Source organism: Strigops habroptila, chromosome 3 (assembly GCF_004027225.2).
Source record: "Strigops habroptila isolate Jane chromosome 3, bStrHab1.2.pri, whole genome shotgun sequence".
NCBI classification, from domain to species: domain Eukaryota; kingdom Metazoa; phylum Chordata; class Aves; order Psittaciformes; family Psittacidae; genus Strigops; species Strigops habroptila.
In genome coordinates this window covers 58067981-58207052 of record NC_044279.2, presented here as the reverse complement: position 1 = coordinate 58207052, position 139072 = coordinate 58067981, and the positions used below count along the sequence as shown (strand labels likewise).

The following is a 139072-nucleotide window of genomic DNA, read 5'->3' as shown; positions in this document are numbered from 1 at the left end:
GACAGGGTTTTTATTTTAGGCATGGTGCGAGTTGTTGGCAGATGTGCTTAAGTCAGGTCAATAAAATGTTATTTTGATGCACTGCTGTTAAATACAAAGTACACATGCTTTCAGATCCAGGCTCATTCCCTGAAAATATAAATGGGGAGGTTGAACTAATGAGGATTTTGGTAGCTCAAGATGATGTTCCCTAGCCAGGGTAACTTTGGAATCCAAACTAACATGCATTTTCTAGGTACTAAATACCCTGGTGTTGCAGCTTCACTGGGACGTCTCTGGAAAGGAGAGTGCCTGTAGGCTCTACCTGAAAGATGCTGTTTAAACAGAGTGCATGCATATGATTTTTCCAGAGTCTTGTTTCGGATAAGTATGCTAAGTGATAAAACAGGTGTCAACAGGTTCTTAAAAGCCTTATTAGTTATCAGGGTTGTACTTGGAGATGGGTCAACTAATTTGTTACCGAGTGCACATAAGGAATTAAAGATAAGAAAATCTTGGTGGGAGAGGAGTTCAGATGTAAGCAGCAGCTTATTTGGGAAACCAGTTCCTGTGTTGACAGGAAAACATGAGAGAATTCTTCTCAGAATTAGGAGCAGGGAATGAGAATGTGGTAGAGATAAAGACCATCTGGGTATTGTTGGAATGAGCAAGGGTGCTCAATTCAGCCTCTGCCAAGGCTGGGCAGAGGGTAATAGTTGGCTGTCACCAGCCTGAGTTGGATCAGAGGCAGACCGCAGAAAGGCCTGGACTGCTATGTGGCACACAAGATTAAAACAGTGCTTCAGAATGCCTTCATCTCTTACAGTGATGAATCATATTAAACCTTAAGTTTTTTCATTTCCTGTAATGATACTTGACGGTGTTGTGCGGGCAGAGGGATCCTTTCTGAGCTCTGCTGGATGCAACTCCTTGGGATTTCCTCGTAGTGTTCAGCCAAGTGCTGTGCTCTTGCATGGTTTAAAGCAGAGCTTCAGTCCATGCTTCTTTCCTGTGGTGCGCTGTATTTCTGGACTTTTCTGTGGATCTTATGCCTTTTTAAGAGTATTGGAAAATTTGGTTTACTCACAAGCACAGAAGGCTAAAGTTAGTCATTTTAGTGGTTGCTCACAGCAGCATGTTCCTGTTCAGGATCCAAACCGAAATGAAGAATTTATTCTTGCATAAGTGATGTTGATTCCGTCCAGACCCTGACTTCTGGCCTTTCCCACTTAGTCATAGAATCATAGAATCATAGAATAGTAAGGGTTGGAAAGGACCTAAAGTCTTTTACTTCTGTTCTGTGGGCTGACATAGATCATGTAAATTCATAAAATGCCTTGGAATTCCAGGAAGTAATCATCAGCTGGAAAGCTTTGTGCCACTTAGGACTTCTCTGAAGATGGTACTTTTATTCTCCTATCCCTGATGAGAATTATTTTGTTCTATGCAAATATGGAGGTCGAGAAGATACTCGTGGTTATAGGTTCTTGCAGGTTAAAAGATACAGAACCATGTTTCAGAGCAGCAGAATTAGAGGATGCAGGAAAAAAGGCGAGTGGTGAATGAGCTGGTGAACTGCTGCTACAGCACATTCTGGGTGCACTTCATTTCTAGAAGGTTGATCTAGATAGCTCTCCTTTACTGGGACAGATGGCTGTCATGACCAAATTTTCTGGCTTGTTCCTGGCTTAATTGTTCTCAGAAACTTCATATCTTCCTGGAGAGGAAAAGACAGACTTCCTGAGACATGCCAAAAGTTCTTAATTCTTTGGAAGTAGCCACTTTTACCGGAGCAGGTCCTGTGGAACCACTGCCAAGCTATACCAGCCTACCAGCCCAGTATTGGGGAATTAAAAAACCCCACCTAAGGGTCCTGACAGCTAAGTTGTGTCAGCTTCTGTGAAGTTTTTTTACCTTAGGTTAAATGGGAAAGAAAAGGGAATAAAGTACCTCAGCATACCTGATTTATTAAAGGATGAGTTCACATATATGGGCAGTTACTACATGTAACTTTTTACTCTTCATGTGTTTTCATGTCAAAACCTCTAGAAATAAACACACAATCCTTGGAAATCGTAAACAGTTTTGTGGGAAATATCTTCCTTGGTTGTTGCTCTCACAGTGCTGGCCCTGTCTGGGTGTAAGTTTTTTTCTCTGGTATTTGCAGGACCTAAGCATACATGACTTGACATCAGTGATCTGTCAAAAACTTATGGGACTTTGGCACAACTGAGAGAAAATAACATAATTAATGGTCTCGTTTGTAACAATGAAGTGTACCAGTGTGTTTCTAGAAAGGAGCGGAAAGTGAGCAGCAGAATTTCGAACTATATAATATCTTGGGTCATATGCAATGCTTTTAAACAACAAATCTGACTTCAAAGATCACTTCTTTCATAATCTTACAGATAGGGCTATATCGCAGAGAAGACAATCCTACTGGGGCTGTAGTATTTAGACAAAGTCATTTAAGATGAGTTGATAAAAATTATTTGACAGGAGTGGTTCCATCCTTAGTCTTCATCTTGTCAAAACAGGATAAGCAAGTTGGTTTCTTAATCCCTCATACTTTATATACATTTGATTTGCCAGGTCTTTAAGAATACCTTTTTTCCCCTGCAGATATAGTTGCAATATCAGATAATGTTTTTGTTATCACTGAAGAGATGGTAAATCTTTTTAAAAAAACAACCAACCAACCAAACCACACCAAAAAAAACAACAACAGGCAGATGAACTTAGTGTTGTTCCAGCAAGATACAATCAGGTGCTAAAGACTTGGTTTGCACCACTCTGGGCTGGTTCCGCTTCACTGCATGGAACATAAGAGCAGCCACGGTGTTGAAGACTGCCCATTCTGCTGTGGGCAGCAACGGACAGGAGCTGAATCCTAAAGAAAAAGTTAAGAATAGGGTAAGCACAGCAGCTGCTTTCAGCTCCGGGGATTTCCTGAGCTCAATTTGGTTTGTCCATTTGGTAAACCCTTAGGGATGCTGATTCCAAGTTTGCCCGTTTGACCACCCCTTCACTGAGCCCATGGAAGCTACTTTTATCTGCAGATTCTAACAGGGAGTGCCACTGGCCTCCTCCCTGTTGCAGGAAGAGCCACTTCTCTCTGTTCTGACTCTGCTAGCTTTGTTTGCAGACTACTACTTCATTTGTGGCTTGCTGCTTCTGGTACTGGAAGAGACAGCAAACAGTTGTTTCTTACCTTCTGTCTCTGTGGTACTCATGACTACTTAGGTTTTTATGACAGTTCCCCTTTATGGACCCCCAGCTTTAAAGCTTTTAAAATCCTATAGTTTTTCAGTTTTTGTCTTGCTTGTGGTTTATTACAGTAATTTACAGCCTGCCTCTAGATTGTCTTAAAAAAAAAATATACCAAACACCCATGTATTTCGCTTCCTGTGGTATTGTAACTCTTGGGGGCATTTTTTATCCAAGTTCTGTAAGGAACTTGAAGTTTCCAGGATAAAAACATATGTTGTGTATCTCAGAAATCAGAGGTCATTATTCCACAGTCCTTACAGTTCCTTTGGTAGAAAGCCATGGGAAGTGCTCCAATGTTGTGGGAGTTTGCAGATAAACAGAAAGATCAAATGGAATGACACTCCAGATACAGTTGCAGGAAAAATACACCTTTTTTCACCACACCCGACCCCCCCTCCCCCCAAGAAAACCAAAAGAGTCAGCATAACTACTTATAAAAATAATCTAAAATGCAATTCTATACCATGCTGCAAGCAAGATGCTTGTATGTGTGGGGCTGTGGCAGGGTGCTCCATCCATTCCTTTGTGATAAAGCAAGGGGAGCTGGATTGTTTGTTCTCTAACTCCATCTTTGTTGTGTTTAAACCAAGTATTTACTGATTCTGGCCAGCTTTCTTATCACAACCACTTCAGTGGTTTCAGGTTTGGTGATAAGCATAAGGGTTAGTAACTTCAAAAATGGGGAAGAGGATTATTGAGAGCAGTCTGCAGGGAAAATGTTTTCAAGTGGATTATTTTCCCGCTTAGGCTAGTATGCAACTGCTCCCTTTCCAGGCAGGCACTGAATAATCCAACCCATTTCAAAATTATTGATTTTAGGTTTCTATGGATTATCTAAATAGAATTTGAAACTTCACCTTATCAATCTGGAAGGACTTGGGTACAGTGCTGAGTGGAACTTGCATTGCTGAAACAGCTTGTTTGTGTTAGTAAACACGATCCCTTTTAGAGGGACTGTGAGTTACCGTTTCTAACTCCTCATCTTGCTGCTGTCAGCCTAGGAAATAAGGCTTTCAAAGTTCGAACTTGCGGTCTTGAGGACCGTCCCACTCAAATACAGAGTCAAAGCTGTTCAGGTATTTTTTGGAACAAGGAATTTGGAAGATGTAATTTAGAGTCCAGTAATTTACATTTTTATGGAGGGAAGCTTCTCATAGGACAGAACTTCTAACTGGTTTCAGTAGTCCTAATTCAGTTCATTGTACGACAATGTTATTGATGTGGGAATTAGGCACATGCTGTATGGGATGACCAGATTGTGTTTTCCTTCAAAGTGATCAGACTTTCATCATAGGTATGTTTCATTTGGTCACTGATGTGCAAGGAAATTTACAGGCACTTCTTTTTGTAATTTAGTCAAATACCCAGTGTAATCTTGTGTATGCCAATGGATAATTGAACCCTTCCTTGCCATTAAACAGCTTGGGAAAGAAACTTTTTCCAAGCCTTCCAATAGCTGTAAAGGGGAATGAGCTTTTAGCTCTTTGCAATTTTGGTTCTTCTGGAAGCTGAGTTTCACTGAGAATGCAGACCAGAGTTTACAGGATTTTTAACAAGTCACAAGTGGACTTTAACTTTGTAATTGATTTATACTAGCAAAAACTGAGTACAAACTTGACTCCACAACAATTGGTAGAATTCTTTGCCTCTGACTTCATTGTGGCCAAGATCAATATTAAGAATTATTGCAAGGTGACTGTTAAAACTGAAGTGCAAAGTAGAAAAGCGGGCTGGGTATAAAGCCTTTCTCCAGACAGGCTGTATTTTTTCTGTTCTTTCCCTGCAGTTAACTACTGGAAAGATGTATGGGCATTTAGATATATAAATCGATATCTATTTAATTCACATAGGCTGCAGATGAAATCATCGTAGCAGAACTTGTCACTTGCAAGTATAGTAATGCATCTTTTAGTAAGACTAAACTTTCTAAATGTTGTAGCTTTTCAGGAAGTGATAAATTTATGTCATGTACAGCTGGTAACAGCTAAAAAGCAAAAAAAAAAAGAAATCGGCAATACTCACGTACTGCACTCAAGGTTAGTGCCACAGTTAATCACATGGAAAACAAGTTATACTCAAACCAGCATTTTGGCAAGATGTTTGTGTCAAAACAATAACCTTAGTTCACATTTCACATAATTTATTTCATAGGAAAAAGTAACAGCAAAAAGCTTCTCCAGTATTTCTACTAAGGATGCAGTGTGTTTCTGCGATCTCGGGGAACTATGTCTTTGAATAGCTTTTAAATGGTATTTCAGCATCTTGGTGGAAATAAAAGTTGTATTCTAGCTAAGATATGCAGATGTCCACATTTTAAAATTAATAGAAAAGGTTTTGCAAAAGTGTAAATTGTTGTAGAGTCTTCATGATGTTTACTATTGTTACTCCCTTTCATGATGGCTAAATTTAATCATCAGTTAAAAACCTGCAGCCCTTGGTAGCTTTCAAGAGGAATTCTACATGATAAGATATTCATTTTATGAACTTTAATATTGAAATGGTGGCCTAAAATTTATTATGTATGTGATTTTGAGCTGGAAATAGTATAACCAATAATTGGTGTTAAGCACTTTAAAAATATCTGGTGTATATGAAAGGACACTGTTATTCTTTTTAAATGATGTAGTATTTTCCTGCAGAAGGATCCCTGCTTTAGGGATACTACTAATGATGTGATAACATGTGCAGTACTGTCTTGAGAAAAGCCAGGGCTAGTTCTGAACAGGCTGGTTTGTATATGGCACAGTACAGCACCATCAGCACACCAGCGGATCCTAGAAAGAATCTAGTTAACGACAGCAAAGCCTGTAGGACTAACCTAATTGCCTTGTCTTCCACCAGCTTGGGTATCTCAACACAGCACTACTCAGTATGGTGTAAACATAGCCTAAAAACTTAATCTCGCAGATATATGAATGTAAGTAGCTTTATTCACTTGCCTAGCTCTGTTTAGAATTAGCCACATGTTTAAATAAATATTTGCACTTGGGGCGTACAAGGTAGAATTAAACACCACAGTTCAATTGCTTCTTTGGTTGGTGGTTAAGTGAAAGCTCGTGGCAGCACGGTAGTTCTGCACGGGAAGGAGAAAACAGAAAATAAGAAAACCAGGTGGAGCCACAGACAAAAAACAGACAAAAATACTTTTTAGCAAAGGTTGACAACATCAAAATTATATTGAGATAGTTGTAAAATTGCAGTTAAAAATTAAATAGGTGATCTGCACCTCAGTTTTAAACCTGATTTGATTTTTAGTGCAATAATTTTAGTCAAAATATTTCTCAAAGGATCATTAACATTAGAAAAAGTATGAATAGCATTTTCTTGAGAATATATTTCAATAAACACTAGCAAATCACTGAGTTCTTTCTGCATCGGGCACAACACTTTGGAGTTCAAGGGCCTCTTGCTGAAACTTCAGGACAAGTGCTAATGATGGTCTGAGCTTCTACTGTGGAAATAGGAAACTTGGCCTAAGAGCAAAGCCAGGATAAACATGTGAATTAAGCCACAGTTTAGCTTAAGCAAAGCCATACAGAAATAGCTGCAAACTTTACTAAGTAGATGTGGCTTCCCTTTTGTGAACTTGGGATAGCACTTCCAGATTTTTAACTTTGCCTATCAGTTCTCAGTGTTACGGCTATTCTTATGATTGCTGTGTGGTTTTAGCAATTAACTTGCTTTCCTAAAGCATATAAACTGAAATGAAAATGTTTTTCAGTCCTGCCTGTCGAAAGTCATGCCACTGTAAAGGAATAAGGGAAAGATTCATGGGGCCAGAAGGAGACCGAGGAAGCGAGCACACTTTGTTCACAAGAATGAATAAGTCTCTTGTGAAATGATCACATTACTTCTAATCTAGCTCAAGATGAGAACTGATCATTCACTGCTGAAGTTGTGGGGGTTTTTTCCAAATAGGTGAGATCTTCACATAGACCTGAATTATAAGGAAAATTAAGACTAATTGGTGGTTGGGATTTGAGTCTCCCAGCTGGCCTCACTATGCACACTCCCCTCCTTAAGCCTTTCTATGGAAGAATGAGTTTAGTACTCTCATTTGGCTTATATTTTCACAGTGTGTAATGGAGTGAGGTGTTGTCTCTGGCTGTACTTCCATGAGAAGTGAAGGCCTAACTCATGCTTCTTCAAAAATATCCTCTGCTCACCAGTCACTTGCACCTACCTATGTTTTTCCATTTATAGTAAGTCTTGCTGTAAAGACAAGTGCAAATTAAAACAGAGACATACTCAACAAGACTGACGCTTCCATGTGAGTGTTATGTACTACCCCCAATCTCGCTGTATGTTGTAACTTGGAGCTGTGTCTCACCTCATCTGCCTTCTGAAGAAGGAGGATTCAAATAGGTTTTTACCTACTCTTCATAATGAGAAACCTGGAGTGAGACTAACTTAATCTACAAAATCTCATTATTGGGGTTTTCATTTGGGTTTGTCAGTACTGTGGCAGAATTACATCACTTAAATGAATTTAATGCTGAGAAGAGGAATTAGACCATCAAATCTGAAGCCCTGCTAGGATATCATGGGTGTTACTGCTGTTTGGAGCTCACCAAATTCTAATGCTGTGGGTCTTTTACCTGTAGTTTTGGAAGCTGAGGGTTTTTTTCTTAATCTTTTACTAACGCTAAAATAACCTGGATTAATAATGTTACTAATGAAGTTTCTTTGCTCCAAGGACTGGTACAATGTAGACTAAAAATAATACTTAGCATAAGTATTTTTAAGTATAGGTTTGTGTATGTTCAGAAATTGTGCAACTTCAAACATTACCCCCTGAACCTACCTGTTAGTCTTTTTACAGAAGTAGAAACTTGGATACAGACATCAAATGCCTTTGTCCCAAGGCTGCGATAAAAGATCTAAAGATCCTATCCATGGATTTTTTCGTATGGTGCTATCTCTTGACACACCTCAACTTGGATGCAGAGATACTTTCTCAGCCTAAGAGGATACATCAAATTCACCTTCAGTTTCATTGGCTGCTTTGCCAAAATTACAAGCCTAGGTTATAGCATAGCACCAGTTGTGGTTGTATTTGTTTTGTAGTATGCAAGTGCTTATGCCTCAGATACTGGGGTGGCCCCACTTGCAGGTTTTGATCCTCATTAATTTAGTAGGTTTGTAATCGAAGGGTGATATGTAGGGGGCAGATGTTTGTAATTCCTGGTTCTGAGAGCCTCGACGTAAAGGGTGATCCCTGCAACTGGGGCTTATGAGAGCAGGCAGGAAAGAGAAAATGCTGAGCTGAGACAAAGCAAGCTAGGAAGGCTCTTGAGACCATGACTCCTCAGTTTCTTATTTCAAAACCAGTCAGGATCCTAGAGCCAAAGTAAAAAAACCTACTTCCTATTTTCATTGGCATGATGAGGCTGAGACCATCAGCCATGCAAAACTGTATCACTCATAAAATCTCATGCTTTTGGGTAAAGGGCACAAGTGAACCACCAGGATTGCAGTAGCGTTGCTTCTTGGCAGTGGATGGGCAGATGGATGGACTCTAGTGCTTTAACATCAGTGTCTACGACTTCATGTGCCCTCACAATGGCTACTGAGCATTTTTCCTCAACCTCACAAGGAGCTAGGGCAGGCTCTTTAGATGCACTTTGTACTCAAAGATGTGTGTTGGTGCAGAGATTTTTGTAAACCCATGAAAGGGAAGGAAAATAGGAGGGGGGCTCTTCCATTGCTATTTGCATTCTACCTTACATTGCATATACAAGGATACTGAGTTCAGCAATTGTGCATTTTAAACAACTAGCCTGGTGCTTGGGATAGCTGTGGCTATTTACTGCTTTGCTGCAGGCAACCGGTGTGACCTTTGGACTTCACTGAATACCATTGTCTCTGTTTCCCACCTGTGAAGACAAGGCTCAAAGTACTCCACACTTCAAAGGCCTTTTTTTTTTTTTTTTTGAGAATAATTTCTTTATTTTTACAATAAGAACAATCATAAAGTGCACAAGGCAGAGGGACACCACGTGTTAGTGATATTCTCCTACCTGGGAGAGCAGCACATGGAGAGTTAATAATTGCCAAATGTAATTATTGTCAAGCTAAGGCTGCTTTTCTGAACAATGTATCAAATAGATAGCTAATGCCATAGCAATATAAGGAAATCAATGTTGTAGCTCAGGTATGGGATGGAAAGTTCTTTCCAATTTGTTAATGAATTAGTGTAGCATTATGCTAAAACCAAGAGGAGGAGTATCAAAGAACACCGGAGTGGCCAGACTTCACAGACCTTGGGCAGTTTCTTGTCTGCTGCTGTTGGGTCTCCTTGCCTGATAAGGCATGCTGCTGCACCCTTCAAGTCATGATTTTGTTGGTAGCTCTTCTTGAAAAGCAACATAAGCATAATGCAGCAAACTTGAGTTGCACATGACAAGTTGTACTTGCAAGCAGTGACACTATTTGTCAGCTTGATTAATTAGAATTTAATCAATAGCTGGGACACAGCTGTCAACTGGCAAACCAGCATATGGAGCTGATCTGTGATTGAAGAAAATAAGAACTTGTGTGCACATTAGCCCTATGCTTTTGTTACAGAAATCACTGTTTATGTTTGAATCTCACCAGATTGACAGTAAGTCTGAGTTCTTCCTGTGACTTCACTTTTTAAGGTTTTGGAGAAAATGGCATATGAAGATGAGCTTTGTGCTAAAAGTAAATCCAGTGCTCTGCTGCTATCTATAGTATTTCCTGCCTCACAATAGCCCACCCAGCTGCCTTCTCTATAGCTGAATATTCAACCCTAAGTAATGATGCACGGAAGACGTAATTCTGCAATGCAGCACAGTGCCAGTGGCAGCTGTAGATTTGCTGTCCCCATGTATTAATACAGACTACAGAGGCTTTAGTGTCTCACTGAAAAAACCTGTGTGGCCAAAACATGCTGCTTGGGAATTGCCAATTTACCTGGGAGATTGCTGGGATTGTACTCATAATTGTTCCCTTAGGTGATTTTAGCACATGTTCCATGAAGCACGCAGAGTGTAAAATTATGTTATTCCTTAAGACTGCAAGAAGTTTGAACTCTCTAAGAGAAGACTGTGTGTAGAACTACCTGAACCTACACGCTTCTCTCTATGGGATGTAGCTAACCTCTATTCTGCACCTGACCTTGATAAGTCATTCTTCATCATCAGACACTACTGCCAAGGCAGCTACTTTGAGGTATAGCTAGGATAAGGGATTCTAGAAAAAAAATCTCACCTTAAATGAGATTCCCAAAGTCAAGACTCTCAGTGCCTCATTTACTGCCAGTTACTGAGCCGAGCAGTGCTGTCGCTGATAGAGTCACCCAGAACATTCCCATCAGATGGGACAGCACTCATATTAGGCCAGAAAAAGCATTTAGGTTTATCTGAAATTATGCAAGATTACTGGAATTACTGGATTACTGGAATTACTGGATTACTGGTCCTGATTACTGGAATGCAGATGGTGAAGGTTCACCATCTTGTGTGCATAGCAGAGGCCAGGAATGTGCAAGGAACTCCAATGGCTCGAGGCAGGGGAATCCTGGGTACCATGCCTGCTCCCCAGCTTGCACTGCCACACAGAACCATGGCAATGGCACTGCCTTTCTCAGCATCTGGCCTAATATGTCACCATGAGGAATCTTTGGTTTAACTAACAGATACAGACAGGAACAGAGCCAAGCCAGGTAAGTCCCCAGTGAGTGCACTGGTGCACGTGTAGCAGAACGTTATTCCAAACAAAGTTTGTGTTATCTTGGGTTCAGAAACATCCCCTCCAGATCTGCCTGCTCTGGTGGGTAGTGCTTTGCTTTAAATATCATTCTGTGCTGTTTTGACATTTCCTCCCTCCTATAAGTTACAGAGCTTGTCTAAAAAGCTGGAGGGGCTTTTTTCTTGAAGTGGGAGCATTCAAGCAGAGAGGCAGATCTGCTGCAGGGCACCAACAAATAAATAATTTGTTGGTGAACCCTTGCTGAACATAGTGCAGATGTAAGTTTCAGCTGTCAAAGAGATGCATTTGCTCCTCCTGCGCCATCAGGGTATATACCTCATGAAGATGGAGGCACAGCTCTGTGGTGTCCTGCAGTTATATCATAGGTTCTTGCCTCCAGAAGCTGCTTATGTAGTTTTGAACAGGGTGCAGCAAGGGATGGAGGAGAAAAACAAAGGCTAAGATGACTGGAGATTGTCATTGTGTCTCTTGGCAATCTCTTCTTGCTGACATTCATTTCGGGTTCGTGTTCAACATGACACTGTCCTTGCCCCCACAGTGCTCTTCTTTTATACTGCCATGCTGGAGGAGCTGCTGGGCACTGTGAGGGACAGTGGGGCACACAAGCAAACTTCTCCTATAGTGTTAGAGTCACTATAAAATGTGCATATCCATCTGAGGTGCACATCTCCCATTTTGGAAGTGCAGTACACTTGTCCTCCCCGTTCATTTCCTCCCAAGCTACATCCTCTCATTCTCATCCTCCCCATAGCAATAGGCTGTGGAGTTTCATTTAGCCATTTTCACAATAATACTTTATTGATGCTGGAAGTTCAAATCATTATTTACAGAGATGATTTCCCTCTGTGAAACTCCAAGAGGTATTGGCAGGCCTGAACAACTCTTGACCTAGCTGCTTCTCCACCAAGAGCAGGTTCCGGGCTAAGTATGTCTTGAGACCTGAGCTCTAAGCAGATTGAGAACTCGCTTCTGGTTCCCTGTTTTTGGAAATATTGTGGCTACATTCGGGTTGGATGAGTCAAGTTTTTTGAAACTGCCTGAAACTCATTTTGCTTGAAGTCACTGGGGGCCCATGTCACTCTCTCAGTTCTCCTTTGATGTGCATCTCCCAGCTAATGCAGGAACAATCAGCTGCATAATTTTGATGAAAAGCAGGAGTGCAGCTTGCCTTAATGTCCTTCTATATGTAAAATATGATATGTTTAATTTAAAAATACCACCACACACTTAATGCAGCTTTGGTAGCTGACAGCCCAAACTGAATTATTACTGTAGCCAATAGGGATCCTGTGGGCTGAATGATGACAGAGGACATGAAAGGCCTGTGATTCTTAAGTCTTTTTTCCATCATGCTCTATCATAGGAAATGCAGCACCATTTCTGTCCTGCATTACTGAAACATTCCCTGTGATCTCCTGTGTTTGTGGTGGGGATGGCGGGGTGTCAGTTTGAAAAGTTTTGCAGTAACTTTCTTGCAATGAGTTTGTTAACAGGAGTTCATGATGAAATGCCGAAGAAAAGAAGCTGGCCACCATGGCAGGACCTGGGCCTGAGCATCTGCAGGGGAGCTGGCAGAGTCCTGCCCCAGCTACACATGGCCAAACCTCCCGCCCGGGGGCCACACCATGCCCGGGGTGCACCAGCACACCTCATCCACCCCAATGCACCCCCACAGGCCAGGATGCCATTTTGGTGCCATCCTCAGCCTCAGCCATGCACCCAGCCCCATCCCAGTGTCCTGGCTCATGGACCCCTCTGCAGCCAGGGCTAGGGGGAATGTCTCTGGAGCTTTAGGCTGCTCCTTAGATTCATTTTCTGGCTCACTTGAGCGGAAAGTTTTGGGTTGCTTTGTTTATTTGGCAGAGGTTTGCCCAGGACGGCTCTCAGTGAGCTCCTTGAGGCTGAGCTGGCAGAAAGGTGGCACGGCAAGCCCCACCGGTGCTCCTGAACCACCATGTGTGTTGTTGATGGTGTCTCATTAATTTACTCTCTGCTGTCCCGGCTCCAGGGGATGTGACTGACTATGCCATACACCCCCTTCCCCACCTCTCTGGGGGGTCATCTGCTGCCATGGAAAATACATGCACATTGCTGTGAATTCAGTGCATTGTTCAGAAACATCTTTTAAAAGCGTATATATTTCATATTTATTTCATATATATCATTCTCCCTTAGACAAAGGTAGTTACTTACACATGCATGAGTCCTGAGATTAAAAGTAAGCATGGCTGTAGGAGGCAAACAAAGAGAAGCCAGCCTGCCCACAGCAGCACACAGCAAATCAAGCTCAGCCTGGGCCAAAGGAGGCAAAGAAATTATGTACCCATCTCATGTAGGAATGAGCAAATGCAGAATTTACATGACAGGGGCTGGCGTTTTACCCCTGCAGTGCCCATGTGCAGGGGGACAAGCCCACTGCTTTCAAGCAGCCTGGGTGGGTGCCTACATGCTCGGCATCTGGCTCGGTTCATGGCTCGGTTCTCAGTGCACACACATTGATCAAAACCCCTCTCTCCTTGGTGTCCGTGCTTCTAACTCACCACGCAGACCATTACAAGCACACTGTCCACAGAAAGAACTATGCAAAACTTGGCATCGTATATTTTTCATTAAAACATGATTTAGAAGGATAGTTTGCAGCGAGTCAAACTGCTTGCTGCTGCTCAGTGTCCCTCAAAAGGTAAGCACGAAGCATTTGTTCCTCACTTTTATTCACAGCTTAGCAAGGAACACGAGATTTTTGGTGTGTAGTTCCCAGTTAGTTTCTCAGCTTTGAACTTACTGCTATTTCTGTTTCAGATTATTCAACTTGCTCAGCTCCAATATTCTTTCTGCACATGTAGAAAAATCACTTTTATCAAAAGCTGGTTCAGTTCAGCCAATACTTGTTCCAGATGTTCAGATGGTAATTCCATCAGTTCAGTGATTTTATGTTCCTTAAAACTTTAACAGCAAACGTTTATGGTTTTCACCATGAATTTATTTCATTCATTTTAAAAAAATATATGAAAATTGTGTTTTAATACCCAGTGTAAGAATTTAATGCTTTATTCTAAATAGGCTTACATCTTAAGTCAGCTATCAAATTATTAACGAATCCAGCTTAAGTGTTTACTTATGTATAAGTGTATGCATACACTTTAAAAGAAAACAAGATTTTTAAATGTCACGCAGTCTAAAGTCCTGATTTCCAAAGATTAAGGGGAAGATTTATGTTTGCAAAACACTTGCCAAAAGATAATGGTTAATTCTGACTCCTGATTTATCTTAAATATGAAAATATCATTCCTTGGATGCCTAAGAGGGATTGAAAACTTCTTTTGAATGTTCCTTGCACGTGTTTTGTATATGAATTAAAGGCCTCATGTCTGAACTTCCTGACATTTTTTTTGAATTTTAAGGTGGTTTATGTACAGATATAGGAGTGCTGTTGTAGTTATACATGAAGCCATCTGAGTAGAGGGAACTGGAGAGTCAGTTATGCGGAAATGCTGAAATAGTTCTTTATGGAAGCCAGGATTAGAAGAAATATCCCCAGATGTTAAGAAGAAATGACAATAACTTCGATCACTTAAACTTGAAACTGTCTTTAAGAACTTTTTTAAGGTAAAATATTTATTTTGAGAAGCAAAGACATTTTTATAGAAGATGGACAGAGCTGCTCTCACTGAAACAGATCTTCAGCTCTTGGAGGTCTTGATGAAACCTGCAGTGTATGGCACGCTGTTACTTGAATTAAAGGAGATCTGTCTCTTTAAAGACATTCTCAGAAGTTTTTGGCATAAAGACAAAACTGCCACAACCGGACTGCTGATGCAGGATCACAGCCCTCATGCCTCTACATTAGCAAATTGTTCATTAATGAGCTGATAGGGCTAGTAAAACCATTTTGCACGATGGCATTTAGCCAACGAGATATGACAGCTGAAGGTATTTTCCTGAAGCCAAGCTGCCAGAGGAGGTGTGCCTTCTATCATCTTCAGCAAGATTAGACTCAAGAGTATAATTAATCTCATCTGAGATGCACGTTCACTCATCCCCCCTTACATTGTTTCGTTATGCTTGCCTGCTTTCTACGCCTTGCTTTTTCTTTTGCACGTTTAACCTTTCATCATTCACAAGCCCACTCACTTCTGTAACATGTGTTGCATCCAGCCTGTCTGTCTTATCCCTGTGAGGGAGCTGCTCTGGCAGCAGGATACCTGAAATGAATGCAGAAGGTATAGCTCAACAAGACAGAGTGACCCCACAGCCTGGCAGTACTTGTGTGCTGTTTGGTTTTGCCAATGCGCATCCATCCCAGCCTTCACCTCCTCGCTTGGTCAGTACTGCTTTGATAGGCTAAATGGTGAACAAACATTAGTGCATTCCTATGAAATAGCTCAGTATCTATATTCTGATTTCCATATTTGTTTGCTTATTTGCTGTTCTTGGAATATTTCATTTAATCAAAATCCTACATTTTAATCTCTTCATCCCAAACACACTGCTGTTTCTCTCAAAATGTCAAAATCAACACTTCAGGATGGAAGTTAAAACATTTAACCAGCTTTAATAGAGACATTGTTGAATAAATGCAATCTGAAAAAGCATTTTGAGATCTAGATTTAAATTGTGTAATAACTTCAGTAATCTATTCAGAAACTTTCATAATGGGAAGAGGCAACTATTTCGCCTGTTAACCAGCAGATAACTGAAATTCAGTTCATCCTGCACATCTTCCAACAAGAATGCAGAAATGTGATTTTACTTTGTTCCCCATTGTTTGTCTCTGAATGGTCCTCAAATTGTTTGGGTTGAGGTAAATAATGTAAATATTTTTAATTCTATAGGCTTAGTGAAGTTCCATTTATAAACTGTTCGTGTCAGCCATACTAACTCAGACTTGACTTATTCCTCACTTAAACAAAATCCCCTTGTCTCTTCTACTTATCCTTAACACAAGAAGACAGGGCTCACAAGTGATGTGAAGAATAAAGATCATTTTGATGTTTTTTTCTAACCTAAAAAATACGTATCTTCCATGAATGAAAGCTTTATTCTCCTCATTCCTAAGGTATAAAATCACTCTCTAAAGAGAGAGAGGGAGACCAAACCTGATAGCAGCTAAACTGATGATTGCAATCTCCTTGTGCTTCCTTGAGCTATGTTTTCCATGTTTCTCTCTTCTTTCTTTCAGAATAAAATAATCCCAGTTTCATGGTTGTCTGCCACTTGGCTTGGAGCATGGCAACTATCACACTGACTGATACAGTAAGACAGGTTGGTGACTATCCTAGCCAGCCCCTAAGATTTTGCTTACCACCTCTTGTTTAGAGCAGAAGATCTTAGTAATTTTGAGTGATTAATATGCTTGGTGCTTGCCACCTGAGAGCAGCCCCTCCTACCCTGCATGTGCCTGGGGTGACTCAGCCTGGGAGCCTGGCCTTGTTTCCCACCTCAGTGAGTCACCAGCGAGACGCATTTCCAGAGAAGTCAGTCCAGGAACAAAGAAGGTGCACATATTTTGGGCTTTTGGAAATGGGAAGCAAATGCAGTTCCTGCTCTTGTCTAGGCAGGATGCTGTCACCTTTCCTCACGGCCCTCCTGGTCCTAGCATTTAAGGAATGTTTGAACCCACATTGTTTTCCTCTCCTGAAGGCCGGTTAAAGCCAGAGCCTGGAGGCCAGCTGGCTGAGCTAGCTTTGACACTGACTCATTGTGTGATCTGGAGTAAAGCCACTACAGTTATGTCTACAGTGTGCCGGGCAGAGATATCTGCTGCTCTGGAAGTGGGGCTGGCACTGTACCATGGCTGCTTTTGCCAGCTGTGCGGCAGCAGGACTGGACAGTGGGAATGCAGCTATTCAGCTACAGAGATTTGCCTCGCTCAGAGATTTGCTCAGGAGATTCTGTACAGTGTTACACCGTGAACTGAGGTACATCCCTCCCCTCTTCATCCCTTGTTTTCTTCACTGGCACTGTGGAGAGAGTAATATCCATGTGGTAGGATGTAGTATTTGAGATTCTCTTAACAAAGGCACTTTATTCCTGCACTAGGGCTTTACGTGCTGGAGAGCCCTGCTAGAAGGCTTTTGGGCATGCCCGTAAGCCTGGTTTTAGCAGAACTGTAGAAAGGCTGCATTCAGTAGCACTGGCAGTTTTTCATTACAGTGCAATCTAGAAGTTGATGCCAAAACCAAATTGAACCAAGATATATCTGAGAAACTGAGGAAAAAATTAAGGAAAAAAAAAAAAAACCCCAACACACATTTCCCCAGGGAATGGGAATGTGAAAGTCATTATGAAAGGAACAAAAGGGTGATAATGCCATGTCCGTATGCATGCAGTGCTAGGCAAACCAGAGCAATATGAGCTCAAAATTAGTGGGAAATAAAAAGTGAGAGTTATCCTAGTGGTTGGGGCACAGACACTAGACACTTAGGTGTAGGGTGTCATCACTGGCCAGGCACAGATGAAGGGTAGTGGTGAGGTCAGATGTGATTAACAGTGTGAGTTGTATAAGAGATGAATCTGACTACATCTAGGAGAAAAGTCTCCTTCAGATTAAGCAGATGCTACAAACTGAGTTTCTGGCAGGGTTGTTATGTCCTGCTGCATCCACCATGCCTGCTGTCCTGTGATAACATTGTACAGTACTTCACAGACTCGGGTATTAGCCTTGCTGGCTGCAAGCCATGTGTGTGTATTTCAGTGGAGATGTGCTTATTTGGTGCATTCCACAGTGAGGTCTACCAAAGTTAGTGCCGCTACCTGTGTGAGAGTTACTGACTGCTCTTACACCACTAAGTTGTTGAACATTTTTTCCTGTGTTTGAAGGTAAACACTTGAATTATCCAAAGGGCTTCTCTCTAGTTCTTGATCAAGCAGTCATCCTTACTGACTATTCCAGAAAGCAGCTCACGAGTGCAAGTATAAGAATTAACTGATGATACAGAAATCAAGAGAATGCTGTGAAAATTGCATGTGCATGAACCTAACAAGTATTTTGGCCCAGCTGAGGTACACTTACAGTGAGTTGGGGGCCTCCAGGAAGAGAAAAGCAATGTTTCACAGGCCTGAAGAAATGTAAAAACTTGAAGACTTTTGAACTGTAATCTCTCCTTTCCTGCTTTTAATGACAGCAATCATTCAAAACCATGGGAAGACAAAGACCATCTGCAACACCCAATCTTTTCAACAGCTACGCTACTGCCATTGAACATGTACGGATTCTTTCCGCTGAGCCTGTTGTGATTCCTGCTCATGCCAGGATGTTTTCTCTCACTCGCATTTTACATAAAACATGCAGCATCTTCTCCTTAGTAATACTACTTTTTGTAATTTCCAGATACACACTGACACATCTCTGAGGTTCATCTCAGTGTTCAGACTGGAAAAGTTCCTGCAGCTAATGGCTTTTTCACCATCATGGGTGTGTGAAGTTCTATGGGAAACTTTCTTGCCCACCTGAGAAATAACTTCAGTTTGCTTTTTCTTGGTTTTGAGGGGACAATTGCACAAGGTTCCAGATGAAATACACGAGACTGGTCATCTCGATAGGCTGTTGACGGTCACAAATGTATCTTGCCAAAGACAGAATGGACAACACAAGTGAAATGGCATCTTCTCTCCAGCACTTTCTGGGAGACTCAGTTTAATCCAGCCTTCAGAAAGGCTCTTCACAGATGGATTTCACTACTAACTCCTAGGTCACAGATTCACAAATGGAAAGGTGACGTGCTTTGCCCCCTCCTGCTGTAATGTCACCCCGTACAGCAGCTGGAGGCTCTCATGCCTGTAGGTAACCTCACCTTAGAGGATTAGGGGCACCTGAAACAATCCCATGCACAGGAACACATTGGTCATTTCTTAAACAGCCTTCTTTTTTTCTGGGGGCTTGAAACTAGAAGCTCTAGAGAGAAACTTTCTTCACTATGAGGGTGGTGAGGCACTGGCACCAGAGAAGTTGTGGCTGCCCCATCCCTGGCAGTGTTCAAGGCCGGGCTGGACGGGGCTTTGAGCAACCTGATCTACTGTGAGGTGTCCCTGCCCATGGCAGGGGGGTTGGAACTAGGTTGTCTTTAAGGTCCTTTCCAACCCAAACCATTCTGTGATTCTATGGAACTGCTCATGTGGAGCACTTCAGCCCTGAGCAGGTCCGTCCAGCTAGCGCAGCAGAGCCAAGGCAGCATCCCTTCTGTCAGATCAGCAGTAGGTTCAGTCTGTGGGGCTTTTCTTACAGTGTTTTCAAAAGGTTGGCTGTGGGAAGACTCAGGGATAGGACAGCCAAGGTCAGAAGTTTGATCGTTCTGGGGGTACAGTTTTGGGGGCATTTTGTACTTCAGCTGCTGTGGATTAAGTCGATATTTTGGGCACTGAATCTTTCCTCTCCTCCTCTCCTTTTTAGGAAGGGATTGGAAGGGAATTCAAACATGAGGAGGAAAGTCAAATTGTTGATTTGACAGCTAGAAATCTTCTGTGCAGTGCTTTATCTCAGGACTGAACATAGCGTCGTAGCAAAGCTCAAGGTTTTGACTAAAACAATTAGTTCTGTTGAGTATTTAACAGTTGGGATACTTGAGGTAGTTGAAAGCCAGAACAGCTTTGACAGCATAGCTACACTAGTTGGTCAGAAGAGCAAACATTTCCAAGGTAGATGCAGCTTCTAACAGTAAAACCATGCTTTTGCCGAGAGAGTGAATTCCAGCTTCCTTGAGCAAAATAAGCTACCTGGACAAAAGCACCGTTTTCTCTGCTTATACCTCCAACTGCAAAAGGTGCTTTTGCTGGCACAGCTCTGCCTTCAAAGGATCTTATCACAGCTCTGGCTGACACAACTGTGCCAGGAGACTCTGTAGCAGAGACCTGACCTGAAAACACCCTGGCTCAGCTTGGGGGTCAACACCTGACTGGGAATAAAGAGAACGCTTCATAGACTCCAGTTTCTGAGCTGTCCAGAAATGAAAGCTGTGCACAGCCTGAGTGTGAAATCATTGCCCTTTGGAAAGGAGAACCCTTGGCTCTTTCAGATGCTGGATTTTGGGGAGTGGGTTTGGTCTAAAGGAAAACTTCTAGGGCCCAACAAGGTGCTAAAGTTTAAAATAAAATGAAAACTGTACATGGATATTATTGTATTTCAGGGCCCTGCTTGTGAGCTAGCACTAATACTGAGCCAGGGGGCTAGTGACCATCACACTGCTAAACCCAGATGGCTTCCAGAGGAAGTTGAAATCTGGATCACGACAAGTCATTAACACTCCCAATGAACCAAGGTGAGTTGCTTAAACTGTGTAACACGAGATAGTAACGCTGGTGAGAATGTAGTAAGGATAACTGCATTAAAAACTGCACTGTGTATCACTCAGCAACGAGGCGCAGGCAAAACCCCAGAACAGATGCACAGCAGATTTAGTAAGAGTGCTCTTTGTTGCTGGTTTGCAAGGGGCTTTGTCTGAGAGTCACTGCCAGTGGAAGGCATGGTCCTGCTTGTGCCTCCGCTCCAGACGCCCACTTCATGCCAGTGATCCTGGAGGCTTGGAGTGTCTGCATATCCCACAGATCCAGCTGAAAACCAACTGCACTGCAACACTGCATTCCTAGTTGTACCATGCTGTGAACGTGCTGAAGATTCAAAGTGTCACTTGAAGAAGATCATGTAAGAGAGTGTATGCTGTGCCTTCAAAATGCTGACAGCTCTTGAAATACCAGGCTTAATGTCATTTATTGATCTGTAACCACGGAGACGGGACGTGTTCCCATTGCAAAGTGAGGGAAAAGCTCTTTCCCTTCACCTCCTCAAGCAGTGAAGAATGTTGAAAATACTCTTACTTGTCATCATAACCTCCTGTGGCCTTCACGAGAGAGACGAGCAAGATAACTGACTTCTCCAGGGCTGCTGTGTTTTCACAGAGGTGGAGAAAATCAACCTTTCCTTGCAAACCAGCCTGGAGCAAAAATGGCTACGCTATTTTGGGAGATGAGAGATAAGCAAGCCAGAAAGCCTTATCAGAGACTTGTCTTAACTTGCAAAGGTATTTTCTTTGATGAAAGAATTTAAATAGTTGTTTGAAACATTCTGTCAGCTCAGATTTGTTTTCAGAGATCTCAGTCACGTCACGCACCATCCTGACAAATGAAGCCCTTCTGCATTAGGTTCTTTAATAAGAATCACTTAGAATCACAGAATGGTTTGGGTTGGAAGGGACCTTAAAGCTCACCCAGTTCCAACCCCCTGCCATGGGCAGGGACACCTTCCACTAGACCAGGTTGCTCCAAGCCCCGTCCAGCCTGGCCTTGAACACTGCCAGGGATGGGGCAGCCACAGCTTCTCTGGGCACCCTGTGCCAGTGCCTCACCACCCTCACAGGGAAGAACTTCCTAATGTCTAATCTAAACCTCCCCTCTGCTGGTTTAAAGCCATCCCCCCATTCTGTAAAAAGTCGGTCTCCAGAATTCTTGTTGGCCCCCTTTTGGTACTGGAAGCTGCTCTAAGGTCTCCCTGCAGCCTTCTCTCCTCCAGGCTGAATAAGTCCAACTCTCTCAGCCTGTGTCCATAGCAGAGGTGCTCCAGTCCTCTGAGCATCTTTGTGGCCTCCTCTGGACTCTCTCCAACAGCTCTCTCATGTTGGAGCCCCCACAGCTGGACGCAGTAATCCAGGTGGGGTCTCACAAGAGCAGAAGAGAGGGGGAGAATCCCCTCCCTCGACCTGGTCTTGCTCTATTTGATGCAGTGCAGGACATGGTTGGCTTTCTGGGCTGCAAATGCACACTGTCAGGTCATGTTGAGTTGTGTCACGTTAATTTTCTGAATTAAAAATCAATTGCAGTGTAAGTAAAGGAATCAATAGAACTGTTAATTCAGAACACAAAGGCTGATGCATACTGGACCTCAGTGGGGATCAGTATTTGTTCCCAGCCTTTGTTAGTGGGCAAGTCCAATCGCAGTCGTTCCAGGAGGGATAGAGAGCTGGGTGAGAGAGGCCTGGGATTCACCCTGGTGCTAGCACTTACCCATCAGCTGGCCACAAACTGGCAGCACATGCTGGGGAATCTATGAAGATTTGAGGAAAATGGGCAAAAAGACCAACTGTAGGAACTGATGCTACAGCAACAAAACTCATAGTTAGCCATTGAAGTTTTGAAAGAGAAGCACTAGAAACAGAAGACACCAAAGATACCCAGGTATTTTAATTGCATGGATGCATGCCTTTCTTTTCTTGCAGTTTAAAACTTGGTGCTCCTGTTTAACCTGAAACTGTGGCCAATGCAACAGGCCAGTAACTTGCCAGAAAAAAGTAAATTTTGATTTGACTCACCCTCTTTGCAAACTGCTTAAACAGCAAACGGTACCTTCCCTGTTTTGTTGAGAATTCGGAATGTTTGCTTTCAACATGCTTTTGAACGGAAACTTCCACTTTCTTATATGCTATGGTCAGAAACAAAGTACAACCACATCACTTTTTCCACAAACAAAAACATTATATGACGAGTTTTTTCTAACCCAGCCTTTGGAGACAGGATGGGAGGAAGAGCTCTGAAATACACAAGTTTTGGGTCGACTCAAAACAAAATGAAGAGTTAGTTGGCAGGACCTGGCTGCCAAGACAACCCCCCCAGTCCACTAGTAGTGCGGCTCCGCTGCTGAATGCGGCGGGGGGGGAAAGGGGCAGCCCGGCCCCGGCGCCGAGCCCGCCCGCCGGCGGCGCCGAGTGACTGCTGTCGGCCCCAATCAGAGCGCCGGCCCGTCCCTGCGCTGCCGCCCGCCCCGTCGGGGAAGCCCGGCCCCGGCTCGGGGAGCGAGGAGAGCGCCCGGCGCGGCCCGGCCCGGCGCGGCGCGGCCCCGCTGGGTCCCGGCCGCCGTGTGCGGGGCGGGGCCGCGGGCGGTCCGGGGCGGGGCGCAGGCGGGACCGGCCGGGACGGGGCGGGGCGGGCGGCGGAGTGGCGCGGCGCGGACGGCGGCGGGGGCTACAGGGAGCCGGCAGAGGCGCCGCTGCCCGGGGAGGGCCCGCCAGAGTTCGGGCGCAGGTAAGGGGTGCGCCGAGGAGCTCCCGGGGCCCGGCCCCGCGGTCCGAAATCGCACGGCTGTGGCAGTTTTGTGTCCCGGCGGACGTGCCCCTCCCCGTGGCTGCCCTGCGAGCACCGACGGCTCCCGCCGCCCCGTGGGGGCCGCAGTGGGGCCGGCTTTTCCGCACCGCCATGGGCCCGGGCCGCCTGCCCCGGCGGGGGACAGCGGGTGTGCTCCAGGGAACGGGCGCCCTAGGGTTGGCACCCTCCGCCTGTCCGCCGGAGCGGGCAGCTTTCGGGGTGCGGCGAGGGGCTTCCGCGCCAGCCTTCCTCCCCCTACCCAAACCCTGTCTGCCCTCAGGCTGCGGTTAGGTGTTCCCGTGCTGCGCGTGCTGCATCCTGGCTGGAAGGGGGAAGGAGAGCGGTTTCAGAGGGAGGGTCGGTAATGGGCTCCTGACCTCCTGTAACTTGCTTATGTGCTTTCAGGAAACTTTGGGGAGAGATAGGCTCCGGTTTCATCTTTTAAGGCTTTACGGGACACTTCAGCTGCAAGCACTGAGAAACTTCAGTTGAGAGTTTTATCTCGAACTACCAAACATGTTTTGATTTAAGGCCTGGGGTTCTTACATCCTGTGATTATTTCTCCTAAGTCTGTTTCTTTTAGGTCTGTGACTGCTAAAAGCTGGAATAGCTCTGCTCGGTCACACGCTGGCTGTAGCAGTAAAACAGTGCTTTACACCTATGTAGTTACTTCTGTGAGGGGGAAAGTAAGCTCCAGCTTTGGTATTAAACGCTTGGCTGTGGTATAACAACATGTGTGTGCTCTCTCGTGGAAGTGCAGTGCTACTGATCTCGTGCAAAAACACAGATGGAGTGTTTAGGACTTGGGCTTGGCTGTGTCTGAGCCTCCAGAGATGCTGCTGGCTCTTATTTTGACCCAAGTGCAGATACTACCAACAGCAGTGTGTAAGCTGTGGTACGTAGCGCAATGGCAGCACAGTTGAGCAATATGAGTGTCTGTGCGTTCCAAAAAGTAAACAGCAGAAATGGGTCACAGAGTGAGAGTATTCTCCATGCTTACATGATCGAGTAACTGAGAGGAAGATGTTTCAGTGTGCCAACTCCGGATTTATTGCTTCTATTAAAGGTAGCAGCTATAGCTTGAGGATTTACATTTGTGAAGGACAAAAGGGACTCGTAATTATAATAAAATCATGAGTGTGGGTTTTAGTAAAGCCAGTGTGCTCAGTGAAGCAGCATGGCAGGTTGGTTTGAGAGACATCCTGGAAACCAGGAAAACTGAAGTCTGCTTAAACTCTGTTCCGAATGCAGCAAGGATGTTGCTTTCTAACTTCTTCCCATCAGTAAGGAATTAAGGTCGAAGTGCTCCCTAGTTGGCTTAATACCTGTCCCAAGGGAGTTTTGACAATAGGATTCAGCACAGTTTCTTGAAAAGCTGCATCAAATAGATCAGCTCCTAGAAGCTGAGGGAGGTGTTTGGTTTGCCCATGAGAATGGCTGTCAGTGACGTGCTGCGTTGCTCGTAAATTAAGGGCAGCGTTTTGTGCAGGGAGTATGAAATTGATGTTTCTCTCCTCCCTGAAGGCAGTGGGAGCTCCACCTGTTTGCTGGGCTGTGGAACGGGGCCCTTAGCAGGGGATTCTCTCTTCAGCAGCATTGCTCCTGCTTTGAGGCACGCCACCTTTGAACAAGGTGCTGTTAGGTATTCAGCAGCCACTCTGACCTTCTTAAATGAGATAAGGGCAAGAGCCTGAGCCCATACACATGGGTCCGGATTCACGCGCCTTCCTCGGCTTAGGTGAGTTTTGCCCTGGATTTTCATCCATTTGCTGGACCAGTTCTGCTGAAGAATATTTAAGTTGATGTGTGCTGTGCACATGCGTCTGCAGCAGATCCATGCTCTGGAAAATCTGGTGAGTAACATTTCTGCTTCTCCCTGGAACACAGGGTGGAGCACCCTGAAATCAGGGATGTCACATGGGGCAGAAAGCTGTGGTGAATGTCATCTTTTTTCTTCCCTATTTAGATTCAAGTCCAGCTTCCATTTTGGGTTGCACTGTGCAGAGTAAAACACATTGCAGGAGGGAATGGGGTCCTGATGTAAACATTTGTGGAGGTGTATGGGGAGACTTCACTTGTGACCCATATCAACATGAGGATAATTGTTAACATTCCTGAAATTACAGCCATTCCCAAGTGACTGAGGTTCCCAGGTGGTGCTGCCGGCCTGTCTGGTCCCATTGCTCACTGGTGATGAGGAGGACAAAGTCTGGTCCTGGCTCACTGGTCAGGTCTAGATGGCCTGAGGACAGGCAGGCAGCGCTGTGTGTTACGGGGTGCACAGTGCAGCATCCTTCAGGAGATTTTGTGTCTTGTGAGCCCATCCAAGTGGGGTTTCTGTGATGTTTCTGTCTTTCACTGCTTCAAGGAGCAGTTTCAATGGAGTGAAAATCCTTCCCCTGAAGAGGTTTAAAACCAAAGAAGGTTTAGTCACTTTCTTAACAGTGCTGTGATTGCATCAAAAGATACCTTTGGCTTACACTCAGGACAAGATGGTGTTGCTGTAAACTCGTTTGAATGACTAATTTCCTTTGTTGTGCTCTGCATTATGTGTTTTCTGTGAAGGTGGGGAGAGCACGGAGAGGTGGCCAGATCACAAGTCTGGTTCAGGTGGTCCTAAAACGTGTCCCTGACTCCCAGAGGAGTGCAAAAAATAAATACCTGTGACTCGAGAGTCCGCTGGTTTGCAGTGGTTTTCATCGGGGAAAGAGCCCAAATATTAGCCAGGATTTAGGGAGGTAATGGAGTATCCTGGAAATTCCTGTGGTGTTGGAGGTGGTCTGTAAAGCCCTCATCCCACTGCTGAATTTGCATGCTGGTAACCTCTGCCTCTGCTTGTAAATGGTGATAACACAAGTTAGGTCAGTATACCTGGGATAAGTTCTTCTTGTACTTTTGTTATTTTCAGGCTTCAAAGCACAACTCAAGTTATGTTGCTGCTTTAAAGCTCCACAGTTATGATCTGACCTGTTTCTGTCTGGGCAAGCCACATCTGTAAATTTATTAATGTAAGGAACAGATTTATGGAAGGTTCAGGCGTGTTTTGTTGTGTTCACTCCTCTTTGTGTGGAGCTTGTGCATGCAGCTGTGCATTAAGAATACATAAAAACACTTAATACCTTCATAAATAAAACCACTTAGTGCTTTCGTGTACTTAGGCTGAATAATGCCTCCTCCCCCCATTTGTAATTGTGAGATCCCATTGGTCATGCCATTAGTGACTTTGCTCTTGGATCCAGCCCAGGAGAGGTAAACTACATTGCCATGCCTCGTGTTTACTGCTGGTGTTTATAGCCAGACATTTATTTAGCATTTACTTAGCATCTAGTATAAATTCCCACCCTGTCTTGCCATACAGTAAATTTGTTTGTGTCCAGAGCCTAGCCAGTGTGTTGCAGTGTCTCCTTAGCAGATGTGCTGTGCCCAGGTTTCTCCCTTTGTCAGTCTTTGCATTTGTGCTGTCTTCAGTTTGAGTAGGACTAGGGCATCAGCCTTCCCTGTGTCTTTGTAGGAAACTCTTAGTGATGGAAAGTTGGCTGCTAAGTAGGTGATGTGTGAATGGAGAAAAGGTGGCCATTTAATGACAGCTTCAGAAATCAGTAAAGTTTCCTGTTCAAATAGCTCTTTGAAGATCGCAGGTTTACAAGCATTAATCTTTGCGTAACATAGGAAAGACTCCGTGTTATTCCTGAGAGATTACATCTGTTGCCCAACGTTGGGAAAAGTCAGCATCCAATCCAGAGTTAAAGCTTGGTCCTTCTTTTGAAGGACAGTATTTCTCTTGCCATGGGGTTGTTATCATAAAATGGTTTGGGTTGGAAGGGACCTTAAAGGTCATCTAGTTCCCACCCCCTGCCATGGGCAGGGACACCTCACACTAGACCAGGTTGCTCAAAGCCCCATCCAGTCTGGCTTTGAACACTGCCAGGGATGGGGCAGCCACAGCTTCTCTGGGCAGCCTGTGCCAGGGCCTCACCACCCTCATAGGGAAGAATTTTTTCCTTAATGTCTAATCTAAATCTCCCCTCTGTCAGCTTAAAGCCATTATTTGCAGTTGTTTCCAACTTCAGGTAACAGACGGTCGTGCTAAGACACAGGTAGCCTGTGTCTCGGTGGGTTTCTGGTGGGATCTTTGCTTTGGATCTCTCCTTGTTTGGAGCACCCTAGCGAGGCTGCTCAGTTGCAAACACACCTTGAGACACAGAATGATGCATCCATTCCTCCCCCCCGCCTTTTTGTTCCATTTCTTTCACAAATTGACTTGTGTGTTGGTTCAGTCCGGGCTGAGGATAGTGGCCTTTTGTTGTTTTTCTAGTAGTATTTGCTGGCAAGATGGTACTTTATTTCTGCTTAAAGGTTGGAATTTTCCATTAATGATTAAGTCATCACACTGGATTAGCAGTTGCTTGCCCATGATGTGTATTGCCCTTGCTATGGGCATTTATGATTTCCTGATATCCTTTAGCTTCCAGAGCACTTTGTTCCTCTGTGACTTCTGCTGTACATAAGGAAAGTGTGGTGGGATAAAGCTTTGTCCTTTTTCCAAGGCTGTGCTCCTGTTTCTGTCAATAGGCCAAGATAAACCAATTATGTAAAGAGCTGACTTCTTTCTTCAGTGGAAATATATTTAGATACAGGTCTTGCAGCCAGTTGCAGCTACAACCTTTCTTCTCCTTGCCTCTGCCTGGGACATCTTCATCATAAATGGGGGAATCAGGTGGAGAAACTGGGAAGGATTTTGGTTGTGCAGTGTGTTCTTGCAAACCTGGCATACCCCTGCATGGGAGTCCTGTGCTTTCTTGCTGTTGGGTGCTTGGTCCCTCCAGGCTGACAGAGCTAGTGCTTCATCAGAGCGCTCTTCATTAGAGGTGCTGCGTGGGGGGAGTGCTGTTAAATCTCACCCCCATGCCTTGCATGTTCTGTATTCTCCTGCATGTCATCTCAGGACTGTGAGGAATGGCCCCTGGTAAAGACCAGAATCGTTCTCCTCTCCCTTTGGAAGCATGGTGCAGGTCTGAATCTTGCTAAAACCACTGGGGGATGCAAAAATCTGGTTCCCCTGTGTTACATGAGAACACTTAGGCGAGGAGATTAAATCTCCTGCCCAGCACCGGGCTGGAAACCTGTGGTCCCAGTTTGTGTTAAGGTAAGGATGCTCATGTTCCTATCTGCTGCTCTGCATCATTAAGTAGTGCAGGTTGTGTCAGAGAATCAGGACCAGAGGCCATTTTAGCAGTCTCTGGCTTGTGGTGTTTGAGGTAAGATAAAAATAACAATAAGTGTGACTTTAAGCAGCCATTTGCATACATCTTGATGGTAATTGCACTTCCAGTAGGCACAGTGTTGTAACTCTTGGATGTAGCTCTTGTGTGAATAAGATCCCATCAAATGCCACCGGTGAACAAAAGGCTCCAAGATCAAGTACACTGATCCAAAAGTGGATTTGTACTTGCATCTTTCTTTGTAGGCTTTTTCCTAAATATTACTGGAAAACTTAAGGCTGAGACTTGAGCCGGCTGTTGCAGCATCTGAACTCTAAACTGGAGAATCTTTGTGCTGTCAAAGACAGCTGTCTAATTATGTCTTGGATCAGAAAAATCTGATAACCACTAGCATGAATCAGCACGTTTTAAATCAAAGAGTTCTCATGGCTCCAAATGTGACAGATTTGGCAGAATAATTTTATTTTCTTGCTCTGTAACAGATATGTCAAAATAAAAGGAAATGATAATGATCTGGTCTTGCATGCCTTTTCTCAGACCGATCAATTCTAAAGAAAAATCAAGGGAAAAGGTATAGGGTATATTTTATATATGAATGTAGGATATAACCCAGATAGTTCATGGACACTGCAGTGGTAGTGAAGGGAGATACAATGCAAGCAATTTTTAGTTGGTAACAGAAAAATAGCTTTGATGATACTGTAAAAACAAACTGCCAAACAAGCAATGCCCCAACCTCCTCTTTTTCAGCAATTTCCCCTGTAGTGCTCTTTTATAAATGACAGAAACAAGAACAAACATGCGATTACCAAACCAGCATCAGGATCTGTTTTTTGGGATGAGGAAGGGCGGTACCTTTCACTGATGCTGTGGCAGCTGTGTGTACAGCTGCCACAGCATCAATGTGCTCTGTCAGCAGGCATGGTCATGGGAGCCTGGTTCTCTCCGAGCTTTGCGGTTGGGCGTTCACGGGCTGAGGGGTTCAGCCTAGCGCAGTGCGAGTCCTGAGGATTTCACACCAAGTTCTGAAATTCAGAAGGAAGGTCATTAATAATAACAATATCTTTCCTTGCTGTAAAGAAGCGCAGTTCAGTGAGTAACTTGGAAGCTGTTCTGTTGGCCTTTGCCATTCAACATGGAATTTGGAAAAAATGGTTTCTCTGTCTGAAGGGGTAAGGTGTGGTGAAGGTTTATGATCACATTTGTGCTTAAAGGAGTGACCAAGGCATGGATTGCAGACTGTGTGCTATTCCCAGTAGTTTCTGTGGCCTGTGGTTTACTGGTTACCTGCTGTCCCGGGCACACTGCAGGTAGAGGGCATGAGGAGCGTGGTTGGTACATGCACAGAACTTCATCGGAGGTTCTTGCAGTACATTGGATGCTTTGAAGATGCGCTGGGTTTGCCGAGTGTGCTTGGACTGTCTGTTGTGTGTTGCTGAGTGTCTTTCCACAGCGCAGGTCTTAATCTGAGTGAAAGTTAATTTCTGATTACCTCCAGAGTTCAGGGACCTTCAGGTCCATTCAAAGGATACAGAATAATCCAGAAAGTCTAGGTAGGTGTTTTACTGAAGTCTTGACTTGATATTTTCTCCCTGAAGTATGTGTACTCACTACTTGTAGCCATGTATCAAGTTTAGACAGAAATGCAGCCTTTGCAAAACACTCTAAACCTGTAAGTGCTGTTGGAGATTGGCTATTTAGACTAGCCCAGATCACAGGAAGTGTAAGCAATGTGGAGAAGAACACGCAGGTCCTTCGGAGGCTGGGCTGCATGTTTTTGGATGTCATGAGATTGGCACATGAAGGTGTTTGTAGGATCACATTAAGGTTCTACAGAGTGTAATGCTGATAATTGACGTCTGCCTTGAAGAGCAGGTGAGGAAAAGTATCTTCATTGTAAAACGTGCCATGTTTCTGTGTTTCTCAAAGTAGTCTTTATCGCATGTGGCTGTAGTACAGTGGTCTGGGTTCTGTGCAGCTTAGCAAGGACACAGACGGTGTGGGTTTGTAAAAATCACTCTTGCCATATGGAGACTGCCAGAATCTGCTTTCCCTTAGGCTTGGATCAGGTAGTCTATTCATATGGAAGAAGTCCTTTGGAGACAAGGTGTTGGCAAGGAGAGGGACCGTATAGTCTGTTGGGATCTCCTCCTCTTGAGCGCAAATGGGTATTCATAGATGTCAGCCATGTGATTGTGTTGTTTTGCCTTGTCTTGGGAGTTTTTCTTGTGCATTCGAAGTGTCTCCTTTAGCACCCTGATTTAGGTTTATAAACCTGTGCTAAAATGTAGCAGGGGTCCATCTTTGTCGATCCCACAGAAGCATTGGGAGCAAGCCTGGTGGGGAGTGCTGTGTACAGATGCACCTGGTCCAAGAGCTGCTGTGTGCAGATGGAGGAGGAGGTGAAGGCTGGGGTGTGGATGAGTCTGTGTGAGCAGGGAGTGTTCCTGGTGCTGGGAACTGCATTGATTTCCCTATGCAAAACACGTTACAGTGGGAGGTGGTGGTCTGATGGCTGTGCTCGCTGTGCTGCTCACCTGGGGGCTTTATGTTCTCTCTCCTGCACTGGAAGTATCTCTCATAGATAGCTGTGCACCATAGCTGACAAGTCCTTTGTGTACCCTACCTGCTGGGGACCTCTGCTGCAAGGCAGGGAACCTTCACATTGCAGCTGGAGGCTGAAGTAGCTGTCCTTAGTGGTTTCTTTCAAGGCCCAAGTTCAAATGGGTGTTCTGGAACAGGATGTGTATTACAGACAATTTCAGCAGGTTAGTGGCTTCTGCAGAGGGAGGAGTATAAGGACATGTTGGAGCAGCCAAGGCACACTTAAGTGTTCCCAGTTCCTGCCCACAGCTGTATGCACAGAGAAGTTCTTCAAGAAGAGGTGGGTGTGTTGAGCAGCTAATCTCCAGGAAAGGCATATGGTAGCTAGATGCCTCCTGGTGGGTTCAGGTACTAGCTTTGTTGTAGTATCCTCTGTCCTGCTTCCAAAACAGGATTAAGCAATGAAGACTATTTCTTTACTCTTAATTTAAATCTCTGGGAAGTCGGTTTTGGTTCAGACCAGACCTGAAACGGCTTGTCAGTTGGATCACAGAGCATTTTTTTTTCCCCTCCACTTAACTGAAGCTTTTTTTTTTTCCCCTCCACTTAGCTGAAGCTCATTTAACTTGTGACAGCACTTCTGATTTGTTATATTTGTAAAGGAAGCATCAGGGCAAGGTTCAGAAATGCATATTTATGTTTCTTGCCTAAGCTTAATTTAGCTCTAAACTTGTTTTTCTTATTTCCATAACGAAGACTTTCTTGTCATAGGCTGGGATTTTTTTCTGTATTTTGTGGGATTGGTTTGTTTGGTTTTTTGTTTTGCTTTTTTATTTTTTTTCCTTCTCCTCCAAAAAGAGCATATAGTGGCTTACCTTGGTCTACACCTTGCCTTGGATGTGAAACATGTCCTAACCAGAAAGCATCCTGTTGGAGATTACCTCACTTATCCTGGAGCTGGTGTTGGACGTCCTTGTAGTGCTGGGCAAGACCACTGCAACTTCTGATGGTGCTGGACAGAAGTGTGCTTTTTGGGGTCTCCTTGGAAAGTGCAGCGCTACTAGGAATTTGGACAGTGTGCGGGAGTGTGCATCTCTTCTTGGCGCCCTTGGTTGGGGGAGGCTGGAGCTCGTTTCCATGGAGGACTCCAGGGAAGTGTGTGCAGCATGGCTCTGCTCTCCAAGTGAACGGGAGGACTGCGGGCGGGTTGGGGTGTGGATGTGTGTGCTTCCACCCTGGTGCCCCGGGAAGAGTCATGTAGCCATCCGTTAGCAGTGGCTGAGGCCAGGCTGTGCCGCGTGGCATGGGGATGCTGCAATCTTGCGGCATGCCTCTGGCACCTGGTGGGGCGTGCAACCAGGTTCGTGGCACTGCTGTGAAACTGGGATGCTGCTGGCAGTGTTGGGGTGGCAGAAACATCTGGGAGCAGCTGGCTGTGGGATGGGTGAGCCCTGGGCCAGCCCCATGGCTGGCTTGCCCCACTCCCGGTGCAGTGCTGCACTGGTGGGCGCAGGGGCTGGGTGGCTTTGCTGGCTGCCAGCTAGTAGTGGCAGCCGCAGAAGTATGTGGCAAAGCTGTGACCAGGGCGTTGTGAGTGTGGGCTGATCTGACTGTCACTGAGGGTGGTGAAAGTGTCTGTGCTGTCTAGACCAAGCACTTCCACTCACAGCAGCTGGTGGCACCCGTGTGCCCCGAGGGCAGTAATGGCACTCCTCAGCCTGCTTCTTGGGGAGCTTAAAAGATGATTAATCCTTCCCCCTTTTCAAGCCTTCACACGAATTAACAAAGCAGTATTGGTGATGTGGTTGCGTAGACGGATGGGCGTTGCATGAAAGGAGCAGTAAGAGGTCTGTCGTAGGTGCAAATGCTTCGGCAGTGTCTTGCTTGCTCTCCCTCCATTTGCAGTGTTGCTTAAGAGCGTCATTTTGGTCAACAGCTGTGAGGCTTTAATTGCAGCATAGAGATGAGAAGATTGACGTTTGTTTTCAGGGTGGTGCTGGTAAACTTCCTGCAGCTTGGTGTTAGAGATAATTCTGCAGGTTCTGCCTCCATTGTTGTGACTGGGTCTAAGGTGAATTCAAGAAAAATGTTTTGGTCTAACAGGCCTTCCTTTCCCTTTTATCCAAAGGGAAAAATCTGTTAGGAGCCTGATCTGTTGTTCTCATTACTAAGGGAGTTTCTGAATGGGACCGAAATCCATAATTATTTGCAGTCCTTATCTGTGCAACACAGTGTTTTCCAGGTCGGTATCTCAGGTTTCAGACTTGCTTGTTGTGATGTGCAGTCTTAAATCCTTATATGCCAAAGTGTTTGATCATAAAAGTGTCAATATAGTGGAAGGCACTTCTCTCAGGGTCGTTTTGGGCATCATGATAGAGTGGGCTGCTGAGGACCAGCATTTGCTTAGCTTACAGCGAGCTCTTGAGCTGTTGTTGGAACAAGGGTGAGGTGCAGGATTGTTCAACCAGTTGTCTATGGCAAGGCTGGGGAGGGTGGAGAGGAGGCACTGGTTGTCTGCAAGGCCTGCTGGGGATGAGGCTTACACGTAAACTACTTAGAGGGAGAGGGAGCATCTTGTCGCCCAGCATGGTGATCGCAAGGATGGAGTCCCACCATGTCTCTGGAGAGCTTTGTGTTGGAGCAGAACCACAGCATGCCCTTGAAGAGTGCCTCCTTTGTTCAGGGTGATGGCAGTGGTAGCTAGAAATGCTTTTCCTTTTGGACCTGTTTGGGAGGCTGTCCTTCCACTACCTGCATGGTATGTAGTGGTGTATGCTTACCTCCTTGCTTGCAGAAGTACTGAAACAGGACCTGGAGTTGAAGGCTGCCTTCTGCAAGGAACCTCTGTGCTGCTGTCTCCATCTGAAATCTTTTTCCATTTTCTTCAGTTTCTTGTTCTCAGACCTTGTGATACTTAAAACTCCCCCTTCCTTCCCCACTCTTCCAAGGAATTTTACAAAGAAATCAACAGCTGTCTAGTTATGACAGCAAAATGAAGAAGGCTGTAACGTCTCCATAGCTACCTAAAGTGTACTTGTAAAATGTCGGTGGAAGAGAGTGCCCTACAATTATCGCATACATTCCTCACATGCGGACTGAAAGTCGTTTGCATTAGTTAAGTAATCGCTGCACACTTGTCCGGTGAGAAATGTTTGGTTACGGCAATAAACTTCTGTTTCTTTAACCCTGTGAAGCTGAAAAAAATTAACTTGTTTTACGTAGCAGACTAACTGACCTGAACTCTTGGTAGATGAGCTGATTGTAAACCTACCAGCTTAATCCAGCTTGTTTTTTTTTCTTGCATGTTTGATGTAGCAGTTGAAAAGAGACAGCTTGTGGCAAATTAGCTGGGGTGAGCCTACAAAAAGATTGAATTATTCCTGTTTGAACAGTTCCCAGCATGCGAGCACTTGCTGCTTGGCTTGTACATCATCTGAATCTTGAGTTAGCTTGCCAGAGCTGCTGTGATTGAGGCAAAAGTAAATAACCTCCAACTGGAAAACTTGCCTTTGGTGTAAATACTAATGTATTCATTCATCAGTGAAAAATATCACTGAGATATGATGAATGAAAACTGTGGTTGCCGTGTGTTTGAGTTCCTTGCAACAAATGTCTCTCCCTGTTGTGTTTCTGTGAAGAGAAGCTGTTTGACACACTGTCCTGCAAAGTCACTTTGCTCCTAGTGAAACCCAGCGCTGGTATGAAAATGTAGTTGTCAAAACATATGTGAGGTTGTGCTTGGTGCTCATCTGTGCCTTACGCTGCTCCATTCACTTTGGGGCATGGCATAAAAATAACAGGCTGCAGAGTTGGGGCTGCTGCGTTTATGCAAGGCTGAGCTTACTGTTAGGCATCTGTAAATGCAGAAGTAGTTGAAACAAGATGTTTCTGTAGGGACTTGCCCTGATGTACTGGTGTATCACAGTGCCTCTTTCCGAGGGGAGGGACTAAAGGGGATAGGGAAGCTACAGCACATGTGGCAATAGTTTAGGTTTGGCGACTCAGTTGCTTAGGACAGTGTATCCAGCTGGACTGCTGATGCTAAATTGGAATTTGGCTGTGATATTGCAGTTAATTACTCTTCTTACTAAATGTGCTGTATCATTTTTCTATGGCTGCAGTAATTAGGGCCTGGCTTTACTGTTGCATGAGATGAGGAACAACACTTTCCTTCGTTAGATCCAGCTGTGTTCATGTAGTTCCTACAGAGCCTGCATTTAGGAGCAAAATGGGGAGGCTGTCTCTGTGTTTCTGTGTTAAAAGGAAGTGGGACCCCCAGCCTTTCCTCTGAGCCTCATTGGGTTTGCTGTCTCTTTTCACCCTAAGACATTGGCCGTTTATGGGTAAGATGTTACTTGCTGGAAGCAGCGCAAGAAATAACAGAGCAGTGCGTGAGATACCTGCTAGAGGCAATGAAAATCATGCTTTCTGCTTCTCGTGAGACCTCAGTTTTGCACTGTCTGACTTGCCATGTTTTTCTGGAAAGAAAGAGGTTGATGGGGATGCAGATCCAGTGATGGCCTGGGCGAGTTGTTGGGGAGATGGTTGCTGAGGAGAGGAGGGCATCCTGGTCTGCCCCCTTTGCATGGAGGGAGCGGTGGGTATCTGCTGCTGAAGTCTTTGGGTGTGGAAGTGAAAGGCAAGGAAACAGGCCCCCCAGAGATTGCAGGGGGGACTGGGCTGGGCTGGTAGGGTAGAGATGGGCTTGTTAGCTGGTGAGAGCTGCTCCAGAGCCAGCTGCTGCAGCTGATGACCCTGTTGGCTTGAAGAGTTAGAAATCACAGGGTCAAGGATAAAACAGCACAGTCCAAAATACTGTCTCTTGACAAAAAAATAACAAAAACCCCTTCCAGGCTGTGACGTTTTGGGTGGGATGTGCTCAGCTAGCTGGCCATCGCTGGTGTGGCAGCTGGCTGTCTTGCAAGGCTGCATCACTGTGCTGCTGCCTGGATGGAGCCAGCATCCCCTGTCCTGTTGACCCCTCCTCAGAGCAGTGGAGAGGAAGAGTGGCATTAGCAGCTGAAGTGTGTGGTCCTTGGGTACCTCCATGGGTCCTGTTGGAGGACATGCTCCTTACTTGCACCGCCACCTGCTGTGGGGTCTGTCCTCTAAACATGTCCCTGCCCTTTGTACCCGCAGTCTCCCACAGGCACACAAAGAAATTCAGAGTGCTGTAATTTATGCATTGTCTTTTCTTTTATCCTTCTTGTCTAGCTTGCGCTACAAAGCTTTGAAGCAGAGGTTTTGCCTCCCGTATCTAGAGCCTTATGCCTGGATCAAGTTGATGTTTATACAGAAGTGTGAGGGCAGCCAGAGGTTCTCCAGGGTCTGATAAAAGCCATACGTGAAATTAATCCAAATTAAACTGTGTTACTTGTTCTGTGATAAACAGGAGGTTACAGCAAAGACTGAGTATGTTGCATAGCTTTGAGACTATGAAGAATGGGAAGTGAATGCCGCTCTCAAAGTTGGCTGCGCCTGTATGAGGCTGAGTGAAGTTTGAGACAATCCGGGACGCCAAGCCTACTGCGTAGGAGTTGGCGAGAAATGAGGCAGATTTATGGGAGAGGACTGTGGGTACAGGGAAACGGAGGGCTGCTGGAGATGAAGTTAAGTAGCTAAACAAAACATGGGCCTGGTCAGGGTGAATCTGTGGTTGAGGAGGCATGGAGAAGGGAGAGGGCAGGTTGCGTGCCCTGCTAACGTGGGTAAACTGGAGCTCGTTTGCCTGTGTGACAGGATTTTGGAAGCTGTCCTGGTATACCTGCTTCCTCCTTGTGCTTCGCAGTGACAGAGCGTGTGGCAGGCATGTGGAAAGCAGGGGAAAACAATTTGATCGGAGCAGCCTTGGAGTGGATGGGCGGCAGCCCTATTCTTGCTGCAGAGCCTCTTGTGGGGGTCAGGCAGTGATGGAGGTTGGTTGATGGCCAAACAGTCAATGGGGAGCTTGGCTTTTCTCACAGTAGTGGGAAAACCTGTTGCTGGGGCTGGCTCTGGCCCTTGTATCCCTTTCCCAGTGTATTCCCAGTACTGGAATAAGGGTATGGTGGACTTCCCAGGAGTGATGTCATTAAGGAAGCTTCAGAAGCTGGAATGATTTTCCCTGGATGGAGTCAGAGTCAGATCCCAGAGGCATGGGTTTTGCTGGCTTGTGTCTTTGGAATGGGCACAATTCTCCCAGTGAGGTTTTTAGGCCTCATGAAGAACAAAAAGCATACAAGAATGTGCATGCTCTGGGAGGTGTGCTGGTGTCAAAGAGCAGTTGAGGCATGAGATGGACTGGTGTAGTTTTACATTCCAGTTTACTCTGGGCTTGAACAGTCAGAGCAGCCTGATGCTCTGGGGGGTTTGCAATGCCATTTGTTTCTCACAGGGCTCGGAGTGGGGAGGGATGGATGCTTCCTAGGCGTTTCAAACTGCGGGCCTATGTGGGAATGCAGCAATGCTTCTCCACAGGAAAGCAGCATCCACACGGTCTGACTACCTCTCCTGCCCGCACAGAGATAGTGTTGGATCTGGTGGATGTAGATAGACTTGCAGCCTTTCTGCAGAGCTGTGATGGCCAAGGAAAGGCAGTTTCCAAACAAGATGCTGATTCTTAGCTGTGATCCTTTGCACTAATAGTGCCTGTGTTGGAAAAAAGGAGCAGTTCTGAATTACAGTGTTTGAATTGCGCATGTTGATTTTTTTTTTTTCCTAAGCATGATGCTTAGGAATAAAGGATGGGGGAAGGAACTTTCTAACTCTGCACTCGTGGGTCCCTCCTTCCCATGGGCTATATGCTCGACATTGGGACCATATTAACTACTTGTGCTTGGATTTCCAGAGAAGAGGTTTCCTCTCGAGACTTCCTATTGTAATTCACATCTGTGAAGCTGGATGCAGATGCTGGATGCAGATGCTGCCTGTCAGGCTGTGAAGATTCATGTCCAGCTGTGTATGTAAAGAGGGGGAGAGATGTTATTTTGGCATCTGCAAAGACAACTTACTAAAAATAGGCTAAAGCTTATGAACCCAGGAGCAAAAGTAGTTGTCCCAAAAGTCTTACTTGAGGCGTGTTTCTTTTTCTTTCTACCTCTTAAGGAATATTTGTTTGGAATATGCTCCATGTCTCAGCATTTGCACAAAAACTGGTTGTGCTCATGCTGGAGCTGCTGTTGGGTGGATGGGGCCAGACTGAGCTCTGTAGCTCTGCCACTTGTTCCCTCTGAGGCCTCCCCTGTTTTCACTGTTTCCCTACTATCCTGCTTTTTAACTGTCTTCCTGCTTTGGGATCCCAAGCACCTCCAAAACAGGGCTGCCTGAGTATGTGACATGCAGAGCCCTTGTGGTGTATGAGGCAGACAATGCAGCTGAGTGGGAGCGACACTTTTTAGGAAGGCACAGATGATCAAGCAGCATGTGGAGATGTTGCTGTGTTGAAGCAAGAACTTTCCTGTGGTTTGGGCTGCTGATCCTGGCCATATTTTATGTATTCAGTAGGGGCAACTGCTCACATACATTTAGCAGCCTTTGTCCCTGGGTCTCTTTGTTGTTTCAAGTCCTCTCTGTACCTTGATGGTGTCTTTCTTTCTCTGCATCTCTTCTGCTTGTCCCTCTTGTGTGCGTCCTCTCGGGTGACCTGGACTGGGGACTCCCTGCCAAGACTCTGTGCAGGTTTTGGGATTGGAACTGCCAGGCTCCCTCCTTTGCAAGGCTGGGGTGTCCAGCAGTGCAGAGCTGGCTTCATTTTAGGAAAGCAGAATAAAGCAGATCAGTATTAACTTGCCTTCATGGAGATCATCCTGGCTGCAGCTTAGTTCGATTACGTTAGCTGGTACCCAGAGACTTCCAAATTTTGAGACTGAAGCAATTTTGCCTGCGAACAGTTGCTTGGCTGTGCTCTCGTAATTGTTTTCTGTTCATTGACTGCATCACTGGAATAGTATGAGGTGGTGTTGAGTTTCTGGACAAGGCTTTGAACAAGATCTTCCATCAAAGCACTGGATAAACCACCTACTGTAGTGCAGAATGCTGGCCTGTGTTTTTGGAAATTCAATTGTGGCAGAGCTCTTACAATTATTAAAAGATGCTTTGTGTTAATTTAATTTCCTGTAAAAGACACAAGCTGGATGGTTCAAAGAAACAATGCAAACACTTAATCCAGGTAAAAGCAAAATTTCCATATCTATACATATGCAATACTTAAGGGTTTCCAGTGGCATTACACACAGGGAGGAAGTATAAAAATATGCGTTAAAAAACAACAGTTTAAAATCTGTCAATTTTGAAGAAAGTATTTAACTGTTGAAGAACCAAGTAATGAAAAACAGTCAAAGCAAGAGTGGAGAAAGCAGTGATTTAATATCTTATTCAGGTGATGGAAGGTGGGATTTTTTTTTTCCCATTGTATTTTGAATGAGTTTAAAACAGTGTTCTAGACAGCTCGTCGAAAGTCAGGGTTCAGTGGTGGTTTTGTGAGCAGAAGGGCTATTATTTGGGCTTTCTGGTTGGGTTCCAACTCAAGGGATCCCAGTTCAGGGTGAAATGCCTCCTTGCTGTGGGGAAGCCTTATCTCCCCCTTCTATTTCACAGGGCTGGCAACTTCACCTCCTTTTTTTCCTGCTGATGTCCTTCAGAAGTGAGTTAAACTCATAGCCCATACATATTGAGCCGGCTCCTGTTAGTGATGAAGGGCTTGTGTGCCCGAAATACTGAATGATGCTTTTCCCACCCCTGCCCTGGTGAGTGGCGACGAGAAGAGCTTGTGGGGAGAGGTGGTCCGAGCTGTGTATCCCAGTGGCGCTGGCCCCTCTTGAATGAGTTGAGCTCAAGTGATCTTGGGTGTTCTTTGAAGGAAGGATAGCAGTAGCTGTGCTTGCAGGATGCCAGGGAGTCTGAATGCTCCGCTATATTTATATATAGCACTAAACTTTTAAAGTAAATATATACATAAATATTATATAAATGTATATTAAAAAGTTATGTTACCTTCTGAATTTGTCCACAGGGTATCACAGTATTGTACTTGTGTGGATGGCTGGGGAAAAATAGTGGGGAAAACTTGTAGGAGTTGGGGATCCTTGAGCGTTGCCTGCCCGCACTGGTGCTTAGGTATTGCTTAAATGTGCTTCATCAAACTCTGCCCGTGTCCCCTACCAACTCAAGTTAAAAGCGCTGTGCTCGAACTAAAGATGTAAATGGGAGGTCATGTTAGGGACAGCGCTTGAGTTAATTTTTTCGGTGTAGACAAACTCTCTGCTAATTAGTCTGTTTATCTAAGTCCTGCAGCATTCTTGTTCTGTCATTTTTCCTTTCCTGTACCCTACCCTCCTGCTGCAATGCTGTTCAAAGTCCATCTCGCCTCAGAAGTGGCTGCCTGTCAATAATACATCAAGTGACGTTCTTCAGGCTGTGTGTTCATTATAAAATGTATTGTGTGTGTAGCTGCTTGCATCATTTCCAGATGCTTTTAATAGCAAGAACCATGCTAATACAGCATGGTTACATACATACTTAGTAACACATGCTTAGTAATACATACTTAGTAACATCTCTTCTACAAATACCCAGCCATCCTGAAGCTGGGAGTGAGGATGGTGTATGCATGTTACCTAGCTGGGGTTCTCTTAACTGTGTGTTATTAAAGAGCTTTTCTGTCTCCCATCACTGCCGCACACTCTGCTCCAAAGGAGTCCAGAGAGAAGCCTGCTGCCGTGTATGAGCTTGAGCGGGTGCCCTTTGCTGCACTGCTCCATAGGTCAGCAGTCCTCCTCTCCTGCCTCGGAGTATCTCTCTGCCCCATTGCCTTTCTGAATTGCGTGCTCTACATGTGCAGTGTGGGTGTACCGAGCTGTTCCAAAGCGGTGACCTTCCTTGTGTTCCCAAACTGAATGCTGCAGGTCACAGGAAGTACAGCTACATCACTTGGAGTCTGAATTCTTTAAAAGGATCTCCTGGGAATAAAGGCTCTTATTGCTCGTTTTCTTCTTTCTCTTTTTTTTTTTTTTTCTTTTTTCCCTTCTGTCTGCTAATAATCTTGGCTTCTTTTTCACTGTTTTCTCCTGTTTTTAAAAAGACTAAGGAAATAACAGTTTCTTTGTTTTTTCCTTCTGAGCTGAGTTTTGCTACCGTATCTGTAGGGCAAATAAATCTCCTTTTTGCTTCTTCCTGGCATAAGAATACCTTTTATTTGAGAGAAACAATATATCTAACATAACAAAAATTATAGTTTGACCTTTATTAGGAAAATAATGGTGTAATGAAATGGCTACTGGGAGGACCAGTGAGACAAATCATATGGGCCTGTCATTTTCCTAGCTCTACTTTCCAGAAAGCCCTGCACTTTGCTAAAATTAGTTCCTAGCCACTGCAGCTATAGTGCCTCATGGGGCTTGACGTTTATGTTGAGGTAGACACTCACCGGGATGAACAACCCCATCAAATTTAGACTGAGCAAAGCTGGAGGGATGACAGGTGAAGGGTTGAGCAGAGCTCCCTGCTGCCCCTTCCAGCCTGGAGCAATCTCTCCCTGCCGGAGCTGGGAGCTGCCTGTCATACAGCCCTTCTCCCTCCCCGGCCGGGCTGGCTGAGCAGGAGAACGGTGGGACAGCCATGCGGCAGGGAGAGACTCCCTCCAGCCCAGGTCAGAGCCAACCTCCTCAGGGAAGGCTCTCAGGTGGCCACGTGGCCCCTCTCTCTTCCTTCAATCTTCCTCCCTTTTCCCACCCCACCCTGCCCCTTCAGACCATCCGAGGGCTAATTGCAGCTGCCTGGGGGGAGCTAACAGCTCCAGCTCTTGAATCAGTGGGTATACGTGCGTCTGATCGTTCTCCCTCAGGGTTCATGACTAGACTGCGTCTTCACAATGCCGACTATAAAGGATTTGTGACTGACATGAAAGGGCTCGGAAAACATTCAAAATCGGTTTAGCCCTACCTTGGCACCTTCTTCGTCTGCTTTCATGATGTGCAAGTATGAGAGTCAGAACTTGGCTTTCTGGGACTAATCCAGCCTTGGCTTGAGGAAATGGTTATTTAGGTGGTGCTACATTAAGTCAGTGCCCTAACCCTTTAAGAAGTGCCGTTTGAATCAAAACCACCTCCTTTATGTTCAGACAATGCTCAGTGTTAGCCTGGGTTAGCAGATTCTCCTGTTGATCTTGTTCAGTGCTCTCTTATTTGCTCGACTTTCAGCGCTGTTAGGTCACGCCTCATTTCAGCTCTTGGGTTTGCACGGCTGCCATATGGGAAATCCCAGCTGCAGTCCTCAATCCGGTGCAAATCTGATGGAAAACGTTGTTGCAAAGCGCTGTACTTAAACAAGGAGTTGAAGAGACTGGTAGTGGCTCATTGACCCTTTGAAAAGACACTGAGGATGGCTTATGTGAAGTTCAGCCTTCAAAACCATTTCCTGGACTCTTGTGTATTTGTTTGTTTGATTTTGTCTGTACTAACAAAGCTTATTTTTAAAACTGTATTGGCATCCTTGTATAAAGGCTCAAAGATTACTTTTGTGTTTATTAGAGCTGACTTCACAGTGTTGGATTTGCGTAGTCTTAACAATGTTACATGGTATAATTTTAATTAAAAGTAGTAGAGCCCTTGGATAGGAAGTCAAAACCCTAATTGTTAATACAGTACAACTAAGTTTCTCAGTATCTAGTTAGTGATTACACAAAACTCATTGCAATATGAAAAGACTGGAAACAAAGAAGTGTGGAGGTATGTAGAAGAAGGCTTTTGCAAATACTGCCTGTCTGAATTGTTCTACTCTTAATAAATAATGTTCTCCCTTTTGTCTTAAACAGCACTATTTTTGCTGTTCAGAGTTTGTAACAACAGCCTGTTCCTTTGCTTGGGGTGGATGGTTTTAAACGGCTGAAGCAATGAGGTTTGTGTGTCATGAGGTGCTGCAAACCAGTGATTGACTTTTCCCTTCCGTGGTGAGCGTTGACAGAAATTCTGAGGGCTCAGCCAAAAGCAAAATAATCTGTCGTGAACACTTGAATTACAGGGAAGGCTGGATACAAATCTGTACTCCCTATTTTTGACTCACTTACAGGGAGTGGTAGTACAGGACAGCGAGTATTTCAGCTGTGACCTTTCCGGCATCCGGCGTATTTATTGTCCAATCAAATGCTGAAAAAGCTGTAGTGAGATTGGCCGTTAAGGTTTGGATTGCATGCTGAGGACTGTAGTTTTAGCATAGAGTCACAGCCCTGGGTTTAAGCTGTCTTTACTTGCTTTCCCTGAGGGAAGCCTGAAACAATATAGTAAAGAGATGTGCTGGAGCCCCCGAATGAGTTGGCAGCAGAGCTCCGAACCTGAAGCCAGAAGCCTGTGGCTTGCCAGACCACACTGCAGTGTAATTACCAGATAGCATTGCTGCGACTCCAGGGGCGAAGTGAGCCAGGGTACACAGAGGTCTGCATCACCCTCCTGCTGCTGGTGGTACGGGCATCTGTTGTGCTGTCCTTCTAGTGCTTGTTTTACATGGATGCGACTCTTTCTGAGCATTGGATAAACTCCATATACCCTGCTCTGAGTGGAGAGTTGAATTCTGCAGTGCTGTCTGGGTTTGTGGGTTTTTTTGAAGGAAGTTAGTTCATGGATTTCTTTTGGCAAGAAATGTGAAGTAAACCCAAAGATGTAAAGCTTCCTAAATTACTCATCCTTTCCCCATGAAACTTGATGAAACATTGGGTTACTCTGAGGCTTTTTCTAATGACCAAATATATCTGGCTTCATACAGAACTTCTGAAAGAAACTTTTGGGAGGGAGAGCCGTGGAATAAACAGCAAATGAAATCACTTTGCAGCTCTGTCTCATTTGTATTACTAGGGGAGGAGGAGAATGATTACTTCTTGGCAAATTAGGCTACATAAAAGAATTTTATATAAAGGCTGTAAGTGCTGTAATAAGTAAGAATTGGTGATGTAAGCAGGAAGGGGAAATGCATTATCACCAGCTGCATTGCTGCCATGTGTGTGAGGGTTACTGTGGTTTAATGAGCCTGGCAGCATCTGTGGTAAGCTGTTTTAGTAATTTCATCTTGCAGCAGGTGATTTCTCAGCCTGTGTGTCCCCAGCTTGCATAAAGGAAGGGGAAAAAGATCCTGAATTAAAAAGAATGTGATGGTGTACGTTGCCAGGCCTGTATTTGAGGCACGTTTCTCTGCAGAAGAGAGCTAGCTGGCTTCTCTGTGCAGCAGGCTGTTCAGCACTGCACACACAGCTCGTACAGATCTTCCCAATCTGTCCTTCTCTACACTTCATTTCTCATGCTTTTCTGGCTTATCTAGACCACCCTCTGTAGAGCATTGCATTTATGTAGTCCTGTCTGATGCTTGTCTTGACTTGCATCCTCTTAAATTCAGGGCTTTGCAAGTTCGACATCTGCTAGACCTTGTCTTTGCTGGGGTTAGAAATGTGCTTTATACCTAAGGAGTATACAAGATAGTAAATGAGGAATGAATGGGAAGTGAAAGTTGCATTGGAGCTCAGTAGCTGGGTTTTTTTGTGGAAATCAAAGTAAAAGTGCCTTTGCCTCTTTTTGGGGTGGTCCTGTTCCTAAGGAAAATCTTAACGACTGACTCATTACGATCACAAAAGCACTTAAGGCAGCCACTGGAAAGTTCTGGGGTACACATTCAGAATACAAATTACCTGTATTCTTATATCTTCCTTTGTACCATACCCCATAAACCCCAATGTTTTAGCAAGTGATGACTTGCTCTGTAGATAAAGCAGGCGCTGTATTTTACTGTTTGGTCAAGTATGGGAGGCTATTTGTTCCCCTCCACAAATTTATAGGATTCTGTGGGGATATTTGAGGGTAAAGGAAAATGAGGCACAAGCATGCTGTCACCTGAAAGCACTTTCTCTATATGACACCATCGCTGAAGGAATCTCTCATATTGTTTGTGGAGGGGGCTCTGATGAGAGTAAATCACTATGCACAGTAGCAGGAGTGGGTTAGGTTGCAAAAGGTGAGAGGTATGGTGGTGACTTTCTCTGAGAAGACCCTGTCTGCTTCTCCCATCTCTGTTGCTTCCACCATCTCCTCCATGGGACAGCAACGTGTGCTTCTGGGTATGGCTCAAGGGGACGGGCTCTGCAGTCTTCCAGTGAAAGGTTTAGGTTTCACTCAGTCCTTTTGTGCACAGGATGGGGTCTCCCTGTACTCTACCACCCCTCAAAATATGGTCCTGAACAATGGTCCTTTCCGCAGTTTATGTGGTGGAAAATAATCTGTTTAAGTGAAGTTGAAGTCTTTTTGCTGTCACCTAAATTTTACACAGCAGTTAAAAATCTGTTCTGCTAAATTACTGGATTCTAGGAACATCTTTGTGTAGGATGTTTAATAGAGACATCCTTGTGTAGGATGTATCTGGCTTCTAATATTAACTGTCGCCTGTGGGAAAGATGGTTATTAGGTGATTTCTAAATGAAGATGCAATGCAACACATACTTAATGGTGCGCTTGTTTGCCCTCAGCGTCTTGTAAGTAGTTCATTCACATCTGACTTTCATTTGGAGTCTAAACAAAGTTTGCCTCTTTCCTTAAAAAAACAAACAGCCGCCCTTCCATAAAACAAACCGACCAACCACTAAAATATGAAATACTTATTCATATTTCATGTGAAATATGAAACTGACTTTCACTGAACTAGTTTCTGCTTGGCTGCTATGGTGGTTAGGGCTGCTTGTTCTTCCGTAAGAGTGAAAACCGGGTGGGTGAAGTAAGAGGGTTTAATAGGACTAAGTTGAGTGGAAAGCTTGGAGGTGAAGATACTGCTTTCTGGGGTCAGATATCCCACACAGTTTGTCAGGCCCTGCTATGATGCATTTGTCGGTGATAATTCATTGTGATTCAAGGCTTATTGTTTTTGTTGGATACCTTTAATTTTATTCTCCGGCTCTACCTTGTTCCCAGCCCCAGTGTTTCAAAGCTCTATTCCATAAACCTCTTCATTCTGCTTTTAACACGCTGCAGTGCTTGGCTCGGAGCCCTGGGCTGTAGATGCCAGCACCCTGCTATTAATAAGAGGAGCCGGAGTATTGCAGCTGGAGAGAGATCATCTCATCACAGGACAAATCCAGTTCTCCTGACAGGACCCGCATCTGCACACTGCTGTCAGGACACGTGTTGCTCTTGACCTGGGGCTTTTGCTGCAGTGATGGCGCTGTTTGGGCAGCTGTGGCCATCCAGCCCTTCTTCACGCAGAGCCTGTCAGCTGCAGTCATACAAGGCTTCAGTCGGAGGGCTGGATAAAGTGCCCTCCGACAAGTGGATTGCTATTGCAGATGTGGTTTGTATATTAGGACTGCGGAGAGCATAGGGGGAAGCCGATGCTGGTGACTTTTTAAGTTGTTGCATAATGGTGTCTGGACTTGAAGTGGTGGTCTAGAAGGGAAAAATGACTTTGCATCTTGTTTATCCCCTGATTCTTCTGCTCTGCCTGCATCTTTTCTGTTTTGAACTGCATTCTTGATATTTTCCCTGGAGAGAAAAACTGGTTTTTTCTGTTATTGCAAGACACTGACCTCTTTAAAGAAGGAGAGAGACCAAAAGCTAATGAAGTTTTTCCTCTAAGGATAATGCCCTCTAATTGTTAGCGAAAGGGTATTTAATGCTGGCAGCAGCATCCTTACTTCTTAAATAAAGTGCTGTAATAGGTTGGTTATAAAGAAGATTGAATAAAATCAAACTAAACCAGGAAGGCTTGTGGAGACATGGGGAAGAGGTATTTGCATTCTGCTTTAATGGTGCAGGAGTGTTTGTTTCTAAGAACTCAGACAAATAAAACCTCCTGTTGTCTATCCGCTAGCTGCTAAGTGCAGAGAGGAGTGGGGCGAGCCTCACCTGCCCCTGGTGGCTGTTGGACTTGCCCTTGGGTCGCTCAGCCCTGGCTGGAGGTGTACATACTGGCTCTGCAGCATGCTCCCATTGCCTGCCCTGGCTGCTTGGCACCTCTCAGGGTAGTCATTGCTTGTTTCTAGCCCTCCGCTTTCCGATTTTTCTGAAGTAGGGATAATTTGATCGTCCTTCTCATCCCCAAATAGCTGCCCAGGTTTTTGATACTGTTTGCTCCTTGGGCAAAACCAACCCGCATAGGTTGCAAGTAATCTTGATTTGGCTTGTAAGCTTTTGTTCCCTTTGTACTCCTTACAAACAGTATTGTTTGATCGTCTTTCAGTAATGCCTCTGGGTTGCTTTCATTCCCTAGCAATAGCTTTGTGGGATGCAGTGTGCTTTTCTCCTTTCCTGGAATGAAGAGGAAGGTGGCTGCAATCCATAGGTGACAGTTCTGCAGAGGGATCGTGCTTTCTGTTGCAGCTGTGATGCAGGTGGATTGAGGTGGGCCTAGTCTGCCTCGGCTCTTTCCCAAGCGTGAGCTCCTTTGAGGCTGCGATGCTCCTATTCCATCTGCCAGCTTGAAGGCATGGGCTCTTTGTGGATCCAGTAGCATCCAGCAGCATCCAGCATTATTTGTGAGTATCTAAAAATGAAACACAGCTTGTAAACAGCTAGCCCAGGATGTGATGGGAGGACAGTGTGTTGCGACTTTTCCAGGAGGTGGAAGGAGGGCAGGGAAAGGACGTTGGTGTGCTTGTAGGTATGGAGATGGCAAAGAGCTGCCAACTATGCCTCAGGTAGCAGAGTTGACAAAACCTGTTCCGATTTTGTTTCCCTGTGTGCATTGGCCTTCTGTCCACCATGACCTGTGATTGTTCTCTTTGGACCTCTTCATTTTCACTGTCCCTTATTTCCAGATCATCTTCTCCCTCCTTTTTGGCTTGGTCCATGGTTTCTCTCCAGTGTCTCTTATGTTGGCCACAGAGGAATCGACATGTGTGCTGGATGCCCACATACAGATGCTGACAGAGCATCTGCAGGGCCAAACAAAACAGGGGATTGTCAAGTTCTTGCAGCAGTTTGATTCTGTGTGAGGTTAATTTGGATGTGTCTCCTCTAACTACATAATAATTTCTCCCAAAGATATAAGAATGTGACACCTATTCAGATCTCTCGCCTTCTGCCAAATGTGGTCAAAATTGACTAGCGAGTTGAAAATTTAATAGGGTGAGGATTGACAAATGACACTATCACATAAGCTTTACTTCCTTTAGAACCCAGGCCAGAAATACGTGGTGAGCGTTTTATTCTGCAATCATGTGCTTTCAAACTGTGTGGAACAGTGTGATTAGTAGAAATGGTATTTTCAGGATTATTTGCAGTGCATATGAAAACATGACAGCTGAATCCTGTTGTGTGCATGTATATTAGCACGTAACCAACTTAAAAGGGCTGAAACAGCTGAAGTGTCTGCATGGAGAAGTAGCAAAGTAAATGTATAAAACTTGTGAAGTTGGCAAAGCATCTAGTTATGTTGATCCTAATTTCTAGGATTTTTAATTCAAATCTTTTGGCTGTCTCTTCTTAACAACAACACGTTATTTTGTTCCTTTTCCTCATAGTAGCTTTTGGTTTTTGCTGTTTGCATAGCTTCCACCTCAGTTCTCAGCTCTGGAAACACAGAATTGAGATGCATGTGCCTCACTGACAGGATTTGGTGGTTTGTGGTATTGGAGCTATTTAAGTTCCTTCTAGGAATGGCAAAGTATTGTTGTGATTGAACTTCAAAGTGAAGGATGCCCATAACAATTCAGGGTAATTGAAGAGCAGGCATCTTCCTGGAAAATGTTATGGCAAACCTTATGTGTGAGCCTGATCCATTTTTGTTAAGGCATGTGTTGTGCTTATTACTAGTAGAGTTGGGAAGGAAGACAGAAACCAGTATGTGACAACACCAGTCACATGAAGATGAATAGCAGAGCAGTGCCTTTTGCACTTGATGGATCCTGTCAAGGTTGAAGATGTCCCATAAACCTCCAAGAGGCACATGGAGACTTTTCTTGGGTCTTTTGCATATGTAAAAGAATAAGACCAAACTGGTGCCTGTCAGAGACAAAACACTTTTATATTCTTTTTGTGTTAGTTTAGTGATAGCAGTGTTACAGCCCATTGTGATTGTCTCGCCCTAAAAAGCAGTCTCCTTAATGAAACTCTTGAAGCTTCTTGGCTTCCAGAAGCAGGGCTGCTTGGGACACAAGCTGGTTGATTTGTATTTGCACAAGGACAGAAGTGGTGCCTGAAGATAGCTGTCTACCCTATATGCTCCAGGTTGCTGCGTGATGAACAGGACCAATGGCTTTAGTCACCTTGGTGTCAGCAAACTCGACATATCTATGAAGGAGGCAGAATACTGACAAAAACCAGTCTTTTATGGTATGAAATTCATACTATGGAAAATGTCTTTCAGGAGATTGAATTCTCTCATATCTGATTTGATCTTATCACACTGTTTCCATAACATGGGCACTGGGGGCATGAGATCTTCAATTAAGTTCATAAAATAATCTTCCATATCTTCCAGTCACTTCTATGTCTTCTGTCAACTGTCGTCTGCATTTTCACAGATGATAAAACTGCATAACCTATGGCTTTGGCTTGTAGAATTAAAACCAAGCGCTAGCTGACAGGAATTGCATGGAGTGGTGCTCAAATTTAGAGATGGACTTGGAGATTAGTATGAAATTAGTCATAGATTAGTCATAAATTTTTTCCTTGTATAAATCACGTCTAGTTTCACTTAAAATCTGGTAAGTTAGCGATTTGAAAGCTTTTGTTTAAACCTTCTGCGGTTTGCTCTTGCTGCTGGTCTTGCAAGTACGGCATTACATGGCCCGTCTGGTGTTATTCCTCTCTGACTCAGTAGATTATTTATAGTATTTTATTATACTTCCAGAAAGTGTTTCTTTGCTGTGGCAATTGGCTGTGTTGTCTGTATCCTCCAATGCTAGTATTTTGATTCAGTGACATTTGTGCTTGCACATTGTTCAAATGTACTGTTTTGTGGTAGGAAATGCTGTTGTGTGAGATATCAGCAGCTTGGGTCACTGGATTTAATTATGTGGTTAATTTTGTTAAGGTCCCTTTAGTTTTCACTTTGGTTTCTCTGTGTGCCAGACCCCCCAGTTTTGGATTGAGTCTTGTTTTTTAAGATCAAGACTGGCACTTCCAAGATGGACAAGTACTGTTTCGGGTTTCAGCCATGGCTGTAGTAATATCCAAAACCAGACTGGTTTGTTCATGTGGATGCTGTGTGGTTTTTGTCTGTGTCAAGAGATATGCAGCCTTCTAGAGAAATAAAGATAAGGGCTAAAGGCTCTGTGGTTTACGTGTTTGTCTAAGTGCAGCTAGCCTGGCCCATCGTAAAAAAGAGATCTGTTACATGTTCTGCAGCAGCTGAAAATTGTATCCAGGGACAGAGTCATTTAAATGTAAGAGAAGTTGTGTGTTGGTGGGGGATTCTTGGTGTAGACAGATGATGTATACAAAAGTGGGGAAATTACTCAAGCTGCAGGCCTGATTACTTCCGTTGAGATTCAAACCAGCTTTTGCCTAAAGGCCTTTACAAAAAATTGTACCATATAGTGTACCAAAATAAGACACATATTGATGACTTTTTTCCATGGAAAACCATTATGAGTGTTTTTTCATTGCTTTGCTGCTTGGCTTTAAATCCTTCACCCACCTTTCCAAGGCAGGATAACTGGACATGATCAACTTGCATCAGTGAGTTCCTTGGAAATGTACATGTTATTCATCTTCCTTCCTAAATTTTTGAGTCAAGTTCTATGTGGTAGCTATTGATTCATTCTTTAAAGAGGGAAAAAAAAAATAAAAGGAAAAGTTGCTGAGTAACACAGACTAAAATCAGAGCTCACAAGCATCAAATATGCTTCTCAAGCAAGAATTTTCTCAATGTAAGCTTGATACAGGTGCTTTGTAATGCCCAGGATGAGCTACATATTCATAGAATAAGAGATTACCAGGTTGGAAGGGACTTGAGGAATCATCTGGTCCAACCTTTCCTGGCAAAGCATGACCTAAACTAGATGGACCAGCGCCCTGTCCAGACGAATCTTAAAAGTGTCCAACATGGGGAAATCCATCAACTATTGGAGCATTACTCCAATATGTATTACTGTTGGAGAGGCTGAAAGTGTGTGGCTAAGTTCTGCAAAAGTAATTTCTAATTTATATAGGTCTAGGGGGAAGCTGAATAGTGGGATTGCAGAAATGCCTGTGCATGTCTTGACAAGAAGGAGCCATATCTGTGTGGGAGCCTCTGTCCGTGCCTGTGGGAAGCCATGGCCTGGCCAAGCTGCTGCAGGTGCGTCTGGGCTTTCGGGAAGAGGTGTTTCGGCTGCAGGTGGAGGGTGCCTGGAAGAAGCTGAGCACTTGCTCATGTTGTGTTGATCTCAGGGGTGTGCGTGTGTCAGAGGGTAAGCAGAGGAGGCTTCTTGCCACCTTTTCTCCTGGCAGTCAAGCTGTGGAAAGGGGTGGCTGTCAGATGAGATCCAAGCAATACTACCTTGAGAAAACAGAGACTTTTGCTTCCCCACTGTGAAGGGATGAGAGGTCAGGACGTATGCAGAGCTGCTGACCAGTGGGTAAGCACTAACTGTTGTCACATGTTTCCTGGAGAGGCAGCTGTGCTGGCTTTGAGGGGTCAGTGTTACAGGCATTGTCTGGTTCCATCGCAGGGCAGAGTGGCTTGTCTGGACCTTCACCATGGATTTCAAGAAACATTGCCTGTCTGGGAAACTGTGGCTGCCACCTTCTGTGCTGTTTCCTGTGGCCAGCTGAGCTTTGATTGCTTGCTGATGCTGTCCTCAGCAGCCACAGCCCTTCTGCCCAGGTGCCTTGTTCCTGTGTGATTTCTTCATGCTGAAAGTCCAAAGTCCGTTGCCCAGATGACTTGTCCTCATCGCATAAATGGTCCAATTACAAAACCTGGTAATCAAGCAGTCAGTCAATCAGTTGATTCAGACACATGCATGTGTAGGAGGCTTAGCTCCTGGAGTGCTTTGGGATCGGAGGGGGTGGTGGGAGATACTTAAATACAAACTTCTGTGAGTCCTGTTGCCTGTGGAATTTTCTTTTAAAAATGTAGGAAGAATGTCATAGTAGCTTTTTAATTGAAACACAGACAGGCAGACATGAAGCAGGTGTGTGGGAAGGAGGAATAATTTGGATTGTGCTGTGGGTCCCATGTTACAGTCATTTTTTAGCTTTTAATAGAGAGGAGGTGCACTTTCAGATCTTGTAACTTGAAGCCCTTCTTTTCTTCATCAGATATGATTAGGCAAAGTAGATCTTTGTTTTTTTAGTACAGAACAGACATAAACCAGATTCTTTGCTTCCAGAACTCTTGTATTCTTCTAAAAATGTTCCTGAAACAAAGCTTCTAGCAGGAACAAAGCAAAGAAATGGTGCTGCAGCCTTCCTGTTAAGTCGTGCCCCTAAACACAGTGCAACATGTGAATTTTTCAGGTCTTTGGGCACAGGGTTGTATCCTGTTTAACTTCATACACCATGTAATTGCATGCAAACTGCTGCTTGAATTTGGTGGCTATTGTAGAAAACCTTTGACTGGAAAGGTAAAATATTGCTGAACATGCAAGGTCGCAGGATTAGTATTTGTGTTTTCATCCTGGTGAAGAGATTATAGTCTGGAAGGGACAAAAATTTTCATGTCATGCACCTCTCCTTTCTTTTGTCTTTCTTTATGTTTGTCTTATGCTACCTTTTCCCCCCCACCCCGGGGATACTGGAAAGGTTTCTCCACGATCATCTATACTTTGCAATGCTCTCTCTATGAAAGCAGAAACCTCAATTAACTTTTGTCTCACCTGGTTTGCCTGGCCCTGCACTTCTTAAATGATCATTCCAAAAAATTGGCTCTGGATCACGAGTGTGGTTTTCTGGAAGGTTGTTTTTTTTGATCCTGAAATTGAACTTGGATTGAACTCAGCTGGAGAAGTCCTGTCCCCCAGAGGCCTGGCTGCCCGCGTGCCCTCTGCTCAGGCTGTGTGGCACGTTTATCGGGTGTGACGTAAGAGCAGCTATTGCCTCAGCTGCCATTTGTGGGTGATAATTTACCCTTCCAGCTAAACCAGAAAAGCTCCACCCTTTCCCAGAAGTGCCAAAAAGTCCCAGTTTTCACCCAGCATCCCTGAGCCTCCAGACTTCCCCCAGGGGTTGTCAGCCTTCCTGGCATCCTAATGCAGCTGGCAGGGTGAAGCACCAGGATCTGTGTGTCCTATGTGCTGTTCAGCCAGGAGAAATACTGGGGTGAACGTCACAGCCAGCCCTGTAGGAATTACTTTTGAAACGAGTCTTTATAGGTGAGGGTGTGCAAGAGAGTTTTCCTTATCTCTGGGGTTAGAGGGAGTGTGAGATTTCTGGGGAAGTGGTGTGGTTGCCCAGCCAGCAACTGAGCATCACACGGATGCTTGCTCACTCCCCTCCGTGGGATGGGGGAGGGAGTCAGAAGGCTAAAAGTGAGAAAAAGCATGGGTTAAGATAAAGGCAGTTTAATAGGTAAAGCAAAAGCTGCGCATGCCAGCAAAGCAGAACAAGGAATTCATTCACTACTTCCCATGGCCAGGCAGGTGTTCAGCATCTCCAGGAAAGCAGGGCTCCATCATGTGTAACAGTTACTTGGGAAGGCAAACACCATCACTCCAAACATCCTCCCTCGCCCCTTCCTCCTTTTTCCCCCAGCTTTATATGCTGAGTATGACGCCATATGGAATGGAATATCCCTTTGGTCAGTTGGGGTTAGCTGTCCCAGCTGTGTCCCCTCCCAACTCCTTGTGCACCCCCAGCCTGCTCACTGGTGGGGTGAGGTGAGAAAAGGCCTTGACAATGTAAGCACTGCTAAGTAACTAAAACATCCCTGTGTTATCAACACTGTTTCCAGCACAAACCCAAAACACAGCACTGTAAAAGCTACTATGAAGAAAATTAACTCTGTCCCAGCCAAAAACAGCACAGGAAGTTCATTAGTAAAAACTGAGTTTGAGGAAGGAAGGAAGCAGGGGGCAGGAAACGTAGACCGCTTCCCTAGCAGCCTTTGAAACAAACCGAATCCTTGTGATGACAGCTCACAAGGTAGGGTCAAAGGTAGTTAGTTCACTTTTGAGGAATGCAAGTATTCCCTTCCTCATTAGATAGCGAGTGGCCATACAGCTAGCCTGCGGTGTGGGCTGTGCATGTGTAACTCTGTTGAGAAGGAAATGACTAAACTGTCTGTCAAACCACAGTAACAAAGAATGTCTTTGATACACCAAAATAGTCATGTTAGAGAGGCTTGGGAATAGCTGTGGTGCTGCCGGCATGCTACCCTGGGAAGAACAAATCAATTGGAGATCAGCACTCGTGGGGAGCATGACTCTCGCATGCTCAAAGACAGTGTCAATGGAGGGAGACAGTGCAGGGCGGGAGCTTCATTCTGAAAAGCTGCCGGGACTTCCCTGCACTGGAGAAGACAGATGGGGAAAGTGGGGCGGGATTGTTGACCGCCGCTGAAGTGGGTGTCAAGAGGGGCAGAGCAGCTATGACAGCAGGCAGCTGGCTGGCCAGCCGGCCCCACGCAGCGGGGCGCAGTGTCAAAATCCCACAGCCACTGCGCTCCACATCTCCTTCCCCTATGCCCGACTGCTGCCTGTGGGTCCTGGCAGGCTGGGCAGTGGGAATCCCAAAGATCCTGTCAATTCATGAGCCTCGCCTGGTTCAACTGGAGTCAAACTCTTGTAGTGAAGGGAAGAAGCTCTAATTATAGGTCTTCCATTTCAGCTCTTGGTATTACTTTAAGCAGACTTAAAATAACACTGTTAACTAACTTCTTTTCCCCTAGCTTTATAGTTTCATACGTGGCATTCTGCAGTACCCTTTATAGAAACCTCAAATATTTTTTTCCCTGCCTACCACGTTTTGTCTCTTTTTCCATCTGACAGATGTGTTTTTTCCTGTGCTGCACAGGGCTCAGTACATGATTACTCTGTTGCAATAGCCTGAAGCCTCAGTCCCTGTGACAAAGAGTCTGCTTGCACAGGCTCATATGTCCCGGTCATTCGTGTTTGGTGTAGGTTTTTTCCCCTGGTGTTTTTGTTCAGTTTAGTCTAAAAAATGCTCTGAGAAGCAATGAGCACCCAGTCATTTGTGTGCCCTGAGATCATCTATTACAGCTTTTTCATATCTAGACCTGAAAATGACCCCTTTTTTGTGTGTGTGCTCATCTCCATCATGCACAGGCTGAATTCTCCCTATTCTTGTTTACACCTTCTGGATATTTGCACTTGGTCTTTGTTGCTCCAAGTCAACAACTACTTAATCTGTGTCTCTTTAGACCAGCATGTTTTGGGTTTGTCCTTTTTTTAGCTTCTTTATTTTCTGATCATGTTGCTTGCTTGTCCTGAACTTATATCCATTTGTCAAGATCTATTCTTGATCTTGGCTTGATTTTTGTTCAGAGAGCAGCATCTCCGCACGCTGACACAGTGTCCCAGGTGGGTTATGCTGAAGCATTCCTGGTTGTTCCAATCCTTCTACCAGCTGTATTTCACTGAGCAGTCACATATGAGTTACTGATTCTTTAGTTTCTTCTAGTGGAAGTTCATGTAATTGCCTAGGTTTGGAAGTTTTTTTGTTATTGGTCTGGGGTTTTATTCCCCAGACTTCCCTTTTTCAAATTCAGAGTTAACCCAGAACCTTCTCCTGGAACAATTTTGTCAAGCTTCCCACACCAAATAGCTTTTATTTTGACCACAATCTGTAGATGGGAGTATTGGGGCTAAAACCTTCTGTCAAACCACAGTAACAGAGAACATCTTTGATTTTCCAAAATAGTAAAGAGACTCAGAAATAGCTGTTGGGAATGAGCTGTAGGGTTGGTTCAGTGCTATGGGCTGCTCTGACTTTACGCTGTGATCTCTAGACCTTCAACAACATGGGGTACTATTGGAATTTTTGGAGGTCGCAATAGTGAGAAGGAAGCCTTGCAAGGCATAATTCACCACCTTTGTTTTGTGTTATATGAGTGTGATTAGCTGGGGAGCTGAAGGGTGGGCACAGGCCAACTATGTAATGTAGAAATACTAAGAAACAATGTTGCTAGGAATTATTTGGAATAAACAAGCTCATTTCCTCTTCGTACATCAGTTGTCATCCTTTAATCTCTTGGTATTGGCTTTTTAAATGCCGTTATATACGTCATCCATTGTGCTTCCTGTATCTGGTGTCACTTGACGATAAACTTTTATAAGCTATCACTGTTAAGTCACCTCTAACTTTGTGGTGATTAATTACATTTCTTATTTCTTTCTCTTCAGTGTCAGAAGGTTATATGGATCAGTGGTACTTGCTCAAGAGTGACAGTGGAAATCAGCATTAAGTCTGTTCTTCTGGGTGAGTAATCTAGCCCACTACATCACTGATGTCTATTATCTACACATCTGCTGGGTTTTTTTTTTTGCTTGATACCTTACATAACAGCTTCTTTAGGCTTTTATTTCAAATGTCATTAAAATTATGCTGTATGCGGCTTCCAGCAGGAGTTGTAGAAGAATGTCATGCTGCTTCTGCTTGTATAGACATCCATTTACTTTTTATCTTAAAGGATAGTCATCACTTAACACAGACTGAGCTGCTGGTTAGATCCAGGGAAGCTTTCCACATTTTAAAGATGGTGGATTTGAAGTCCACATATGGACTGTGGCAGAGTAATGAAGTATATTTTGATTATCCAAGCAGTAAAACTGAAATGACCACTGGAGCTGTTCTGTGGCATACGTTGGGCTCAGGCAGTGCGAGTGGGTCCAGTACAAGGCCCGCTGGACTTGCCATGCCTGTGTGATGCAGCTGCGTTGTGCGTGTGCTGTTAATCTGATTCAGCGGGTCTATGTCAACATGCAGAGAAACTGCAAAGAGCTTTCAGATTGCCAGGGCAAGTTTACGTGAAAACACGCTCAGCAAGATAGACTTATCAGTTGCATTAGCCCTTGAAAATTACCTGGTTTAGTTGACTTCAAGGAGGAGCATTTTGCATTTGGTCTAGACTGATTTGATCCAAGTAGCCTAGTGCATGTCAGAGCTGGCAGTCTTGTTTCGGGACTGGTTATCTCTCATCTACTTTGTTTTGGAAATTACAGTATGATATAGCATGCTTTAGCATCCAAAATTCCAGCTGGAGAGCTGGGTTGAATTGCTGCATCTGCACTTCAGCCATGCACCCACCCCACGGCTGGGACGTGCTCACCCTGTAACACCACCACTGAGGTCCCAGCTGCTTGCTGGGTCCCTCCTGACTCATGCTGCTGCACTCTTTCTTACTCAGTACAACCACTTGCTTAGACCAGTGTCTACTAGCATGCTGCATCCTTTGGTTGTCCTGGCTTTGGTCATTGCTGCTCCCCAGTGCTGTCCTGCATTCCTAGCCTCACTGCTGGCCCACAGAATGCAAGGACTGATGTGTCATTTGAAATGTTATTTCCCTTCTTTTACTCCCCTTCCCTCTCCATAGCCTTTGGAACACCTCTTCTTGGATGTCTGGCCCTTCCCACACTAAATCACTGTGTGTGACTCCTCCCTGGGATTCACAGGCTGCCCAAGGTCTCACACGGGACCTGGAAAGAAGTGGAATGCTGCTCCTTGTTTGTCGTGAACCCTAAACTCCAGTGCCAAATGTCTTTATTCCCTGGGTTTTTAACCAGAGGTCTGCTGACTCCAGGAGCGGTTATCACCTACTGTCTCCCATCCTGGTCACATTTCTTCAGTATTATTGCTGCCTATAGCTGGCCCTGCACTCCAGCTGGATTTGAGTCGGTCATGGCTGTAAAAGCATCGTTAGAAGTCCAATGTTGGCTGGCAGCCACGCTCTGCTGGATGCGTGTTCAGAGGCTTTTGATCTGCTGGCATCACTGTGCAAGTGTCTTGCGTTTGCTGGAAGTTTCTACCTCTTCACTCTCCAGATGCTGTGCTGGTTCCCCTCCTCAGGAGCAGTAGAAGTTTTGGGGCCTAAATCTGTTTTGTTTTCCCTGTCACTTGTGCTGTTGCTCCTGGGAAGGGGTGTGTGTCCATGTCCATCCTGGGCTGCAGCCCAGGTGCTCAGTCCTCCTTTCTCCATTCACGTAGCTCCGGTAGTGGCATGTTTCTGGTATTTGGAGGCATGCTGTTTGAGTCAGACCTATTGCCTTCAGCAATTGATCTGGAAGGCTGGAGCTGATTTTTCTGGCTGCTGCTTGCTTTCTCTGTTAAACAAATACATAAGAGCCTCTCCTAACAGGATGGCAAGAAATTCCTGTGCCTGACTCAGCATTGACAGGAGCAGTGGGCTGTGTTTCAGGCTGCTGTCTGCTTCTCTCAGCCAGGAGCACGAGCTCTCTCATTTAGTTGCCCCAAGTTCAGCCCAGATGTCTAAGCTTCAATCTCACCATACAGAATACACCAGCGTGTTTCCAGTAGGGCTTTTGTGCCTTTGCCTTCTGCCTCTGTTCAGCTGTAGAAACATGGATTCCCATCCCGTTGTTCCCTCCCTAGCAAGCACTGTGTTGAACGTGATGCTGTCAGTCCAACCACGGACCACAGTAAGGCAGTGTTTATGAATAACCCAGAAAAGCTAAATAAAACTTTAAAAATAAGCCTTAGCAGAGTGAGATGCTTTAGTGTGGTGCCATGAAGACACAGAAACCTGACTGTGTTCGTGTAGCCGGATTCAGTCATAACTTCCTGTGGCTGCTGCTTTCCTACCAGGTTTTCAGATACATGTTCACCTTCTCCACCAGTTCTTGGGACTTCCTTTAGTTAAAGTCCGTGCTCGATGGCAGCAGGTTGTCTGGGTGTCCTGAGCTAAGAGAAGAGTGTTCACATGAAATAGCAGCACTGAAATAGCACGTGTCCAGTCCACCCTGTTACAGTGCCTGTGTGCAAAAAGCAAAAATTAATATTTGGTGGTGGGGTTTTTTTCCCCAATGCCAAGTTGAATATGGGAGGGAAAGAAGTACAAGGCTACTTCTGTGTACTCATTAGTGCCTTTATTAGCACTTGCTGACTTGTCCTGCAGGGTCCAGCCCACACACAGCTTTTCTTGGGCTTTTAGTAGTGGTGCTAAACTCAAAATAGTAATAACTTAAAACATTTCCTCAGAGCGTGTGGCTGTTCTGCATGTTTATGGGAGGTGTAATGCTGCTTGTGGTTGGGGCACAAGGATTCCCCAGGCCATCCCCAGCTCTGTTCCTGCCTGGCTGCTGGAGCAGATGGGTTGTACTGTGTGTGCTGGGGCAGGCATGGGGCAGAGGAGCGTTGGGGCCAGGGCATGGGAGTGGGGCAGGTGTGGGGCACAGCACAGCCTATACTGCCACAACTTCAGGGTGTGTGGGGCAGGGGTATTGCCTTCATGCTGACGCATTACCCAAGACTGCTGCCCAGTGAAGTGTCCAGTGCAAAGTAAAATTACTCATTTGTAAGAAATGCGATGCCTTCCCCTTGCCCAGACCTCCCTCTGCCACAGCCCACTCTGTTGTGGGGGCAGTATTAGGGCATTAAATGATATGGGGATGCTGGTCAAAGGTCAGTTTTGATCTGATTTGCTGCTGGGTTTGATAAGAGCTGCTGATGTATTTCTTGATTTTTGAGTTAACATTTCTCTTATGTGAATGACACCCCGTGTCCCATGTAAGCCTGTCAGCTGAGCAATGATCCTGGACTGGAGGGGATGGGGAAGAAGAGTTGCCACCCTGGCAGGCAGTGGTGAGGGTGGAAGGAGGCAGGATTTTTCTGGTTGCTTTTGCCTCCCTTCCTTCTGAGAGGCAGTATTGCTGCTTGCAGAAAGCAGTATGTTATTACACTCTTACTTTTTGCATTTTATGTGATGTGGTTTGGGTAATGTTAATGTAACTTAACATTATGCTCACCCACAGTACTGATGGTAGCTCTAATATACATAAATCTCTGTGGAGAGAAAGGGAGTTGTATTTATCTGTAAATAGTTAGCATACGGCCCTGTTTATCTAGCGTGTGACCTCTGTGTTGCACACTGTATTTCCCTGCCTCCCTCCCATTCGGTCCTTTTTATTTAATTGACTTTCCCAGTCCTGACAGTTGTTTTAGATTCGGAAAACATAAATTCATCCCACACAGAGCTTTCAAATCTGATTTCATTTCTTCCATTACTTCTTTGAGAAATTCTCTTTGCTCTCTTCCAAACTGAGAATGTGCCATTTCCCCTGTTTATTTAGACAAGCTTATTTTGTCTGCAGAAACCTTGTCAAATGATATGTTTCTTTTCTACATTTATAATCCTGTGAGGTTTATGTATTGGGAATAATCTTTGTGAGCTGGAAGAAGATTGTCCAATCTTTTTTAAGATGTCCCACTTTCTGAGTATTGCATCTCATTAGGAATATAGTTGGCTGTTTGCGTGGCTTCTTTTCTCCTCTATATAGCTTGGGGGAGAAAATATATCATTTCATCATTTAGTAATAATGCTTGGCACTTTGCATCTTCAAAGAACTATATGGCTATGAATTGAATAATTTCTATAACATTGTGTAGTAGTTTCTCATTATTATTTTACAGATGGGGAAAGCAAAAGAGAAATCAGGTGATCTCAAGCCATGAAAGGGGAAACAAAATCAACTTGAGTTCCCGGCTTTTTGACTTTTACTAGGACAGCACCACACCTCTTTCTTGTTTAAACTAAAGAGGAGGAAAAGAAAAAAAAAGATTAAAAAAACAAGGAAAAGGAGAGCTGTTTATCTTTAATGATCTTGCCTAACTGTGTGAACTATTTAGTTAAGCATGTTTGCTGGTGGTGGCTTTTTGGTGTTTGTTTTTAAGTATGTTGTCTAACTTTATTGATGTGATTGTCACTTCTCAGTGTGTGGTCAGAGGTATGCGAGGAATTGTCTGGAGTTTATAAAAGGAAAAGCAGTGTGTGAATTGGGTTAGGGTTGTTGGGGAGGGGAGGGTGTCACTTCTGGCTGGGGAATCTCTGCTCCTTGCCTCCTCTTCCCCCTCGAACCAGAAGCAGGGGAAACCTTTTCTGTAGTACTTGAAAAATTTTTTCTCCGTCTTGTTTTCCATCTGAAACTGCGAATGGAAAAGTGAGCCATCCTAAATGGGGACTGTGTTAACACATGACATATATAGAAACTAATCCTTCTTGTCTCATCCACCACATGCCATGCTAGGATTTATTTTTTTTCCCCTTCATGGTCTGCAGTGGAAGTTTTTGGCTCAGGATGGTGTCTGGGATTACTTCATTTACAGGAATAATATTATACGACTGCAGTAGGCTGTAGGGCTTGATTTACAGCTGCTTAATTAACTGACAAGACCCCCAAATGTGTTGCATGCCATGTAGAAAAGATGAATGCTGTAAGTAGTGAACTGTGGAATTATGAATTCCACAGAGAAAGTCATGATAATAATTTTGTTTACTACTTTTTCATAGTTAGTGAAAACTTCTTTTTTTTTCAGGAATTTTGGCTTTTTACAAAGGTGCTTGGGAGGACTGGGCAGCATTAGAACCATTCAGTCCTCTTGGGGAGGATGGATAATCTGCCTGGTGAAAGGTGGCATGGTGCAGAGGAGCACAGAAATTGCACAAAGAATTTCTTCATCTTTCTTTGCAAAATCCCATGGCTGCCTCTCCGCAGGTTCTCAGAGGTTCCCTGGCCACCTTCTGGCTGGCTTCAGATGCCTTGTCTGATAAACTTTCTGGCTAACGTCTACATGATTTAACACAACTTCATTGTGGGCATGCCCTGCTGGTGAAAGCAGTGGAGAGAGCAGCTGTCTTCAGCCATGCTCTCTATCTGGGGATGCAGAACTTTTTTAGGGGGTCAAGATTTAATTCCAAGATTATATTTAGTTTTCTGTTTCTGGTGGGTGGGACAGATATCCTGAGGCCTTAGATGAGACCTTCAGTGATGGGCAGCAGCACCAAGGCATCATAGCCAGTATTTTTTCTTTTCTTTATCTTTGAGTCTTTATGTAGGTGATACCTCATTCGTATGTGCTTCCTTCTGGTGTTGAGCAGATCTGTCCTGAGCCACAGCATGCTCACAGTGCTCTGGTTTCATCCAGTGTTTCTCATGATACCCAAATTGCTGATTACTTGTCAGCTGACTTCTTGAGGAGCTGAATGTGGCTTTTCACCAGTCTGGATGGTTTTCCCTTGCTGGGCTTGGAGGAACCCTCAGGGCTGGGTTGGGACCTGGGCTTTGCAGCAGTAGGTGCAGAGCAGCAGGTATGCAGGCTTTCATGCTTTACTTGCTGGGTGCAAGCACTTGTGGTGGGGTCTTTGTGTCTCTGTCATCTGACAACTTCTCCCACTAGACTTTGATTTCAGCTGCATAGAAGAAACCCCAGCAGCTCAGCATGTGATGACCTGCATGTTTGCCTTGGGCTGTTTTGCTGTGGTGGTTTTTTTTTATTTGGGTTTTGTAATGTTTTTGAGGTATTGTATCCAAAACTCGTGAGAGCTTCCAAGAATGTGTTCAGGGCAAGTTGCTCAGATCATGCTGATACCCTTACCAAAGAATTTTTTTGAGATACTTTAGTATCTCTGTGTGTTACTTTGACATTTGAAATTAAGAGAGGGAGGGAGCTACCTGACTATCTACATACTTCTTCCTTCTCCTTTCCCCCCTAGAGCAAGTTCACCAAAATTCAGGTAACTGCTGAGCTGTGAGAAGAATTGCGTGTCCTTCTGCTCAGCAGAGCCTTGAGAGTTGGATGCTGCATCTGGCCCCACATGGCAGCTGCTCCTCAGGGCACCATCACCCTAAAGTCCAACACAGTAGTTGTGAGGCTGAAGAGGACTTCTGCCCTTGACTGTCTGTGGCTGTGCCAAGCACAAGAACGGAGGGCAGAGTTGTTTGGGATTTGGTTGTTGATTTCATGCTTTCTCCTAACTGTTTGCAAGCAGCAAATATAAGGGAGAAGCTGTCATGTGTTACAAGTGGATTGCAAATCACAAATGTCATGGGCACTCAAGAGAGTGGGAGAGTATCAGGAGAAGGAAAAGGGTGTGGGAGAGGGGACATTGGCTTGAATGGAAGGAAAGAAATGGGAGATGATAGCCAGAAGGTGATCACGGCCAGAGGGAAAGGGGGGGGAGGTAATGGGGTGGGTACCTGAAGCAGTGCGGTTCCCCATGGTGGACTTGGCTACTACTTTCTCCAGTTTTATTGGTTTAACTAAGAAACTTCATTCTGAAATAACACCAGGGAACACAGAGTATTTTTTCACTTTTAAGATCTTAAGTTTACAACTTCCACATTAAACCTGCCTGCCCAACTGCCCATACCCCTACACCCCCACGTGCAGACCTTGCATGATACCTGGACTTCTTGTTTCCCCCTTTCTTATAGTTTTGCTTGGCATAGTATGTTTATAGTAACATGACTCCAGGATTCAGGGTGGATTTGGGAAAATGCTAAGATTAGCAGGACAGGTGGTGATCTTTGATTGCGAAATTAGGCAGTATGAGTTGTCATTTTAGGGAAGCCACCTCAACTGATGGTTCAGGAGGAAAGTGTGTTGTGCCGTAGGGTGTGCAGGATGCCAGCAGGCACGTGCCTTCCCTTGGGACTGGTTGGGACATCACTGGGCTTGGAGGTGATGGCCCAGGTGTGTGGATGGCTCTTGCCCAGAGGAGTGTGGAAGAGGCTTTTTTTTTTTCACCTGGGGCATCAAACCGCTGTCAGAAAGCGCTGGGAACTTTTAAGGTCTTGAACGGAAAACCATCTTTCCAGCTCTCCTTACAAAAAATTGGCCAGTTCCCTGTTTCTCCTCTTTTTGAAAGGCTGAGTTGACACTGACCAGGTTTGACAAGTGATAACCAGGGAGCCTGGCTCTGTTCTCGTTTGTGATTAAAGCTGTAAGCTGGCCTTCCGAAGTTAACAAAGTACTAGCTTCCAGGTTGAGGTATCTGGAAAATATCAAGAATAGGTGACAAGGTGTGAAAAGCAAGGGCCACTCTTGGCAGCAAGACTGTTCCAGAAACCTGCTAGGAGCAGGGACTGGGGATGTAGCACTGCTCGACTGGCAGCAAGGGCAGTATAAATGGTGCTGGTTACTACCAGGGATGGGCTGAAGCAGGAGCTCTGTGTTGAATCTCCCTGAGCCTTTCAGCTTGTCCGAGGCTCAGATCTGTACTGCATAAAATTGGTGTTTGTCTCAGCCTGCTTATCTCCTGGCCAGCCCATACATTCACTCCCAGATGTTCTCTTATCTTGAAACCAGAGATGCACCTGAAATTGTCCTTTCAGGATTTGGAAGCTTTTTTTGATGAAGCTGTCTGTCTGCAAGTGTTTTCAAGGACTCGTCACACTTCGAAATCATGGTATTAAAATAATTGCCTTTGAAATGGAGGGAGGGCCATGTGCCCTACATCAAAAATTCCTCTTAGTGCTTGTTAATCTGGTATATAAATGTCATGGCTTACATCCACACGGTGTTTATACTGAATTTTTAGCTGTATCAGTATCTCATACTCTTCAGAATAAATGCCATATAATCCAGTTATGAGCAATATTCTTAATTTAGATACCAAAAATAGGACATAGACAAATCTGAGTTACTGTAAGAAAATAGGAAAGGAAATAGTCTTGCCTTATGAGGAGAGATCAAATTAAATTGAATCATCTAGTGTTTAATGTAATGGTAAGACTAGAGAATTCAGCCTGTTTCATTAGGATAGCACAACGATTGCCATATTTTCTCCTGTCTTTCTTTCTTTCTTTCTTTGTTTCCTGAAGGCCTGATTCTCCTCTCATGTACCTCTACTGAGGTGTGTAATGAGGTGGTAGGTTAGCAAACACCTTTCCTTCATTTTCCTCCCCCCTGAGCCGGTCAGTGCACACTGATTTGTGTAAGCAAAGCAGTAGGGATTTAGGCTTATCCCCCAGCACTAAACCCCTGGTTTGAGGGAGATGAAGTAGTTCCTTCAGTGAGCAGCATGATGAGGACAAGATGTGCATTTTGGGAGCAGAATCATCCTTGCTGTGGCAGGTGAGTGTCATCCAAGAGCTTGGATGTGTGAAACACCTTCCTTGTTTAACCAAGCCAACGTTCTGATGCCTGGAGGAGGTTCCTTTTCTCATGCCCTTAGCATCTGTTTTTAAATAACCCCAGTGAAACTAACAATCATATAAGCATCAATAGTTAATAATAATCATACCTGGTAAACTAAGGAAACTAATATTGCAGGCTGTGTACCCTGTAGGTTGATGACTGAGTAGCCAGCATTTTGCTCCTCACCATGAGTGGCAAAGGCTGTTAACTTTGGCTAAGTTGCTGTCTGTGTGCTAGGGAGGTGGGTGAGCTTCCTCCCAGACACCCAGTCACTTCACTGGAAGCTTTGCCTGGCTCATTCCCTTCTGCAGGCACAGCCTGAACTCCCACCATGTGAGCTCTCTCATATGATAGAGCAGCCCTTGTTTGCCCTGATTCACTTTTTGTTTTGTTTTCTGTATGGAGTCAAGCTTATGGGTCACAGTGGTTCTGTGTAACCTTAAGAAAATGTCACCTAGAAATATCTTCGTCAAGAAGTTGCTTTTCTGTGTGGTGGCAGTTCACATCACTGAACCAGAGTGATCTGGAGCAAGATCCATATTGGAAGAGAACATGTCTTTGTTGCAGATTTGATTTGAGTTTTGTAACTTTAGTATTTCCTTTGGGCCCAAACACCCCTCACCCCACCATCATAGCTGTGCTCTAGTAATGCCCCTTAAGTGGAGAGGAAAGGAGATTGAAGCCACAATGATCAGGATGCTTGTGGAGACTTTCTCATGTTTGGTTTGTGGCAGAGGTCATGTCTGGCAGCTGATGGACTGAACTCAGTCAAGGTGAGGAGAGCTGCTATTTTACTGTGGACTTTATTACCAGAGACCTGATATTACTGAAAGTACCCACAGGTTGCACAAAGCTGGCAGGATCTGTATTTTGAGGTCCTGTTTTGGTCACTTATCAAACAGGAAGCCAGTGTTCAACCATTGACTTCAGTGGCATTAAGGAGCATGCTTGTCAGATGTGGGCTTACACAACTTGCTGATCTCAGGCTGGGTGGGTCTTGCTGAAAAGGTTCTGTGCCAATATAGAGACTGTCTCTATTTCAGGCTGTGGTTCAGCTAGGTTGTCGATCCAATTTAAGGTGACCAGATTATAAACACTGTGAAATGCTGAGCTGTTGTGTAGTCATTTTGCTGTTAAGGAGCTGTTCACAATATTTGGGAAGTTCGACTGCTGTGGGACTGGGCAGCCAGTCCTGGCTGCACTCACACGGCTCAGCGCCAGGGGCAGTTTGCCTGGTTGGCTTGGTGCCGATCAGTCAAGACTTGATGTGCCCTGTGTGTCATTCTGCCTAAGCTCCACCAGGCAATGGCAGTGGTAAAGCAGCTGTGGTGGCTCTGCCATCTGGGCCGCGAACAGCCATCTCTGTCTGTGTACAGACAGAAAATAGGATTGTGTATTCCATCAGGTGCTGGGAAAACCAAAACTGAGCTGACAGTGACTCTGGTCCCATTTGTATCTGTTGCCAGCTCCCAGCACGAGATGAAAATGCGATAGGTAGGGGCTGCCACTCTGCCACATCTTTGGCTGTCTGCAGGAGACCCTTGTTGGCTGTCAGCATTTCAGCCCCAAAATAGTCTGGCAAGGGAGCAAACGCAGTGTGCAATTGCCAGCTTGCAAGTGCTCACAGGGGCTTCTTTGTGGGTTTGGGTGTTTTTCCATCCAAGACCTTGGTGCCAATTTCCATTACTGCTGCCTTCCCCTTCCTTCCTTTCCCCTCTGCTTCTGGTTGCTTACTGTTCATTGCTTCCCTTGCGGTTTTGGACACTATTGGACACCTTTGCATCCTGTGAGTATCTAGAGTAGCTAGCCTTGCCTTCACTTGCATGTTCCTGCTCTTTTATAGTTTATGTAATCTTTTCATTTAGGGACCTTCTTTGCAGCTGTGCTCCCATTCGGGAGACCTCTGCCAGCTGGGCAGAAACTAAGAGGAGTGGTGTGCACAGACCAGCAGGAACATGGTATCGTGTGCTCTGGATAGTTGCTGCAAGCGCTCATCTGGATCAGATGTGTGATGCCAAGGGGTTTCTTGGTGCCTGTGTGCGGTACTAAGGCATGCTTCCATTTTCAGTGAGGCGTTGTCAGCCAGTGATGATCCCCGGTCACTAAAGGTAGGGGCAGCAGTGCTTTGAGCAACTGAAATAACTGCCTGCTGTGAGGATGGGAAGGAGAAGCCCAGCAAGATTGCTACATCAGAAGAAACTATTTGTGTCGTCAGTTATAGTGGCAAGAAACCATGTACAAACACAACAAATAGTAGTAATAGACTACGTCTGTCTCCTTTAATGCTTCTATTATCTGATTAGTTGTCAACATCTGTTAATTTCTGCTACTGCAAAATATATATACAGTTCTGAGGTTTGCATTATCGAGGGTGTGTGTTATGTATAATTTACAGTGTATTATGACAGCTGTAGTGAATACTGTGACCCACACCATGGAACACTGAGATATGGCTGCATTGCTATCTCCTGTATTATCTAGAAGTTTGGAGCCTTGCTGGCATTACAACAGGAGAGGGAACCTGTGTAGTCATGTTACTCTCGTTAGGCATTTGCATATGGCTCTTTGGAGCACAGTATAGCACAGGGCTGCTGGCCTGCAGCCACACCAGCTTCTTGGGATCTTGTCAGGTCTTGCAAGCAAAGGAGCAACAGGCTGGGTCACAGATCTTGGATAAGAGAACCTCCAAGGAACTTGCTGCTGTTACAAAGATACTGGAGACATCCTTGTGGTGCCATGTGTATTTTGGCATGTGTGCATGCTGGGTGTGTGTCTCTATTGTTAATTGCTTGATACTTTCTTTTCTTAGAAGACCACTGTATTATTTTATAGTGTTAGTGGGAAACAACACTTGATTCTCATCTTCCCCATACTGTGCCCAGTTCTAAATGATTTCAAGATGAATTGCTTGAGATCTGCAGACAGGTATAGTATTGATTATTTATGAGGTAATGGTTGCTCAGTCACGAGTTAGATGTCCATCTGCACTTAAGCGTGGCCTTAGCAGTGTGGAGCTGTGCTTGAGATTCCTGGATGCTATTTCCACGTGGAGTGCTGTCTTTCTCCCTGCTTTCCCGTGAGTAAGAACTTCCCACTGGTGAGAATTTTGCACGGGTAAATGAACATGTGCTCTACCCAGGCAGGCTGTACATGTTAAGAATAGCCATGAAGACCAGAGTAACGGGAGTCCCAGCTCAGGTGAGCAACTTGTAACCTAAGCTCTTCAGGGCAACTGGTTTAGCTAAGCAGGTTTTTTTTATTTAATGCCCAATTTACTTCATCTTTATGTCTGTCTTCAGTCAGGTTAGCTCTCTTGAGAGTGGCAGCTAGAATAAGGAAAATAATGTATTTTTTGCAGCGTAGACCTACCCTTATTGCTGACACACTGCTGTGTAGATGTTCAAAATTGCTCTCCCCACCTAAGCTGGAAGTTTCCTGCCGTGGGCCACACTACCGTAGTACCAGGAGAGCCTTGGGCCTGCAGGCTGCTGCAGTGTGAGGTGTCGTGTGAGTACAGCGCAGGTGGTCTCAGCAACCAGAAGCACTGCTGAGTACATCCTGAGGAGTGTCTCTGGCGTGGGAACTCCCCCACAGCCAGAAATGTTTCCTCTAGTTGGAAGGAGTATTGCAGCTGTCTGGCCGTGGCTTCTCATTGTTGGTTTCAGGCCTGAAGAGGTTCTCTGTGCCAGGATCTGTTGGTTTTCTTCCTTCCTCCTGCAAGCCCCCAGGGCAGCCCTTGTAGCGAGAGCACTGTTGTCTGGGCACAAGCCCCCTTGCTGGTCACTCACTGTGGGGTCAGTGCTGAATGTCTCCTCCCAAGGCTCCCAGGCACATGGTCAGATCAGATTGGCTTTGCTACCTATTTACTCAGCAGGTTGTCCTTGAAGCACATGGTGTCGGGGATGTCCTACGACCTTACCTAGAGCTGTCTCTTCCCTGCCAACTACACACTCATGCTGAGCCACTTCCCTCCATGGAAGGTCAGCCTCTTCAATATTGACCTTACCCTTTCACTGCTGGGTCCCCAATTTCAGATACCTGAATGTCCTCTGGCTCTTTTTCATCTTGGTTCAGTAGCTGGGCAGTGTAAGCAGCATAAGCAGCCTAGTCCTGCCCAATTATAAGCTGCAAGGGAACACAGGCAAAGTCTTTGCAAAGAACACGCCACCCCACCCCACCCCCAGCCAAATGTTGGTAGTATCTTTTCCCAGTGAGACCACTGCCACAGCCAGGACCTCCTGCAGCATCAACACAGGATGCAGGATTTGGCCTGGGGTCTGTCCTTGGCTGTGCTGGGTTGGAAGAGGGTGTCCAGGACTGGGAATGATCTTCAGCACTGAGGGCAGAGTTGGTATTGCAGCGTACCAACAGCAAGTTAAGATATGTTCTCCTTAAACAAAGATGTTTCTATAAATCATTAGCAACTTTTGCCTGAGTAACATTAAAGTAGGTTTGCACAAGCTTTGAAACTGACACAAAAATGTCAGAAGTGCGACTGAACATCGTTAATTGTTTCATTGATAACTGAGGCTTGGATTAGAAAAATGGGATGCCATTTAAATAGTTGTCTTGTTCCCGTTATTTTTCTAAGTCGCTCATTGTTAGATGCAATAATGCAACACAGAATTAAACCCATACTTTTTCAAAGGTTTTTAATTAGCTGGCAGTACTGATTCAGGTCTTGCAGTCTGTAAAATACAGCACATCACACTACTTCATCTAGGATAGCACTCCACTGTCTTTTTAAAGACAGTTTAAATGGAATATTAGGGGAGGTGGAAAAAAAATCACCTATAAAACTCCGCGAACAAAACCAGAGCACAGAAATGGCAATTTTGTATTCTTGACATTTCTCAGAAAGCTGCTTAAGATTATCTCCTTAAAATGGCAGATTTTGCCTGCAAGTCAAGTAGAGGAGCAGGAACTGATATTTCATTAAAATACTGTGAGAAGCCTGAATGCATTTATGATCCCTGAGACATGTGCAGGAAAAAGAGCTTGCTACTTGGAACTGTCAAAAGTTTTAATAAAAGGCAGAAAACAAATCCCAAAGGCCTACTGTGTGTCTCGGATACTTCCACTGCCACATATCTGCTTCTTACCACACAGAAGTACCTGATCCTGGCCGCCTTTTTTTTCTTCTTCTTTTTCTGAATGTACATGTGAAACCTTTTATTTTAATGTTGTCAGGATAAGAAAGTTGGGGCTGTTCAGCCTGGAGAAGAGAAGGCTGCATGGAGACCTCATAGCAGCCTTCCAGTATCTGAAGGGGGCCTATAAGGATACTGGGGAGGGACTCTTCATCAGGGACTGTAGTGACAGGACAAGGAGTGATGGCTTCAAAATTAAATAGGGGAGATTGAGGTTAGATATAAGGAAGAAATTCTTTACTGTGAGGGTGGTGAGGCACTAGAACAGGTTGCCCAAGGAAGTTGTGGCTGCCCCATCCCTGGCAGCGTTCAAGGCCAGACTGGATAGGGCTTTGAGCAACCTGGTCTAGTGGAAGGTGTCCCTGCCCATGGCAGGGGGGTTGGAACTGGATGATCTTTAAGGTCCTTTCCAACTCAAATCATTCTACAATTCTAATGTTGGATGTTGAATCAGAATTTAGATAAACTGGAGTGATGATTGCTCTTATACATTGTTAAATGTATAAGATGGACTTTCTTCCAAAACTTTATCAAAAAATATGAGGAGACTGCGGCTTTCTCAAGGATCTGCCATGTGGACAGTGATTTTTAAGTGTTCGGGGTGTTGTTTGTTCTTTGAGTTTTTTGTTTGGTTTTTGGTTTTTGAGGGGGTTTTCGTTTTGATTTTGGGGTTTTTTTCATAGAATTGAGAGTTATTCTGGGTGTTCTCTCACCTCACAACATGAAGGAGCTGGGCTTTTGTCAAAGATTTTTTACTTTAGCTTGAAAAATAGAGTTGGAAAAGTTGGGAGATCAAAAGATAAACTGCAGAATAAGGCATGTAACAGCAGAAGTTGTGTAGGGAATGTTATTTTGGAAAGCATTACTTTGGCATTTCTAGTAAACTTGTATTTAAGGCAGCAAGTTTAATATTATTTTCCACTCAGATTGTATTGCAATAAATCTTACACTCAGAAAATAACCAAATTTCTTTCCTTCAGTCACTTTTTAAGGTAAGGCACTTTCCAATCGCGGAAATCATTGTTAATGAAATACAATATAATGGGAACATATTTTGTAAGGCTTTAACAGCAGTAATCTTGCACTTAGTTTCATGCAAGTGCTCCTTGTACTTATTTCCACAAGTTTCCACAGAGCTTCCTCTTGGACTTGTAACTTATTTGCACACAGCATTTATCTTCAGTGATCAAGTAAGGCTGTTTCCCTGGGTAAAGTAGTTGAAGCGTGTAGTGAATTGCAGGAGCACCCAACTTATGCAAACTTGAGTGAATAGTTGCAGTGGCTGGTTTTGAAAGCTTGTCCTAGAGAAGTCCCTGTGTTGTAGCATTTAAGCAGTTAGAGTTTTCTGGTAGTCTTGCTTTTTGGACTAGAAAACCCTTTAATAGCAGTGTTATTTCAGTAACACAGCATTTGCAAGGTATTTCAGTGCTTGCAAACTGCAGTATACTGGGAGGGAGCATGCTCATGTTGACTGATGCATAGTAATTCATTTGTAAAGTAACAGAGTTTATCAACAAGACTTGAACCTCTATAAAGTAAAATATCATGGTGATTATATCTGAACAGCAAAACTTTGATGTTCGTTGATGAATTCATTGATGTAAGCAGCAGAGTTCCGTGCTGTAAGGAGGGTAATTAGGGCAGTGCTGCTGGAGGGGGTGGGCTTGGTGCGCAGTGGACCTTTCTGTAAGCATTCAGCACACTTGTGGTCGAGAGCTGCTCCCGTTTCTGTCGAGTGACTGACAAGCTGTTTAAATGCCTCTGCTGCAGGCTGTTACTGTGCAGTGGTAAATAGATGAACTGTCCCTGAGAGAAGGCATACTATGATGGGACTCCAGCATGAAGATGTATGACGATTTACATCCTGAAGTAAGTAATGTTTCTTTTCCTGAACAGGGATGAAGCTGTAAGTCTATTGTATGCATAAAGTAAACATTCTTGCCAGTTTTGGATTTACTTTTCCGTTTTTAAGCAGCAGGATCATTGTAACTGGGGCCTTGGCATCACCAGTGTCTTCTGCAAGCCCAGACTAGACTCAGCAGAGTAAGATCTTCCTCTAAGGGAGGATCCCATCCTAACTTTAGCCAGGGAAACAAAATCTGCAGTGCTTCAGAGCTAAATATAGCCTGAATCAGAAACAGTCCCTCCAGTGGTGGCTCAATAAGCACATGAAAAATAATCAGCCTTAACCAAGGGGAATATAGGGGCAAGAGATTTAAAGTAGTTCTTTTCATAGATCTATTATATATGAAAAAATAATCAACCTTTTAAAATTTCTTTAGCACATGAGAACAATCAAGACTTATGTCCAGGTAACTCCTAAGCCTCCCTGTATACCAAAAAGGATTTGGCAGCAGGTGTTCACATGATTGCTGAGGAAGCTGCTGTTCATGGTGATGATGAGAAAGTATAATGACTTATTTACTATTGTTTATTTGAGGTGGAGTTTTGTTTCTTGTTTTTTTTTGGGGGGGGAGGATGTCATGGTAATAGAGAACAACTTCTAGGTCCCCCCCCCCTTTTTTTTTTTTCCAGCTGGTTCAGTGAGGTCCTTGATTGAGTCACAGAGACCTGGTACTTTTTGCCAGCCACTCTCTTTCCCTTTCACTGGCAACTATCACAGTGTTTTGGGACTCCTGTTGAGTTCTCCCCCTTGCCTCTGAAGAAAACCATTGAAGGTATCAGTTCATCCCTTCATAAGGGCTTTGACAGTGCAGGTGGACATTCGTTTTTCTCATGAGCAATCTCCTCCCTCCTGTGGCCTTCATGTGCTGGGCACTTCAGTGATCATAAATTCTCTCTTGATATGAGCAAGACTGTTTGCATCCTACAGCTTAAACCTGTGTTGTTCACTGGGACCAGGATCTTCAGGTGCAGATGGGACTGGCACTGTACCCTGTTTCTATTTACCTTTGGTGCATGAGGAACTCCTTGGCCAGCTGGTATAGTGAAAATCGGCAGATAGTTATTATATGCCTTTCTACAAGACTGAGTCTCCCCCCCCACCAGAAGGTTGGGAAAGTGTGAAACATTTTTAATGTCTGCTTCTTTTCGCATTAGATGTCTAATTTAATTAGTATGTAAGTAGGAAAACTTTGAAGTGTTGCTGAAATACAAAGGGAAAGTACTTTGAAGAAATGTAGCATTAAAAGTCTATCTGATCCCTTGAGATTTTTGAAGTTTTATCTTGAGATTACGTATTTAGAGGAACATTTGTATGGAAATACTAAGGGTCATTAATTCATCCAAAACATTGTGAATGTTGCCAGTCAGAATGCATTAAACTATTTTGTACTAGTTTTGAATTCACATCATGGCAGGCGAGCAGTCCTTCACCCTTCTGTCTATGTTGCCAATGTCCATGACGCAGTAAGAAGTTAACATGGTCTCTGACAGGGAAGACAAAGCACAACGCTGCTACAGTGTGAGACATGTTCAGTACTCTTACTCCATGTCCAGCAGAGATCCCTGGATATGGCCAAATAAAACCACAGTCTGTTAAGCTCCCAAAACTTCTGATCTGCATTGGTTGATCTACTGGAGTGGGGCCATGATGGTCTTTGGGAGGCAACAGGCTGTTAGATTACAGACTTCTAATAAATATCTTGAACTCTGGGAGTGTTTCAGATCTTGGATCTGAACTTTTTACAGTTGGGCATCCACTCCTGTAAAAACATGCCCCGCTGTGCTGGAGGAGGGGGTGGTTGTTTTTCCTTTTGGCAAACAAAGATTCTGGCATCAAAGTTTTTAATTGCAGGAATTACATTAGCAAGTCCCAAGAGCTCCAGGGTGAGTGTGTTCAGGAGGAGCTAATTAGATGCATATAAATCATGGGCTACGCAGAGTTTTAAATCCTCACCATCTTCTGTTACAGTGGGGCTTTGGAAAGTTAGAAAACTATGAAGTTACACAAGAACTACTTTTTCCCAATATAAATATGAAACAGGAGTGAGGTTACTTTTGGTCTTTTTATGTTACAAAAGCAACTTTTAATTAAAATACTATTAAATGACTTGTATTGCTGTTGAAGCTTTGTTTTAATTACATCTGTAGGTTGAGGGAAGGGAAACAGTTAAGCAGCCTAAGATGGGGTTTTTTTCCTCTATTGCAGACTTAAGAAAAAAGAGTCAGGTGATCCTGCTTCCCCCAGTCACATCCCTTCTATGCCTTACTATATTACATGTCAAATAAGGGACTTCCTGTGTTCAAACTTCCAGGATATTCTCAGATCACATCAAACTTCCTTCAGCAGCCATGTGGTTCAATAATACTTTTTTTTCTTAATGAAAGATCCAAGTGGAATTACTTTACCATAAGATCTCGAGTTTTCGGAGAAATCTGATATTGCAAGGTTTCTCATGTAAAAACTGGGTTTCCAGCAGAGTCTGCAAATCTCAGTGGCATATCAGAGTTGTAGACTGGCTTAAACACATTGCAGATACTTTATAATGGAGAGGGGCAATTCAGCTCTTGCCCAGGGCAGTATTTCTATGTTATTGTTGTCATATGATTTAGCCACACCTAAGTTTGCTTCAGACTCATTGACTTGGATCATGGCACCACTGGCCTGGGCAGCACAGGGTGGTGTGTGCTACCCCATCCACCACTTATCCTGATGCCTGAAAAAGCTTTGCAGCCCCTTGTTTCAGTTAGGCTGAACCAGTCTATAACCACCAGGTGGTTTATAGATGCATTAGCACTGTGCTGCGCAACTGGATTATAAACTTTCTTGCACCACACTTAAAAGTTATCTTGTTCTCTATTTTAGTGCATTATAGTCCGGTCTTCTACTGGCAGCCTACTGTTTGTAAGCTTAGTAATAAACCACAAATTATTGCTATGTCTAATGAAACAGGCATTTGGCATTGTTCTCTGTAATTAAAACAAAATGTTTCACACTTAGCAGATCATCTGTAGCAAGTAACCTTCATCTCAGTAACCTTGTTATGCCACAGAAATCTAAGTAGGCTTGTGGCAGCTGCGGTTCTGTCCCCAGTTGGCATCAAACATGCATTGATGTGTCTTAAGTTTCTGACTGCTTTTTCTTAATTTCATGAGCTGCATCTTCCTCTGTTGTAAAGCTGATGCTTTCTGTTAATCTTGTTAATGGGGCCATGGGTGATGGGTGGATATTTCCCCCTCCTACATAAGCGCAGGGGCTTGGCCGCAGAATGGAGAGTGGCTGCACCCTTCCATCCCTAGGTCTTTCTTTCTTACTGGAGAAGAAGCAGAAAGAAGTCACCTTTTCTTCTGTCATCACCTTTCTTCCCAGCTTCCTTCCTCTTCCTGCTGCAGAGGAAAGAGAGGACAGTAGAGCTGGGACTAGGTTTGTTTCATGCTCTGTTCCTGCACAGTTCGCAGCTCTGGCTTGATGATAACCTGTTGCCTCACTCCATCTTGCTGGTGAAAGTCCTCTTACCTTTCTGTATTACCTGTATTCCATAACCCTCCAGCCCATCCCAGCCTTGTTTCCTTTCCCTGAGCACTGATATCTTTTTCTTGTGAGCTCTTCTGAGCCACAGCCACAACTCCACTGAGTTTTTTAGCCTTGGGTGACGCTGGAGGATGAAGGGCTCCAGGGCATGAAAACATCTTTCTGCAAGGGGTGGTGAGAAGGTGTCAGTCTGACAAGAAGAGGAGAGGTTGGGACAGGATGGAGAAAGATGTTTCTATCTCAAAGCCTGAGGAACCGACTGCAGGCTTTCATGAAAAAGGAGTGGGCAGCAAGAGAGCTGGTTTCTGTGTTCTAGCTGCAAAATTGCCTTTGCACTGAGAAGCAAGGCTGGCCCAAGGGTAGGCATGACACACAGCTTCCCAGCCAAGCAATGCCGCGTGTTACACAGTGGTGCAGCCGGCATTTGGCTCCTTAAAGTTGTGCTGTAGTAATAGGTTTTTTTGGGGGATTTGTTTGCTTGCTACTCATCAATGCACGATTCAGAACAATCATAGAATGGTTTGGGCTGGAAGGGATCTTAAAGATCATCTAGTTCCAACCCCCTGCCATGGGCAGGGATACCTTCCACTAGAGCAGGTTGCTCCAAGCCCCATCCAGTCTGGCGTTGAACACTCCCAGGTATGGAGCATTCACAGCCTCCTTGGGCAGCCTGTTCCAGTGTCTCACCACTCGCACAGTAAAGAATTTTTTACTAATATCTAATCTAAATATCCCCTCTGTCAGTGTAAAGCCATTCCCCCTTGTCTTGTCACTACATGCCCTTGTAAAAGGTCCCTCTCCAGATTTCTTGTAGGCCCCCTTTAGGTATTGGGAGACTGTTACAAGGTCTCCCTGGAGCCTTCTCTTCTCCAGGCTTAAGCAGCTCAACTTTCTTAGCCTTCTCTTCAGAAAGAGAAGGACCCTTTCCTTGAGCTGAGAGTGCTTGGCTTTTGTCCTTCATCTCTTGGCACTGAAATGTTGGCATTGAAAAAGCAAGGTAAAATCAACAGCAGGTTGTATCTTGGAAAGGGATGTGGGGGACAGAAGCAGGTCAAGAGAAAGTGTGGGAAGGGCAGTACTGGGGAAAAGCCATGTCTGTGAGTGCCTCTTCACCGTGGCCTGGAGAGGGGGGCCCTGGAGCTGGGCAGCAAACACAGGCTGTGTTCCTGAGGAAGGAGATGAGGGAGCGCATCCTGTCAGTGCTGCATTCCCTGGGCAAGAGGCATCTCCTCGTTCTGCATCTGGGTAGCGTGTCGCTCTGCAGGGTCTTCCTCTGTGGCTGCTCTGGCTGGCAGTGGGTTAGCACACAGTTGTCAAAACACAGAGGTGACAACGTTTGCCTTTTCTGTCTCATTGGTGACATCAAACATGCATGTTCGGAATGTGTTTTGCCCATGAACTGGTTAGGCCTTTTCAAAGCTGAGAACTAACTCAGAATTTGAAGTCTGTGTTTTAAAACGCACATCTGATATTTCAGGAATCTCAAAGGTCCACTTTTAATAGTGATTAAAATCACATGCTGCCTAAAGCAGGTTGTCTTGATGCAGACTTTCTCAGATTCCCAAGTGTACTACCCAATGCTACCAAGTATTGGCAAAGGGCTTTAGTTCAGGAGAAAGGAAGATAAGAGGTGTACATGTTTTTGAGATAAGCAAGAAAACAGAAATAGAGAGAAAATTGGCTTCCAATTTATTATTTTTCATATTTCCCCGCTATATTTTTCTCTTTAAAATGCAGTCCTATTCCAGTATATGGGGAGGAGAGGAAGTCCTCAACCATGTTAAATTTTACCTTGCTTTATTTTTAAAATGCCAAGAGGAGAAAGATGGCAAATAATGCTCTGTCAAAAGATTGTTGGTGTATCAGTGGTGGTACTGGCAACCTCAGGTTCTCCAATATCATGGTCTTTGAATATATTTTATTTGCTTTTTGGGCTTTTCATGGGGAGTGCCCTTTACTTTTGCTTTGTGCAGTGACAACACTGAAACCGTGGATTTGTAAACTCATAGACCTGGAGGTCCAAAATGTAAAGCCCAAACTCTTTCAAACCCAAATCTGGAAGCTTGTGAATTTGATCTTTGGATCCAGCCCATTAAAAGAAAGTGGCGTGAGCTATGAAATCAGACCTAAATGTGGGTCTGCACTCAGGATTTGGTGGTCTTCAGGTATTTTTTAAGAACTGCCTTTAGGACTCTTATCCAACAGTGCCTCTTTTGTTTCATAGCCTGTGTGGCCACAGCGTGTCAATAACATGTTGCTGGGGAATGTGAGGCATTTCCTTGCTTGCATTAGCAGTCTCAGGGTGAGGAATGAATATCTCAATTGTTTTTCTAATCAATAGACTCAAGCAAAATGTGAGAAAATAACACGTTAATTTCTCAGACTCTCCAAAGTGAGTAGTTATCCAGTAAAATATGAACAGCCTAAAGAGAAGTATACCTGTGGGTTTTTTTGCATTTCACCATGGATTGCTTGTGAGCAAAGAGTGAAAGTGAGTCTGAGGAGTGTTTGCAGATAGATATTTGCATTACGCAGCTGCTTTGCAGGTAAGTACTGCTGCTCCAGCTGCCTCTCTGTCTTCTACTGATCACAGAGCTCACTTGTGCATCACACAACAACATAACCTGTCACCTGCTCTGTTTTTTAAACTCCTTTCAATTACAACAGAAAAAGAGCTGCTGGAGAGTAGGGTAGCAGAGACAGGCAGCCAGAATGATTTCAATACTGCAGACCAAAATAAATGGTTTGTTTTGTAATTGGATATGAATCTAAGCCATAAACCTTGACTCAGAGACTTTGGGTGTTTATATAAGCTGTTTGCTGTGTATACATCTCTGTCAAAGTATCTGAAGGATGCTTATCTTGTTGAGGCTTAGGTTTTGCATCACGACTAATGTGTTTAACAAATTTCAAGGCGAAGTGCAGAACATACCTAAGCTGGCTGGTAATGAAAGTTGTGTGATTTGAGGTAAGTTTTTCCCAGGTATAAACAATTATATCTTAGAAGGACTTTTGTGCTTTATGTTTTTAAAATACTTTTAAGTCTTTTCTATGGCTTGATACCTTTTATATCAATATATTCCTTATGTACTGTGAGGTGGGCTTTCAGCTTCAGTGTGCTTCCATTCATTTTTTTATCAGTTAAAGGAAATTATGTTTATCATATAATAAAGAAATAATGAAATTCAGGGAACAAAGAAAGGATCTAGAGTTAGGGAACAAAGGGACGTTTGTTGCTTTTTTGTAGTCCTGGATAATACGAGAACAGTTTTGCTTTGATGTAATTGACTAGAGTTCAGCAAATAGAAAAATAAATTTATTTTTATGTATATATATAAAATAACTAGACATTATCAGTTTAAGTAAGCCTCTGCCAATATTTGGGTTGGTTTTTATTCATAATAGCGTTTATCCTTTTTGCGCGGTTGAGCACCGGGCTCTTGGAGGGTGCTCAGCCTACAGGTTAGCAGGGCCAGGGCTTCTCGTAGCCATCCTCCAGGAATGGAGGACTTGTACGTGGAAGGACCAGCCAAGAGGACTTGCCTTGTCTCACTGGCCTCCTTGCTTGTGTAATAGCTTTTCAGCCATACTGGGGTAAGAGAGCATGGGAGGAGCTGCCAGGGAGGTGTCCACGTGCAGAGGCACCTGTCTCCATGCCATAGCCAGGGTCTCTCGTAGGGGAAGGGGTGAATGCCTGTGTTAGGTGGCTCAAAGCATGTTTGGGACCTAACTAGTTTCCTGTCCCATGCCTTGTGTAGAGACACTTCTCTACATTATTCCAGCATTTCTAATTTTACTTCTTAAATTTCATTTGTTTTTATCTCACAAAACACCAGAGCAATATATTCAACAAGGATCCATTTTCTTTTTTAGCTGCTTCTTTCAGGTCTGGAAGATAGGAAATGGAGTCATTTTTCATGTTAAAATAAATGTTAATGACTTCTAGTGTAAACTAGCTGAATATATTCATTACTAAGTGTTAAAATGCTACTGACTGGTGGCACTATAGTTGAGTATCTTCCAAACATCCCATGAGAAATTGTGCCAGGGATTTAGATTGAATTCCCTTGAAGCTGTTTTTATTTGTGATTGAAATGTGTTTTGCAAATAAGTCTCCGTGTGTTTGTGTTTCTCTTCTGGCCTGCCAGAAAAAAGAACAAATAGATATGATTATGTGTCTGAAATTTATCTTCAAGGAATAGACCTTTACCTTGTAAAAATTAATTAATTGCTAAGGATGTGTTGTTTTACTGTTGCGAGGTGAGAGAGATGCTTCAGACCTCTCATGCAGTCATCTCATGTATATAGGACTGAGAGTGGAGGAGGGACATTAATTTTGACAGCAAAGTGAAATTTGAGGTCTGTCTTTTGCTGTGGAACAGGCCTCTCCCACCATCCTCCCCGTAAAAGATGACTGCAATTTGCTAGCTTTTTCATTGTGTTTTTGTGGTAGACTGCTCTGGCATAACAGCCTTTTCTTGCAGGTCCTTTTTTTGCTTTCTACAGCTCTCAGAAACAAGCCCTAATCAAGATTTTCAATTTCTGTGTACCAAAAAGTCCCTGGTTTAAGGAGTGTTATGTAGGAATGGAAGAGCTCAGAAACTCAGTTCACTCATCTTACTGCATCATATCATAAAAATAATATGTAGCTGATGCTTTCTTTCCAAACGCTGAGCATTTGCAGAGCAGGCAGGAGGCTGGAACTAGATGATCTGTAAGATCCCTTCCAACCCAAACCACTCTATAATTCTATGTGCACAAAGAGGAAGGTGAGTGGGAGAAAAGGCCAACCCCTGCCCTTCCCCGGAGAGGCTGCACGCGGGGCACGGTGTGTGCTTGTGGCCTTCAGACCACTAGCAGGCAGCTGATTCTCTTCAGCTCTGCGAACCTGTGAGTTTTGAAGTGTGTGTTTTGCAGGTGAACATCAGAATGAGACCACCCCAAAATTAAAACAAAAGAAAATAGGCTTGAAGATGTTGCCCCTAGATGCGTCTGTGCATGGTGTTTGATCTAGGAAAGAGGCAGCCTCTGGGTGGGGAAAACTATAATTTCCTACATATGTAAAATGTTTAAGCACTTTATTATTTATTTTTTTTTTAAAGTCTGCCATCTTAATTAAAAATCTGATTTTGAAATCTGTATTCAAGCAGCTTTCCTCTTCGCATTCAGCAGACAGCAGTTCCTATTCACAAAGCCCCTTGGTTTTTTTCTAGCTTTCCTTGGGTTTATTTGCAGGGCAGTGTTTTGTTTTCTCTGTAAGTCATTCGCAGTACATCTTCACAAGCACTGTAGCTGGAGGGTTTATATGTCATTCAAAAATAAAAATAAAAAATCTCCACCTACTGAAAAGTGAACAGCATAGCCCTAGCAACCAGCTGGTGTGCTCAAACCAGAGGAAGGGACATTAAACAAGTAAGACCAAATAACATCTTCTCTGTAACAGCCAGGGATATGATAGAAATGCCAGCTAGTGATAAGATTAATCATAACTGATAGTGGAGGTAGCTGCATTTGTATTTTATTGTTATTTTTTAATGGTGGATTGTAAATACAGCCTTGATGAAGAGATGCTTGTTCTTGTGGGCATGAGCAAGGTATTCAGCTGGGAGCAATAAAAGGGGGATCTGCCTCTGTAAAAACAACCCTCCCGCCCCATCTTGCACTGATTGTGCACACAGGAAGGTAAGTGTCGTCATTTTCTTGGAAAGCAAGGGAAAACTTATTTTAAACGGTCTGTCAGACAGTCTGTCAGTCAGTACTTTCCTCCCAGGTACAGTCTCGATGGCATTATGCCAGGGGTGGATTTTGTGTGTTTGCCTCTGTCTCCTGTGTGCACCTCGATTTCTCATTCATCTGCTGTGTCATAGATCCATCTGTGTTAAAATGATGATTTTCCTTTTTATTTTTTTATCCTTTCTACTTTTGTGGATGAAAGGAATTTAAACTGCTTGACATCATCTGAAATATTATCTATTCCTTGTTTTCCTAAGAAGATCCATTGTGCTTTTCTAAGATGGATTTTTCAATTGTGTTACCTGATTGCATGGATTTCCTAAATCACTGACAACAAAAAGACCTAAAGCCTTGTGTTTTCTCTTTGGTCTAATAGAAATAAAACCTAAGCCATAAAAAGGAAACCGTAGAGAAAGGAACATACAGTATCAGGAAAAGCTCTGCTGTGTTAGTGGTCAGCCAAGGCTCTTCTCAAAGTTTGCAAAGTCAGTGGCGGTCTTGGCGCCTCTTCAGTAGGCGCAGGGATTAATCTGCTGGTGTTCTGGTGTTGTCCTCTTTCCTATAATCCACAAAGGGCTGCTGATATATGACTTCTGTCGAATAATTTTGTTTCTTTGACTCCCTCTTCACCACACCTTTCCACCCTCTTCCTCCTGCCATTTGTTGTCTTTCATTTTCCATGCAGTTTGGTTCTTTGGTCTGCTGGTGTATACGGTCTTTGATTTCCCCCCTGCCCATCTGTTCCCCACATGCCGGTGATGGTGTGCAAAGCATAAAAGCAATTCTATGCCCTTAGTGGGTGAGGATGCCACCAATATTGTTTTTCTATTACAGCAGCTTTACTTCCTGACTGCTAGATGTGCTGCACTGTGCTGGGAAGGTGGCCAGAGCAGGATGTGCTGTTCCAGGCTAGTGTTCAATGACCAGTTTTAGGACCAAATAACCGGGAAAATGGGGTTTTGTTGCATCACCTCCAGCTGTTCGGCTTGGGGGCTTTTTGTTCTTCTTTTATTTTACCTCTCCAAGTTTCTCAGCTGTAGGCTTGGTCAGGTTAGCATCTGCTAACCGGTGCTTCATGACTGGTGGAAGGGTTTTTGGAGATCAGTGTGTTTGCGTGGTCTTCCTTCACTAAGTTTTATCTTAAAATATCTCACTGTTGCTCTCAGCAGCATGGCTCCTTTTGCAGTAGCAGTGGAGGAAGCACTGTGCAGACTGACATGTCTCTTTCTTTGGAGGTAGGACCAGGTAACAGAGGGGTAGATGCTGGTGGTCTCTTGGGTGCTGTTGGTACCACTGCCTGACACTGCTGCTCTCACCAGTAGAGCTGTCTTAGGGATTTTTGACAACTGTGTACAAAACCCTTGTTTAACAAAAGCAAAGAGTGTTTGGTTTTTTTTTTTGAAACATGAGGGGTGGCTGTGCCTGGATGAAGCACAAGGATGGGGTTTTTTTTCTGTGCCTATGAGCCATGGCTTTATTATGCAAGTGTAAATTAGCAGTTCCTTGCCCCCAGTTAATGTCTTTCCTAGCCAGAAGGTGAGAAACAAGGGGTGCACTGTGAACAAACGTGATTAGGAAGCACTCTGTTCCTTAGGGCATTTTTAGCCTACAGTAGGCTTTTCCTAGGCAGCCTTCTCAGTGCTGTATTTAATGCTCGATTGCAAGCTGCACCGAGCTCACTGATGGCTGAGATGCAAAGGCACCACTAGCGGTCTCCAGCTCACCCCCTGCCCAAAGCAGGGATGGATGCCCAGGGCAGGCTGCACCATTCAGGGTCCAGTCGGACTGTAACTCTAAGAATGGAGACCCCCAAAAGGGCAACTCTTTCCAGTGCTTGCCATCCTCGCAATAAAAAATCTTTTTATTTATTTTTTTAATTTAAGGTGTGGTTTTTTGGTTGGCTTGTTTTTGGGGTTTTTTTTCTTACTCTTAATGCTTAAGTGGAATTTCCTGTGTTTTAATGTGTGCCCATTGCCTCTTGTCATATCACTGGGCACCACTAAGAAGAGTCTGGCTCCGTCTTCTTTACTCCCCCAGGAGGTGTTTATGCACATCAGGGAATACCACAGGCACTCCTGATTCCCAAACATTAGTTGGCCATTGTGGGTTTGTGGCTGCTTGCGTCTTTGGTTCTTTTCCACTTAGAGCTGTGGGAAATCAGTGTTTTGCCTGGGGCAGCAGCAGCCCTGGACGTTCTCTGTGTGCTCTTTGCCTTCAGAGGGAAATCCATTGTGGTCATAGGCACCCATGTTTGAGCAGGACCTGATTATTGGAACCAGGATATCCTAAAGGAGAAAAACAAGACTGTCTTCAGTATTGTCCAAATGAACGAGTTTGCAAAAACTGTGTTTTCTGCTCATTTTTATCAGGCACTGGACCAAATTCTTGTAGGATCTGCATATTATGGCAGGTATTGTACTGCTTGAATTTTAGTATTTGCATTGTGTTTAAAATTGGGAGCTTCCTCCTTGAAGGTTGGAAGTCTTCAGTTACTATGCTATTGCATATTTTAAGATTTGCAACACCTTAACATACAGGTATTTTGACTTCGTAAAGTTCTCTTGGCTTTTCTGATTCTAGTAACTAAATAATATAGCAAGGCATTTGCCAGATGTCGTGGTTTGAGCCCAGCCAGTAACTCAGAACCACGCAGCCGCTCCCTCACTCCCCCCCCTTTCCTCCCCCTGCTCCCGGAGGGATGGGGAGGAGAATCGGAAGAATGTAACTCCCACGGGTTGAGATAAGAGCAGTCCCGCAACTAAGGTATAATACAAACCGCTACTGCTACCACCAATGATAATAATGATTAGTGAAATAACAAGGGGAGAGGATACAATTGCTCACCACCCGCCGACCGATACCCAGCCCGACCCGAGCAGTGATCTGGGCCTTCCGGGTAACTCCCCCCGGTTTATATACTGGGCATGACGTGCCATGGTATGGAATACCCCTTTGGCCAGTTTGGGTCAGGTGTCCTGTCTCTGCTTCCTCCCGGCTTCCCCTCCTCCCTGGCAGAGCATGAGACTGAGAAAGTCCTTGGTTGGAATAAACATTACTTAGCAACAACTAAAAACATCGGTGTTATCAGCGTTGTTCCCAGGCTGAAAGTTAAAAAACACAGCACTGCACCAGCTACTAAGAAGGAGAAAAATGGCTGCTATAGCTGAACCCAGGACACCAGAAGTGTGGTAGTGTCTGTGCTCTTGTTCAAAAGTTACCTTAGGGTTTGAACCTACTTCATGTAATAGAAGTTTTGTTATGAAAAATTAAATGTTGGCATTTTAAGGATAGCATTTCAGCAGAGCTAGCTGGCAGCCTCCAATAAGAGCTACTTCAGCTGGGTCAAACCAATAAGGTGACTCGTAGGAGGGAAAAACTGAATGAATTTGTGTTTTGGTTTGGTTTTTAGTAGACTCTTTTCCAGGACTTATGCCAGAGATACTGTGAACAACTTTCTTAATTGCTTATGTTGGGGCAAATGTCAGCAGCGGTGCAGCCTAATACAAAAACCAAATGGCAGGGTATGCAAAAGGTTAAAGTGAGTTTTCCTTCCTGGTGTTTGTTTAGCTTTGTTCCCTAACTGTATTTATAGCAGAAGTAGTCTCGTGTGTCCTAGATTAAAGCCATGGCAATCTGGGCTATTTCTGTGGCTTGTGTGTCCATTGTACTGGGGTGGAGGTCCACCTCTGACCTCTGCAGCTCCATTCCAGCAGAGTACCTAAGTATGTGCTTAACTTGTAGCCCATGGGGATTTCAGGCCTACAAGTTCACCTGCCTAGGCAGCAGGTCAGGCAGGTTTGCTTTTCCAGACTCTGCTGGAAATAGTCCTCTGGGGACCACTTCTGGCTTTCGGAAGTTTGAGGGTAAAATCAGATTGCATCATTAAGACGTGAATCTCTGCTAAACTCAGAGCAGCATCTTTGGAGAGATAGTCTCTGAATGCTCAGTGAGTCATGGGCATATGAGATATCCTGCCTGTAGGCAAATAGTTGCATGCCTGGGACTTCTGGATTGTCAGACATCCAGAGATCTTGGGCAAATGGTCAGACCTCTCTTTTTCTATACCAGCAAATTCTTGGGGAGAAAAAATATAGCAGATAGATAAACACATGGTTTACTACTGGGTTGCAGCTTCCTTTTAGCGATTGAAAGCCTGTGTCTTCTATGCAAGCTTTCCTGAAGTGCCGTGCAGGATTTCTGAGGTGCTCTCTGGTATGTCCCTTCAGTGACATGGACCCGTAGGCAAAGCAGGCCACAGGCTGTCCAACAGTAGGAACTGAATTATCAGGTTGGTGCTTTGGTTCTTTGATGCCAGTTCATGTCTGGTGGTGAAAATCTCCAAGTCTTGCTGTGGTCAGCAGACATTCCCAGTCTTCCTGCTCTGGTGACGGTGGTGTCTGAATTCAGAGAACATGCGGTGAAAATAAAATTCTCTTTTGCAGATTAAATTGCAGGCTTGAGGCTCTGGATCCAACTTGCATTATTGGTGTTTGATTGCTCTTTATGGTGTAGCTGGTGATCGTTCCTGAGAAAAGAGAAGATGATGAGTGATGCAAGTGATATGCTCGCTGCGGCTCTGGAGCAGATGGATGGCATTATAGCAGGTAAACACTTGGGGCAGCTTGTTCATTTAACTGTTCCAGTCCTTCTTTCTCATAGTTGGAGGGCAGAGTTTCAGGCTGAGAAGGGAATGTGCTGCTAATTATGTTTGGTGTCTTCCATTATAGTTTAGAGATTACAGGTAAATGGAGTGGAGGGATTGCCCAGATTCTCACACACACACAGAGCTAAATGGATTGTAGTTTTTCATTTATCCTCTATCAAAATGCCGCTCAAAGTGGCTCAGTGCACACAGCATCATGAAAGCCAAGGACAAGGCATGCTTCAAACCAGGATGAGTATGTTCAAAGAGCTGCTGCAAGGCGAAAGGTATAAGTTCTCATAATAGTGGCTACTGTGAACTTCTCTCAACTCTGAAGAGTTAAAACATGAATTTTCCTTTTTTCAAAATTGGAATGCTTTGGGTCCAAACATTTGGTTTGGCACTGCCTTGAACATTCGAGTTTTTTATAAGTACCTGTAAATTGTAAGTGGACCAAGGAGAGGCATTGCAAAGTACACAACCTCTGCTTTTAAGTTGAGTCTAGTGCTTTAGAAAATAAGTACACAGAGGAGCAAAGCAGCAAGAAGCTAATAGTTTTATTCCAGCAGAGTTATACAAACAGCTACCTAAACTGAAAAAAAAAAAATAGTCTGCAGGGATAACAACATGGTTATAAAGTCTTTAATAGTTCCACTTAAAATAGTTTCCCTTAGGGGAAAAAATATTCATACAGTGCGTGCTTTGTTTGAATAATGACTTTTCTCTGCAGTTTTCCTAAAGATATTAAGGACACATAGCAGGAACACATGTGAAGTGGATTCAGTTGGATCATAATGATGTCTAAAAATACATATAAGCTGTGACTTTAGTAATTTCCATAAGTAGATACTGGTATTTGGATCCGATCATGTATCTGTGTTTCCAAGAGCCTAAGTTGGTTATGGCAGGATGAGGTTTAATATAAAAATAAAATGTGATGTTGGGATGTTTAAGTCATTATAGACTTCATTTATATGTATGTCTGTTCAGACCTATAAAGCAGTATAACAAAGGGATGTAAACCTCTGTGCTGTTTTGGGGATTTTTTTCATCTTTCTTTCTTTCAAAGGGAATTAGCAGAATACTTGAATTTTGTGACTTGCAAGATGAGGTGAATGAAAGTTCATGGAAGTGCATATATGGCATATCACTAGTTTCAAAAAAGTTGACAGTACAAAGGATGCTCTGGCACGAAAGTATCTCGTTGTGCTGAGGCATTACAGTAGTAAGATCACAAATCAGTGTGCTGAAATTATAGTTGGAATTAGTAAATTGACTTAAATCAACCTTAATCCTAAATTCATAATTTCCTTCCTTAATATATAGCAACTTTTAATGTAGGTCAAATATACATACTGTGAGTTTATGCAAATAAGAGATTTTTCTCTTTATTAACGTGCCACCATGTCAAACCGTTGGGTTTAAAATCTATTCTTGTGTAGAAGTGATACGGTCTTTTTATTTATCTTCATATTTTTATTATTTTAAAAAATTATTTAAAAAATTTTCAGGGCCTTGGAGCAGCATAACACATTCCTACATAAAAAATGCAGAGCATAGTTTCCTCTGGGTGCTATCACTGTCTGACGTGGGTCAGGCAACCACTACAGGGTCAGTCAAAGCATTAGCAGAGCCTGTTCCCCCACAGTACTTTCTGCGTCTGATACATCCTGGGGGAGCAGGAGCCCAGCCCGTGCCTTGAACCCAAGGGCACGGTTCTCTGTCGGATCAGTCCACCTCTTTCCTGCTGGAGCTCCCCAGCAGAGAACACCAGCAAGGGCTTGCCCTTCTCCAGATTGCTGCATGGCGCAGGCAGAATTGGGCACCAGCGCTGAGTTAGGCTGCTGGAGCAGAGGCTGCCCAGCATTTCGCAGCCTTGCTGTGTGTCTGACCTGCTTGCCTTGTGCCTGACCCCATGCAATTTTGCTCCCTCCAGGTTCGAAGGCACTGGAGTACTCCAATGGCATCTTTGACTGCCAGTCCCCCACATCCCCCTTCATGGGGAGCCTGCGGGCACTGCACTTGGTGGAGGACTTGCGGGGCTTGCTGGAGATGATGGAAGCGGATGAGAGAGAGGGGCTGCGCTGCCAGGTCCCGGACTCAACAGCGATGGCTCTGATCGAATGGCTTCAAAGTCAGATGGTAAGGTCTTGCCTTATTTCACCTGTAACACTTGTTTTGTATGTTAGCTAGGCTGTCTCAGCAGAACCTGAGGTGGTTTTTATGCAGGCGTTTAAAGTTTTAGAGTAGGTTTCAAAGAACCAAAGGGAACAAATTTTGTTTTGGAGATGCTGTTGTGGGGTCTTGGAAAACCTGTTGTTCAGATACCTCCTACAGCGGGTTGAGCTGTGTTTTCTCTAATGTACCACTATGCTTCAATCTAGGGAGCAAAAAATTTTCGGTAACTCATCTCAGAGAAAGACATTTTTATAGGAATCAGATGCTTAAATGGAGGGAAAAAAGGTTGTTTTCAGTATGAACTTTTCACTAAAAAGCATTTTTGGCAGTGTATTTTCTACAGGGACCAGTGTTGTTACTGAGCTTCCTTACCGGGTTTGTAGCAGAAGTGAGTGGTATAAACTCAGCATCCCTTTAATCTGGATTCCAAACCAAATTTTTATTTTCTGTGTTTGTGAATTTGCCAGTTTTTGTCACCTTGCTTTAAAAACACACCAGAATATACCTGGCAAAGCTGATCTTTCCCCAAGACTTGGTTTTCCTCAAAAATCAAGTATTGTTTGAGTGAAGGCTACCTGAAGACTACCTCAGGAAATAAAATGTTGTGCTTATCAAAGGATGAGTTACATGACATCATTTTCGAAGGACCCCCTGGTTTTGCCTCCCGGTACCCTGTGACTGATGACTTCCTATCAGGACCAGTCAAGTCCTTGTACTCATGGTCTGTGGCAGGGTTTGTGTTCTGGTGATCTAGGTGTGCACGGGTTTTGGAGAAGCTCCAGCAGTGGAAATGAAGACTTTCTGTCTAAGGGCCATGCTTCAGATTTTAAGTCAGCCTGTAGCTGTTAGGATGACAGCAGTGGCTGTGCGCTTCTGCAGATTTTGCCAAATCTGTCTTACAGCAGTCTGTAAGTCCTGGGTCCTGCTGTCTCACACACTTGGTGTTGGACAAGGTAACACCATGCTGCCGAAATGGGGTTGCCAGATCTGATGATCTGATGAGGGCTGGGTGTATGGTTAGCTCTGTGTTGCACCCTGTGCATTGCTGCTGTTGGGATAGGTCACCGTTGCCTGGTCCCTTCCTAGGATGGACATCACAGGTACTCAGAAAGGGTTCAGTCACCCTGGAGCCACGGCTGATCTTGCAAAATGTGTTTTTATCTCAATACACGGATTTATTTCAGTTCTTGGTTGCAGCCCAGAGTATGTGGTGCAGGACTGTGTGTGCCAAACCTGCGGCTGAGGAGCTGCAGCTGGTGCTGGGTGACCTGATGTGCCATCTAGCAGCACATGGGCTGGTTGAGCATGCAGGAGGGGATGGGCACCCAGGCTAGCATGGCTGGGCTTACTTCTCTAGCTCTTGCAGAAAGGTTTGAGGGGAGAGCTTTTTTCTTTTTTTTCCTTTGCTTTGAACTACTCATTTGAAAATGCCTGAAACTTAATGAAGCACGTGGGAGCTTTCCCACTGCCTCCAGTGGGATTTGGATCTCGCCCCCACTGTCAGAGCATGGCAGCCAACTCTGAGATCAGGAGGAGGAGACAGGAATGACATTCAAGTCAGATCTTTAAAACATGCAGAGTTCCTGTTAACATCAGCGTTTCCTTCCTGTGTAATGTACAGCAGTGAACATTGCTGTAACTAGTCTCTGCTCTGTGTGGAGCACAAAACGAGGGACATAACAGGTTTCATGCAAGTATGGCCTTTATAAATAAAAAAATGTTCATATGCCAAATAAACAGCCTTAGAAAATTAACTGCTCCCTGTGGTGTGCATAGACATCAGTAGTCCATGCTTAGTGATGCTGATCCGCCACATGTTATTCTGGAGTAAAGGGACCCAGCAGCATGGCTGGAGGCTGCAGTGCCTGTTGAGATTAATGAGGTGAAGGCCAGTCATTGCCCCTTGTGATGGCAAATGTGTGATTTAGGGATGTCTGGCCGTTAGTATCTGGAATGAAGTCCTTCAGACCCGTGTGATATGCATCACTGTTGGCAAAGAGACAGTAATGGTTTTCATCACAGCCATGGGCTAAATCTGGGAGAAGAAGGGCTCTGTTGTGCCATTCAGCTTAGTGCCTCCTGAGCACTGGAAAGGATGTGCAGGGCTCGTGTACAAATGGCTGCAGAAAATAGCTATTCCACCTATGCTTCTCTTCAGTCCACCTCAAATTATTCTCCTGTACTCTCTGGAATCCTTAAAGCCCCTAGTGGGAAAGACCGAACGTTACACTTTGTACTGTGCTACAAGCATGGGATTTGCAGGTGTCACCAGTGTCACCTGCCTTTCTGCAACTATGTCCATCCTTACCAAGGAAGGGCAGACACCTTAGTTTGGTTTAATCCTCCACACATGAAGAAGTTGTATCCAACTGGGCTATTCCAAGCTGCTGGAACTGGTGCATGACATCCCATCCGAAGCTGTAAGCAAGTCTCTCGTGTCTCAGAGGAAAACAAAAATAGTGTTTGCTTCTGCCAAATAGTGTGTCACAGGAGAAAAATCCTCTCCTGGCCCCTGCAGGGAAACTGCTGATGGCCTAGTTGGGAAAAGAGTCTGACAGCAGCCTCCCAAACTTGCTCGCTTCTGTAAGATGGTGCACAGCATTCAGTTTTGCCATGCCAGAATTGGCTGCCCCCTGTCCCTGTACCACTTCTTAGTGACCACTTCCTTTCTGCTCCTCTGGGTCTGTTACAGAAGCCTATGCAAGCACTCAAAAAGGGCCAACAAGTTAAAATTCCTCATGCTGACTTTTTTGTTTTTAACCAGTGGATGCCAGATGGCCACGTGACACCAGAGCGCATGTACAGTGCCCGGACATCTGGCAGAGCTCTGCCAAGAGAATCCATCGGATGGTCCCTAGGGGGAGTTCAGAGAAGTTGCACATGCAGCTTTCTGCTGCACAGACAAGCCAGTTTAACTATAACACATCATTTCTAGCTGTCTGTCTGCAGCTCAAAACCGATCTCTGTTGCTGAAAACCTACTCACGTCTCCATGTGCAAATGGAGGGCAGGTGAATGTCATGGTTAAAATTACAAATGAGCCCATTTGTTCAAAGTCTGGAAGGAGACTGAGGCTTTTTCTGAGCTCAGACATGTTGGGACTGTGCGCTTTCAATGGATTCCAGACCTGAAATCCGTAGCCAGACTATAACTATTCCAAAGTTTTGGAGGTTTTTTTCAGCTTTTTCCTGATCAAGAGAGATGTTTAATGTATTCTGATGTGTGCTTTAATAAAACATGTGCTGTACTCTGGAAATGGAACTTCTGGCTTGAATATAGACAGCATGTGAATAATATGTAACATCATCACCACAAACAAGACCATTTTAAATTAAACTCTGCCTTTTGCAAGACCAAGGCAGCCTTGTTGTGTCCAGCTGGAAGCTGATAGATCCATCTTTTGAAGAATAATCCTCAGGAGCCTTGCTCATGAATGTTCAGTTTTTTTCAGTTGAAGCAAACAAGAGACAGTTTTCTTTCTGGTTATTATTTTTCTTGACAGTCGGGATTTTTGTGACTTTTGTTGGTGTTGATTTTTGGTTTTGTTTTGTTTTTTTAAATACATCTTATGCAACAACCTTCCCAGAAGGAAGAAACCAACTGTGTCTTGTTAAAAAGGAGAGTGAAGAATAGAAGTGGGTGGACAGTCTCTTCCCACACATCAGAGCCAGCTTCCCCAAGCTCCTGATCTGAACTTGAGTATGTGGGTCCCGTTGTGTGCCTTCTCCTCTATAAAGGATGTGCTCGTGGAATGAAGGAGCCAGGATAATACTTTCTCTTTAAAGTCCACAGCAAGTGCAAGTGTTGCTTTAGGTTTGGAAGTGTCTTTCTGAATTCGAATATCTGTATATGTAAGTGGGTGGTTTTTTCAGTCTAGAAGTGAATTTCTGAAGATGACTGTAAGATCATTAAAGCAAAACAAACTTTATGGCCTCCAGAGGTTTCTTGAAGAACATTTTCAGCTCATCCATAGATCACAGAAGATAGGTTATTTGAGCTGTGGTACCCACAGTGGCTTGTGCAATGTCGAGGTTGCTGCTGTGAACAGCAGATCTGTCGTCTCACAGACCAGCCTCGGATTTTGACACTTCTTCAACAAGTTGATTCTTCCAGAGAGTGGCTGGCAGTATTGAGAGTTAATATGAGGGGGTGTTAGATTTCAGAGAGAAATTTTCCTGGCTGGGTAAACATAGATTGTAATCTTACAGAGATATGTTGGCCTATTTGGACAACAGGGTGATTCCCAAGTGGAGGAAGCGGTTTAGCTAGCCAGAAACCATCTCATATTTCTTGTTAATGGAAAAATCTTGTCTTCAAACCAAAGTTTGTTGTTTGATTGTCTTAGAGTGGGTGTACAAGGCATTCATTTGGCTCAGCTTCTGCTTACGTTGAGTTTAGCTAACGAAAGGTCCTATGGTAATGCGTGGCACATAGGTATTTATCCCTAAGCACCCATTTGAGATCCCTCCACAAGTTGCAATATGAAAGTAGCCTTGTGATACCATTTCAGTCTGTCATCATAAACTGCCTCACAGACTTTTTGTCCGTGAGAAATCTGCCTCTCAAAGTTCTTGAAACACAGGACCCTGCTTCTTGCTGAAGGTGATCATCCAGACTGGTGTGTTTTTAACACAGGAAGATAATATGGGCTCATTTATAGCACATCTTGGCATGGCATCTTCATGCATCATGAACGAGTTCATCGGCAGTAAGAACAACCCGTGCAGTCCTGCACTGGAGCATAGGGCAGCCCTGATGATAGAGCCATTGAAAATCACCATTCCCAATCCAAAATGCATCAGCCTGGCTTAAAAAACACAGCTTCTGCTCTGCCTTTTTGTTCTGATTTATTCAGTATTTTTGAGATTTTTATCTATCAACTGTAGTTCTAAATATTTCTTTCTAATAATAAAAGCTGTGGGTTTTGAGATGATCACAGGACTCCCAGAGCTAGGCTCTATAGTCAGAAATACTAAGGATTTGTTATGTTGCTGCTGTTATTGGGTAAATTGGAAGTTAAAAGTGAGGACAGAGACTGGTGGTTACTGTTGCGTTTTATGTCATTTGTATGTATGACTTAAAATCGAGACAAGCCACTCATGAGACCTGGGACAGTTGAGTCAACCTTTTCCTTCCTCTTTTTCTTGGCACATACAAGGGAATTACATGTGTTCTTTTGGCTTTTACAATTAAAAACCCATCAAGAAAAGAAAATTCCCTCCCTGTTTACTGTGTGGTCAGGCAAAGGGATCGGACTCGCTCTTTTCTCGTGTGTGTTTGGGTTGGATGATTTCCGCAGGACCAGGAGGGTGCAGAGGAGGGAGTTGTGCTGTTCAGCGAGGAGCGAGGGTGGACATGGCCATCTGCCACCTGCGTGGGGCTGCCCTTGCTCCCAGTCAGGTTTACACAGCTCTCTGCTCCCCTGCCTGCATCTTCCTCTGCCTTGCTGCCTAGCCTTTGTGTGTTGGGATCCCAGCAGCAGGCTCAGGTTGGAAGAAGGGTTGATCTTCCTGGGCTTTGATGTGTTAATTCCCCAGAGGAGCTGCTTGCTCCTCCTTCACTGCTCTGCTTCCCACATCTCCCGCTCTGCTGCACTGTTCGCCTCCATCCTTGGTTAGGCGAGGAAACCAGCCTCACTTAACCTCTCTGTCTTGGTTCAGAGGAGCCCTGACAGTGCCACTCAGCTCAGCAGGCGCCTGCAGTGCTGGGGCTGCAGCTTTCAGCCTCGGCTGCCTGCCACAGTCACTCGCGTCCTTGAATGCATGAAGATAGTCATGACCAGCATGGAGTATAGCTGGGACATTCACGGGCACTGTGTCTGGCTAAATAAGGTAAGGCTATCTGTGTTTGTTCTGGCTCTTGTGTTTCTCCGAGTGACAAGCCACAGCTGGGCAACACTGGTAGGGAATAAGCATTTCATCTTTCTCTTGCATCGGATACCAGCTGAGCTGCTGTTGAAGAAACTGAATGTTTTAAAAGGGTTGCATCTTCCCTATTCAACAGCTGTGTTAGTTATAATTAGAAAATGTTTCAGGTAAATTGCTCAGAGTGAAGGTCTGTCTTAAGCTGGTTTTCTTTCAGAATTCACTTTTATTGTAGTGAAGTGTTTAAAATATACTGCGTGGGTTTGTGTTGGTTCTTTATTGTGTTGGGTTTTTTTCCTTGCTCATTCTGTAAGGAGGAACTAATCTGTAAACTTCAGGAAAAGCTTAGCAGCATGTTTGCCTGCCTGCCTGCCTGCTGCTGGAGCATGTGAAGCAGGCTGCAGATATTCAGTGTGATGAGTAGGGAGGCATGAAATGCAGGAGATGCTGGTTTGGGAGGGCAGCGGTACACTCCCGCACAAACTGGTTAAACACTGGTATGGATTGTCTTCAGACACATTTGACCAGTTTGAATTTGGGATGGAATCAATACTTGCAGAGGGTAAAGCTGTCAGGGTCCTGTATCACGGGGGAAACAGTGGTGAATACTTCGTTAGGGAAACCTGGAGGGTCTGATCTGCTTGTGGCACACCAAGTGATGTTGAGGTAGCTGGGGGTGGAGGGAGTTCCCTTGCAAGGGACTCTAAAACTGAGTGAACAAGTAGAACAGTGGTAGCTGTGCTTAACTAAGTGTAGGTAATGTGTATTATAATGATTTGAACAATGTAAGCATGTTGATGAGCTCTAAATTAACTCCAGATGGTCAGGAAAGATGTCAGGGACAGCTCACTTGCCCAACTGTTGACTGGACTGTGGTGGTCAAAACAGTAAGCGCAATCTGCCATACAAGAAAATCGTGCTGTGGAGTGGCAGCTCCTTCTATGCAAATCAAATTGCTTCTGCAGCAAAAACTGTGTGATTTGTGCTGCTTATTTTGTCTGGAAAGCAGAAGAGAAAATGAAGGGAAATGAGGGTATCAGCTGCAGAAGGCTAAAAATGAGTTATGTTTAAAGGAGAATTCAGCAATTGAGAGGAAACAGATTTTATTATTATTATCAGGATGTTTAAAACTGCAGCTATTAGAAACTTTCCTGTGGTTTGGAATGCTACCTCACTTCCAGGGCAAAGGGATTAAAGACTGAGGGCAGGCAAGCTGTGAAAGTTTGGTGGTGCATCTACTTATTTCAGGAATAATTCCCTCCAGAGCAGTGTGGCTTTTTACACTTACATGGTTGCAGGCAAAGCTTACACACATGTTTAACAGATTAGCTATGGATTGATCTTGCAGCATTTTTAAGTGCACTTGGTCTGATCTTATAAGGCATTTTAAGTAAATACTTAACCTCAAACTTTCGTGAAGCCTCTGTGGCATCGTGACAACTGTTCTTTTGTTTTTAGGATTAAGATTGGTATTGGTAAATCTGCACTCTCTTCCCATACAGTGTTTTGCAGTTAATCCCTAAATTGAAAACACATGCAAAATCTAGCCACGTAATTAAAGATAGATTTTAAGTTGCTGATGAAAAAGAGCCTTCTTTGGAAAATAACAAAGCTTGTTTTACACAGCTAGTAAACTATGTTAATCCTGTATTGACTTCGATGATACAAATTTGATCCGGAACTACCAAGTGCTGCAAATGTGCTTGCAGTTGCTGTTGAATCAAATATTTACTTTCCTTTTTCTCTTTTTCTCTTTTTTTTTTTTCTTTTGCTTCCTTTTTTCAAAGCTTTGCAAGGTGAGTAGTCACCAGACGTAGTCCCAGGGAAGGCTGCAGGTCCCCAGGTGGAGAGAAACTCCTCCTGAAGGACACACCAAATGTTGCTCGCACAGCTTTTCCACAATAAAGCTTTTCTATATCTCCTGGCATCTTTCAGACCTTCCTGCAGCCCGTTCCTCCCCATTGGGCCTCTATCCACCCCTTCTTCTGATGCACTACTTTCCCATGTGTGGTGTTTGTGCATCTTCCCTCTTCATTTCTTTTCAGTCCTGCCCACTGCCATCATTGCCCTGTTCTTTTTTCATGTGTTTCTTTTCCTCTCTTCCTTCCTCATCTCTCTGAGAAGAAAATCATGCCAGGTATCAACTTCTTACCTTTGAAGACAGTGCAGAGAAGAGATACAGGAAGGCATTGTATGGCCATTGCCTGCAGGTCCCTGGTCTCTGCTCCACCACAGGAGGTGCTGGGGCTGCTGTTCTGTGAAATAGCTGCCATGGCCTTCTGATGGTTTTTTTTCTCCAGCTCTCATCTTCTTCCCCACTGAAACCAAAGTCAATGACTTTCTTGCCTTTCCATACCTAAAATGAAGAATTAGTCCCAGGTATTATGCAGAAGTTACAATATTTCAGGCAAAAAGCAAACTGCTGTTGTGTTGTACACCAAGTTTTTTGGTTTTGGTGTATTACAGGAGGTCTGTTTTTATGCAGATTTTACAAAATATTTCTGGTAACAGCCAGCAAAAACATCTTTGTATTTGGTCTTGTGGAAGATAACCTTTACTTCAGTCCTGTTTGGGGTTCCCATCACCTCCTCCCTCTTTCTTATGGCAGTGTGCAGCTGCAGCCTGAACTCACATTCTCTAAATGCTCCTATTTTAAAGCCAAGCATGATGTGCTTGAGCAAAACAGGATTTTTTTTTTTTTTGAGAAATGTGAACAGAGTTTAACAACAAAGGTGTCTGGCAAGATGCTATGCACAGTGACTAACATTCTGCTTTAACACCTCGTCGGTTTTCACAGCATCGTAAAGACATTTTCACCGTAGTGTGAAACCAGTACTTACTTCCCCATATTTTCTTCATGCGGTCTTTGGTTTCAGTTAATTTGTGTCTGGTTACACTGGCTACAGGCATCAGGAGGTTCAGTGGTTAGGGCGCTGATGTGGTGGTTGGGAGGCAGGGAGTTGAGTCTGTGTTGTGATAAGGACTTTCGTCTTAGCCCTGGCAGGATGGAGGGTTGTCTTTGCACCCCGGCTGCCTGCTTGTAATGGGGGACGAATATCACTTTCCTACTCAGACACACCCACACTGCGTTGATAAATGTGCCGTATATTACAAAATACAGACACTGTCCTTATGGAGGTTGAGTAGTGCCTGAGATGTACTGGAGGATTTTAAATGAGAAGGGAGCTACCGAATACCAAAGTATGCAAAAGCCTCGGTTTTGTATGTCACATACAAGTCAAGTTACAAAATTTCAAGCATACTCTGCTAGTTGAGCAGCTAACCAGTTTATTTTGGAAGCTCTTTGACTTCTTTCACCTAGATTAAGGTTTTAGATCTTGCCAGTCTTGAATGGAAATTCTATGGCGTGAGCTAAACTATTTTAGAGGCCAGGGGAAAAACAGGGCAAATTCAGAAATATATTTTTGCCTTGGTGCTTAGTGTCTGGATGGTCAGAAGAACTAGTAATTTACTGCTAAATAAGTCAGATACACAGGATATCATTATGATATGAGGTATTGGTACAAATTACTAGAGAGCATACTTCCTTAATCTGCTGTAGCTCTAGGAATTTCAGGTCACTTTTACAAAGTTACACATGTATGCTTGGGGGAGACATTTGCTACTGCATACTGGTTTAAAACCTCCCAGGACAAAACCCAATTTCTTGAGAGCACTGAGGCCAAATACGTTGTATTCCCTCGTTGTTTGCTTCATGTCTACTTTTTGAGTGGTGGTGGTGTGAGTTTTATTCTTTCAGTTTCAAATGAGGCAGCTTCTTCCACCACCCAAGGTCAGACATGTAACTTAGAAACGGAGTTTTAGCTAGCAGGTTTCCTGAGGCACCCTCTGCGATCAGGGGAGATGAGCTGCTTGAAAGAGAGATTTAAAGCAGGAGGCCAAGGCTTGCAGCTCCTAAGTGGTGGTGGCCTCTCAAGGCAGGGCACAAGGATCAGTCACATGGTTTCTTTTTAACATATATTCAGAAGGAAATCAAGGCCCCTCAACATCAGTGAGAGTCTCTGCTGAGCACACTGGATTTCAGAGCAGCTTCTCAGACTCCTCTAAGCAATTTATGCAATGATGGGAACAAGAATTGCTTTTCTGAGCTGAGATCTGATTGTGGCGTCCATCACAAAGTGCTTTGAGACAGCTTTGAATATGGATAGAGTAAAAATCCTTCTTGCTGCTCAAGAGCATTGAAGTTATTATGAAGAAAGTTGCTGATTCCTCTGAACTCTCTGATAGCATTAACATGTATTCTTGTTTCTCTTTAGCCTCAGGCAGCTTTACAAAGAGATGCGTTTAGAGTGCAGACATTCACCCATACCCAGTAAAATGTGCCTGATGTAAAACAATGTCTCTTACTGTGTGTTTGACTTGCAGAAAGCATAATGCACGTTTTGTAAATCGTACTTTGATTTTTTTTCACTTGCTGAATGTCTCAGGGTATTTGTCTCTCTGCAAGTCTGGCTTAGCATAGTACGTCATTGAGCACAAATTTTGTTAACAAAATGCTGAATGCACAGTAAGTGAAATTTGCAGAATTGGGTCACCAGAAGGTTCTTTCTTTCTCATCTTTAAGCCCCTGAACAATTCTTGTCCTGAATGGTGGTCATCTATCCTTTATTGACAGTTTACTTTTTTTGTAACCATTTGGAGGCCTGAGAATGGTTTAAATCTGTTCCTGAACTCTACAGACTGAAAATACTCCTGAAGTGTGTTGATAGCATTGAATGACTCTTAGGGTATGATAGCTGACTACACAATATTTGCTCTCTTTTTCAGACTAATGGACACATATCTGGAAATGGAGATGTATATCAAGAAAGGCTGGCTCGTCTGGAAAATGATAAGGAATCTCTTGTTCTGCAAGTGAGTAGTCACCTAAATTATTTTTTTCTGCTCTTGCATTCATGAGACTTTTCAATAGTATGTGATAGAACCTCTGAGGATTTATTGGCCGTTGTGTTGTCTTGGACAGTGTTCAGAAAGCTTGGTGGTACCTGAGAGTTAATCCCGATTAGGAATAGATGTGAGTTTAGATTGCAGGAAAAAAATTAAGGCCTTTCTTTCTGTGTATCTGAATTCTTTTTGAATCTTGTCAGCTGAGCAGGTCTGCAGAGCAACCACCTTCTTACATTCATGTGGCAAAATGGGAATTGGTCTGCAGTCTCTAAGGTGTTGTCTTGGTCTTCCCCAGGCTCGTTCCGTGTGTTTTAACCTCTTTTGCTTTTATTGTTCTGAAGCTGTATGCTGTGGTACACTGTGTGCAGTCACTTGGAAAGCAGAATAAGTTACATGCAGTGATGTTTAGCTATTTGGTTATTAAGGTAGGAGCTAGTGGGTTTCAATTAATGTATTGTCACAGCAAAGGTGTAAATTGTTGGCTGTGAGGTGCAGCAGCCACCCCTTGTGAAAATTTCCAGGCCAAGTCAGGAGGGGGGATGCAGAATTGCAATGTGTCTGACAGAACTTTATTTGAAATACCAGTAAGCATGAGGGGAGAGCTTTCCCTCCTCTTCTGTCGCCATTGCCATGCGTTGTCTCCCCTGGAGAGCTGTGCTGCTGCTCCTCCTCCTCCATGGTCCCATTTAATCTTTGGCCCAACCAGCACTGCTACTCACATACAGTTCTTCAGGTGACACATATGGCATGGGCGCAAGGTGCAAAACATGCATCCATTTTTCTCCACTGTGCAGGTAAGTGTGCTTACAGACCAGGTGGAGGCCCAGGGAGAAAAGATTCGGGATCTGGAGTTCTGTCTGGAGGAGCACAGGGAAAAGCTGAACGCCACAGAAGAGATGCTGCAGCAGGTATTTCACAGCCCTGCGTCTGTCTTGCTGTCTGTCTTCGTTCTGTATTAATGAACTACATTTTGCCTTGGTAAGAGCAGTGCACTTCAAGGTGTTGTACTCCTTGATGTCTCCTAACTAAGTGGTAATTTTCTACCGTATTTGTTTTATAGTCTTTGTACATGGTAATGTCAGTGCTGCCTTATACTGTAGGAATCCGGTTCTGCTCTTCTTTGAGCCTTTCCTCACTGAACTTCAAAGAGACTTGGATTAAAGCCTCTGGCAGGATGGGTGGATTCCCCTCAAAGCTCCTTGCTGCCCAGAGCAACTGTGATGACAGACAACTTTTTTCTCATCCTAGCAGCCAACCCATGGTAGTGCCCCTCTAATTCAGATGCATCCTGGGTGCCTGGAGTCCACCAGATGGGTAATAGCTGTGTCCCAGGGCTTCAGATAGTGCAAGGAAGAGGATGATGCTTTCCCCATGAAAGAGGCTTTTAGCTGCAGAAAATAAATTACTGATTTCTTCCTCTTGGGTGTGTAATTCTGTTCTCTTCCTCTTTATCTTGAATCAGGAGCTTTTAAGCAGAACATCCCTTGAAACTCAGAAGCTGGATCTTATGGCAGAGATTTCCACTCTGAAGTTAAAGCTTACATCTGTAGAGAAGGATAGATTGGACTATGAAGACAGATTCAGAGACACAGAGGTGAGTAAAACCCAACTGAATAAAATTTCCTGAGATTTTTTTTTTTCCTGCCAGGCAGGTTAAAGGTTAAAACGTGCATCTCTTCAAATAAAAAGTGTCCTCTTTAGTAAACTCTGGTTTGACAAAGAAAGGTTTCCCAAACCAGTTTTTGATTCTTGCCACCAGATCTTAGGAAGGATGGTATTTGGGATGATTTAAATAAAATCATGAACATACTGCGGTCTCCTGTCACAACTTGAAACTGTCATCTTCTTCGTAAGGCATGTCTGAGGCAAATGCTTAAACCCATTGCAAGTACAAAAAGCATGCACATGCACAGACACAGCACACTAAAAGACGTATCTTTTGGGTTTGGTAACAGAGAGAATGGGGTGATTTAGTGTGAGGTCATTTTGAAGCTTTACTTCAAACTCCAGCCTTATAGAAGCCCAGGACCAAGAGGCCAGCAGCGTACAGTGCCAGGTGGAGCTACCATCCCTGGCAGCATTTGCCCTGAGGCATTTGCCCTTTGTGCACTGCAGATCTGTGTAGCTGAACCTTGCTCATGTGTCAAGGCCAGAAAGCCTCAAAGCAGGTGGGCAAATCCAGTTTTTCCAGGAAACATTTAAGAATCAGGCTGAGCATTGCTGCCAGGGTGACTTACCAATATCAGAAACCTCTTCGAGTCTGCCTAGGAAGCAGAACAAAATCTCCAATTTTGGGTTCATAAATCAGCTGAAATGTCAGATGTTCATATTGTGAATGTTCCAGATGTCATTCATTTCTAGAAAGAAAGAAGCCATAATGTCATTACAGGAGACAAAATTTGCCCTTTCCACTTCACTCAGTGGTTTACCAACTCCATTCCAGTTTCCTATGTATTTTCCAGCGAAGTGTCACTCCTCACTTGTATTGCAAGCACAAGAGCAAAAATCAGGCTTGCTGTTGAGTTGCTTTCTTCGAACCTGTCTGAAGTAATCTGCAGACCCACAGGAGTGCACAGATTAAAAACTAATGACTTGAATAATTTTCAGATTTGAAAGGTGGTGATCATTAAGGTAGTGATGGCAGTGTTGGTTCCTGCAGTGTAGCACATCTGAGTACATATTGGATTCATGTTGCCTCCCATTAGCTTTTCCTCTAGTTTGGTACCAGTTGTTATGTGAAGGATCATGGCATTGCCTTAAAAGCAGCTGGTTTTCAGTCCAGGTGAGTACTATGCATGGCAATGCTGGAGAAATTGGTAGGAAGGGGGTAAGGTGGAAGAAATTGCTGAAGGCCCTCTGTGTCCGTAGCAGGTGTGTTTAAGAGCTGGCTGCTTTCACAGCTCCCATGAGGTCTCTCTGCCCACAGAGTGCTCCTCAGCTCTTTCATGAATTACAACAAACAACTTTCTTCACCTCTATACTGACACCTATTGTAAGCAGCCCAAATGATAGATAAATGAGTTGACATCAGCAGTAAATGGCTTTGGGGAGGTGATGTTTGGTCCAAATGACTGCAGTGAGCAGATGTATTCAGAATAGGATTCCAGTGCATCTCCATTTGTAAACACTCTGGTTTCTTGTACTTTCCAAAACAGATAAGAAAAGTGATTGGGCTTTGAGTGATTTTCTTCCTATTTTTATATCCTTATTTTTATTGAATATGATTCATTGCTGAGCTTTCCCTTCCTTCCTTCCTTGCTCCCCAAACAGCATTCTCTCCATAATTTAATAGCGCAACTCAGCATACCAAGAAGTCAAACATGAAGCTATCTCTGTTCCCAGAAGAGTGGTTACAGTGTGGGGACCTCAACATGCTCTACAACTCTGTAGGCTTTGTGCAGGCTTACCTGCATGGCAGCTGTGAAGACCTTTCTCTTTGAAATACCTTGAAATAAGCTTAAATGACTTTGATAAAAATAAGATAACCTAAATTATTTTTAAAAGGTAATTACTATGATTAGGGGCTATATACATTTCTCTCATGGGTATTTATGCCAGAACTAATGAACTATTGCTAAAATGTTCCTCCTTCTCTTTGAAAACCAGAATGATTATAGTTTAGTGTGACAGAAATTACTGTGTCGTTTCTTCTTTGTTTCAACACTTTATAGCTGTAAAGAGGCTTAGGCTTAGATACTATAAAAGGGATAATATATCTTAATTTCCATTTTCTTAAGTGGAAAAATGAATGGCTAATCAGTTGTATGGGTCTCAGCCGTGCAAAATCTCTGTCAGGTATTTTGGAGGCAGTACTTAGTCTCTGTTCACAGTATTTTATTTAGTGTTGATCTAATTACATTCCTGTTTAAAGTAGTAGATGATCAGTTATTTCAGCAGAGCTAAGTATTTCAATGAATATTCAAAATATTCTACAGTAAAACACATGATGGCATTTACATGCAGTGTTCAAAATGGAAAAAATTTCCTACCCAAACTGGGAAAGAAAAACTATGAATATTGCTTCTGGTTTTATTTAAGGAAAAGAAAGTGAAAATAAAAAAACCCATTGTCATCTTACAACAACTATCATGTAGCTGCTGCCTCCTGCAGAATTACCATTTGGATTAAATCCTTCTTATTATGTAGGTTTTACTTAAGTCTGTCATTGCAGCTTCCCATTCCAGCTTGGTAGGCTTCTCATATTCACTATTCTTTCTCTAAACAGATGCTTTATTAGATCTGCGTGCTTTTTTTCCTTTGTGCTCTAGGACTTTACTGTCTAGATGTTCACAAATACACAGCTTTTCCAAAGCTAATTGTGTGCTTAATAGAGATTTATAATTGTTCTGTTCTTCAAATCATTCCAGTCTTTCCACTTTCTCAGCAGACACCAGTATTATTTTCCTTAAGGAGCACGGGTGGTCTGAGTTGGGCTGAGTTTGTGTAAGAAAATATCGTACAAGAGAGTTTATTTAGGGAGGAGTCCATAACCAGACATGGTCTTTGAAGCGGCAGCCAGAGGGTAAACTGGCTCACTCATGGGGAAGTCTTCATAATTGGAACACCACCAGTCTCCTTTGTGCAGATGAATTTCTGAGTGGAGCAAAATGATGGATGTGGTTTGTGTTTCTAGTGTCTGTAAGGAAGCCTCTGACCCTTGAAGCTTGAAGTTATCATTGCTTTTTTGTGCCTTCCTGGGCCTGCTATGAAAAGCACAAGTAACATGAGCAGGGAAGGAGAAGGCTCTGCGAAACAGGCATTTATATGTCCCACCCGTCAGCTCCATTCATGGATCCATGCAGGGAACAGCTGTTGGGTGTTTGCATGGAGAGACCTGACTGGATAAGAAAAGGACTGCTTCATGCCTCTTTCCTATTTTGAAGGTTTTTAAGACAGGAACATGAGTTATTCTCAGGGCAGGTAGTTTAACCCATTCATGCAGGTACTTCTTCTACATGAAGATGTATTGGATGCAAGCAAAGCAGCTGCCATACAGTGGCCACCATGTGGGTGACTTATACTGCTGGTTCATCCAAGTCAGCCAGGAAACTCAGTGGGTTTTTGGTCTGGCCTCAGATTGCGATGAACCTGTACAACACCCTGAGTGTCTCAGGGACATACACATCTCAAGCATCACACTGAGCATCCCAAAAGCTCTTCAGGTCATAAGCAGTTATACTCGTTGGTGCCTTCAGGTTTCAAACAATGCTGTGATCTCCTTGCTGGAGCTCTGCAGAAGGGGGCAACATGCAGTCCTTGCTGTGAAAGGTTTGTGGTCAAAATCAGTTGAACAGAGAATAGCTGAAGAAAAGGGTAAATATTTCAGGTCAGCAAGCAGGAAAATGGAATACACTGGGAGGATTAGGATTTCTTAGGGAACCTCAGTGCCTTTGACAATCTCTACTTCTGGTATCTTGCCCAAAGTTAAATATTAATTCAGGGGAGACAGCCCTGTTTGGGCCTTGTCTTTTTCCTCTGCTCATTTATGCAAGGCTTGGCCATCTCTTTTTATATTAATGAGGGTCTGTATATGGAACCTGGTGAATCTTTAATGTGCTCCTCTGCCTCAAAAAGATGAGAATGAATGTAATTTACAGTTACTGTGTTGTAGATAACTGAGGACATGAGTTAGTATTGCACTTGCAAGAGAGTAATAGAAAATATTCTTAGGGCAAAGCATACTGTAAGGACTTGCCTTTAGTTCTATTTAACCTGTGAGAAACTGTACAGTATTTTGCCAAAAGTAAAAATGGTGGCTGCAGGAGAGAAAAGCCCCAGACAAATCAATGGTCGTAGTGTCAAAAGTGACCATCAGACCTGGGAACATAGATTTGTTAGAGATCTCAAACACTTGATGTTGATAAGAAACAGCTCAATTGATCTAGTCGTGCAGACTGACACCCATGTACGTTTATACTTAGAAGGGTGATGAGATTTGCAAAGTTCACACATTGAAGAATCAGTGAGGAAATGCAGGTGCGCTCAAATCAGAAAGTCATACATTAGGAGTAGTAATTACTAATAGGATCAAAATGTTCTATATTTTCATTTTGCTTGTACTTCTGCTAATTGAGCTTGGGTTTTGCTAAAGAAATACAAATGTTACTCTGTTGATACTAGATTCATTAAATAAAAAATAATAGCCAGAGGCTTGTAAGCTCAGAAAATGTGGCATGGGACTGGAAGGCAGGTATTACTGGGGACCCATGAATACCCCCTAAATGTCAGCTGCTGGCTTGTTAATTTATAAATTATAAATCTCAATTATACAATTAGCTGTGGGAAAGAAAAAAAAGGTGGTTATAGTTGTTAGCTCAATGTGCAGTGTTGCTTGACAGGGGTAGGATTTGCCTTACCATGTAGCAACCCTAAAGTACCATGCTATCTTCTTTTTTTCTTCACACAAATGTAACACTGATCTGGTGTCCATACATAAACTAAAGGTCAATGAGGTATACATGAGGCAGAAGCTTGCTAGACAACTTTGAGTTGTGCAAAAGCCACAGTTTTCTGTTAATGTGTTTCCCTGCTGAGCAGGAAGAACATTTTCTCAATAAGCTGTGGTTTGTTGTTTCTTATACGGAGGGGCACTCTGTCCTGGCTGTCCCCCAGGCTTCCTGCAGGTCTGCAGCTGGCCACTTAAGATCCCATTTCCCCATCTAGAGGACGGGGAGGTTTGGAGAAAGAGTGCCTTGCACCTTGTTGAGCATTCAAACTCAGTGTTCGTTTGACCACTGCAGGAAGGGAGCTGTAGAGCTGGTGACACTCAGGGCTGACCTCCAAACCTGATAAGTCTTTCTAGGAGGACAGCCAGAAGGTCGAGCCATTCCCCTGAAGAGCTCAGGCGTGAGTTAGTGGTGGCTCTGAGTTTCTTCCAAACGAGGTTGAATTTGCAAAGCACACATGTAGTGGCACCACTGATGTTTAAACACATATGCCATTGTGCTTGTAGACACCAGTCATGGCTCTTCCATTCAGCCCTCAGTTAGAGAGGCTCATTTGGATGGCGGAAACATGGATTTACACTGTAATCACTTCATATTTTGAAAAGGCGGGTGGTGGCTGGCAAGTGTGGAGAAGGGGGGATATGGCTGCTGTGTGTTGAAGAACAGCTACCATGCTTTTCTATTGCTCACTTACAGTGGTGGGCATCCAAGCAGTTGAGCAGCCGGAGGGGCAGAAGGCTTTTCTTGGTCCTCAGCACAGAGAACGCAACTTCAATTTATGTCTCCCTTTGTCCTCTGCCTTCTGCAGTAATGCAGAAACTGAGAAATATGCAGAAACTGAGAAATACAGTCCCCGGATATCTAGAAGCTCTGAATTGCTTGACTTATCTGTGAATTTGGGTGGTCTGTCTCTGTGTACGGAGTGCCTTTTATTGCTGCTGTGTTTTTACGGTCCTACCAACGGGAAGCTATTGTTCTGGTTTTTTTACTGACTTTCTTTGTTGTTTCTGGTCTTGTTTTTTCCCCACACTCAGGATTTGATCCAGGAAATAAATGAATTGCGGTTGAGAGTGGGAGAAATGGACAATGAAAGACTCCAATATGAGAAAAAACTGAAAACGACCAAAGTAAGTGAGGCTGAGGGGAAGAAACAGAGATAGGTGTAAGTCAGGCTTTAGAAGTTCACTCTCTTCTCCCTGGTCCTTGCCTGCACCTTGCAAAATCCTGAGCACACTCAAGCCCAGGGGTTTCATGATACTGATTTAGCAACAATAATTATTTTCAAATTTCATGCTGTGGTTTTCAGTTCTGGGCATTGGTTTTATGAAGGATAACTTATCATGCAACTGGCTGTTGAACAGTTAAATTTATTACCTGTTTAGACCCGTATTTCATATATGTCAAGAGTCACCAGTTGCAGTACATAAGGTGCGTGCCATAGGTGAGACCAAAGATAAACATTTATTTTCTCCTAAATGTGCTAAAAATCAGCCATTTCTGAAGAGAAATCATTCGCCTAAGTAATTCTAGCAGCCTATTTCTGTAAGTTGTCTGACTTCTCTTTGCTATTTAGCCTTGTCTCTTTTCTATCTTTAGTTTTCTCTCACTCCTCTGTCTCTGTTACCAGTCTTTAATGGCCAAACTTTCTAGTATGAAAATCAAAGTGGGTCAGATGCAGTATGAAAAGCAGCGGATGGAGCAAAAAAGCCAGATGCTAAAGGTGTAGTAGTTACTGGGTAACATTGGGCCTGTATTGAATCCTTCGTGTTCCACCGTTTTAAGGTCCTGTCTTGCATCGTGCTGTCATGCTCTGTTCTTCATTAATTGCTGTGTGTTGATATGCAGTGCTCCCTTTCCAATTAGATGTGGAAAGCTATATAGCTATTCCCTATAAACAGGGAGAGGATTTTAGTGTTGTGAACTTTGCATAGATTACATATAATAGAATTAGACTTGGTTTAAAATCATTCCCCTTCCAAGGGAAGACCATCTCTTCTGTAGCTTATGTCCATTATTCAAACAGAACTTCTCCTCACCTTTTTAGAGAAAATTTATTCATGAAAACTAGCAAGAAAGTAGTGATTCTTTTATACAGTCCCTTCTCCCACATGTACATTTACATATTCAGTTTCTAATTCAGAGGAAGAAATACCCACCAACAACCACATGCAGCTTTAGTTGCCTATGGGTATAACAGCCGCTTCTCAAGTGACCATGAGATGGTCTTCCTTTGGAGAAGTGTGAGTCCTACACCAGCAGAAATCCCATCAAAATCAGTACCAAGTGGGAGCACTGGAGGATTGTATTGTTCAACCACTGTTCTGGAAGAAGCTTTGATTTCTTGACAATTTTAAGATAGATGTATTTTTAATTGATGTTTTAGAGCAAACAGGGAACAATTTAAGGAAATTCTGTAGTCTGGGCCATAGTTTGGGATGCAGACATCACTATATATTTACAACCAACCTTTTGATGGAAGCTCAGGGATCTACCTAAGCCACAGTATTCTAGTTTGGTTTATCCCTTTAAGGATTTTAAAGGTCAGCTAGAACCTCTAAATGCCAAAATTATGAGTCTTGCCTTGTTTTGCTTTGTTTACAAACTGAACAAATTAAATTTTCAGTGTTGGGTACATTTGCACTGAGGGTCCTGTCTTGATGATGCAGTTGCACAAGATATCCTCGGACATCAAAGAAACATGTTACTAAACTGGGTAGGATTTGACTTGAATTTTAAAAAGTTAAATGCATGGATCTGTGCCAGTCACTTGCTAGTGCAGATGGTTAAATCTAAGTTAAAATTTGACAGCATTTATCTAATACACCCCAACTCCCCCAAACACCATCTGTCTTACTCCCATGAATCTCAACTCCAAGCTTCGTTTCCTAATGCTTGATCAGCAAACCCAAACTGTGGCAAAGGTACCACATTTTCATCTGAACTGCTTTCCAGTATGTGTTTATGTGCTTGATGGTGTCGTGATTGATTTTTCTTTCATAGAAGCAGTGGTAATTTCTGAAACTGTCCTCAGCCTGGTGTAAGCACAGTTCCATAACTGTCCAGCTTTGAACATGCAAAATGCCCTATAAGTACCAAAAAGAAGTGTTTGTAAATTTTAGCATTCAGCCTCATCACCTGCACTTTTTCTGCCTCTGCAAGGTTAAGTAAATACAAAAACTCGTTTTGGTTTTTGTTTTTTGTTTAGTCTGTCTGTCTTAAATTCAGATGCAAAGTCTCTTTTCAGTTATACATGAGACTGACACTTTTCGACCATAGGCCCCCTGATTTTGCCATTTTACAGGCTCAGTGGTCTGGTGTGATGTTCAGAGCCAATTTGGTGGGTGTACCCTCAGCCAGTGTAAATGTCAGGGGGCCTTCGGTCATTTCCACCAGCTGAGGACCTATCCACTGTGCTTCATAAGGAGGGAATTTTGGAAATGTCTCAGATGTTTGTGGAAGCTGTCACTAAGATTCACTGAGAGATTCTGTATCTGTTACAGGATGAGCTACTAGCTTTGAAAGACAAACTAGAGCAGAAGGAAGCTGAGGTGAAAAGGTTGCAAGAAAAATTGGTTTGCAAACTGAAAGGAGAAGGAATTGAAATACTGGACAGAGGTAAGAAGAAGGGAGCATCTGTCACCATGTCCTCTTCAGTCACTTCAGCTGAGGTCATGTTTCCATGAATGGTTATACAGGAAATAACAGATAAAAGCCTCAGTTCTCATGTAATTTCTGTCCTTGTTTACTACTTTTAATGTATTTAGTGGATGTTCACAATGCAACTGCTGAACCTACTGTCATATCAATTTCTTGATCAACTTTAAACTAGCCTAAGTAATCCCTAGTTAGCTCTTTACATGGCTCGCATGCGGCCTCAAAAGTTGCAGTTTATACTGGCAAAGAAATCTTTAAACTAATTTCAACAAGTTCCCCACAGAGATTACATTGAGAAGGAAACTTTCTGTGGGGATGATCTGCGCTGGGCTTTACTTGTACACCCCTTACTGGTAAGGAAGGGGAAAAGCCATACTACAGACCAAAGTATGATGCATACCAGCAAATCTTGAGTGTGGACCTAGCCATACGTAGGCGAAATTGAGGACTGATTCTGGATTTGTGCACTGATTAAGCCTATTTATTGCTGATTTTAAGATTGTGCTTTTAAAGTATGTTTTTTAGAAGAATAAAGCCACAAGAGATTAGGCTCCTCCCCTGACCTGAGGAGGAAAGTATGCAGTGTGTAGACTGTGACATTTTATTTAATAAAATGATCTGTTTTCAAAAAACTGTTTATTAAAAAACAGTTTGGGTTTTTTTGAGAACACTTAAATGTGAACGAAGTCTGACTTTATTGCATTTATAACTACTTAAATGGGGCTTTTCTTCCTAGGGGCTGCTGTGTACACTGAACTCCTGTTACCCTTTGGTTTTCAGCTTTAGTTTAGTTCTCAGTATAGCTCAGCAGAGATCTTCTGCCATGATTAACCCTGTTTTTTCTGCCTTGGACCAATATTAATTAATGATATTTGCAGATAACACTGGTTATCTGCTTCATTAGCTGAATTGTGCTTTCTGAACAAATGTACATACTTTATCACTTAGCTGGCTTTTGCCAGTAGTTTAAGAGTAATCTCTCTTTTGACAAGTAACACTTTTGCCAAGTGTTAGTTTAAGAGTAATCTATCTGCATACATCTTTTCCGAGGCCTTAGAAGTGAAAACATACAGTTGCAAAATATATCCTTGAGACAAGTAGTTGTGTATGAGAGCAGTGAGGCTGTTTTGTGTCATTAGGAATGTTAGCACTAGGGAAGTGCAGGTTGAAACTGAACTGCTTGCTTCTGCAATAATACATGATGAATAGTGGACTCCTTAAGTATCAATATTGTCTTATAAGTTATTTAATGTCATAACTTTCATGCTAATTTCAAATCCAATGGATTTTCCTGCACAGATGAAAATTGTAAAAAGAAGCTGAAAGATAAAAGTAAGGTTTCTGGTGTCTTTCCACAAGCATTTGCATTTCAGAAGTGCTTTCCAGAATAGCTTTCTGCATGTGTTTGCAAAACTGCTTTAACAAACGTTGGTAGGTTGAATCATCTATAACCCTTAGTTACACTTCCAGTAAAATTTCAGAATAAGGATGGATATATCAGACTTGAAATACAAAGTTTTCTGAAGCAAAGCTGATAAAGATTTGGTCTCATGGAGACTCACGAAACAGTTGCCTCTCAATGAAATGCAGTCGCTATCCAATAAACCAGATTTTCACTTAGCATAACTGAGTGAAAATCATTGGAACTGGATCAGTTGCTGGTTTAGCCCAATATGTCTAAATGCCTTTCATCTAGAAAGCCAGCCAGGCAGCTCATTTTCTTCATGCATTTCATCAAAGAGGAAAATGTTCTTCCCCCTCTGTTTGTTTTCCAAGAAATTTTAGGAAGTTAAAACAAGGTAAAATGCTTTCTTGCCTGTGGATTTGGCCACCTGCCTATGCTCGTAACAAAACTTAAATTTTACTTCATTCATGCAAGGTAGATTTTTAGCAAAAATGGAGATTCTTTCCATTCTTTTTTAATTTCCGGTCCAGAACACCTCCAAAATCTAACCTTGTTAGAATGTACATTTCCATGTATTTATACTTCTTTGTAAATAAGGATTATAGATGAAGCACAGAACACTGTCATCTGTATTAGGGACCTTTTCCAAGTCTGAAGCACAATGTATATTCTAGCATGACTGCTCATCACAGCAAATACTTGTATCATTCCATTGTGCTGTCCTCATTTCTACATTCATACTGAATTAAGACTAAGCATCACTGCACAATGCTTTCTTCATCATGTCCATTAATCCTACTGCTTTGTATAGTGGGGTTTTGAGATGCTGTTTGGGGTGTTTGTTGATTGCTGTAATGAGGATGTGTTTTACTGCACTCCAAATGTTGTATTTTGTATTTTGGACTTTTTGTTTTCAATTATTTCTTTATTTGAAAGGTGGACATAGTGAAAATTAAGCAGTAGTTTTATTCTTGACTTTTCCATTTTCCTAAAGCTTGGAGGGTGGGTAAGGAAATTTCCTGAATTTTATCAATTCCTTGATAAAAATGTCAGAAAAAAGGTTTTGAAGAAAAGGGTTTTCTTCTGTATATTTCCATCAAAAATAGAATTTAAGTGGCTTATGTTTTGTCTTTTAATTTTTAAATTTACTTTCAGATATTACTGAGTTGCTCTTAGCTTTGTTTTGGGTTGTTTTTTTTTTTTCATTTTTCTTATTTTCTTACACTGTCTTGATTTAAATTGACTTAGAGAACTGTATTGTGTTTTTAGATATAGAGGTGCAGAAAATGAAGAAGGCGGTAGAATCTCTGATGGCCGCAAATGAAGAGAAGGTATCAAAGTCGTTATTTTTTTCAGATTGAGTTCAATCTCTGAGAAAATCTAAGAGAAATCTCTTAAGAAAATCTTCACATATGAACTTCTCACAATCCAATTAAAAAATCAAATTTCTGAGAGGCGGTGATTCGCTCTAGTCAGAAGCACAACAGTGCCTTTATAATAGGGCATTTATGACCTGTGTTGCATGTGCACAGGGTCCTTACAGTGTTGTGTCATTCAATTCAGCGTGACGGCAATTTACACTGTGTACTGAAAATGTGAAGAGCTCCATACAAGTCCCTTGAGCTATCACAGGCTGTGTTTCTGAAAGAGCTTTCTGTAGAGTATAAATTATTTTCATGTATCATTTTGCACATTCATATGCATGTGCCTCTTGTAGGATGTTTTCTCTTGATCACCAAAGCCCTAAATCCTTTGATTACTGCTTTCTTTGTATATGGCAGATTCATTATATTCCACCTTTGACTTAATAAGGGAGCTGAAATCCACTTTCAAGGCTGGGACAATTCTGGTGATTAACCAGATTAAGGTTTTACTAAATACAAGTTTTGGTATTTCATAGCCTCTCAGAGTTCTGGGTCCTGTCCCATCCACACTCCCTGTTTCATTTAGTCTCACAACCAATTGAACTGAAGAATTTCTGTTATTTATAGTTCTTACTTTTGATCTGCTGAAGGAAGCAGCACAGTCACATATTTCCTTTATTTTAGGATCGGAAGATAGAAGAGCTTCGGCAATCTCTGAATAGGTACAAGAAGGTTCAAGACATGGTGATACTGGCTCAAGGTAAAAAAGGTATTGTACAATCAAAAAAAAAAATAAACTCTACTCTCATTTAAACTGCAGGTGCACTGCGGTAGTGTTAGATGGACTCTTACACTTATCTTTGGAGACATCTCTTAGGTAGAGAAAAGCCAGTTCTTCAACTGTTGCGAAGTGGTAAATTGCGTTTTTTTTGTCCAGCAGCTGCACATTTGGGTGCTACTGTCTGGTGGTAGTAACTATTATTGTGACATTGCTTATTTTCCCCTTGTAAAATTATTTTGAATATGATAAACATTCAGGCTCTTTCCATAGCTGCCTGAAATGCCTTTCAGGCCTGGCCGCTACATTAACTGCTAAAAATTGCTGTTCCCCTCTCTCGCATGTGTTCCTAGGGAGGGGTTGGTAGTTGAGCAGTGTAGTAGCAGAGCAGTGCCTGAGCATGTGCGTTCCTACAGGCCAAGCCAGCACCACCCCAGTGGCCACTCAAGCTGGAATAGCAGTACCCAAAGAGCTGCAAAAATGTCTGTAGCAAAGTGGATGTGCTGCCAGGACTGTGTTGCGATGACACGCCACATCTTTGGCATGTAATGAAGCCTTCACACACCATCACGTACAGCAGCTGTGGAATAGTTCTCCTCCCTATTGCAGTGGGGGTGAAGCTGGCTTTTCCTACCTTTTTTTTTTCCCTCCACACACACCCGAAAAAAATCTCTGTCACCAGATAATGAGCTTAACTGTGTGGCTGAAATGGTAGCTGTAATATGGCACATGTAATGGTCCATTCCATATGTTCCAAGACTGGTGGAGGCTTCCAGATCCAGGAGTTTTTGATCTTCAAGGGCGATAAACGTTGAGGTGGTCGTCAGTTTGATGCAAGGCTGGGAAAGCACATTATTACTGAGGGAAGAGGAAGGGTGGTGATGAGGGCAAAACACCCTGCTGAGCATTGGAGAATTTGAATAGGAATTGCTCTTTCATATAGTGCTAGGCCTTCAAAGACATGAGGATGTTAAAACAGACTTCAGAACCTTTTCTTATCAGTGTCAGTACTCTGGTATCAATGACAAGTGTGGAAATCCAAGCCTTTTGGTAGTACTGAGGCAGTTCAGGAGCAGCAAGTCGCTCGTTGTGAGCAGAGAATGCCACATGCTGATGCAGGCTACAGTATTAACTGAGACACTCTGTGGCAGTCTGCAAACAATATAGTCACTTAAAATCTGGTGTTGGACTCTTGTGCAATAGGCTGCACTTTTCCTATGGGTAACTTGAAGATACCATAGAGACATCTTAAGTTTCAGGCAGACCTTGACCCCTGGTCCTTCCCTAGTGAATAAGGGAAAAGAAGTATTTAGTATGAAATTCCAGGACACAGGACAGGAAATAACTGCTCCAGTTTATTCAGTGTGTTGAAACAGATCCCACTAAATGCCTTGAGGGCATTTGCTGCGAATTTTGCTGTAAGATGTATGTCCTCTCTCTGCTCTAACGCTGCTGTGCTGTGGTGGTTGAATTGGGAGCAACGTTCGGCAGTGACTTCTCTTTACCTATTGTAGTCTGTCCTTAAAAAAAAAAAAAAAAAAAGAATCCTAGCTTCTTCCCTTTTGGCCTGTAAGTGGGCACATTGGCTGCACTGTGCATGGGAGCAAGGGTCATCATGTATCCAGAAGTAAAGCCCTCTTCTCTTCTTTCAGGCAAGGAAAGTGACAGTGAAGACTTCTTGAATTCAGGGTCTGTTTCCACGGCTTTATTGGACACACCGAGCCTCACTGATCCAGAGAAAAGCCCATCTCCAACCCCAGTAACAGCATCTCCAATCCATGATGAGTTTAACGTGAACATTCATGAAGAGGTATCTTTTCTTCTTCCTCATTTAATGCCATCACTCCTTAAAAACATTGCTTGTGCTGGATTCCTTTTGCAGATGCCAAAACTCAAGTTCCTGAAAAGATATTTTCTGGGTTGCACAGTTTTCAGGAATGTCCCATATCCTCTTGGAGAATTTAGGTTTCTTGTGAAAGCTGCTCAGGAGTTTCATTCAAGTTCAGTTAAACTTATTTTTCTTAATCATCACATGGGATCAGGAGACAGCAAATAGGTGTATTTGTCATGAGAATGGGCCCAAACTACTTTTCCTATCAAACACAGGAATTACTTTTCATATCGAATGTTTTAGGAGCTGCATTTAATTTGTCAGGAACTCAAAGCAAACATGTTGGGACTTAGTTAAGATATCCTGTTATATTTAAAAGGATGCAGTCACCATTACATCCATTCAGTTAAATGATAAGTAGGTCGTGGTCCAATCTCTAATTTTTACAGTTGCATTTTCCAGTAATGAAACTATAGATCTCTTAAAGCTCTGAGTCAGAGCAGGAACTTAACTTAATTAAACAGCATAAACACACTATGAAGAAAACTAAACCAAGTGTTTAGTAGCTTTTTGGTATTCTCTGTGCAGTTGAGGACAGGAGTAAACCTGCAAAGAGAGCTAGCCTTCATGGGGTGTGTGGTAGAGAGAAACTTAGCAGGCAGCTTTGCAAGACTTGTGAGATTTTTGCCTGTGCTTTAGCTTATCTGTGTAGTCATTCATGTTTTATCTTCAGTGCCATCTTCCAAGTAATAAATCATTGTATTACATAAAAAGAAATAAAATAATAGCTTTAAAAAAATCTTATTTCAGATCCTTTTCTTCATAGTTTTTTACTACTCTTTTTAAATTATGACTGCTTAATTTCAGCTCAAACCAGTGTAACATGTATTCTTCATTCTTTCTAGAATTCCTTACAGATCCACACCAGTATTTTACAGATTTCAATCCCTTCTTTTTCATCAACATCCAAGAGCTTAGAAACTGTTGCAGAGAAACTGAAAACACAGCCTAGGCCAGATCCTGCAAGTGAAATGAGGTATTTCTGTTTCTATGTATTTTTCAATTGCGAATCCAATATTCTGGGGCATTTATTGAAAGTAAAATTCTGTCAGTTACTGTACTGCCAAGTCATTATGTCAGTTAAGCAAGGCTAGCATTCACTGGACTAGCTATAGCTAACTAAGCTTATGTTTGTGAAGTGCATCGATTAAATCTTTTTCAGTAAGCAAGTATTAGTTTGGTTGCTGTTGCTTGTAGCAGCACTCCAACTCTATACCAGCTGCTTTGCAAGAAGTGAACAGAAGGAGAGAAAAACTGATCTCATGTAACGAAGGACACAGAATCATTATTTTTATCTAGGTTTACATCATCTAGGTCTGGCTGAGATAGTGTTGGCTGTGCTAGCACAAGTTCATTCCTGATGATTTGCATGCAGGCATTTTCCACAGTTGCTAAAGACTGATGTAAGGCACTGCCAAAGCTGCAGCAAAAGGACTGTCCATCTCTAACCTTGAGCTGTTACTGGAGCCCCAGAAGGAGGCACTTCAAAAAATCAGAGAAAGAGATATACTCGCTGCCGTGCTTTGGCATGATGAAATGCAAAGATATTTCTTCACTTGCTCTTACCAGAGCCCTGCCTGAGATTTTGAAAGCAGGATGAAATGTGTAGCCACAGAGTGCCAGGGAATCCAGGGTGGGGATGTGTGGCTATGCCTGACCTGTGGCACCCTTGGGCCCTCCTGCTTGAACTCAGTGGCCACGTCCTGGGTGAGAAGTGGCCTTCAACTGCCTCCAGTGTTTCTAAGCCTGCACCCTCCTTGCCCAGGTAAGGAAACCCGGTCCCTGTAGATGTGCAGTGGCACTGCAGGGAGTACCAAAAAGCCCACTGGACTCGCAGCTAGACAAAGGCTGTGCTAGAGATTTTTCTTCTGGGTCCAAGCCTTGGCTTTGTCTAATTGAGTATCAAATCCTAAGAATCCAGAGGCAAGAAAATCTTGCTGGCTTAAAACCATCATCAATCTCGATGTGAAAAATAAGTGCAAGCACAAGTTGATGCATGATTTTTCCAGCTCCAGTCAAGGAAAGCATCCTAGGCAGAAGATGAACTTTGCTTGGTTTCTGTTGTGCTGTGCCTTATGCAGCTCTAGCCATCACCAACAGGGATTTCATCTGTGTTCCATCTTGGAAAAAACAAACAAAGCACTAACCAGCAGCAAAATTCCCCACGCTGTGGGTGAATAAGAGGGAGCCGGTGACCTCCACTACTTGGTGCTGCTGCAGACCCTGCATGTGCTGTAACTTCAGCATTTATTTAAGCTGAATAGTGCAGTATTGTCACCAACTTACAATGCAAGTTGTCTTTTCTGGAGCTCTTGAGCTCACCTTTGTCCTTTATCTTTTACAAGACTTGCCACAGTATAGGGGAAGATTTGCCGTCTGTTAGTATTGTAATAGCTGAAGTGAAAACAGGATTAAAGCAGGCTGAGATGATAGTTTTTCTGTATCAGCAAGGTATTTGGATGGAATCCCCAAATGCCTTGCTTTTTTAATACCTTTTTTGTTTTTACAGTGAAGGAAGATCATTAGGTTCTTCCCCAGAAACTCAGCTGTGTGATAGTCCAGTGTAAGTATCGTAATAAAAAATGTTTAGGGAACATATTTATATGAACCCCCCATATCCCCACCCATTTTACGTACACATGTAAATGTAACAACTAATTCTAGCCAAGGTGATATTTAGTGGTGGTAGCTTTCTGCTCATGTCATGTCCTGTGTTTTCATGATCATTATTTTCCAAGGCTCCATTTGCGCACATGTGCAGTTAATTACTTTCACATTGTGAAGAATCTCTGATTTGATTGTACACTGTCAACATACTTGGAAATTTACATTTTCTGTAGTACATGTGCATGTGATTTGCTTTTTTCTTTTGATAGTGGGGAAAGGAGATCAGCTGACTACAATGAGAAAACTATTCTAATTTCTGCCACATAACCATGTTCCCTAGGGAAATCGGTGGGAATATTTATGAACTCGAAGTTGAGTCAGAGTGGTTTGTTAGTAAGCTGCCTAATTCAACAGGTTTAGTCTGGTATGCAGTGTGAGGCTCAGCAGATGTTTTTATCTTGAGTTACTTAGTGCCACAACAGTATTCCCAGAGCCAAATTCTACTCTCCCTATGCTGGTATAAAGATAAGTAACTTCGTAAAATTCAGTGGAGTTACTCTAAATTTATACCTGGTTATGGGAAAAACTTCAACAGTAATTTTCTTTTCAACCAGACTTAAATGTTTTAGACTGTAAATCTTCTGAACCCAGGACAAAATCCCACCAGAAGATGGGGGATATGTGGTCCAAAATGGAAAATGGAACCAAAGATAAAACACTAAAACATACATGCTTGACTTAATATGCTTGGGTTCTTTAAGGATTAAATTAGTCAGAAGCCTATTGCTAAAAATACTGTTTTCCATAGCTTTTGTTTATATCACTTGCTTTGCCTGTGTAACGTTTGCTTGTGCTTCTGAAAATACAATATTAAATAAGATGCCAAAAATATCCAAAGGTAGGCATCATGTCACTGAAGCATTAGCAGCAGTAATTGCAATGTGGAGGTTCTTACAGTATCTCATCAAATTGCATGGGCTCTGATTAGTGCATTGATTGCCTTAATTCAATTTTGGTTTTAGTATATCTCATCATGTATTATAATGCTTTCTTTAAAGCTGATTCCTGAGAGTGTGTTTATGTTAGCAAATTCAATTCCAGTAACTTGTTTTTTATGTTGTTGTTTCAGAACTTCTTCGCTGCAGAAGTCCAGCAGTCTGAGCAGTTTGAGAAAAGAGATATCTGAAGCGGTTGGTTGGTCTCTTACTTCCTCCCATCCCCTTAGAAATAAGGGTGACGTCTCTTACAACAGTGACCATGTGGACACTGTTGCCACCTTCTGAGAAATTCTGAGTCAGAGTAGGGCTCCTCCTGTCACGTGTTAGCAATGATCTCATACATGTGACATTGACCCTATTTTATTAAAGGAGAAAATCTGTCCTTGAGAACACAGGTGCTTTTTCGATTTTTACATGAGACATTTACCCAAGACTCTCCTGTTGTGTTTTTCCTCAGATAATGAGGTTGGGGTTTTCTTAGTTGATAGGCTTTTCTGATTTCATACAAGAAGAAAGTATGTCCTACTACCAGTTCCTACCTGTGTTTAAGGCAAACAATTTTGGAAGGCTGTGTAAATTAATGCATATACAGTCTGGGGTGACTTAGGTGATGGGGAACAAAATACTGAGCCTTTGTATGTCTGGTGATAGCTTCAGTTTAGGTCTCTTTTGAAGTGATCAAAATTAGCTAGCCTCTAACAATGTTATCAAATCAGGGCAATTCCTGTGCTCTTTTTTGACAGCCTAAACTCTTAAAAGCTCCTGAGTTCCCTGATACCCAAGCTGCTGAGCTGTGCCTTGCAGCTCAGGAGGGATGTTGACAGGACTGAAAATGTAACCAGAACTTGATGATGACAGCTAGAGTTCATGGGTTAGGGTTTGGGTTTTTTTGGTTCATTTGGACAGCCAAGGAGTGGAGGCTGTGGATGTTTTATCTACTTGGCTTCTGCCCTGCCTGATTCCAGCTGTTCCCGCTAGCGCCTTAACAGGCTGTATGTCGCTAATTAAGTACACAGCTAATCCTTTACAAAGTAAAGCAAACCAACCATATTTTCATGTCAGCTCACTGACCTTAAAGAAAGCAAGAATTAATCTGTGTGAAATACAGCTCTGAAGAGATTTATTTTGAGAGGGGAAAAATAGGCAAGGAAGGGTATTACAGTCAGAATTTAACTCAGGGTAACGAATTGAATACTGGTTATAAACCATGGCTTTTAAAATGTTTTTGTTAATCTCTCCCAAACAGGACAGAGACTTTGCACAGAAGCCAACAGAGGTAACGTGTGTGCGCACTCATGCATGTACATGGAGAAACACACAGTGAGCAAGTGTTGAAAAGCTCAGTTGTGTGAAATTGTGGCATGCAGTTCCAGAGGGGGAATAGCAGACCTGCAGACAAGATAGCGAGGAGTATATGATGGTTGTCACCATCCTTTCAGTGTCAGGCATATAGTGTCTCACACATTCTTGTCTTCTCACACATGGATTATCTTTCAGTCTGGTTGAGCATAAGGTTGCCATCTAAACTAACGTTTCCCCCACATATTCTACCACTAGATAATTAGCAAAGCTAACTATTAAGTATTTTACTGAGCCTATAATTACCTTTGATTAGTGTTTCTTTAAAAATCTTTGGCTTTACAAATTGTTTTCTGTGACTAGCAACTGTGTTCCTAAAAAGACTGTCATTGCAGAACAGTTACCCTGCAGTTACCATATGGCCATAGTTTGCATGCAACGATTATTACCTATAAGAAGACCCAAGCAGAAATGACATACCTCAGATACCTCTTGTTGTAGGGTCAATGTTTGATTGATTCAGCAAGAGCCAAAGGACGATATTTGGATTGTGAATGGGTTTGCTCCCTCCTTTTAAAGAGACAGTGAAGTGTGTATGATGTCAGTCCTGGTATTTATACTGCCTGCTTGGACTTAGTCAATCAATCCATTAATTCTGAAATTGCAGAGCAGTGATAGATGAAAAGAGTTGACTGCCGCTTGGCAGAGAACTGATATACTGTGGGGGTCTCGTCTCTTTCTTTTGTTTCCCACTGCCTCCCACACTACCAGTGAGGGAGATAGAAACCCTAGAAAGCTGAAAAAGTTAAGCCTTCCAGGACTGTATTTTTACCTCGTCCATACCTGTATTCCAGCCTTGCAGAAACTGAGAAACATTTTAAGACATGTTACTCTTAGAAAGTTGTGATAGTAGTCTTGGGTCCTGAACATATTCAGATGAAGATCTTATGTCTTCCTTTATGGCTTTTACATTCTGTTTTCTTGTAGTAACAAATGAGAGGACTCTCAAGATTACCTGTCAGCAGTCACTTTGCAGTCTTTCTCAAAAGGCCTTTAGCAATTTCCTGATACTGAATGTTTCTTCCCTAACTTGAGCAGGTTAAACCTCCTGTAGAGGGTAATAATTTCGCAACCCTCCCTCCAAAGTCTCCTTCTCATGGTGGCACAGGCGACGAGGATAGTTTTGGTACCCGTAAAGCCAGATCTTCATTTGGACGAGGCTTTTTCAAGATAAAAAATAACAAGAGGACTGCAAGTGCCCCCAATCTGGGTAGGTATCATGCACCTGCATGCAAATTCTGTGTATTTTGAAGGATCTTATCAACAGCTGTACCTGTAAGAAGCCTTAGTCTCACTGTGACTTGGTGGCACTTTTCTCAGTAGAATGTTTGGAAAATATCAAACAGCAACAAAAAAACCCCTCACTGATGTAATGAAGTATTTGATCTGTTTCAGCCTCGCTGTGATATGTCTCCTGGGACCTTGTAGTGGATTGATGCTGTTTTGAAATGCTAGCTGTCTGGCAATAGTTCACACATGGGATTTGTGGGCTTTTTCTTCTCCTGGCTCCATACTCAGTTTATCTTTCATAAGATTTTCAGATGTACAGAAATGAGGCAGCAGCCTCAGTCTTCCTCTTTATGTGTATTTAAGCAGCCTTGCAATAGCAATGTCAACAACAGGAACAGGATTGACAAGTTAATCAAGCTCGCCTGTAATGGCGGGGAGGTTGTTTTGGTGTTGTCATTTGATGATATTTGCAAATAACAAAGAATAAACAAAATTTTCTGCTTAATGCAGAAGTCATTGTTGCCACCAACTGAAATGCTATATGCATTCACTCCACTGCTGTAGTAGTCTTTCCACTGTTCCAGTTCAACGATCAAGTGAGTCTGTCCATCAGATCTGCTGCCATTCATCTAAAGTTTTTGGCTTTCTCTTGCACAAGATACAGGAATTTAGCTCTATCTTTCAGAAACCCAAAGGGGGATAGCTTCTGCATTGTTGAGCAGAAGAGTGTCTTGATCTTACTTAAAGACAATTTTAGACTTTTGTTGGAAAGAAATAGCATACCTACACATTTATTATATGTTACCCATATTTGCCTGTGACATATAGCATGGGAACTTGCTAGCTTACTTGGAATAGATGTAGAAGTCTATTCTGAGGGTTAGGCTCTTTGCTTTGGTTTATTTCATGTGTGCTTTTGTGTAGTCGTTTGTTTCATCCTGAAATTGTCTAACAAAGTGGAGTACTTGTGACTGTCATAAAGGTTTGGAAGATGTGCCATCTAGATCAGGGTCCTGTAAATCTGAATAAGTTATGTATGTTATCCATATTTCAGTGCTTCCATCTGTAAAGCTGGTGTCCAGATACTTGCCACTTCATGGGAGCCCATGTGAGTCACCTGCCCAGTGTGTTATGGAGCAAGTGACGTCCCTGCACCGAAGTCACTGCGGTGCTCTTTTACCCTCTCCACCATAGACCTCCACTGCATTTCTTTTTTGTGAGGGGGATTAACAGTGAATTGGTAATCCTCATCTCTATGTGAATTCAGCATTGTGTGTGGCACATGTGTCTCATGTACCCCCCTCCTTTTGTCTTGTATTTTGCTGATGTAAGTTTTGAACTGTGTTTTACCTTGTCCCTCTGCGTGTTCTCTCCCGTTGTGCTGCGTGTGGTTATGTGCGTTGTTTTGGATATCTGAAGATCGCAGTCGAAGTGCAAGTGCACCTACTTTAGGTATAGTAGTCCTGCATGCCTGCCTGTACCAGCGCTGTGTTGTGACTGCTGCTAACAGCTGGTTATGGCCACACACTTTTCAAACAAGAACTAGACACCAGAGCTCTGCATTGAAATTTTTGTCCATCGCTAAAAGGAGTTTTCATGTAACACCTGCCCTCTGCTACAAGTCAGCTGTGCCGTTTCGCAGTAACTGCTACTAATGAGAGAGATTGCGGGTTAATTTGCAGAGACCTTTGCTGTAACTTTGAGCACAAAGTTACCCACAGACGAAGTAGTAGGTGAGAATCAGTGATGTTTAAATATCAAGAGCACATTTGTCCTCTCATCTGTCTGTCCTGGAGCCCCGGGAAAAGCTTAAAGAGTGGGGAAGCAGGGAATGAGGTATATTTCCCGGGTGTTCACTGTGAGAGTGCTGGAGAGAAGGATACGTAATTCCTCTTCTAAGAGGTAGTTATTTATTATATATTAAACAAATGAGAAATAATTAGGGCAAATGGGGATGGAGCCATTCACGTAGGAAAAACCACGTCTAGTGATGTGAGCATTCCCTGGCAAGGGCAGGTAAGACCTGCAGGGTCCTGTCTTAGCAGAGCTGTGCCAGTCGGAGTGGTTGTACAGCCACCTAGTGTGCCCCTCACTGACGGAGAGACCAAGTGCTCTGGGCCTTCTTGGTTTCCAATGTGGCCCATTAAATGCTGGGTGTTCTATGGCGTTGTGTCAGTGCATGAAAGGGAATCAGGTACAAGGAGCAAATGTTGCAATACCCGCAAATCTCTGCTACTAATGTGCCCAACCTTGTCCTAGTATTCTCTCTCTAGAAAGCTGTTCAGTTGTACTTTTTTCTGACCTAGCACCTTTTCTTCTACAAGTAAAGCAAAAGCCACGAATGCAAAAGCCTGGTTCGACATTAGTGCTGTCTCTTACTGGCAGGGTCCCCATATTCGACATCAGTCAAACCAGAGTGCCCATAAATAATCTTCTATGCAGCCTTGTTGCCTCACTGAAAGGTTTTAACATCTAAAGCATTGGTGGAAAACGGGACATGTTCAAATGTATTCTGGCTGAATCATTTAAACTTTGCCCAGCTGGCACAGCTTGCAGTTTACTGCTGTTTGTGGCACGTTGTGGCCGCCTCAGTGTTAATTCTGTGCCTTGAGACCACGTGTCCCAGCAATATATGTTCTACCTTGATTCACATAACTTGTTTGTTTTTCTCCTGGAAGTCTAAGAGTCCATTTCAAAACCAAATGATGGTCATCTAATTAAACAGCCGTGTTAAAACATGGTAAAAGTGGTTACAGGTCTGACTGTCAGCCTGCTGCAGGCTGCCTTGCCACAGCTGCTTCATCTGAACAGGCTCATGCTGTCACTGTTTCCCAGCAAGTAAATGGCATAAACTCCACATGGTAGTTTAATTCAGCTATCTGGCACTTGCTGGCACATCTCTGCTTATGTAGCCTAGTAGATACTGCAGTTTTTTTAAATGATCTTAAAATAATTTTCTTCTTTGTTAGTTTAGCTTTTGTGACAACTTCTCTTTTGGGGACAGGAGCCCTCAGGTTTGTTGTCATAGAAAACAACAGCTACAGATGAAAGATTTAATGCTTTTAGAGTGGGTGGTAATGTGTAGGGTCTCTAATCAGAGAGGCTTTGTGCATCACGCGGAAGATCAAGTTCAAACAGAGCCTAAACTATATGGTGTTTCTCTGCAGAGGAACAAAATATTCCACAATTTGCAGAAGTGAGGAAAAAGGCCCTCCTGCTCCTGGGGCAGTTGTTTGTTGCTGAAATTTCCTGGATGGGGAACTTATGGAATACTGCAGGTTATTAGGAAAGATGCCTGCAGGGAAATTATTTATTTTTCTGTGCTTTGGGGACTCCTGGTTTGGTTCCCTGCTATGGCACTGAATTATTTCTGGAGATCCACGTGCTTTGGCTCTGTCTGTGAAAGAACTATAGGAGCAGTCCCCAAGAAAGAGTAAACTTGGGACTTCATTCACTAATTGATTCACAAGGTGTTTTTTGCCCACCTTGGATGCAAGGCACTTAACTGGTGCAGAACCTTGCCTTGGAGTGTTCCCATTCAGGCCCATGAAGGAGAAACACATGTTGATTCTCCTGGATTTTCCCATCCCTCTCTGCCCCATTTTCTTAACATGGTGGCTTTCAATAATTTTAGCAAGAGCTGTTCCTGAGTTCAGGAGTGTGTCTGTACAGTCCTGCGCGAGTGGGTCTTGATGGGGCTTTTGTTTTCTGACAGCTGAAACAGAGAAGGGATCTGCAGATAACTTGGATCTGGCTGGCTTGCGCCCTCGCGCCAAAGAAGCAGATAGTCTACAGATGACACCACCTTCTCCGGATTCCAAGAAAAAGGCCAGAGGGATCAAGAGGTTATTTGGAAAGTAAGTAAAAGATGAGAAATGACTATTCGCCAGAGCTGGGGTTTGCACAGGGGTTTGCTGGGAATACATCTTCCCTTTTTCCCTCCTTCATTGTGTGGCTGCATGGTTTTCTGTCTCAAGTGCAGGAGCCAGTGTGGCGTTTGATGGCAGGTAGAAGTGCTACAAACCATGTAGGAGATCTTGCCTATATTGGTTGCAGTAGTAGCAGCATGCCTTTTCCTTAGCCAAATGTGAATATTCTTTCTTCCTTTAAACTAGACTTAAAAGAAGCCAGTCCACCACCTTCAACCCAGATGACATGTCCGAGACAGAGTTCAAAAGAGGAGGGACAAGAGCTACTGCAGGGCCACGACTGGGCTGGTCTCGGGACCTGGGGCAGTCTCACAAGTAAGACAAGTGTTGCAAAGTGTGCTGGTGCTTGCCTTCCCAGCAGCTCCGGTTTAGCATGGCACCTAGAGGAGAAGAAGCACAGCGATGAAATGAAATGAAATGTCCCCTCTCCTGACAGACAGAAACAGGCAGATCTAGGCTGTGTCCTCCTTTCAGAGATGGTCTTTGGAGGCTTGAAGTTGGTTGCTGGGTCGTGGGGTCCTGCTGCTGAGTGGAGCCTTCCTTGCTTATGGCTTAAGAGTAGTATAGGTGTGAGACCATGAGAAGCAGGGCATGAGCCCTCACATGGCAATGGCAGATATTCCTCTGGTATACTTTCTGCTGCATTTTGAGTGATTAAAGGCTAATGTGGAAAATTATGGTCTCAGTTCAGAGTTTCAGCCATGCAAGGCAGAGAGGTGGTTGTTTTCAGTAGTATATATAGACTGTGTTTATTGTGGTAGTGACAGGAGATCAGCAGTGATTAGCACCTCATGGTGCTAACAGTTCAGAATCATAGAATAGAATCACAGAATGGTTTGGGTTGGAAGGGACCTTAAAGATCATCTAGTTCCAACCCCCTGCTATAGGCAGGGACACCTTCCACTAGACCAGGTTGCTCAAAGCCCTGTCCAACATGGCCTTGAAGTAGAGAAACCCTCTTCCTTGTGAGACTCACGTAACAGCTGACCACGATGCATGTTCTTCCCCAGAGATTGTTCCAATTCCCACAAAATACTCATGTATTAGGCTTAAGTTTTGGGTTTATCATTATGTATGAGAATAGGTGATTCGAGGCACAGGATTAATCAGTGTTTTTCTGGTAAAATCTTCTGTAGTGAGCTGGACATGCCATTCGCAAAGTGGACAAAGGAGCAGGTTTGCAACTGGCTCCAGGACCAAGGGCTAGGCTCTTACATAAGTAATGGCAGACACTGGATACTGTCTGGGCAAACACTTCTGCAGGCTTCTCAGCAGGATCTGGAAAAGGTGAGAAATGCTGGAAACACTGCTTTCAGTTAAACGTACAAAACCATTGCTACTTTGGCGCATGTAAATCATGCCTGTAAGGCGCACCCAGGAAAAATAAAACAAGATGAGGTTTTAAAGCATTGTCATCTGCAGTGATGCCAAATACCTTTCTTTTTAGTTGAAGTTTCATAGAAACTTAATGCTCTGTAATTAAACTAATAATTAAATGTGATTTAACTTCATTAAGCATGGACATATCAGTTGGCTATGCCACCTTCTAAAAATATGCACGAGAGTGCCTCATTATCATATGGGTTTGTAGCCTTGATTCATTAGCACTCATGTATGGTGTAGTTATTTTATGCCTGTGTGAGAAGGGTGTAAAAAGCTGCTGGTTTGGTCTGATTGGGCAGAAAATATTCTGCCCATTTTACACAAAGAGGAATAAGGATTTGCTATACACAGGGTGGTCAGTCTCTTTGTCTTAAATCATTACAAAATTGTCTTTTTTCTAAAATCAGAAACAGAAAAAAAAAATTTGATTCAATTTATACTTTGAATCCACAGTATTCACTAATGTTTGAATTTTCAGCTTTTAAAAAAATGACTCACCAAATAGCCTGTTTTCTCGATCAGGCAGTGAGATAATTCAAAGTTGTAGTTACAATACAACTGGAATAAAAAAAATGTGTGATATGAGCATAGTGACTTGTAATAGTGTTATCAGAGGTAGCATTGACTAGCAAGCACTGGTGGAAGTGTGTATGGGATTGAACAGGTCCTGGAATGGCTGCACTTGCAACTAAACAGGCGAAGGTGTTATGCATTTGGAAGCATTAGTTTTAGTAATTCCTGGGACCTTCATATGCTCTTAACTAAATAAATCTCTTAACCTTGCCTGCCTAAGTGGGGGGGAAGGAAGTAGTCCCATCAAGCATTTTTCTGAATGCTAACATGGTCTATATTGTGGGATTTTTTAACGTGGTATGAGAATATTATGGCAAATATTTTTGTGCAGTTTGGAATCCACCATGTTTTGAAATCAACCCACCACAGCGAGTGGGCCTTTCCCTAGTGCTGAGCGTGTGCTAAAATGATGCTGATACTCAGCAAATAGAAAATACACCTGCCAAGTCACCAGCAAGTGCTGTGTGACTCTGAAACCATTTGTAATTAAGCAGAGAGAGAAGTAAAATACAGTATTGTCTCTAGGTTTGCTGCTTTCTTTCCATTCACAGGAGCTTGGGATAAAGCACCCATTGCATCGGAAGAAGCTTCAGCTTGCTCTGCAGGCACTTGGATCTGAAGAGGAAAACAATCATGGAAAATTGGATTACCACTGGGTTACCAGTAAGATTTTATTACATGTCGAAGCAGCAACTTAGGGGTTCCCAATCATAGCTAACTTGGGGCCCAAAGGTTGAGAACTTGGCTACCACACTAATGTGAGTGTCTGCCTCTGCCTTAGGGTGGCTGGATGACATTGGCCTCCCCCAGTATAAGACCCAGTTTGATGAAGGAAAGGTGGATGGCCGAATGCTCCATTACATGAGCGTGGTGAGTAAATTGTTTTTCTGACATCTTTTTCATGTTCTTAGTTTCACTCTGCATTTATGCACATGGATGTACCTCCAGATAGCTCACTGAAGACCAGGTGAGACTAGAGAGACTCTGCTTTCACTGTGCCTATTGTTGCAACTTGCAGAGATACTAAATTCACATAACACCCTCCAACCTCTCCATCCTAGCCTTCATGTTTCTCCTGGACTGGACACTGGAACAGATTGCCCAAAGAAGGTATAGATGCCACATCCCTGGAAGTGTTCAAGGCCAAGCTGGATGGGGCTTTGAACAACCTGGTCTAGTGGAACCTGTGTTGGGGGGTTTGGAACTAGACGATCTTTAAGGTCTCTTCCAACTCTAACCATTCTGTGGTTCTATGATATGATTCTGTGAATGGTTCATAAAGCAGGTCTTCACATTTTCTGGATGATCATAGGGAGAATGCTGAGGGAGGTCAGAGTGTCAGAGACATTACTACTGCTGCAAGGATAAGCCAGAATGCCATATTTGTCTGTGTGCTTCACTGCAGTGTTTAAAGGACCCCTTGAAACTGTAGTGGGTGTCCTGTGTTAAGCTAATGCTAATAGCTGTAACCTGTAGAAAACAGAAGGCCTGATACTACTACTCACCTGCAAGTATTTCCTATATTATTTCAAGTTTTAAAGATACTATCTTAAGGTGGAAAAGCAAACATAGAATCATAGAATAGTTAGGGTTGGAAAGGACCTTAAGATCATCTAGTTCCAACCACCCTGCCATGGGCAAGGACGCCTCATGCTAAACCATGTCAGTCACTCAAGACTCCATCCAACCTGGCCTTGGACATTGCTAGGGATGGAGCATTCACAACTTCCCTGGGCAGCCTGTTCCACTGCCTCACCACCCTCACAGTAAAGAACTTCTTCCTTATATCTAATCTAAACTTCCCCTGTTTAAGTTTGAACCCATTACCCCTTGTCTTATTGCTACAGTCCCTAAAGAAGAGTCTCTCTCCAGCATCCTTGTAGGCCCCCTTCAGATACTGGAAGGCTGCTATGAGGTCCCCACGCAGCTTCTCTTCTCCAGGCTGAACAGCCCAGAGAAGTAACATAGTAAGCAAGAGCCCGGACTCACGCATGAGAAATGGGCAATCTTATGCTGAATGGTTGTGTGTGACACTGATGTGCTCAGGCAGTGTTTGTACACAAATTCTGTGGTCACAGTTCATGCAGCTGGGCCTTTGCTGTTCAGGTTGTTATTAATTAATAGAAGCAGGTGGAATTTTTTCTTCAGTGAGCAAACATTCAGTTTACTTACCTATTCATGTGGGTGCTTAAGTGAAAAAACCCAAGCCATTTCCTTTGAAGAAGATTCTAGTTTTAAGAGTCAACTTGTTTGAAAACAAACTACATTTAATAGCTTTTGCATAACGTATTTCAAAACGCTTAGCACTAGCGTCAGCGTTCCAGTTTATTGCCAGTCAGGTGAAGCCAACCCAGCAGGTTTCTTTTGTGTAAGGTCTCAGGTCAGATGAGATAAGACCTTTGTTCTTCTCTGGAGACACAAATGCAAACTGAGCATTGCTAGTATTAATTCCTTCTGTATGACAAAGAAGAAATCAATCACACTCTTGTTCTTTCATAAGCCATGCCATGGTCAGACTAAAAGAAGTTGCCTTTTTTCGCTATATTTGCATGTATTTTGTGTGGGCTTTACAATAGCACTGTGAGAAAGCCTAAGGTTGATCCATCTCATTCTCCTCCTGTAAGACAAGCACAATGATGCTGACGAACTGCAGCCGCTGCCCAAGACTGACCTGCCTCACCTACCTGGCATGACTATGCTGTCGAGTCCATTTTGGTCAAACGTTAAATACTCATTGCTTATGTAGTGGGGTTTGGTCTTTGTTTCCTTTCTTATTTTGAGTTTGTACATTAATATAGAAGTCGTAGAGCGTTGGTCTTGTGTTAGGAGACTTTACCACCACTGTATTAACTGAATGAGGATTGAATGTGGGTTCAGATGCAGCATAGGCTGTAATGGAAGGGAACTTATTCAATAGTCAGTCTTTCTTGTGTTAAAAAATAAAGAAAAGTAATAGGTGGACAGAGAAGGCGTGTGGCAGGAGCTTTGCCTTTTAGATAGATATTATTCCTGTCTCTTCCCGTTAGTTGTAGATCACTAGGGATATTTTTAAACAGTGTTTAACCATCAAATTATCACAACAGATTCTGTGTAAACACCAACTAGATACAGCTATATGCCAAGTATAAAAGAAATATACTTTTTAAAATCTCTTGAAGTTACTGTGACTCAAAATAAACAATAGCAAATATTTGTCATAATAAATAAAATAGCAAACCATGGCATAGGTACTCTACTCTTAGATTCATTTTGAGGTTAGCTGGACACAGTGAACTGTTTGGGTAATTGAAGAATCTAGTCTTAAATATTCTGACCAGATAGAGTCCAGTATTCATAACACATAAGTAACACTAAAACATATTAAGCCAAGTTAGCCCTGACAGAAGGATTATAAATTTATCAAAGTCAGCCAACTTGCACCAGCAGAGAATTGGACTTTTGAGACACTTAATGGCACAGTTAGGACTGAATTACAACTAGAGCCTACTTCAGGAGGGATGCAAGTCTCATCAGCCTGTGACCACAGTTGCAGTGCAGGGGAAGTTCTTCTTTTGTAGCACTCCTTTTGATCAACAGCAGCAGCAAGCAACCTTGGAAGTCTAGCTGGGCCTGTCACATACTCTTCCTTACAAGCTTTTCATGGTTGGGCTCCCTAAATGAGAGAGAATCTTACTATTTTGGTTTTGAAATGCTGTATTTATTGGGCTAGACACTGGAATGAAACCAGAGGTGGACAAAATGTGGCACCTTCTGCATCATGTAGACTGCAAACCAGTCAGCAGGTCAGGATATTGGGTAGTACCAACAGCCTTTTTTTGACCTGTGAGCTTCATCTAAACCTTTTGTCTCATTTGCCATTGTCCACCACGTCTCCTGTGAGATGAGCCCCCTTGGGTGCCAGAAGGCTCTGTCTCTCCACTTGTCGGTGGTTTGAAGGAGCCCTGATTACAGGAAGGAGAAATGGAATTTTAATGGTGCCAAAGCGAAACTCCTGCTTGCTACTGTAGTCACAAAGGGAGGAACTAAACTTTCCTGGCTCTTGACATCCAAAAGCTACCTGTCCACATGAAGGCAGTGCAGGGGCACCATCTTATTTCTTGACAGGCCACAAATTGTCCTAAGAGATGCCTGACAGTCTCCACAGGCAGCAGTGGGAGCCTAACCAGCTGGTCTGCACAAGCTATAAAATAAGTCCCCTGTGAGATGAATGTTTAAGTAAAAAAACACTGTGAGCATCAAGCTTTTGGAGAAAGAACCGGCTGGTTTTGTTAGTATCGCCAATGCATTGCAGGGAGGAGTGTAGCCGTGCCTTTGCAGGCTCTTGTCCTGTGACGTGTGAGAAGTGGCTCATTGCATGCTGAAAATGGTGTGGTGTAAAGGCACAGTCAGGTTGCCTTGTGGTGCCTTGTCACAGAGCTAACCTTCAGGCCGCCTGGGTGCCCAGCGTGCTCCTTCGGGGGAATTGGCACTCCTGGCCAACCTGCCCTCCTTCCCTCAAATTGTAGTAGTGCCTGTGCAAGGTAGGACCTACCATGACAGTGAGCTGGGGCAAAGGAGACTTAAGGTTATCCTCTCTGCAAGCCAGGGTATGGTCACCCTTTCCATCATTCCATCACTTGTGACAAGCATTTAAAAAAGATTTATCATTTGCAGTTGTGGGAGACAAACCTGGCACACCTTCATCTTTTTCTTCTTCCCTCTTCATTTTTATTCTAAGCATACAGAATGCCTCAATTTTCAGGGTAATTTATTGTTTTCAATTAAACTTCTAGCTGGGCATTTGTGGTATTAAAACTTTTGGCAGGATTAAATGCAAATGCCAGGTGAGTCTGATGCACTGTGTCTGGAAAGCTGTCCTGGCTTTAATCGGATCACTAAGGATGTGTCATCTCACCCCCTCCCCTCCTTGTTACCCCAGGTTTCCGTACAGAGCTCTGTACCCTACGGGAAGAGCATCACCCAGGAGCCAGTATAGTGCAACATGGGAAGCTTTTATTTTGGGACAGATGGTTTGACATTAATCACGTGTCTCACATAGTAAAATCTTAACCCAGAATGTGCCAGATGTGTCTTTTTAAGCCAGGGTCCAAAGCACTCTCCTCCAATTGGGTGCTGTTTCCACCAGTAAGTATGTTTATGCTTGACTCTCCTTCCTCTTCAACAGGATGACTTGCTGTCCTTGAAAGTTGTCAGCGTCCTCCACCACCTCAGCATCAAGAGAGCCATTCAGGTTTTGAGAATAAATAACTTTGAGCCCAACTGCCTGCGCAGGAGGCCATCTGATGAGGTACTGCTTTAAGATGAAGCTGTGAAGATGAATCCTCTAGGGTTTTTTTCCATGGTGTTTCTGATTATTCCTGCTCTGCTCTCTCTGTCTGTCGCCTCCTTCCTATTTCATTCTATTTCATTTTCAGTTTCCTTTTTCTCATCTTGTTCTTCCAGTCTCATGCTCTGCTGTCACTACCTGGAATACCACTTACTTTTCTCCACCTGCCATGGTCCCAGACTCATGTTCCCCTTGCCAAATCTCCCGCTTCTCTTCTTTACCTACAGCTGGCTGTTTTGGCCTAGTCTCTGATGTGTTGTCTGGAACATAAATCATCTTGAACTCAGTGCACTGTTCCTATGAGTCTTGTGTAACTCTCTGGAATATTGATGGTTGTGTCAAAATGTTCTGTGTAAAAGGGGGAGTTTGGTCCTGTTACCAGACAGGAGACTGCCGTCAGTTTGTTTAGGAAGCTGTGTAGAGCAATAGATGATGAAGCAACCCAGGCTCTTGGATTTAGATTCATGATGTGTATCTGCAAGAAAAGCACAGCAGCTCATGGAGCTAGCTAAATTTTCAGTTCTACTGGTAGAAATTGCAAGTAGTCCTAGTGCACAACAGGTGATCAAATGATGTGAAGCTTAATACGGACCTGTCCACTGTCCAGACCCCTGGCCACGTTGGTATTGCTGCAAGATAGCAGTCCAGAAAGAGCTGGCTGTTTTTTTCTCAAGTGCAAGGTGGGCTTGCATTCATTAAGGGCAGGAGAGGTTTGTTTCAGTGAAGACAGGCTGAGACAGCTGGGACGGGAAGTCTCCTTAACTGCCCGCTCCTCCTGTTCACAGAATAACGTCACACCTTCTGAGGTCACCCAGTGGACCAACCATCGCGTGATGGAGTGGTTACGCTCCGTTGATCTGGCAGAGTATGCACCTAACCTGCGGGGGAGCGGCGTGCATGGGGGACTGATGGTAAGGCTTTTTGACTTGCTTGTTCCATTTTATTAGAAAAAACATGGCTAAGAATTGCTAGAACAAAGTTCTGGCGTTATCTGTGCTGCACGCACCTTATCTTCTTATCCTGCTTAATAAGAAGTCGCTATCAAAATTTAGTACCCTATTTTTTGAAGGTCATGAGTGTCTTGGACAGAATTAGCATGGGCAGCAATGGGTTTGATTATGTGTATTCTCACAATTTAATTTGTGTATGGTATTCTCCACCCTCTGTCCTACAATGCTGTACACTGCTATCATGCTGTTAAACAGCCACCATTGTCCTTCTTAGACTTGGTCCTAGACCTGGATATGTTCTTGTTTTGTAAGGAAGGCTTGTTACTTCTGTAAAATTTGCAGTTTCTACAGGATTGTTTTTAATTACTCTAGCATCAGAAACTCCAGATGAGACTTACACTTGCAGAAGTTTGTTGTGGTGATTAAGAGGTATATCCGTGCTCCAAACATTTTACATCTGTTTATTTTCCATGATTCCTCTAGCTATGTTTTCCAGAATTAAAAAGGATGGCAGGTAAACATTTTGTGGCAGCTTCACACATTAAGGGTGGATTTAGCTGTTCCTTTCTTCTTACTTGCCAATTTTTTTCTATTTATAACTCAAGAAAGAAAGCCTGGAGGTAGCATTTTATCAATCCTTTAGTTAACTCTCTGTTCTCACTCTTCGTTTTGTCTTTCCCCTAATATGCAGACAAAAACCGCAAAGCAATCTTAGGAAGTGACCAAGATAGGCATGTCTTTTGGTGTCCTTGGGACCTCATCACATAGTACTGGCTTCAGCTGGATTCTCTGTGATTTCATTAATAGGTTTTGGAGCCTCGTTTCAATGTAGAAACCATGGCACAGTTGCTGAACATCCCACCAAACAAGACGCTACTGAGACGGCACTTGGCGACTCATTTCAACCTCCTCATTGGGCAGGAGGCCCAGCAGCAGAAACGTGAAGCCATGGAGTCCCCAGACTACGTCCTCTTAACAGCAACTGCCAAAGTAAAGGTAAGTCACTTATCCTGGGCTGGTGCATGAGCTTCCAGGCAGGCATTTAGATCTCCATTGTGCTGGTTTTGTCTGTGTTTGGAGGGCAGTTCAGTAAGGTCTGAGAAAAGGGGCTGAGAAAGAAGCATGAGAGCAAGACTCAGCAGACCTGGGTTTGACACTTGTGTCTACCATGAACGCACCATACCTCAGCCTCTCACATGCACAGACAAGAGGTAGCACTCTTGCGTGTTGTCTTTCTGTCTGTCCTGTAAGATGTTTTAGAAGGGAGACTGTCTCTTACCATTTATATGCTTATGGTTTAATGCAGTGGGATTCCGATTTTATTTGAGATCCTTTAAATGGTGTTGTCTTAATGACTGTAGAATGAGGGGACACATATTCTTCTTTTAGATGCATTTAGCATGAAATACTAACTATTGTCTAACTTATTGTCAATTTTCTCTTCACTTGTAAGCCAAAGAAACTTGCCTTCAGCAGTTTTGGAAGCCTGAGGAAGAAGAAGCAAGATGATGTGGAAGAGTATGTGTGTCCTATGGAGCTGGGACGGGCATCTGGAAGTGGGTCGAAGAAGGGTTTTAAGCCTGGCCTGGATATCCGAGTATATGATGATGATGATTTGGACAGGCTGGAGCAGGTATGGCAGTTCTAGCAGTTTGGAGTCCTTGACTGTGCTGTTGGGTTTGGTGGAAAACCTTTTTTTTTCCAGGGAAGCCTTCCTTTTGCTTTGGCCTGTGAAGGTCCGGACTACTTGCAGTCACACAGCATTACTGACAAAGTGTCTCTCAGCCCAGGGAGGTTCAAGCTGTAAATGCAGCACCTTTGGGACCTACTCTGGCATAACTGTTCTCTCCTGGTGGTGCACACTCCTCCCTTGCTCTGACCATTATTGGTGTAATCAAGCAGTTGCATTATGTGCTGCACTTAATTGCCACTCTATCATGGCATACAATGAATTTTATTATTGATTCATTATTCACTATCTTTTTTTTGTAGATGGAAGATTCAGAAGGGACAGTGAGGCAAATAGGAGTGTTTTCTGAAGGCATCAACAACTTGACAGTAAGGCTTAAAAGTGGGGTCTGTGGAATAAGATCTCTGTTTCTTTAAGATGGGTATAAACCCCTTGGCAGTTGCTAGTATTAAATAGTGAAGCTATTTAATACAGATGATACACTTAGTACAATTTTTCTTTGCTGCTACTGGCACTGTCAAGCAGCTGAGTTTTGTAGTTTGGGGCAATTGCTTTGATCGATCTCAGTGCATAGCGGGACCTAGTCTTCGGCTAGAGTGAAGCACTACTGGTCTCAGAGGGTTAAAGTATATAAAGTACTGTGTAAATTATGGGTATAGTGAAGCTTTGTCAAACTAGGGGTTAGTTGAGGTTCTTTGGATTTTGTACAGGGACTGCAGGGGAAAAGAAAACTTGGTGGTACAAGAAGATACTAGCCCATCTTGGTGGGGAGGTTCCCCTGGCTGGTGGCCCATGGTCGCCAGCTCTCCTGGCTCACTCGCCACCCTCCAGGGAGGGCAGAGGACCTGGTTCAAGGCCAGTGGGTTGCCCTTGGGTGGTGAGTTGCCACCTGAAGGTCGCAGCACGTTTTCTGGGTGGAAGCCCAGCTCTAGCCTGTGCTCCCTGAGCCATTTGGGCCAGCAGGCAGCAGTGAGTTGGTTTTCACCAGCATGGGTGAAAAATGTCCTCAGCACAACAAAGCAGTGGCTGGTAGGGCTGATGGTGGTGGTTGCTGCTAGGCACAGGACTGGACCATTCCAAGTGCCTGATTTCAGTTGTGAGGGTTTGAACCTTGACTCTTCTCTCCTTTCCTTTCTAGCACATGTTGAAGGAAGATGAAATGTTTAAAGACTTTGCGACTCGCTCTCCTAGCACCAGTATAACAGACGAGGACTCCAACGTGTGACAGTAACCACCAGGCACTGACAAAGGCTCGCTTTCCTATGTGCAAGAAACGTCATCATTATACATGACGGGCAGCAGATCATGTACATTACATTGCTCTTGCTTCTGTTTCTTAGAAGTAACACTGGGGGCTGGAGAATATAGGAAAATAAAACGGTGCCTACTCTAAAATTGCCATAAGAAACACCCAGACACTGGTGAATGGTGATTGTTTTTACTATATTTAATGTACAAACTGGTGATTATGTTTCAGAGTGTTGCATTTAAATTTATGTGGTATAATAGTGCTCCTTTTGCTTATTCATGGCTTCAGATAATACTTTATATTGTTTCAAAATAACAGAAGCTGTTAGATAGATAGAAGTATTGTGTCTGTAGATATCAATCACCAGCTTTTTCTAGGCTCTCAGCTGAAAAAAGATGTTCCTGCTCTTTTTCAAGTGCATTTGTTCAGCACAAATGCCAGTTCTGCCCTTCCTACAGTATCCAATGTAGGATTTTAGTCATCTATGCCCTGCAAAAACTCCCCGGTAGCTCTTGACTGTTGCTCTTATTTTTATACAGTTTTATAAAAAAAGAAAAAGGAAAAAAGAAGTATATGAAGTACATATAAAAGCAAGAGTTCAGATTTTGTGAGATAGAGTGATGGAAAGTTTGAGGTGTGGGGGAAGGGGAGAGGGTTGTGAAAAAATGATGCCAGTTTGCATACCAGCTGGTTACTGGAAAAGGCAGGCTGACCTTTGGAATTGTTTGCTTTCATTGCTTTTTACTTAAGTGCACAGTGTAATGATCTTCCATTTGGGATGAAACAATTACAAAGCATGTTTCTTCTAGGAGTGACTCGTACAGGAACTGTACACTTTAAAACGTCTTCTTTCTTGTTCCCAGCAGCAGTAGTTAGAGCATCCACACAAGGTGATTAACACTTCTGTGACATAAAAAATTTCCTTTGAGTTGAGAGTACTCCCTGCATATGGAAGGGATATTTCTGTGCTGTGACTAACGTAACAATGGTGTAGTTGCAAAAAAATATAAAGTTATATAGAGAAATGTATAGGAAATATATTATTTCAGAATATTAAACCTAAGGTGGGACTTTTTCTCCAAAATTCAGCTATCAGAATCATTTTACCTTCTTAAAGCACAGCTCCTCTGCTTTTGAAGATCATCAGATTTTAAAAGTCTTAACTAGCCAGTGGAAATCTTTTGTCAGACTTTTGGTATTGCAAGGTGTCCTAGCCAAAAGCAAACAACAAAAACGTAACTCTGTTTATTACAGTGGTCATTCGTATGGTGTTGAACGTTGCATGTATTTTAGCACAACGGCATGAAGCTGCTTTGCTTTGTAAAGGCAGAAAAAAAGTACAGCTGGAATTGTTCCTTGCGGTGGTGTGTTGCTTTACCAAGCGTTTGTGGCTCGTTTCGTTTCTCTCCTTGCTGGAAGTGAGACTGTTCCCAACACATTGCTGGCATGGTGCAAGGGGTGTCAGATCTGTGCTGACTTTGTGGGTGTTTATGAAACACTATTACCAAAGCTAGGAATGGAAGAAAGGTTCTTTCAGGGTTCAAGGGCTTCCAGGGAGCTCCCAGCAGAGGTTGGGGTAGATTGGAGACATCCTCTAGCATTGTATTATTGCAACTTGATAAGCTATTGCCAGCCTGGTTCTTGGAAGGATGTGCAGCATAGGCTATTATTTATGTACCGAGTTGAAAAACTTGATGTGGACCAGTTATGTTTTGCATAATATCAAGTGCTGCCATTTTCTCTTTAGTAACTGGAGCCAGGCAAACAATCCATAATGTATACATAAAATGGTTTGTGCTGCTTAACATTTGTCTACAAACAGATCCCAACTGAAGCTTTATTCAGTATTCCTGACTAATTCCTGTCTGCAAATAATTTGCTGACTGTTGTTTATTCCTCTTCAGTCTTGGGGCTGTTTGAGCTATCTTATTCAGGCAGAAATACCACATTGTGGAACGCCTGCCCTCAGCCTTAGAGTGCAGATGCTTGGGATGGGAACTCAGGGCTCGCTCTCTGTGAATACTCTGTAATATGGTTATTACTCACATGTAAGTTGAGCTTAAGACCCTGCTCTCCCAAATGCTGCAGAAGCGCTGGGAAGACATGGTGCGGGCCTCTGAGCAAAAGTATTCCTCTGGATTCAATCTCACTAGTGAAACTGACTGGATATTCACAGGGGAAAAAATAAGGGGACCCAGTGACACAGTATTATGTGCTGAAATAGGCACAAATAATAGTCCCTGATTTCTCGTCAGTCCAGTGCTAGCCTTTCAACAAAGGCAGATGATGGTTTAAGTCCAGTTAAGTAGCATACTGTTCCCAACAACCCCATTCCTGCATTCTCCAGTTGGGAGCCAGGTCATTGCTTCAGAGCTGCCTGTCCTCTGAACCTCGGTTATTTTATGGGGCTGGAATACGAAAGCAAGTGATCAAGTCAGGAAGTTTATATGTGCATGTGCACACAATGATACCATTGGGGTATTTTAATTTGTGTGTGTTTGAAGAGGGCAGCATAACTATTGTGTATTGCCATGTAAAATCCAATAAAGTCTGTGGAAAATGCCAAGTGTTTCTGGAAGCTGGTTCCTTTTTAATATAATGTCCTTTTTTTTTCTTTTTTATTTTCATAGGCAGCTTGTTTTGTTCTAATTAAAAAACACAGGAGGGAAGAGGGGCAAAATTGCACATTTTTTGTGGACTCTGATTGTCGACAGAGCATGCAGAAGGAGTCAGCTAACGGCTAAGAAATCAGCTACCCTGAGTCTACTTATTTCTGGGATCCAGATTTGAACCATCTTGGGTTGTTTGGTATGGTGTGATGAGAAAGCACTTCCCTGTTGCTCAGTGTGTGCTCCTCAAGGAGTCCTCACAGGAAGGAAGGACCACAAAGGAAGGACCAGTTCTGGCCCTTGTTGCTGTATAGAGCTACTGTCTCTCTGCTCCTAGGTGCCATTCCTCGCAGCCCTCATCAGTCGTAGGAGCTCCAGCTACTACATTTTGTTGCAGGGGTGCAGGTACGAGTGATGATCAAGGTTTTGCCCAGCGTAGCATAGATAGCGGACCAGAAAATGCAGAATCTCTATCTTGTGACCTTCATTTCTGTGCTTTTGTTAATATCAGCAGATCAACATTTCAGTGGGAACACTGAGGATAAACTCTTTGAAACCTAGAATGTAAAAAACTGTTGTTGTCTGTTTTTTTACAGTAATGATGAAAAGATAGATGTGTATCCATCAAGAGCCTATGGAAATTAAACCCAGCTTTTTTTCTGTTTGCTTAAGTTACATACATGCATCCAAACCTGAGGACTTCTACAGGGCAGCCTGTTCCAGTGCTCTGCCACCCTCAACATAAAGTTCTTCCTCATGAGGAGGTGAAACTTCTTGTGTTTCAGTTTATGGCCATTGCTCCGTGTGCATTGCCAGGGCACAACTCATGCTACTGTCTGTAGCAGCAGTACTGGGATGCAGGCAACAGCCCATCAAAAAAGACCACTGCGTCGTTTCAAGCACCCTGTAGAAGTCCTCAGGTTTGGATGCA

At 43.5% G+C, this 139072-nt stretch overlaps 2 protein-coding genes across 12 annotated transcripts; both read left to right on the top strand.

Moving 5' to 3' along the window:
* The first annotated feature begins 22609 nt into the window (after positions 1-22609).
* Positions 22610-23414, top strand: LOC116915264 (myosin heavy chain IB-like). Its single transcript, XM_032919826.1, has 2 exons — positions 22610-22989; positions 23330-23414. Exons 1-2 carry the CDS (start codon positions 22610-22612, stop codon positions 23412-23414), a joined length of 465 nt encoding a protein of 154 aa, XP_032775717.1.
* PPFIBP1 (PPFIA binding protein 1) lies at positions 22712-138098 on the top strand. Of its 11 annotated transcripts, none has more exons than XM_030478647.1 (30): positions 22712-22989; positions 56044-56119; positions 85552-85713; positions 87688-87893; positions 98581-98667; positions 99495-99608; positions 100163-100294; positions 106181-106273; positions 106774-106866; positions 108647-108761; positions 110100-110132; positions 111475-111536; positions 112254-112329; positions 114000-114157; positions 115084-115214; positions 116748-116801; positions 117975-118035; positions 119090-119119; positions 120241-120412; positions 124148-124289; positions 124548-124676; positions 125498-125648; positions 126869-126980; positions 127099-127187; positions 131482-131604; positions 132429-132554; positions 133401-133589; positions 134047-134226; positions 134586-134651; positions 135422-138098. In XM_030478647.1, exons 3-30 carry the CDS (start codon positions 85650-85652, stop codon positions 135506-135508), a joined length of 3075 nt encoding a protein of 1024 aa, XP_030334507.1. In that variant the 5' UTR covers positions 22712-22989; positions 56044-56119; positions 85552-85649; the 3' UTR covers positions 135509-138098. The 11 variants fall into 11 exon arrangements, with proteins under 11 accessions (XP_030334507.1, XP_030334504.1, XP_030334510.1 ...); XM_030478644.1 differs by having other exon boundaries at positions 112254-112338; XM_030478650.1 differs by lacking the exon at positions 106774-106866 and having other exon boundaries at positions 112254-112338.
* Positions 138099-139072: the final 974 nt, after the last annotated feature.

Coding starts and splice junctions, on each gene's coding strand:
- LOC116915264 (XM_032919826.1), top strand. CDS start 22,610: ATGCGGCGGGGGGGGAAAGGGGCAGCCCGGCCCCGGCGCCGAGCCCGC. Junction 22,990..23,329: donor CCGCCAGAGTTCGGGCGCAG/GTAAGGGGTGCG, acceptor GTCTGCCCTCAG/GCTGCGGTTAGGTGTTCCCG.
- PPFIBP1 (XM_030478644.1), top strand. CDS start 85,650: ATGATGAGTGATGCAAGTGATATGCTCGCTGCGGCTCTGGAGCAGATG. Junction 110,133..111,474: donor AAAGAAGCTGAAAGATAAAA/GTAAGGTTTCTG, acceptor TTGTGTTTTTAG/ATATAGAGGTGCAGAAAATG. Junction 133,590..134,046: donor CAGCAACTGCCAAAGTAAAG/GTAAGTCACTTA, acceptor TTCACTTGTAAG/CCAAAGAAACTTGCCTTCAG.